The 144179-nt window shown below is 42.0% G+C and overlaps 5 protein-coding genes and 1 long non-coding RNA gene across 6 annotated transcripts; 3 read left to right on the top strand and 3 right to left on the bottom strand.

Annotated features, from left to right (window-relative positions):
- Nucleotides 1–7952: 7952 nt before the first annotated feature.
- Nucleotides 7953–24156, top strand: SEC11C (SEC11 homolog C, signal peptidase complex subunit). Its single transcript, XM_083354809.1, has 7 exons — nt 7953–8192; nt 12943–12992; nt 18558–18667; nt 20276–20425; nt 21493–21612; nt 22819–22876; nt 23921–24156. Exons 2-7 carry the CDS (start codon nt 12951–12953, stop codon nt 23972–23974), a joined length of 534 nt encoding a protein of 177 aa, XP_083210935.1. The 5' UTR covers nt 7953–8192; nt 12943–12950; the 3' UTR covers nt 23975–24156.
- Nucleotides 24157–26226: 2070 nt separating this feature from the next.
- Nucleotides 26227–27542, top strand: LOC310635635. The gene is made up of 2 exons (XR_014491467.1): nt 26227–26457; nt 26601–27542. It is a non-coding gene; the product is annotated as an uncharacterized lncRNA (long non-coding RNA).
- Nucleotides 27543–45765: 18223 nt separating this feature from the next.
- GRP (gastrin releasing peptide) lies at nt 45766–53491 on the top strand. Its single transcript, XM_083352608.1, has 3 exons — nt 45766–46082; nt 48389–48642; nt 53177–53491. The coding sequence occupies exons 1-3, from the start codon at nt 45896–45898 to the stop codon at nt 53228–53230; spliced, it is 495 nt and encodes a 164-aa protein (XP_083208734.1). The 5' UTR covers nt 45766–45895; the 3' UTR covers nt 53231–53491.
- Nucleotides 53492–68374: 14883 nt separating this feature from the next.
- RAX (retina and anterior neural fold homeobox) lies at nt 68375–78438 on the bottom strand (the record flags this gene model as incomplete). Its single annotated transcript, XM_083353530.1, has 3 exons — nt 68375–68827; nt 75195–75433; nt 78153–78438. 3 exons carry the CDS (start codon nt 78436–78438, stop codon nt 68375–68377), a joined length of 978 nt encoding a protein of 325 aa, XP_083209656.1.
- Nucleotides 78439–94883: 16445 nt separating this feature from the next.
- CPLX4 (complexin 4) lies at nt 94884–114718 on the bottom strand. Its single transcript, XM_083354810.1, has 3 exons — nt 114528–114718; nt 111918–112005; nt 94884–95532 (listed from the first exon to the last, which is right to left on the bottom strand). Exons 1-3 carry the CDS (start codon nt 114689–114691, stop codon nt 95305–95307), a joined length of 480 nt encoding a protein of 159 aa, XP_083210936.1. The 5' UTR covers nt 114692–114718; the 3' UTR covers nt 94884–95304.
- A 3370-nt stretch (nt 114719–118088) lies between these two features.
- On the bottom strand, nt 118089–143592 carry LMAN1 (lectin, mannose binding 1). Its single transcript, XM_083356313.1, has 13 exons — nt 143331–143592; nt 138451–138605; nt 138144–138251; nt 137953–138014; nt 137246–137345; nt 134791–134914; nt 133541–133599; nt 132070–132202; nt 128694–128890; nt 128023–128093; nt 125464–125620; nt 122843–122964; nt 118089–121325 (listed from the first exon to the last, which is right to left on the bottom strand). Exons 1-13 carry the CDS (start codon nt 143569–143571, stop codon nt 121289–121291), a joined length of 1566 nt encoding a protein of 521 aa, XP_083212439.1. The 5' UTR covers nt 143572–143592; the 3' UTR covers nt 118089–121288.
- Nucleotides 143593–144179: the final 587 nt, after the last annotated feature.

Here is a 144179-nt window from a genome sequence, read left to right as displayed (position 1 = left end):
TAAATCCTACTTTAGTCTAGGGCAGTCAATTCCCAGAGAAATGTGTTTGCCATCTAATAGGGGTTTATAAAGGACCTGTCGGTAAAATAGTTGTGAATCACCTGATTTGTTAGTGTTCTTTTGATGCTATTTTCCTTATACAAAAGATTCTGAGTTATCACACAGGTGATTAAACTTGCATTTTGTATCCATAAATGTGTTTCCTTTATGTGATTTTACAGAAGCTTTCACCAAGTTTACCAAGATTATATCACCCAGCCTGCTTATTTTGTATTTACTGACTCTGGTATTGTTCAGCTGATAAAGATGCTCTTAACATAGTAGCTGCAGGTTTGTGCTCAAAATTCTGCTAAATTACTTGTAATCCAGGCAGGCCACATTAGTATTTGAGGTCAAAGAAAAAAAAATATAACTTTTGTTTTGCTTTCCTCCAAATTAAAATGAAGAGGAGCAACTTGAGAAGGCAATACTTCCATAATGGGAAGACAGAGTTTCCCTTCATGTGTTGTTGGCCCTCTGCATATATCCCTCTGGTCTTTTGAGAAATTACTGCTATCCTTGTTTGTGTGCAAATAAGGCTATCTTACCCAACAATTTCCAGAGGGCATTTTCCATCTTAGAATAGTCTTTTTTTTCCAGACTTGTTTTGAGATATTTTTGCAAACTTGGTGAAAGCTGCAAAGTACCAATATATATCCCACATCCCTAATGTGGATGGGGAGAATTGTGGAATTAGAAACTGAGCTACAAGTTGTCCCTGACTTACAACGAAGCTACAATGGCACTGGAAAAAATGACTTATAACCCTTTTTCACACTTACAACTAATGCAGCATCCCCATTGTCACAGGAGCAGAATTTGGATGCTTGGCAACTGGCATATATTTATGACAGTTGCAGTGTCCCATATGATCACTTTCTGACACCTTTTTCTAGAACATAATCTACAGTGAGACAGGCTGCCATTTTCTAAATAACCAAGTCTACCTATCCATGGTGGCCATTTAATGAGACATGATTTCCAAATGCCAAATTCTCTACAGTGGTGTTTCTCAACCTTGGAACTGTAAAGTATGTGGACTCTAGATCCCAGAATTCCCCAGCCCCCATGCTGTTTCCAAGCTGGCCTATCAGTAATTTGCTATGGGATGGTTGTGACAGAAGGCAGACTTTTTTTAAAAAAAAATGTATGTGTGTTTCTTTGTATGGTTATATATCATATTTAGGAACTGCCCATCTCCCACACAGAGCAATTCTGGGTTGTGTACAAGTAGACATAAAACATATGGGATGCGGTGGCTCAGTGGGTTAGGACACTGAGCTTTTCGATCAGAAGGTCGGCAGTTTGGCAGGTCGAATCCCGAGTGCCGTGTAACAGAGTGAGCGCCTGTTACTCATCCCAGCTTCTGCCAACCTAGCAGTTCGAAAGCACGTGAAAATGCAAGTAGAAAAATAGGGACCACTACGGTGGGAAGGTAACAGCACTCTGTGCGCCTTTGGCATCTAGTCATGCCGGCCACATGACCACGGAGACATCCTCGGACAAGCACTGGCTCTTCGGCTTTGAAACGGAGATGAGCACCTTCCCCTAGAGTTGGAAACGACTAGCACGCATGTGCGGGGGAACCTTTACCTTTACCTTTTTAGACATAAAACATAAAAGCTATATATAAATATGATAATAGAAGGCAGTTTAAAAAAGAATAAAACGATTAAAATTAAAATTAAAAAGACACGGGACGGGCCTTAGGGTGCTCAGCAGCCCTATGGCTGCATGTTCCTCTGCAGGCCTATATATCAAATTGGTAAAGCTGCCTATCTCTCCTGAAATTATTGTCAAATGCCTGGGGAAGTCCAAACCCTTCTGTTCACCATGATGCCGGATCAGTAGTAATAGAAAAAAAATAGTAGAAGGAACTTTTCAGTAAGCCCTACAAAGTGCATGAGCCAAGCAAATCCTGAAACGTTCTGTCGTGACCAATCCTGTGACAGCAACATGCCAACGAAATGATATTTCAGGACTCCTAAGTGGGCTGAAGGAATTATGTTAGGTAAGACCTGAGGGCAAGTAGTGACAGACAGACTCATCAGTGGGAAAAACAAGCACTCATAAACAGGAGCTTCATTTATCTCTGGAGTGAAAGGAACAAAAATGTAAATGATTTTTTTTTCTCCTAGGGATAGTAAGAAGCTCTGAAAATTCATTTCTCCACCTTCTGGCTAAGATCAAGGGTACTTGTTTTGAAACTGTACATGGCAGCATTCGTTTGCGGACAATATTGTACAATTAACATGATGTGTGTTCCCCAAAATGTGGAAGGGAAAGTACTAGAAAATATTAGAAAGTATTAGCTACCTGAAAGAATTAAATAGGAGATGTATAAATTAAAATTCTACTTTCTGAAGCAATCAGTCTTTGACCTTAAAACAGACTTCCTACCTATTTCATGCGCCCATTTTAAATAATAAATAAGCTCCAACTGGTATCAACAAGATTTCTTCCCAAGGGAAACAGTATGTTTGAAGGAGCAATTTTCCTCTGGATTAATAAAAATTTCCACCTGGAGGTATCTGCAGAATTGTAGACTTTGGTCAAAATGACAAAATGAGCATTGCAACATTGTGATGCATGCTCCATCGCTTATATAATGCATGCAACATCATTATTATAAAGGGGGCAAGTCTTCCCCCATGACATCACAGTATTGTTTCCCTCTTGTTCCCATGCCCTGCCCCCAAACACCCATAGCATCATTCCTGACTTGGTGCAGAAATTATCACTGTCAACCTTTCATTTATGTTCACTATGTCTCATTTGGCAGGAACTGAGTTTGAGCCATACCACTGAGGGAAAATGAAGCAATTTCTTCAAGTAGCTAACCAGGGAGAAAGCGGTCCCCAAAGCTTCCACACCTGTTTGCATTGATTCAGGTGACCCTGAGGATACAGATAACCCGCCCCCCAAGTGGCCTCAATGACGCTGAGTGCTATCAACCAGATGACTGCAAAGAATGCAAATCCTTCCATTTCCCAACATTCAGTCTAGAACGAAGAAGCTTCTTGAATGAGTTGTCCCCAATGCGGGTCTACTGTAAGCCTGGTGCTGAAGCCGATAAAGAAGACCAAACATGAGCTGCAGGTTTTGTTGTCTTTTATTGAAGCGCTCCAAGAAAAGGGATCCTGGCCAAAATGCCAAGAAATCTCAAACCACAGAATTAATGAAGTTTTGTACGTTTTCTCTGAAGTAGAAGGCGGGGTAAGGTGGGATATAAAAGAAATGTCATCCAATAAACATTTCAATAATAATCTAACGATTATTCTATTGGTCTCTAGCATTCCCTATTCCTAAGCCCTGGCTAATGAATGCATCTAATACACATACTATTTGCTCCAGGCCGTCCTTATTCCTAGCTTCTAGCTGAGCTTGCAAGATGCCTAAGTCTTTTGTTACTTTTATCAGCTTTTTGACCATACAGAATTGTTACAAGCTTTACACATGCATATTCCCTGTGAATAAGCATTCTTTGTTCTTGCCAGACAAACTCCCCAATTACAGGATTCCAGGTCTCCTTTCAAGTGTATCCCATAATCTTGCTTTGTTTTGACAGACAGCCCATCAGATGAGAAGTGAAATGTTTTCAAGGGGAAAAACCCCAAGAAAGTCAAGTTGCCTTTTGGAAAAGCACCGGAATGATTGAGAATCTCCATAGACATTTAACCTGGGAGAAAAGCTGATGGGGACCAGATTTACCTCTTGTTTTCCTGACCTGATGGCTTGTGCTGCATTCTCATTTTTAGCTCAGCTTTACTGTCCCTGTGTTCTAGGAATTAAATAAAATTAAATAAAATAATAATAAAAGCTGCATGTAATGTATTATAATATGGAACAACTGCATTGAATCATCTTAAGTGTTGGATTGAGAAAGGAAGGGTGTAAGAAGAGACTGAACTGCCATTTGTCTGCAAAGTATAGGATCTCCTGCCATAAGTAGCAGGTTGGACTAGATCTCCAAGGTCCCTTCCAACCCTATTGTGTTCTAAGTTTAATAAATTATGAATAAAACACAGATACACACATTTTTATCCTTCTTGAAGGCCATAAGAACTGTCTGAAACTGGAATATTGTGGCCATCTTAATTTACCAAGGCACGGTCCCTTTAGCTTTTGATTTATACACCTCTATCAGCAGTTACCAAGGCAGCACAATGGGATAGAAGTGAAAATGCTCTCTACAATGTTCTCTCTGTAATCATGGACCCTTTTTTCTTCTTCTCTTTCTCTCTTCACCTCAGCTACAAAATGTAATAAGTAGTGTTTGTATAGCTCGTCTGTTAATCTTTTTCTTCCTTTTTTTCAGCTAAGCAGTTGCTGGCTTTTAAAAACCAAGCAGTGCTTGGGAAGGCAAATAGCCTGGAGATAAACATTACTTACTGATAGATGGGCAGCAATAACTGTCCAGATATATGAAGGCCACAGTGGAGTTAGAACTTCAGTTGCTGCATGTTTACATTTATCCACCATTCTCCTCTACCCTCCAGTGGCTTGTGTAGATCAAAACATAGGAAGAATGGTTGGCTAAAATGCAGTGGTGGGATTCAGCCAGTTCGCATCAGTTCGGCAGAACCAGTAGCTACTTTTTGTTGCCCAGGCCCAGAATGGACTTCCGGAAGCAGCATCCGCACAAAGAACCAGTTGTTCACATATTTGAATCCCACCACTCCTAAAATGTAGGCTAAAATATATGAAGAACAGTTACAGGACTTGGGTACGTCTAGTTTAATGAAGAGAAGGATGAGGGGGTGACATGATAGCAGTGTTCCAATATCTCAGGGGTTGTCACAAAGAAGAGGGAGTCAAGCTATTCTCCAAAGCACCTGAAGGCAGGACAAGAAGCAACGGATGGAAACTAATCAAGGAGAGAAGCAATCTAGAAATAATGAGAAATTTTCTGACGGTTAGAACAATCAATCATTGGAATGGCTTGCCTTCAGAAGCTGTGGTGTTCCAACACTGGATGTTTGTAAGAAGAGATCAGACAACCATTTGTCTGAAATGGTATAGGGCAGGGGTAGGCAACCTCGGCTCTTTTATGACTCGTGAACTTCAACTTCCAGAATTCCTGAGCCAGCCAAGCTGGCTCAGGAATTCTGGGAGTTGAAGTCCACGAGTCATAAAAGAGCCGAGGTTGCCTACCCCTGGTATAGGGTTTCCTGCCTGAGCAGGAGATTGGACTTTCAGCTCTTCCTCATTTCACAGCGTTGCCCACCCCCCATTGTTGGTCTGCCATGCTGTTCCATTGTTGTTCAGTCACTGGTTCGCTGTGCTGCAATGTTCCACTGCCAACGACAACAGTTGCTCCACCATCACATGCCACAATACCCTTCCTGCTTCTCTCAGGCTCCAGTTCACTCTACTGCCCCCTGCTGCTGGCTCGGCTCCCTGCTCTGCTGCCACTGCTTTTTACTCTGCAATCACATTGCTCCTGTTTGCTGATCTGCTGCCACTTGGAGGAGGAGGAGTTTTATGATCAGGTTTAATTTGAAAGTGACAGAACCTGCAAGCAAAATGTGTAAGGCAGAACATGGTGAAAGCGATTGGTTCTAGGTTGGCAAAGCAGTGAGATAAGGCTGTATATGCTCTCCCCATTTTCAACTTATGTGCTCAATGCATACTGAGCTAAGATAACCTTTATTGTCATTTTTACTACACCCATACATACATATATATATATACATATAACTATTAACCACTGACCATTTTGAATACAAAGCAGAAAGGGGAAACTTGAGAGTTCACAAGATTAATGCTATAGGGAACAAAACTGTGACTGAATCTGAATGCTCTGTTTTGGAGGAAGGATGGATTGGAAAAAGATGACCTGAAGATGGTTCTAAAATTGAACAGGCATCAACAACGCTAACTTGATAGCCGAAAAAACAAAGAATCTGCAAGTTCTAGTAATAAAATTCAAGAAATACAGTGGCAAAATGGATCTAATATTCAATACGAATGAGACTAAACTAATATCACAGCTGGTACAACAACCAGCCCTAAAACTGATAATGAAGTGGTAGATAGCTTTTGCCTTTTTAGGATCAACCATCAACAGTTACCAATAGTAATGTGTGGCTGTGAGAGTTGGACCATATGGAAGGCTGAGTGCTGAAGGCTGGATGCTTTCGAATTGTGATGCTGGAGGAGACTGTGGAGTGTTTCCTGGACTGCGAGGAGATCAAATCAGTCTCCTAAAGGAGATCAATTCTGACTGTTCTTTGGAAGAACAGTAATGTTCTAGATCTTTTTTGGGGGGATCTTTTTATTAATTATACTTTTTGTTTACTTTCTACCTCAAAATGAGAAGAAATTCTTCTGTCTGCCAATTTTGGATTCTCATATCTCTACAACAGAGAAATACATATGTAAAAATCTCCAGAGGTTTAAAAATGGTTAGGGAGTAGTAGGTGTTCTGGGACACAGGTGTCTGACTCCTGTATGCAGTTATTTATGCTGCATTATGCAATGAAGATGAAAATCCTTTAGAATTTCACCTCTTAAATGTTAGCATTCCAATAGCCTTTGCATCAAAGTCCGCAATAGTTAGTGCCTTGTCACTATTTATGAGTTTGGCTGCAGCTGATTTAATAGTTGCCCTTCCTGAAAATTTAAACGGGTTGCCTTAAGGCATACAGAACATTCCCTTGGCATTATATCTCTGTGTTTTTAAATACAGTGTGTCCTTCCTTTGGAAACCTCTCACTTTTGGAAAGTAATCAGGCAACAGAGTACGATAAGATATCCATCTACAAAAACCCAAAACATTTAAAGCAAATGACACAAAATAATGGCTACAACTTTTTTGTGGGTGCATCACTTGTAATGATCTTCAAAATCCATCCAATTATGATTCTTATGCAATAGCAGAAAATGATTAAGCTCACTGCCCAAGTGAGGTATACAAGGAAACACAATCATGGAGTGACTGGAGGAATTAAAAGAAATTCTAAATAAAAAATTTCTGAGTTACGCTTAAAAGCACTTCGAGTTCTCAATAAATGCTAAGCGATAAAATGCCAAATCAAATAAAATCAAACGATGAAATAATGTAAAATTAATTTAATCTATTTTAATTTTATACTATTTTTATATTGTATTTTATGCTGCCCTGTAAAGCGCCCTGAGTCCTTCGGGAATAGGGCAGTATAAAAATTTAATTAAATAAAAATAAATAAATAAATAAATAAATAAATACATGTTCATAGAACTTATTAAGACAAAGGCCAGCTTTTTCATAACAAATCATCCTAGGTTGGCAAATTCAACTAACTACTCAGTCTACACCAGGGGTCTTCTAACTTGGCCCTTTTATGGCTTGTGGATTTCAACTCCCAGAATTCCTCAGCCAGAGTGCCTGGCTGAGGAATTCTGGGAGTTGAAGCCCACAAGTCATAAAAGGGCCAAGTTTGAAGACCTCTGGTCTACACAGTATTTTCTCTCCAAACGCTTCTTAGCTCCCCCCAACATCTTTGCCACGCCTACTCTCCCTTCACTCATCTCCACTAAGCCCCTCCTCTTCTTCTTTTCTCCAATCAACAATGTACACGGATAGGAGAACCTTACAAATAGTTAGCTGCCATCCCTACGCCCGATAGAAGCATTCGAATTAATCTCCCCGCAATCAGTTCAGAAAAGTTTCTCACTCTCGTTCCTTTTCTATCGGACTTCTGTGACTTTTTTTAAAAAAAGTCGCCCTTCACCGTACAGTTAGATTTTCCCTCCTTACAAAAAAGGATAATCGTTCAGGCAAATAAGCGGGACACCCAAATGGCCAATTGGAAGTTCGTCCTTTGCTTTTTTCATTGCATTCTGGGACGGGTAGTTTCCCGAAACTGCAGACCTCGCTTTCGAGTGGCGCGAGTGCGCAGAGGAGGAGACTACAACTCCCAGATGCCTCGGGCCAATCTCTGGCTCTATAGGATCTGGCGAGCAGCCCCGGGGAAATGGGCATGGGCTTTGAGAGGCGGAAGGCGGCAAGCGCAACCTCCGGGGCTCTGCCGCCCTCTTGACCGCGGCTGGCTGGATCAGGAGGCGGGAAGCGGGGCTGGCGCCGTCTTGGGCTGCTAGGGGACGAGGAGAAGTTCTGGCGTAGTTCGCCTTCCCTTGTTGCAGGGAGAAGAAGAGGAAGGGGGAGAAAGGTGAGCGGCGAAGGGAGCAGGTGGCTGGCTGGGCTGGAGATGAAGGATCGGGGGTTGGGGGGTTGCTTTGAGCCGGAGTGGGGGATCTGCCTCCTCGTGGGGAAGCCTGGGCTGAGTTCTGCCTGGACCAGGGGTCTTCAAACTTGGCCCTTTTATGACTTATGGACTTCATCTCCCAGAACCCCTCAGCCAGGCATGATGGCTGAGGAATTCTGGGAGTTGAAGTCCACAAGTTATAAAAGGGCCAAGTTTGAAGACCCCTGGCCTGGACTCTCCCTCCTTTTACTGCCAAGCTCAGCCTGCCGTAGGTGGGAGTCTTTGGGACGGGATGGGCAGCGGTCGATGGGATCTTCTGGACAGGTTGGCTGGGGATGATGGGAGGCTAGTGGGTGTGAAGCCCTTGGTGCTCCCTGCGCTGGGTGGTGTGCTTGCAGACGTTGCGTTGCCAACTAGGGTGTGCTTCATTCCGACTTCGCACTCTAGTGGTGCCAAGTAAAACTTCGAAGACCAAAATGAAACCCAAGCGGCTGTCGTTTATAATAAAGGAAGCGTGATCACTGTGCTTTCGAAGGGTGTGTAAATGTTTCGTCTCCTTACGGATGACTGGTCTCTTTGAATGCCAAGCTTCCATGAAATTCCCTGGCATTTTTAGATTTGGTTTGATGAAATGACCTGGTTGGGTAATGAAATGCCTGTAAGCCAACAGTCCAGATGCCACCAAGATCTCCACAGTCCAACCCTGAACTATAGATATTCTCTTCTGTTGAAACTAGTGAGTCCTGACAGACCCTTTCTAGGAACCCATTGCAGCTCACTGAAGCAGGTGACCGAATTGACCGAACTGTATTTGGTTTTGTACAAGGGACTGAATCAAACTTTTCTCAAACGGGGGGGGGGCACCTGTCCCCATCCCCCACAGGGCACGGTGAAGAAAGCAAGAATCCCATAGACATCCACAGAAATTAGGATAAGGATTCTCCTTTCCAAAATTTCAGGAATCTCCAGTCTTTTCTTGTTAGCTGTGCTCATTAAGTTTTGAATATTTTCTTGAGCTTCTTGTAACCCAGATTAAGCTGCCATTTAACTATTAAATTTTTGCCCACCAAACGGAGAGGTAATATGAGATTAGCTACTAATAAACTATTCTTTTTGTTGATTGTTTTTCCCATTTTTTTTCTCAGTTTCCCTTGCAAACTTTCACACTGGTTTTCTGCAACATGCTATTCCACAGAAAACCTCAATAAGATTAACCTTCAAGCTAAGGAGGTTAAAGAAATTGTTGGTCTAACTACCAAATTAAATGCATTGTCTAAATCCAGACGTATTATTCAGTGTTGACAAACCTGCAAGATTTGACTGGGTACACAAAAGTGGACTAAATTTTACTGTGGTTTGCTATGGCAAGTTGTGAACTCAGCCAGTTAGCATCTGTTCAGTAACAGATTAAACAAGTCTCAAGGTGTGAACTTTCTCACTGTGTATACATCCACACCATTAGTATTTGTATCTGTTACATTATGTATATTATGTAATCTGTAGGAAACCTGGTTGATTGTGAGATGCAATTCATTAAAAAGATCGGGCATGCATTAACTGGGCATTTTTGATATACAGTTGCATTTGTTTTACAACCATTGGGATTAAATTCAGTCCACTGCTGAGGTCTTGGAAATCATGATTTGATTTCTGAACAGAATATTTCTGCAGGTTTTTCAGTCTGCTTGCTTTATGTTAGAAAAAGTTGCTAATTTCTGACTGTGTGTGTATTCATAACTTTGTTTTAGCATATGTTGCAAAGGCAGTTGCCTTCTGGTTGAGCTCCTCCTGCCATGTGTATCTCTTAATAAAGTGTTCCCATGCAACAAATTTGGGAAACAAGAGCTGGTGGCAATTAAAATAATATGCCACTATGGCCTCTCAAGGTATAAAGTGACTTCATATATCCTTTTAGAAAATTCTGTGTCAAAGCTGAATGTCTGATTTTAGACTCTTTATATTAGTTACTAGTTACTTCCACACCATGGAATGTACTTCCCTTCAGAAGAGCATTACAATTTGCCCGTTTTCCTTCCTCTTGCAAAGAGTTAATATATTCCTTTTTAGCCAGAGTACTAGTAAAGCTTGTTATATGAGCATGTAGTATTACTTTTTTATTCAGAGTGATATGTGGTAATGACCAGTACACACACACACACACACACACACAGAGAGAGAGAGAGAGAGAGAGAGAGAGAGAGAGAGAGAGAGAGAGAGAGAGAGAGAGATAAAAAACTATTAAACTAGTGAAAAGGCAACGAGCCCCGTGGTTGGGTGCTCCTCTGGGCTTCCCACATGCGGCCTTAGAGCCATGTTTTAATTCCTTTTTGGAAAGGTTAGGAGAGTGGGGACCTGCCTCCCCTCTGGGGGAATAATATGCCACAGGGCAAGGGCAACAGCAGAAAAGGTTCTCTTCCTAGACTCCACCAGTCAGAGTTCTTTAACTGACAGGGCCTTCAACATACTTTCCCTGCCTGACCGGGTGGGATGATTGATAAAAATTTCTAGTGTTGGAGCATTCACAGCTTTTGGAGGCAGGCTGTTCCACTGATTAGTTGTTCTAAATTTCCTGACAGTTAGAACAATTAACCAGTGGAACTACCTGCCTCCCGAAGTGGTGAATGCTCCAACACTGGAAGTTTTTAAGAAGAGACTGGACTGCCATTTGTCTGAAATGGTATAGGGCAGGGGTAGGCAACCTTGGCTCTTTTATGACTCGTGGACTTCAACATCCAAAATTCCATGACTGGCTCAGGAATTCTGGGAGTTGAAGTCCATGAATCATAAAAGAGCCAAGGTTGCCTACCCCTGGTATAGGGTTTTCTGCCTGAGCAGGGGGTTGGGTTACATGACCTCCAATGTCCCTCCCAACTTACTTACTTACTTACTTACTTATTTATTTATTTATTTATTTATTTATTTATTTATTTATTTATTGGGACTTATATGCTGCCCTATCTCCCGAAGGAGTCAGGGCGGCTAACAACAGTAAAATACAAATAAAATACAAATATTAAAAATTAAACTATATCTATAGCCCCAACTACAACAATAAAACCTTAAAACCATATTAAAAACCCCTTATCATTAGTCCAGGTCGGCCTGTTGGAAAAGAAATGTCTTAAGGTCTCGATGAAAGGACCGGAGGTCTGGGGTCATCCGGAGCTCCAGGGGAAGCTGATTCCACAGGGCAGGTGCCCCCACAGAGAAGGCCCTCCCCCTGGGGATCGCCAGCCAACATTGTCTGGCCGACGGCACCCTGAGGAGGCCCTCTCTGTGTGAGCGCACAGGGCGATGGGAAGTCGTTCCTGGCAGCAGACGGTCCTGTAGGTATCCCGGGCCTAAGCCATGTAGGGATGATGATGATGATGATTATTATTATTATCATCATCATCATCATCCAGATGTTCAGACTGGATTTGGCATGTTTGTCTACTTATCAAGTCCTTACCAAGGACCTGGGATAGGCAGTTGTGGATGTTTGATGGTATTACAGATATCGTCGCAGGATGGAAGCAGTTCCTAGTAAGGCTGTCTTTTGCAATTGACAAATGGCAAATTTGTCAATGCCAATGGTATTCAAGTGGTATTCGAGTTGTTTTTGGATTGTACCCAAGGTGCAATTATAATTATTATTATTATTATTATTATTATTATTATTATTATTATTATTATTATTATTATTATTATTGTTATTATTATTATTATTATTTAATGGGGCAAAGATGGTTCCACAGGTAACCTGGCCCATGCCCTGTAGTATTTTATAAGTCACAACCAACACCTTTCATTGGACCCGGAAGCAAACCGTCACCGACTACAGTCTGCTCTCTGGGCATCTCCACAGGACTTTCGCTATGCTTGGTATCCAACTGGAAATGAATCCAAGCAATTGGATCCTCCGAATGCACAGAAAATTCCTCTGACAGCCCTGTAGATGGGCCTTTCCCTGAGAAGATTCTGGATAAGCCTAAATGGGGCCACTGGAAGACACTTTGGATTCATTAAGAGCAGACAAGTGTTAACTGGAACTTTGAAGATATAGGACAGGGGTGTCAAACTCAATTTCATTGAGGGCCGCATCAGCATTGCGGTTGCCCTCAGGGGGCCGGGTGGGTGTGGCCTACTAAGTGGGCATGGCCTACTTGGTGGGTGTGGCCTACTGGGTGGGCGTGGCTAAAGTGCGTATGGCCTACTGGGTGGGCATGGCCAGCTCTATATTGTTCGCATCAAGGGTGCCTATGGGGGCCTGGGCAGGAGTGGGACAGATCTGAGGGTCTCTGGCAGGAGGAGGGTCTCTGGGCCATGGCCAAGGCAGTGGGGACCATTCCCTCACTGTTTCCAGGATGGCTTCGCAGGCCGCATGAAACCACTTCGCGGGCCGGATCTGGCCCCCGGGCCTTGTGTTTGACATGTCTGATATAGGAAATATATCTATAGGGCAGCAGCTTGGAAGAGAGTCCTGTAACAAATAAGGCTGTTTCCAGTTTTAATTATTTAAAAATAATAAAATGGGTGGAGGGATTGAGACTGAGCTGATACAACTGAAATCTACCAACCCACTGGATCACTTTCAGAGGTGCCAACTCTCATACTCTGTTTATTACAATTGGGCTTGGTTTTGGCACCACCCGTTGATTGTGTGAGAAACCCCTTAGCATTTTCACGCTCAGTCCAGTTTTAAGAATAAGATCTTTGTTTTCTTTCCTTATAGCTCTCAAAATGGATATTTTTGGAGACCTGCGGCGAATGAACAAGCGCCAGGTAAAAGAGGAGTACAGTTGGTTTCGCTGGGTCTGCTTGTGAGCAATGACTTCAGCTTGTTTGTATCAAAATTGCTTGTATGCACCGCCTGAATTGATTTAATGAAATTAAATGAAATACAAGGCAGTTCCCCCCTGCTTAATGACCATTCACTCAGCAACTCTTTGGAGTCACGATAAGTGCTGAACAAATGGCATTTATACCCAGTCCTCAAAGTTACAGCTGTTGGTCACATGATCAGAATTCAGGCACTTGGTAGCCCATCTACGTTTACGATCACAGGGTACCCTTTAACAGCCCTCACCCACGTATCTCCCCTCCTCTCTTTGCTTTAAACCAGGGGTGGGGAAACTATGGCCCTTTTATGAGTTGTGGACTTCAGTGCTTGTGCTCTTGACACCTGGATGACCTTTGCCGGCTTCTTGCTTCCTGCCATCTTGCTTCCACTTTTTTTTTTAAAATCCCATTTATATCCCGCCCTTCTCCGAAGACTCAGGGTGGCTTACAATTTAAAGCACAAATCAATGTGCTTCGCAATAGCCTTCATTCTATGTATATGCCTGCTTATTAGGGCTTTCACACACACCCTCAAGCGGCATTATTACAAAGTCAGCTTATTGCCCCCAACAATCTGGGTCCTCATTTTACCTACCTCGGAAGGATGGAAGGCTGAGTCAACCTTGAGCCTGGTGGGACGCGAACCTGCACTAATTGCAGGCAGCTGGTGTTACTTAAGGAGGCATTAGCCCACTGCTCCACCAAGGCTCTTTTGATGTGACACATCAGCCAGGCCCTTCAGGAAGCACAAGCAGGGGAGAGAAAGCCTTGTGTGGCCAGCAGCTAACTCCCAAAGAGCCCAGTTGGGCAGGGGTCAGCAGCGGCAAGAGCAAGAAAAGGGTGAAGATCGGATGGGGATGGCAGCTGCAGCCGGGGCTTCCTGCTGCAACACAGGCCTTTATGGTGCTAAGCTGAGCTGAGGCAGCTGCAGCTTTGTGCTGCAGTGCTGGACTGGATTGGGGCAACAGCAGCTTCATGAAGTGCCAGGCTGGGTGTTCTCACCAGCAATAATAATAATAATAATAATAATTTTATTTATATACCGCCCTTCTCCCGAAGGACTCAGGGTGGTGAACAGGGTAGATATATCAAAAATACAAAAATACAAAAGTTAAAAGAAAATTAAACATATGCCCAACTAAAAACAGTAAAAACATATATTAAAAATGACAATAAAAACCCAACCCATCCCCCATCAGGCCAGGCCGGCTTGTTCAAATAAGAGTGTCTTCAGATCGCGACGGAAGGAGTGAAGGTCGGGCGCCATCCGGAGCTCAACCGGCAACCGATTCAATAGCTCCGGGGCGCCCACAGAGAAGGACCTCCCCCTGGGGGCCACCAATCGACATTCTCTGATCGGTGGCACCCTGAGGAGGCCCTCTCTGTGGGAACGCACAGGGCGGAGGGAAGTTGATGCCGGCAGCAGGTGCTCCCTAAGGTACTCCGGACCCATGCCATGTAGGGCCTTAAACACCATTACCAGTACCTTGAATCTCACCCGGAAGACAACTGGTAACCAATGCAGCTCACGGAGCAGAGGTGTAACATGGGAGTATCGGGAGACTCCCAACACAACTCTCGTGGCTGCATTCTGTACCAGTTGGAGCCTCCGAGTGGTCCTCAAGGGCAGCCCCATGTAGAGAGCGTTGCAGTAGTCCAGACGAGAGGTTAATGGGAGGAAGAAGGTGAAGGTCAGTTGGGGATGATGGCCAGCAAAACATTGGACAGCTTGCAGACCAGCTGAGGGAAAATACATGCTAGCCCCATCCACTTTCCTCATTATCCTTCCCTCTGACCATCACTAAAAGATTGATTGACCTTATGCTAGATTAAAGCAGGCAGGCTGCAGACCTCATGCTTTCCCTGGGCACATGCATTCAGCTGCCTGAACATCTTGAAATCAGCATTGATTTGGGCAACACAGGTTTCCACTTAAAGTTAATAATAGATGGATTGGATTGGAAGTGCAGTAGCAATGTGCAAAGGGTGGAGTCCTTGGTTCTCTCTGAGTTTGGTTGTTTGCTTGTAACATTGTGGGAAGCTAGTGAGTGTAGGGTTTGCTCTTTGTTTATGTGCAGTAGCTTGTCCTACCAGTGTTGGTGGGGATGTGATTTTCTCCTTAATTAGACACCATTTTCTGCTTGATTGTTTGTTTCTTTGAAAGCTTTCTGATTAGGGCAACTGTTTTCTCTCTTTTTGTCTAGTATTATTTTATTTATTTTTATTTTTATTCCATTTATATCCCGCCCTTCTCCGAAGACTCAAGGCGGCTTACAATCTTAGCAGTAATCTCTGCTTATCTGGATGTTGGCTGGTGGAGAGGATGTGTTCTGTTCTTTTTGTTTCCTTCTTAACTTTTTTGTTATCTCTTTTGAATGATGTGTAAATGTAGTTTAACTCTATCTTGTCTATTGATGGCTGATTTGTCTGAGTGACAAGCTTCCATGAATTCCCTAATGTTTTTGGATTTTGCTTGGTCTAGGACACGGGTCGGCAACCCGCGGCTCCAGAGCCGCATGCGGCTCTTTGAGCCGTCTCCTGCGAATCCCAGCCGCCCGGTGCGCGCACACCTCTTCGAATGGGCAGTGGTGCGCGCGCACCTCTCCAAATGGAGAGTGGCTCTGTAGACGGGCTGCGGTAGCTTTCCCAACAAGCGGCGCCGCTGCCCATTCCGAGAGGTGCGCGTGCACCTCTCCGAACGACTGTAGGTGTGCGCGCACCTCCCCAAACCTTTGGAGAGATGCGCGCGTACCTCTCCGAATGGGCGGAGGTGCGCGCGCACCTCCCCAAACCTTTGGAGAGGTGCGCGCGCACCTACGCGCGAATGGGCAGCGGCGCCGCTCTTTGAGAAAGCTGCCGCGGCACGTTTGCAGGCTGCCGAAAGCGGCAGCTTTGCAGACGGGCTGCGGCAGCTTTCCCAACAAGCGGCGCCGCTGCCCATTCCGAGAGGTGCGTGCGCACCTCTCCGAATGAGCGTAGGTGCGCGCGCACCTCCCCAAACCTTTGGAGAGGTGCGTGCAAACCGCGCGAACGGGCAGCGGCGCCGCTCTTTGGGAAAGCTGCCGCGGCACGTTTGCAGACTGCCGAAGGCGGTAGCTCTGCAAATGGGCCGTCGCCGTCGCGCAACCGGGAACCGGTTCCATCACACATAAAAAATGGCATCCGCGCATGCACAAGAAAAAAACATTTTGCGCATGCGCAAAACTTTTTTGCGCATGCATGGGCGCACGCACGCGGCTCCCACTTTTTTTATGTGTGATGGAACCGGTTCCCAGTGGCTCTTTTCCTTTTTCAGGTTGCCGACCCCTGGGCTAGGATGTTCACAGTTCCCCAGTTGAAACTATGGTTAAATCTGTCCATGTGTTGTGAAATTTTCATTGTGTCTTCTGACTGCTAATGGATGTTCATGGATGAGCTCTGCTAGTCTTCTGTTTGTCCTACATAGTGGCTGTTGAGTCCTATTCTTTTTCTTCTTGGCCTACCAATTCTCTTGGTTTACTTAAGATGTTTTGGGGGGCTTTAACTGGTTTGTGTGCTATGGTGATGGTTGTGGTAGTACTGTATATCTGCAAGCAAACCACCAAGTTCAAAGAGCACCAAGGACTCCAACCCTGAGCTACATGCATTATTTCTATTGGTAATAAGTCGTGTGAATAAAGCAGTTTGCTATAGTACTTCTATAACCCTGCAAAGGTCTCTGTCACTCCAGGAACTGTGAGGGTTTTTTGTTTTTTTAACTTTCAGAGCCACTTTTGGTGAGGATCATGAACCTGTTTATGAGCGGGTGCAAATATTTATTTATTTATTTATTTTATTTGTATACCGCCCTTCTCCCGAAGGACTCAGGGCGGTGAACAGGGCAGTACATGTTAAAAGACAAAATACAAAAATTAAAAAGATTAAACAAAATGCCCACAACTCTTACAATAAGTTAAAACACATTAAAAATAGGTTAAAACACATTAATAAAACCCAACCCAACCCCATCCCATCAGGCCAGGCCAGCTTGTTCAAAGAGGTAAGACTTTAGATCGCGCCGGAAGGAGCGGAGGTCGGGCGCCATCCGGAGCTCAACCGGAAGATGGTTCCATAAATCCGGCGCGCCCACAGAGAACGCCCTCCCCCTGGGGGCCACCAGTCGGCATTCTTTGACCGGTGGCACCCTGAGGAGGCCCTCTCTGTGGGAGCGTACTGGGCGGAGGGAAGTTGATGCCGGCCGCAGGTGCTCCCCAAGGTATTCCGGACCCTTGCCATGTAGGGCTTTGTAGGTCATTACAAATATGTGGCATGAGCTGGTGCTAAGTAGCTTTTTAACAAGTTGTGAATCAGTGGTTCTGTTTTTAGGCTTCTCCTGAGCTAGTACCGGGAGGCAAATAAATCTGTTTCTCTTGTTAGCAGTTTATTTGTTATTCAAATAAATGGAAAACTGGGCCACCTCTTGGCATAGAACTTTGCACCATTACCCCATGCAGACAAGAAAGGCTTAATGTTGTTTTTTTCCCCATGTGCTGATCTACTTTATGACTCTTCAGCTGCTGTGCTGTTCTTCTTGTTGATCAGTTTTTGATTGCCCTACTTCACACACATATCTGCCACACTGCTGCCTTCATTATAAAAATGCAGCACCCTGGGAAGATTGACTATTCTAAGGAAAGAAACCAGTGCCTATTGAATATAAAGATTATAAAACATTTATCTATCTTATTTATGTCCCTGTTCTGCCTAAAACACTTTGTCACTCAAACCCTTGCTCTTTGTTCTGTTGAGGCAGCCAGGTGTGACTGCTTAAAACATGTTAAAGATGCTGAGATTACCAGCTGGAAAGCTGACCGCCCAGGTTCAAGACCCGAGCATCATGTGATGGGGTGAGCTCCCGTTACTTGTCCCAGCTCCTGCCCACCTAACAGTTTGAAAGCATCCAAATGTGAATAGGTAAATAGGTACCATTTTGGTGAGATTACCACTGTGCACCTTGGCATATAGTGATGCTGGCTGCATGAAAGTGTCTTCAGACAATCCAGGCTCCATTGGCTAAAAAACAGATGAGCATCACTTCCTAGAGTCAGACAGGGAAAACCATTACCCTTATCTATGGACAATGCCATTTTTTTTCTGATCCGTCTAATTATGGTAGATGCAGATACATGGTCTTTTGACTTATAGAGCCACTAAAAACCTGAAAGGGCAATAAACCAAATAAGACAGTTTCCTATTCTCAAAACTCATTTCCATCTGTCAGATCTACTTTTCATATCCAAGTTAATGTTCTTTAATATTTTAGTTGAAGTACCTTTATTTGAACTTATTAAGGTTCTTCGTTGGTGTTGTACGTGTGAAAATCAAATTTGTGTTTAGTATTTAAATTTGGAGATACTCGGCGGTGCATCCTGTAAAATCAAAAAATGAGTACAGTGCCTCTTGAAATAATAACCGCAACAATGGTGATTATATGATCAAAGACCATACAGGAAATGTGTTCTTTTCATTTTGCTTTTCCTTTTGTTATAGCTCTATTACCAAGTTTTAAATTTTGCCATGATTGTGTCTTCAGCCCTAATGATATGGAAAGGCCTTATTGTTATCACCGGGAGTGAGAGTCCAATTGTAGTAGTGCTCAGGTATGTCTTCTTGTGAAGAATTTGTTTGTTGGGGTAATCTGCAGTCCATAATTTTTGTCTCATTCCTGTACCAAATTGGGAATAGGAAAAGTGCTTGTGAGTGGGAGGTTATGATTTTTATAACCATTATTTCTTCAATATGTTCCCTAAGCTGTGTTAGGAAATTTGACTAGGTCATAGTAAGCTAGCTGTTCCTTTTTGATCTTCTTCCTACAAAAATCAAATGCACAGGTATAGTATAGGTGGTACCTTGCTCAATAGTAGTAACTGTGAGAGGGATCTCGGAGTCCTAGTAGACAATCACTTCAATATGAGCCAGCAGTGTGCTGCAGCTGCCAAAAAAGCCAACACAGTGCTAGGCTGCATTAACAGAGGGATAGAATCAAGATCAGGTGAAGTACTAATACAACTTTACAATGCTTTGGTAAGGCCACACCTGGAATACTGCATCCAGTTTTGGTCACAATGTAAAAAAGATGTCGAGACTCTTGAAAGGGTACAGAGAAGAGCAACAAAGATGATTAGGGGGCTGGAGGCTAAAACATATAGGGAACGGTTGCTGGAACTGGGTATGTGTAGTTTAACAAAGAGAAGGGTGAGGGGTGACAGGATAGGAGCGTTCCAATATCTCAGGGGCTGCCACAAAGAAGAGGGAGTCAAGCTATTCTCCAAAGCACCTGAAAGCAGGACAAGAAGCAACGGATGGAAACTAGTCAAGGAGAGAAGCAACCTAGAACTAAGGAGAAACTTCCTGACTGTTAGAACAATTAACCAGTGGAACAACCTGCCTCCAGAGGTGGTGAATGCTCCAACACTGGAGGTTTTTAAGAAGAGACTGGACAGCCATTTGCCTGAAATGGTATAAGGTTTCCTGCCTGAGCAGGGGGTTGGACTAGATGACCTCCAAGGTCCCTCCCAACTATTATTATTATTATTATTATTATTATTAAAAAGCATTTAGTGTTGTATAAGTAGCCTTATTAGTCAACAACACTTGTCTGTTCTTTCATACACGATGATGGCAGACTGAGAAACCATGGGTAATTCTTGATTATAGGTCCCTACACCCAAATATGCACCTGTTAAAAATAAGTACTGTTGGGCTCTTGGTGATTACTGAACTTGGTTGCTTTCCTGCAGAGATTTCATTACAAGCTTAGGTAACATGGTTGATGTTGGTTGAAAATGTTCAAACTGAGAGAATACTCAAGAACTCAACATTTTAAGCCTGTTCTACATATATTCTCTACTACCGAAATAAGCATTTATTGAACTTTTCCAATAATGTACAATGACATTGGGCTTCTATAGATAAAGATTTACAGAGTTTCTTGCATCATTGAGATAATTTGATTAATTTAAATCTATTGTGGGTAAACACTTGAAACATTTTTGGTCTTGGGTGGAAACCAGAAGTTAAAGACTGGAAATCAGCAAAATAATAATAATACCAGAAATCATGGCCACATGAGATGGGGTGCTGCAAATGTAAATTGAATTGGTTGCCAAGAGCCCAAAATGTGATCAAACCCGTGTCAAATATCGTATGCTTATTTATTCTTTGGTAATGACTGTGTTAATTTTAAATATTCTTTTCTCCTTTTCTAGTGGTAGTATGGAACCAGCCTTCCATAGAGGAGACCTCTTGTTCTTGACAAATTTCCGAGATGACCCCATCAGGGCCGGAGAAATAGTCGTTTTCAAAGTCGAAGGAAGAGATATTCCAATTGTGCACAGAGTGATTAAAGTTCACGAAAAGTAATGGTGGCCACAAAATAATTCAGAGCAGGCCTATGTTGGGTGGTTAAGGCTTTTCAGAGCTGGCTCCCAAGTAGTGGGTAGTGTTAAGATGAGGAAATGAGCAGAATCGGGACAAAAATGATGTATTTATTTGTCAAATTTATTGGCCGCCCATCTTACCACAGGGTAAATCTGGCCAAATTACAGTATTAAAAAATAAAACTATAAATAAAATACTACAAAAATATATAAAAAAATACAATAGCTAAAAGATGGGAAGGGAGGGAGTAACTTATTTAGCAGCTTAACCTTTTTTCGTATATAGTGAGTCCTTGTTTTCTTTCTGGACCAGGCATGTCAAACACACAGCACATGGCCACGCCCACCCCAGCAAAACAAATCACGATACGGCCCGCAATGCAATTGGGTTTGACACCCCTGTTCTAAAGCAAGTATATATGAGGAATCTGTGTCTAAACAGATAGTCCTTGACTTAACAACTGTAATTATGCCCCGGAATTATTGTTGCAGATTGTAGTCATTAAGCAGGTCATCACATGACCACACTTGATTTTACTACAGTATCTTGTTTGCAGCAGTTGTTAAGTGAACCTGGCAGTTGTTAAATGAATCAATTTTCCTCAATGGGTGGAAACCAGAAGTTAAAGACTGGAAATCAGCAAAATAATAATAATACCAGAACTCATGGCCACATGAGATGGGGTGCTGCAAATGTAAATTGAATTGGTTGCCAAGAGCCCAAAATGTGATCGAGTGAACATTGGAGGATTGTTGGAACTTTGAAAACAGATCGTGAACAGCTCTGGGGAGGTCCATTGTAACTTTAAACAGTCACTAAGCAACCAGTCATTAAACAAGGACTACCTCTGGTAGATAATGCACATGGGAGAGCCAAATACTTGTTTAGCTCTGTTAGCAGGAGTCCTAAAACACCTGGACATTTATTGAAATACAGAAAGGGCAATATGTACGTGTTGCTATCTTATCACCTGCTTGGTAAGCAGTTGCAACAATGGTTATCACTGAGGTGCTGATCCACTCCCTCTCCTGTTGCTTGCTTTCAGAGAAAATGGCAACATCAAATTTTTGACCAAGGGAGATAATAATGAAGTTGATGACAGAGGTTTGTACAAAGAAGGACAAAACTGGCTAGAAAAGAAAGATGTCGTAGGCAGAGCCCGCGGGTAAGTTAAGTTAGATTATGCAAGCAGTCTCTTTTGTGAACTCTGGTACATCGTTGACTTACGCAGATGGAATTGTCTCTCTTGTCTTTCCCCAGCTAGCATTGTGGTTTGATTTGGAAAATACATTTATTTCAGGATGAATCACCAGGGGCTTTGGGGCCACATAACAATCGTGAAAATTATTTTTAAGAGCTCTGGGGAACCCTTTTGACAGCAGGGATTGTCTGAAAATTGGTCGCATTTTTTTTTAGGTGGAAACACGTCACCCCAAATTTAAATTATTATTTTGATGTCTACAGCAGGTAACAGTACTTCTAGATGAAAGACTTGTAGGAAAGCCAGGACCTGAAGTCTAGATTGGGAAGTTAAAAAAAATATCCAGAAAGAGTGCAATAGCCTCCATACTATTTCCAAGAAAAATGTTTGGACGTGTCCATGTGTTCCCAGAAGTCATGTCTAGCCTGAGGGGGAGCCACAGCAGATAGCAACACCTTCCAGATCATGGTGGACCTTCAAAAAGTTAATCTGGTTCAAATCTGTTTGGTATTTGGAGGGGAGACAATGAGGAAATGCTAGGCCGGGAAAATGCTTCTAATGCAGTTTGCAGGGGCATAATGGCAAAAGGACCTCAGGAGTATCTGGTGTAACAAAATGGTGAATTAAGATGGGCCTTGGCGTGATTCAACAGGGCTAATAATATAGTCCTTGACTTACAACCGTAGTGGATCCTGCCCTTTACAGTTGTAAGTTGTGATGGTTGTAAAGTGGGTCACCACACAAATGACCCAATTTTACAGTCTTTTTTTCTGGCAGTCATTAAGCAAATCACCATGTTGTTAAGCAAACACTATGGTTTTAACAACAAACACTGCAGTCATTAAGCATCATAACCGGTTGTAAATGGTGGACTAGCTATATGTGGCTTCATGCAGGCAGCAACATTTGTAGCTTTCAGTGTTTTAAGAGGTGTACTAAAGAAACGTTTTAGCTTGTGTATTTTTTAAATTCTCTGTGGTTTTGTATTATCATCATATTGTATCTCATATTTAATATTAGCAACCTTGATACTATTCATATGAAGAGACAGGATGTAAATTCAGTTATTAATATATAAAATCAATAATGCCTGACATTTACTGTTCACCAATGTTGAGTTAATGACTATATTGATTAATAAACCAACTCTCTTTAACTTCTGTCAATTAGGTTTTTGCCGTATGTTGGAATGGTGACCATAATCATGAATGATTATCCAAAATTTAAGGTGGGTACAGATTTAGCTGAGAATCTATAAAATGATCTTGAGATTTAGAATGAACAATATTGCTTATATAAGAGGAGAAAAATACTACCTAATAAGTTTTATCCTGTTGCTTGACATTTACCATTCACATAGTTTTCTCTTTGGGGCAGGAAATTATGGGAGTCATATTTTCAACCTATCTGGAGGGACCAGAAGGAACGTTGGGGGTCAGGCTGCATATCAATTTAATAATTCAATAGATTTGAGGAGGAGGTAGCCAGTTTTGCACAGTTTTGTCAGCAATTTGAAACTAATTTACTGAAGGATGTGTGAGAGATGCTTTGTGGTTCACTGAGGGTGTGAGAAATGTGGATTGGAGAGGATGCACAAGAGATGCTGAGTAGGTTGTAGAGGGTCTGGGAGGGTGCACCAATGCAAGGAGGAACTTGAGAGTCACTGCACGGATTGGGAGAAATATGTGTGACGCATATGTTGGGGAGGTGGATGGGAGGCGGGGGTCGGGGAAGGTGCAAGGAGGTACACATAAGCACTGTGTAAGTCAGAGTGGTGTGTGTGAGGTGCTGCGTGGGTCGGGGAAGGTGTGATGGGTGCTTAAAAAGCACAGGTCAGGATGCATGAGAGGTGGAGTCAGGGAGGGTGCAAGGGAGATTTTTCATGGCTGGACAAGAAGGTTCAGAAGGTGCGAGAAGGTTCACAAAAGATGCCAAGCAAGTCAGAGAAGGCACAGATTGGGGAGAGTACAAAAGGATGCATAGGTGGCAACATGCAGGTCAGGGATATTATGCAAGGATACAGTGCAAGTCAGGGTATGTATGGATGCGTGAATGACTAGGCATGGCAAGAGCATAGAGAGGTAGGACTAGGTGGGAGAGACTTATCCCAGTGATTTGCTATCTTCTCTGCTGGCTTCCCCATTGACTTTCTGAAGACACCAGCAGGAAAAGTGGCAAGTAGCGTTCCTCAAAAACATATTTAATTTATGAAGTGTGCTATGGCACATGGTGCCCACATTTAGTAATATGCCGTGTGTTTGTTTTTTCACAGTATGCTCTCTTAGCTGTCATGGGCGCATATGTACTTCTGAAACGGGAATCATAAAAGAAACTGGAAATGCCTCGGACAACTTATCAGCATAGTTATATGAAGAGATACTAATATATTTGAGACATCCCCTTGTCTGCGAATAATATGTGACATGTGCAAACCATATTGTATTTGTTTTGCTCCTCTTCATGTTGCAGTCTTAACTGTGGGAAGTCCAACTGCCTTCATTGAGTCACTCTGATCATTTTTTTTTATTATGTCCATCTTCTCCAACCTGGTTCAGCTCCCCAAATTCTCAGCCAAAAAAGTCTTTTGGACATCTTGGGTGGAGATTACATAAATTGTGGTCTAAAACCAAGTTAAGGAAGGCAACTTTCTCTTGGTTGTTTTGTTATCAGTTGTTTTAATTTCTACATGTTCACACAATTGATACCAAAATAGTGGTGAAATATCTGTGAGGGAAATGGTAGGGGCCTCATAGAATATGTGTTCACCTTTTCTCATCAGTGACAAAAATGGATCTGCTTATTTTTAAAATATTTGGGAGAATAGTTTCATATCCATGAATCTTGACTATACTGAGAACTTTAGTTTTTATTACACCTGTCATGCAAGGAACCTATTGATGCAATTTGTCTCACCTTCAAATTATTCCCATCTTCCACCCGCCCCACCCAGGCAGCAGTTCAAACAGTTACTGATGATTTGTTGAGCAATAGTCCCTTCTTCTGAATGATTTTACAAAAGCAGACAAATGCTTCTAACAAAGAAGTGAAAACTACAGTTTTGATTAAAGTTGTGAGATGCACCTTTCTGCAAGAGTGGTAATTCTTCAAGTTGCATTGCTTCCTCCAAACCAGCTTGAAACTCAAGAGCCGTGACGATATTATCTGAGTTACTGCCCTCCACTTATACAGGTAGTCCTTGCTTGACAACACTAATTGGGACTGGCAACTATGCCAGTGACACAGTTGTAAAGCATGACATCACTTGACCGTGCCAAATTAACAATGGCAGATTATGCAGTTGGGATTCTTCAGCAAATCTCATGCACCATTAAGCATGACATCACATGATCGCCATTTTCAACTTCCTACTGTCTTCCCTATAGACTTCGCTAGTGTTCTGTACCAGCCTGCTACCGGCTCTGCAGAAAAGGCAGGGACAACCCCTCTACAAACGGCAAGAGGCTGGAATAACGCCTGCCAAATTTATAGCTACAAAAACAAACAAGACACGAACCAAGAAACAGGAGCTTTAACAAACATGAACCATCCGAGCTGTTGCCTTCAGCAAACCAGCCCTCCCAAACATTCCCCTTATATAGAGTTCAGGGCGTGGCTTCTCTCTGCCTCCTTCTGAGAAGCCCCATTGCCTTCCTCTGTTTACTCCTAATTGACTGCCTCCTGCGTCGGGCGTCCTTGAACAGGGCCAGCTGTGGGTCATCTTCATCCACACTGTCAGGCTCACACAGCTGGGTCTCCGTGGTGACCAAGTGGGAGGGGCCTGGCTGAGGGCTATCATCAGCAAGATCTTCAACCCCCTCAGCAAGGTCTTCAACACCCCCCTCCTCCTCTGAGTCGTCCGACCCAACTGCCGAACCCACAGGCTGACCCTGAATCACAACAGCTAGTCAGAAACCAGCCATGAATGTTGTAAATGGCAATCAAGTGGCCGTGGGATGCTGCAATGTAACTACGCTTGATTGAAAAATGTAAGGTAGTTTTCAACTTACCACAGTTGAGCCCAAAATATTAAGTGTGAAAAACAGTCATAAGTCACTTTCTCCTAGTTCCGTTGTAACTTCGAAAGTCACTAAACCAACGGCTGTAAGTCGAAAACTAACGGTATGCTCCTGCTAAGTTCCCTTAATCATCAGTCAGTCCCAAGTGTCATATTGATTTGGATTTGCAGCCTAACAAAGCTATAGAAGAGTGTTTCTCAATTTCAGCAACATTAGGATGTGTTAGCTAGCTTGAATTCTGGAAGTTGAAATCCCCACATCCTAAATTTGCTGAGGGTAATAAACACCGCTATAAAAAGTAAGGAGGATGATTTAAAAAAAAAGTGATATCCTTTGCAGCTTTTTAAATTTAATATTTATAGAGGCGTTCCCTTATTCAGTAAAATATTAGAAAGCGCATGGTGCCCACACAACTGATATATTGTATCAGGATTGCAGTCAGTAAGTGACAGTTAACAGAACAATAGTTTAATATAATGTGAGAACTTGGGTAATCAGTAACTGTTTGATGATGCCGTTTGGATGTATGTATGAAGCTCCATCAGCTCAAAGTAGCTTTATTATCATGAAGTATGGTCCTGTGCTTGGATGTTTTGCCTGAAATGGCTGCTTCCCTATGCATTGAAAAAAGGAGAAAAAAAAACTTTCCTTGTTATAGCAGTTAGACAACCTTGAAATAAGAATAGGACTACTGGAAGTAAGTGAATGTGAATGATACAAGATACTGGATCCAGACCAGGCCCAAAAAATCAGGAAGGCTAAAACTATAATAACAACATGATCTTGTAAGTCTGTTTATGTTATACTTCAGGGGTCTTCAAACTTGTCCCTTTTATGACTTGTGGACTTCAACTCCCACAATTCCTCAGCCAGGCATGCTGGCTGAGGAATTCTGGGAGCTGAAGTCCACAAGCCATAAAAGGGACAAGTTTGAAGACCTCTGTTATACCTTTTCCTCCTATTTAGTTTTAGTAAAATTCCTACTTAGAGAATTAGGAAGTTTTCTGTCTCAGCCTCTTCTGAACGTTATCTGCCTGTTGTGGATTTAAAATTTGTTTTATTGTTCATTGTCCTGGCAATGGAATTTGCATATCTCCATCCAAGTCATCTTCTTTATTCTGTACTTTATACGGTACTTATACTGTACTTTATACAGTACTTTTGGGTTCTTGGTGTTAGGGGGAATTCTTGTATTCTTGCCGACATTTCATTAGTAGGCTGGGTAACATCCTCAGTGCATGTGAGAATGCCCCCTGCCTTTCTCATTAGTGGCCAGATGCACCAGGGTTATATCCTCTCCTAGTATTGAAATGTCCACAAGAAAACCACGAAGTTCAGCTCACCAAGAAACTAACGGTTGAATCCTGAGCTATGTATACGCTCTAATAGTGGAACAAGGAAATGGAGAAAAGTTTGGCCTAAAACCTTTTACTAGATCTGTGCTGTTGGCATAAGCCTTTGTAATTCCTATAGCTCCACTCGGATGGGGCTGGGAAATAGAATTTGTAGTGTAAAATCTACCCAAGATCACATTCTAGTTTCACTTGCTCTTCCAACTGTGTTCTTAGCCTTTTAAATTCTTTTGGTGGCCTTAGGGGAATCACCTTAAACATGTGAATAATCTGGGTATTTTATTTAACTTCTGTCTTGCAATTTCATGGTAATAAATGTGTCAGTTCTTTGTCTGTTTTTTTTAAAGTAAATTGCTGTAAAGGCTTGCCAGGTTTCTATGAAAAGACCCACAGAGAGTAAAATGAAAAACAAGCTGTCAATTACTGAGCTATATTAATAAATGTGATGCCCACCCACCGATCTCTCTTTGTTTTATCATGCTATGCAATAATATTAAAACATTGTTGTCTTGGTTTTATAACTTAACTGGATTCTATTTCTTTTCTGTTGTATGTATTTCTCTAGTTAATGTTGAGGATTTTTTCAAAAAAGCAACTCGGGCAAAACCTGTTTTCTTACATGGGAACGTTGCCATTAACAATTGGGCCTTTTGTTATTGGTGTAGTCTTCTTACGAAAGGTAGTGATTTTATTTATTATATTTTAGATCAATAATATCATTCAATTAATGCAAGTAATCTTTCAGTTAGTGCAAGTAAGAATACAAGTAATCCAAATAACATTGATAAAGAACAAAATGTATTTTATATAAACTGCTAAGTATTTTATAGGCCTAAAAGGTCGAACAGTACCAAAAGAGACTAAAAAAAGAAGGGAAAACAATAAAATGGGGGGAAATGGGGAAAAAAATTATGAAACATTTGTGTACTTTTGACACTAAAATAATGTTTTATACAAATAGTTACAAGGCAGTTGTTAAACAATGAGTAAAATGTGGACTACACATTGGGTTGGAACTGCATCTTACAAGGAAGGAGTGGGGAAGCATGAGTTTTCCCAGATGATTTGCAAATATTACATTGCAGTTAAGTTTAATTTAAATATAAGTAAGTTATTGGAGGGCTTGTGAGTAGCACGGTTAATGGTGGGTTATGTTGCCAGAATTTGCAAAATTGAAAATATCCCAGATTTGAGTGTTTGGGTGAGGTTGACTTCATAGAATTTTAAGCAATATTTGCCAATCACAAATATTCTCTTAGCTTGGTTGGATTTGTATATCACATGTAATCCCAGGTTTAAAACATATAATATTCTATCTGAGCACACATGCTCTTTACTTTCAGGTACAGAAATAAAGAATTTTAATAACTTATTACCTCCTCTTAAAAAACAACAAATAACACCTCCTTATATCCCAAACAGGTATTCCATGTCCTGTCTCCACTGTCCTTCTAAATTATTGAAATGAAGGTCTTAGCTTTAAAATAACACTTGTATCATGCACTATCAATTAAGTTTTGTCTCTGTTTTTTCAGCAAGACACATTTTACTTCATAGAACTTTCTGCACTAATTAGCTTAATTTCATGATCTGGGGAAAAGACACAAGTTACTTTAAAGGGCTGCAGACCAATGCTGTTTCTGCACCTACATTATGAAATCACTTATTGGAATGGAGTCATAAGCATTCCATAGCCCTATTAAATATAAATAAATGCATGAATCCTTTATACGGAAAGCAGAATTTTACAACACAAAGAAAAGACAAAAGAAGCGGCTAGATTTTGTGCAACTTCAAAAGTTTCCAAGTTTTCATAAATTCTCTCACATTATATAGTAATATGTAATTATTTAGTGTTTTTTAAAAAAATAAAACATTCCATTAGCTTAATTCTGCATTTTGCAGAAGATTGCTCTTCTTACAAGGAAATGGCATGATGGGTATGCAGATTTCATTTATTCCAGTCTTCAAAGAAAGTATTTCTCTCCCCATTCAGAATCTTAAACCCCTCCTTGCTTTGGGTATTTCAGCTAACATCACTTGCCACGAAAGAGACGAGTTCAAATAGGAAGATTATTGATGCATTTGGTGACATCACAGAAATCTTTCCTGCGTCCCTAGGACAACAATGTCTTTGCTTTTCCCCCAGCTGAGAAACTAGTGTCTTGACTTACAAGCCTGTGTTGTCTTCCCCAATGTGATGCTCTCTAAAGGCCACACAGGCTGGACATTCTGGGGGTCAAAGATCAATATCTGAGTGACCCTTGGCAGGATGAGGCCAATTCAACCCATGGCTCTAAGGCAGGGGTCTTCAAACTCGGCCCTTTCATGACTTGTGGAGAATTCCTCAGCCAGGCATGCTGGCTGAGGGGTTCTGGGAGTTGAAGTCCACAAGTCATAAAAGGGCCAAGTTTGAAGACCCCTGCTCTAAGGTCATCTTCCTTGCCAGCATAAAGCAGGAATATTATAATATTGCCCTCTATACACTGGTCATGCCGATCCCACCTTTTGTCATTTTACGGTTAAGGACACAAAAAACAAGGTAAATCTAACAGAAGAACAGAGTTGGAAGGGACCTTGGAGGTCTTCTAATCCAATCCCCTACTCTATCAGGAGACTATACCATTTCAAACAAGTGGCTATCCAGTCTCTTCATAAAACCTACCAGTGCTGGAACACCCACAACTTCTGAAGGCAAATTGTACTACTGATTATTCACTATGAGGCAATTTCTCCTTAGTTCTAGGTTGCTTCTCTCCTTGATTGGTTTCCATCCGTTGCTTCTTTTCCTGCCTTCAGGCGCTTTGGAGAATAGCTTGACTCCCTCTTCTTTGTGGCAACCCCTGAGATATTGGAACACTGATATCATGTCTCCCCTAATTCTTCTTTTCATTAAAATAGACCTGCCCAATTCCTGCAACCCTTCTTCATATGTTTTAGTCTGCAGTCCCCTAATCATCTTTATTGCTCTTCTCTGTGGTCTTTCTTACGAACTGGGTAGACGTTTTCTATCCTGCAAGGGAATACATTTGTCTATTATCTGTATGTGAGAAAATGTGAGGAAATTGTTGTGGGTGACTGCTGACTGGAACATAAGTTTTAGGCTTCATCAATCTCTACTATCAGTTATAGGCAGGTTGTTTTAACTCCTCTATGTTAAAAATCAGGAGGACCTGTAGCCCTCTTTCTGACCAACATATTTTATTAAGAGGCAGATGAATGCAGTATCCTCTCATTTCAAGCAATCTTTGATGTATCATGTTCCTGTTTAAAAGAACTGGTAGTATCACAGTGTGTTTAGCTGAAAAGAAGCTAGGGGAACACAGAGCCAATAAATGCATATGCATCTGACTCATTCTCCCCACTGCTTCTCATCTGATATTTAAAAAGAGCCTTGGTGGAGCAGTGGGCTAATGCCTCCTTAAGTAACACCAGCTGCCTGCCATTAGTGCAGGTTCGAGTCCCACCAGTCTCAAGGTTGACTCAGCCTTCCATCCTTCCGACGTAGGTAAAATGAGGACCCAGATTGTTGGGGGCAATTAAGCTGACTTTGTAATAATGCCGCTTGGGGTGTGTGTGTGAGAGCCCTAATAAGCAGGCATATACATAGAATGAAGGCTACTGCTAAGCTTGTAAGCTGCCCTGAGTCTTCGGAGAAGGGCGGGATATAAATGGAATTAAAATTAAAAAATTAAATTATTTACCATCAGTTATACTGATTAAATTGCTTGCGTAAAGGACCTGCCATTTCTCTACATGCCATAATTTCCAATATTCCACAGGAAGGTCCCGTAGGCATTAGACTCCAAGCTGAACAATACTTAATGTCCTTTTTGCATTTTCAGTACAATGGGCAATCATTTCCTCATATGCTGGTGTCATTTATGGGCTCATTACAGACAGCCTTGTCTTCCCATCTATTTCCAACTTTGCTCATGTGGCAGAAGAATTTTAGAGGGATATCTTGATTAATCAGAGAAGAGTTATTGCTGTTAGTCCTATCAGTTCAGTCTTCCCCAACCTGATGCTTTCCAGAACTCCTAGCTATATCTGGCAGCTATATCTTCTAAAGTTCCTGCCCTGAGGCAGCAGTCTTCGGTGAAAACTTCATTGTCCTCTGCATCTGAATCGGTATCAGCTTTTACAGCAAAAGATTTGCAGAATCTGTTGCAAGAGACTATGGAAAAACAAACGCAGCAATTTGTTGAGATAATGGAGAAAAAGTTGGAGAAGTTTACAGAGAAATTAAAAGAAATGAGAGCAGACATCACATCTGCAATAGAGGGCATGGTTAAAAGTATTGAGATTTTGGATGACAGAGTGGAAGATCTTGCTCAAAATGATATTAGACTGGAAGCCAAAATGACAGAAACTGAAAATGTAATAGAGAAAATGGACTATGACTTGATTTCGACACAGTATTCTCAGATGGAGTTTGCTTTAAGAATCAGAGGCCTAAAAGAAAATCCTAAGGAAAATTTGGAGAAAATGGTTTCTGAGGCTTTGGAAGGGGTGTTGAAGCGACCAGCAGATGAAATAATGCAAGATATAGATAAAATCTTCCGTGTTAACTCGTGGATCGCAAGACAAAGGAAACTACCCAGAGAAGTGGTGGTTTATTTTACAAAGAGAATGATTAGAAATGAAGTTAATCCAGGCCTCCTACAATATTGATTTTGTAATTGCTGAGCAAAAAGTTCTGATTTTAAAAGAGATCCCTGCAAAGATTTTAAGAAAAAGGAAGGAATTTGCTTTTTTGACACAAGAATTGAGACGACGTGATATTAAGTTTAGATGGCAAATACCAGTGGGGATGGTGGTGACCTATGAAGGTACGAGGTACTGTTTCACCACGGAGATTCAGGCACGTGATTTCTACAGTAATGTTTTAAAAGCAGTCCCCATACCATCTTTGGAATCTACCAAGAAAAAAGGTGTGAGAGAGTCTCAACGTTCCAGAGAGAACCTGCAAGTTGCTGAAGGGTTAACGCAGGCAGATGTGAAAGATACAGGAGTGGGTCAAATTTCATTATCACTGGAGAAGGCCAGAAATTGGAAGAGGCGTGCTACTTCTGGACGAATGAATCAAGCCTGAAGATTTAGTCACATAACTGTAAGAGACAATAATGTAATAAGGATTATGGGAATTGGAATTGCTAGAAGGACTTATTTGTAGATATATGTTTTACCCTTATAAAATAATTATGTATTATTTCGTGTTGTTTTAGTTCTAAGATGATTATGAAAAGTTAATTGGGAAGATTTGTAGTAGTGTTTATTGATATTCTGTAGGTTATGATTTGTTATTTGGATGAAAAATTTTAAGCTTTTAGTTGGATAGAAGAATAGTTTTATAAAATTGATATAAATTGTTTTCTTTGTGATTGAAGTTAATTTGTAATATTTTTATGGGTAATATTGCAATAGGTAATAGAATATAAGAATATAAGAATGATGTGATTATATAAAAATTTCTTAAGGTTGGAAAGTAATCTATGGTATTTTTAAGTTGTATAACACATTAGGATAATGTGAATTTAAAGCTTAGTTGTAATGAGGAATAGTTTTAGACAATTGATATAAATTGGTTTATTTGAGATTGTTTTTATTGGGTATCAGATTGGAAGGTATTATTTTGTATTTGAATAATCATTGATATGATATATATATGTATGTCTGGAATTTACTTATATGAGTTAAAGTTTGATAGTTTGAATAGTTTAGGATTGTTTGCGTAAGTTAGATTATGATTCCTTGTATTTTTATACCCTGTGTTTGCTCTGGGAAGCGGGGGGGGGGGGAGGGGAAAGGGAGGGAGGGGTTGGGGAGGGTTGGAGAGGGGGAAGAGGGTGGGGGGGTGGGGGCTGGGAGGGTTTTTTTTCTTTTTTTTTGGTTTGTTAAAATAAAATGTATTGTAAAACTTTTTAATAATAAAAAAAAAGTCTGGGCCTGAATGTTTGAGGGCCCTAATCTTTTTTTTTTTTTTTGCAGCCCATGAGAGTCAAATGCAGCTTAAAATTGGAGGCATGGGCTCCTGACATTTTGAGGCAAGAAAAAACTGTTGTGTAAACTGTAGTCTTAATATAATTAATTAATTAACTAAATTTTCTTAGAAATCTATAATAAAATTAGTATTAGCCTGCATGATTTTGGTTTCCTATTCTATTTTGAAGGGCCAAATGTTAATTATTCAAATCTCTGCCTAAAACATCTAAAAATATATCCCATCTAGGTCCAGTTTAGGTCCTACCCTGCCATTGCTATTTTTAATTTCCAAAAAACCCCCCCAAAACCCTACAGGTGAGACATATACACACACACATAAAGACCTCAGCACCATTCTGACTCAGAATGCCAGCTAGACAGAGAAATCCATGCCATTAATGACCATCCAAGTGGAAGGAAATGACCGCCATAAACTACATATACCTCTTTCAAATCAAGCACTAAACCCCAAACACAATTCTGTGGACTGGAATTATTTCTTCTTATCGATTTAGTTTTTTCACTGTCTTCCATGAGACTGCGGGGTGATGAATGTATTTTCCACACAGTCACCTTCTTGATGTTACCAGCCATTATCGTCACCACATTTTGCAGTCCAAAGATTATCAGGTTCACAAAACATGTCTAAAACTTCGTAATGAAGCACAATGTTTGGCATTTCCACGGAAGGAATTGTGAGAGATTTTTGACAAGCTGCAGCTGAAACCTGCACAAAGCAAAATACATCTTCTTACTTACTCCAAATAGAAAAAGAAAAGAAAAACTGACTCAGAACTTTCATTTCATCCTAATCGGGGATAGACCAGATCATCAAATTCACCAGCTGGTGGCTCTTCAAAGGCCAGTGATAATTTTTTACATAAGGTTTTGGAGCTAATAAGAGATTTGAATAATTTCAGATGGTTGAAATGGAGCAAAACAGAAACACATTTATCCTTATCTTGCTCTTTTTTTTCCATCTATGGGTGACAACAACCCTCCAACATCGCACTGTAAACTCTGCCCCTTTTGTATACGCATGTAACATTTGTGTGATATGTACAAAAGGAGATTAGTTTGTATTAAACGCTGCTTTCATCATTGTATCCAAGAGGATTCTGCAGCAGGTAATCAAAACATTCAAGATAGTGGCCCTTCAAAATAGAGTAGGAAACCAAAATCATGCAGGCTAATACTAATTTTATTATGGATTTATAAGAAAATTTAATTAATTATATTCAACTTCCATGGACACCCATCTTAGCAAGTGACTCTGGTTGGCAAATTATCATAAAATATGGTTTAAACACATTTCCATTGTAATACAAACATTAAAGTACACACCACAGCCCAGGGGAATGCTGCAATTCATGTCCCAAAGGTGCTTTTCCAAAAGACAAGTGGACTTTCTTAGAACTGAAGAGGATTTTTGGACGAGAAGTGAAATGTTCTCAAGGAAACAAACCAAAAAAATCCAGTTGCCTTTTGGAAAAGCACCTTCAGGACAACCATGTCCTGGATGATTGAGAAGCTCCATAGACATTTAGCTACAATCCATGGTTGATAATACAACAAGGACACAAGACCCTTCACATACTTGGACCCCAGGACCAGGCACAGAAGCAGGTCATTACGACAGGCCAGCATGAATTGGGTCATACTCAGTGCTTTTTTTGTAAAAAAAAAAAAAAAGGTGCTGGAATTCACACACGTCATACAACCCACCTTGCCTACCCTACAAGGTTCCATCCAAAAAAGGTGCTGGAACTCCGTTCTGGGCGTTCTATGACAAAAAAAGCCCTGGTCATACTGATCTCAGAGAGAGATAGCTCCACAGGTTGGATGCTACTAAAGAGACCTGGTATTGCAGTGATTAGAAAGCGGTATTGTTTCAGGCAAACTCCGCCCACAGCCTGGAGTTCGATCCCAATGAGCCTCAAGGTTGACTCAGCCGTCCTTCCAAGGTCAGTAAAATAAGGCCCCAGATTGTAGGGGGCAATACGCTGCCATTGTAAACCACTCGAAGAGTGCTGTGAAGCACTATTGTGAAGTCTAAGTGCTGTTGCTATTGCTACTGCAGAAAAAAAACCAAACACATCTTCTTGGCCATGCCATTCTTTGGCCAACAGGACCTAAAGCCTGCCCATTCTGCCTGACCAGATTGGATGGGAATTCAAAACTGAAGAGAGTGAGTCCCTCAGGTAACGACCCATGGAACAAACTGGAGTTGCAGTGGATGGGATGATCTGCTTTCTGCCCTTCTCCATTTCCAGTGACTTGGCTGTTCTACATGTTTTGGTTTCCACTGCAACAGAATGCACAAAACGAGCTCAGAACAGAAACAGGGAGAAGCAACTTGAATGCCGAACATCAATGATTCATCCCAGAGCATAGAATTGGTGTCTGAAAGTCATACGTTATCTTAATTTTATTTACTGTACAAATATCTGGAGGTTCATTTTCCAGTAGCTTGACAAAGCCAAACTAAAACGTTTCTGGAGTGTATCTTTGAAATCCATTGATGTATACTTAAAGGCATCCCACCACGCTCAAGGTTGACTCAGCCTTCCATCCTTCCGAGGTAGGTAAAATGAGGACCCAGATTGTTGGGGGCAATTAAGCTGACTTTGTAATAATGCCACTTGGGGGGGGGGCGAAAGCCCTAATAAGCAGGCATATACATAGAATGAAGGCTACTGCTAAGCTTGTAAGCCGCCCTGAGTCTTCGGAGAAGGGCGGGATATAAATGGAATTAAAATAAATAAAATAAAAAATAAATGTTATTGTTAAACAATTTCAAAATCTTGATTTGGAAATTGCTTTTTTAATGCAGACCTTGTAAATATGACAGCTCGGGATCATACCATTCCTTTAATCTGATTGAGCTGAAGAAAGTAAAACGAAGACAATAATATAATATAATCGGTGCACATACCCACAGGTCAATAAAAAATATCAGGGTTCTCTGAATGTTACAAAAACATCACCACAACATCAGATTTTGCTGCAATTTTGTTCCCTCAAACTTCCTTTATATCTTAGTTGGACCCACATGATGCTCAGTAACAACCAGTAGCAAAGCCAGGAAAATATTCAGAAGACAGAAGATTTTTCACAGAACTATGGAATTTTTCTAGATACTGGTTGTCCTCAGTTTATGACCACAATTGGGACCAGAATTTCCATTGCTAAGTGAGTCTAGCCTGAATTTATGACCTTTTTTGCACATTCATTTCTTAGGCAAACTATTGCAGCTGTAAAGTGAATCACGTGATTGAGTTTCCATTGATTTCCTGGTTTGAAGCCAGCTGGGAAGGATGCAAATGGCAGTCACATAATCCCAGGATGCTGCAACCACCATAAATACATGTCGGTTGCCAACCACCCGAATTTTGATCACATGATCCATGGGGATGCTGTGACAGTCATAACTGCACGGGCCGGTTGTAAGTCACTTTTTCCAGTGCCATTGTAAGTTTAGACTAGATATATGAATAGTAATAAGTCAAGGACCAGCTGTATAATCTAGAGCTCAGGGGAAGTGATACGGATTTAATCAGTGTTGGATTTAATCAAGTTGTCCAATTCATTGATGTTGATTTCTAGCTAATTAAGGCTACGATGCAGTGCCTTTTGAAAAGAGGGAGGTGACTGGTAGGAAAATATGGTAGGCAGTGCCTGCAGAATAGTGATTCAATTATCCCATCAATGCTCAGGTCATCTATTGCAGCAAAAAAAGGGTTGTTTCTGTTACATCTCCAGTTTTTTAGGCATTAAGCAAGACGAAGTGTTGAACAGCAAACAAGTTTATTAACTGAGAACAGAAGCAAGCTAATAGCTCCTGCGCAGCTATTTATATGGTTGGCCTCTAGATTTGGCCAATAGATTTGAAGGAGCAGTTTCCTGCCCCAAACCTACTTAACTGCCCAGAGACAGCAAGTCTAGCTCAGCCCAGTAACTGTTACAACATACAGAAAGTAGGTCAACCATTAAGCAACAGTTAACATAAGCAAGTGAATTATACATACAATGCCAATACATTACAGCTTCCATTCTAAATAATCTGCTAAGTCTTCTCCAAGAGAACAACGTATGATTTCCCTAAGATTTCTGCTCTCCTATCAAAGTGCCAACCAAGACATATATTCTGAGAACTATTCAATGCAACTTTCAGATGCGGACAGCAGCCAAGGGGAGGAAAACCATGGCAAATCTAGATAGCACACTAAAAAGCAGAGACATCACCCTGCCAACAAAAGTGCGTATAGTCAAGGCTATGGTCTTCCCAGTTGCAATTTATGGCAGTAAAAGTTGGACCATAATAAAGGTTGAGGGCCAACGAATTGAGGCCTTTGGACTATGGTGCTGGAGAAGACTCCTGTGAGTCCCTTGGACTGCAAGGCAATCAAACTGGTCAGTCCTAGAGGAGATCAACCCTGACTGTTCTTTAGAAGGCCAGATCCTGAAGTTGAAACTCAAATATTTTGGCCACCTAATGAGAAGGAAGGACTCACTGGAGAAGAGCCTAATGTTGGGAAAGAGAAGAAGGGGACGACAGAGAATGAGTTGGCTGGCTGGAGTCACTGAAGCAATAGGCATGAGCTTAAATGGACTCCAGAAGATGGTAGAGGATAGGAAGGCCTGGAGGAACATTGTCCATGGGGTCACGATGGGTCGGACACAACAAGAACAAAAAGTGGAGTGTATTGCTACACTTAGCCTAAAGATTGACATGCTGCTGCACCATTTTCCAAACACTGCTGATCATATATCTTGTGTATGCATCATCTTACATCCCAAAAATATATTTGCACTTGACACAATGTGGCTAAAATTATCTTTTCAATTATTTAATTAAATTTATTTATTTATTTATTTATTTATTGATGGGATTTATATCCCGCCCTATCTCCTGAAGGACTCAGGGCGGCTCACAATAAAACATATAATAAGTACAGAAATCAAGATAAAATGAAATTGAGAACATCAGTGCAATAAAAAAAATTAGAGAATTTAAAAATGAATTAAAAATACTAAATATAAATTAATTAAAATGCCTGTCAGTCTAGGTCAGCTTGGTGGAACAGGTGTGTTTTGAGGCCGCGGCGAAAGGATTGGAGGTTTTACTAATCCCAGATCACATCTACTGAGTTGTTGACTGTTTTGCGCTCTTCTTTCAACTGAAAACCTTATACTATTTCATCCACTTTTTTTTTCTTTTGTGTTGTTTTGACAGTGTTGAGAAGTGAAGTCCTGTCTCTTCCTACATTTATATATTTGGAACCTAATTATGGATTATCATGAAAGGCAGGAAGCTTCTGCCCTTCATACATACATCAGCTTGAACACAATTTAGGACAGAAAGTTCTGAGCCAAAAAATATATTGAAAGAGCCTGAAGGAGATAAATGTAATAAGAAGAATCAATACATGGTAATCCCCTCAGAACATCTGTAGCTGCAGTCAATTTTCAGGTGTTAGGTTGCTATTCACTGAGCGAAAGAGTTGAATTGCAATAGTGGCAAATAGAGTTAAATTACAAGATATTTTGACTTGCTAGAAGGTGGAATTTAAACCAGAGAAAAACAAGAAGAAGGGTTATGCTGAAGTTCCCATCTTTAAATTTTCCTCTCTAAATTATCTCCAAATTCTTTCATCTACTTGTGTTCAGAAGAGGCCATTAGGCTCCTCGGTTTTATTTAAATTAAGTTACCCACAGTGTGAAAATTAAGGAAGACCAAAGTCAGCTTTCAAATCTTAACCTAGCAGCGATTAAAACTAAATCCTATGGCTTGGATTCAGTTCATTATAATTAATTCCTCTGTTTCTCCCCCCCCCCAGCTATCTCTTCATCCTAGATTGCCATTAAAATAGTTTTATTGCCTTCTTTTACATTTTATCTAAATAGAACTTATTCTCTATTAAAGGAGTACTTATAAAAATAAGACATCTACTTGTTTGTTCACATACAGGTAGTCCTCACTTAGCGAACAGCATTAGGACAGGCAACTCCATTGCTAAGCACCATAGTTGCTAAGCGATACATTATGTGATTGTGATCACTTCCACTGCAAAGATTGCATTCATAAATATGTTCAGGTTAATTCTGAGTTTCCCTATTTTCCAGAGTTGCGTAATATACTGAACCATAAATTAATCAAGTGCACTAGATTTGTAAAATCTATAGGGTGGCAACATAACCAGAAGCTTTTGTTTATTTGCTTTTTTTCCTGAAAACATAATACATAGCCAAAGAAGGAAAGGCAATTCTTAGTCTAATGATTTTTTTAGTCACTTGGTTCTTCACCATGTTTGTAATGATATTTACCAAATTCTCCACATCACGTGTCAGCCAACAAATGATGGGGTTTCCCCCCACACACACCATGAATTACCAAACTAGAAGATGAATGACTTCATGGTCCCAATAACTTCTTTCTTGAATATCAATTTTAATTTTCAGAATGGGCAGAAACAGCAAAAACATTTACAGCTGCGCACATTGCTTTTTCTCGGAAAAGCCTTCTTTTCCTCGACTATTTCATTTTCTGGCAAGCAGTGAAAAATGGGAAAGACCATTGCACAACAGCATACCTATGAAACAGAGGTTGAACATTTGCCCTTTATGTGTTTTCAACCAGAGTTCTTCCCCCCCCCCTAATGTTTGCTATATATACTGTGTCTGTGAGATATTTTAAAAGCTTCCTCTAGGACTAAAGAGGAGTGAGGCTCTCATTTCCCCTTAGTATAACTGGGCAAGTATTGCTTTGGTTTTGGCAGATGTGCAATCGGTGTCTTATTGCATTAGTTGCCAAACTTCCTGAAGTAAATATTTCCCCAGATATGATCCAAGAAATACCATCTGGTTCCTTATCCCTATTCACAAAGTTGGGACAGAAATTGTGGACATAATTCACCAATCATTCCAGTGAGTTTTTGAAACCCAAATTTAGATGACTGATTGATTAATTGATTATGGGTTAATAATAATAATACGTTGGAAGGGACCTTGGAGGTCATCTACTCCAGGCAGGAAACCCTATACCATTTCAGGCAAATGGCTGTCCAGTCTCCTCTTAAAAACTTCCAGTGTTGGAGCATTCACCACTTCTGGAGGCAGGTTGTTCCACTGGTTAATTGTTCTAACTGTCAGGAAGTTTCTCCTTAGTTCTAGGTTGCTTCTCTCCTTGACTAGTTTCCATCCGTTGCTTCTTGTCCTGCTTTCAGGTGCTTTGGAAAATAGCTTGACTCCCTCTTCTTTGTGGCAGCCCCTGAGATATTGGAACACTGCTATCATGTCACCCCTCACTCTTCTCTTCGTTAAACTAGACATACCCAATTCCAGCAACCGTTCCCTATATGTTTTAGCCTCCAGTCCCCCAATCATCTTTGCTGCTCTTCTCTTTACCCTTTCTAGAGTCTCGACATCTTTTTTACATCGTGGTGACCAAAACTGGATGCCGTATTCCAGGTTATCAAGTTGTTGTCAACTCTTTAGTGACCAGATAGATTTTCTCCATAATGACCTATTCTTAACTCGTTCTTTCAAGTTTCCCAGTGGTGAGCCCTTCACCACCATGCTGTTGGTAACCCTCTTCTTTTCTTTCCTTCCACCTTTTCCAGCATTAGAGCTTCCTCAAGAGATCTATGTCTAGTTAAGAGAAATGAATCACTTTCTAAATTCTTGGCAAAATTTTAAACCTAAATGCCTTCCCTTCCCTCCGATCCTCTCCTTACAAAAATTAATTTTTAACTTTCGGGTTACCCTCGCTGCCCTTCCCTTCATCAGTTCTAATTTCTCTGAACCTTTCTTAAAATCTGGTGAATGCAATTTGTATACAGTATGGATTCATGACATGGAATCAGTATTTCTGATCATGGAGAAAGAAGAAGAAAGAAGAAGAAGAAGAAGAAGAAGAAGAAGAAGAAGAAGAAGAAGAAGAAGAAGAAGAAGAAGAAGAAGAAGAAGAAGAAGAAGAAGAAGAAGAAGAAGAAGAAGAAGAAGAAGAGTAATAATAATAATAAGTTGGAAGCGACCTTGGAGGTCATCTAGTCCAACCCCCTGCTCAGGCAGGAAACCCTATACCATTTCAGGCAAATGGCTGTCCAGTCTCTTCTTAAAAACCTCCAGTGTTGGAGCATTCACCACTTCTGGAGGCAGGTTGTTCCACTGGTTAATTGTTCTAACTGTCAGGAAGTTTCTCCTTAGTTCTAGGTTGCTTCTCTCCTTGATTAGTTTCCATCCGTTGATTCTTGTCCTGCTAAAGCCAAAGTATATCTACAACTTTACATTATAGACTCAACATTTATTTCAGTAATGTAAACAGTCATATACCAGTGGGAGATATGGACACCTTTAAATATTTGTATGAAATCCTTTATGTGAGAGAGACACAGAAAGTGCGCTAGTTATTGTTGTTATTTTTTGTCTTTATATTCCTTTAGCTTAAAGCTACCAGAAGACTTTTTAGTGGGTAAATTTAAAATATTATACATGTATAAAAACTTGTTACTTTACCTTACTTTTTAAGTTTTTCCTTAACGAATCTTATTTATTTGAAATATAAAGGGAAAAATGAAAGTATTTGGAGGCAATGTGATTAGAGATATTTAAACAGATTAATGTCTTCCTGATCCATGCAGCTGGTGTGACTTATTGTTAAAACTAGGGATTAAGCTGAGTCAAAATTCAGAGTGCTTGCCTTTGGGTATGAACACATTTTGAACAATTGTCACAAAGGAACACAGATACATTTTTGACAATGCGCTAACATTTTTTGTTGACTTGATTCTATATACTGCACATAAGCCTTCTAAGAGGAAATGACTGACTGTGATAAGTACAAAAGTAATTTTGCATACCTGTCTATCCATACTTTGTTCAGGGTAGAACGACAACATTTAGTATAAGCTTTTGTAGGATATTTTAATTTTCAGAACATTTAACCAAGGGAGATAATGTCTTACATCCCACATCATATTCACTTTGTCTTGGTGTCCCAAATCTGATTCTGAGGAACCCTAATGTTTTGTAGCAGATTTGGGGGTGAGTAAAAGCTAGAGATAGAAATGGGAGAAGAAATTCATTCTCTCTCTGCGAACTGTAAAGCTGGCATCCTAATATGGCATCAAAAAGTTATCCTAGACGAGATTAATCAACCTGAAGTAGCATCTACTTCATGCAGATGACATGTATTTCAATAACATGAGAAAAACAGGAATGAAAATTCTCACAGCTTCCAGAATTTGGAAGGAAAACAGCTAATAAGCACTAACCGAGAAAGAGGCACAATATACTTCATAGCTCTAGTAGTGAGAAAATCAAACAGGCACTGTTAGGATAAATAAGATGCTTTATGTACCTAGGACCAGGGCTTTTTTTCTCATAGAACGCTCAGAACGGAGTTCCGGCACCTTTTTTGGATGGAACCTTGTAGGTTAGGCAAGGCAGGTTGTATGACATGTGTGAGTTCCAGCACCTTTTTCTTTTACAAAAAAAGCACTGCCTAGGACACTTCCAAAGTTGCAGGCACAACCCATCAACCCTAGACTGGAACGGATGTGCTGGGTATCCACTCTGTAGAACTCTGGCACCCGGCCACACTCAGATGTGAAGCTGGCAGTCCAGATTTAAGAAGGGAAACAGCGTGTGTTAGCAAAGATAGTCAGCCTCTTCCCCCTCCGTTCTTTTTCAGAGCAAAGTGTGGCGGGTTTGCGTGCAGAAAGAGGCATGTGTCGGTGGTGGGGGAGAGGGGACCATAAAAATAAAAGATGCATTTAGAAAACTGGATAGTGTTGGGTATCAACAGACTGTATGGTGTGTGATTGCCGGAGTGTTCCCCACTATCTCACCAGGGCTGCAGGCACATCTAAAGTTGCCCACCACAATAAAGAAGTCAGAGGGCTCTATCAATCAGAGGCAAGAATATCTAGTTATCAGTGCCAGAAACTCCACAAATAAAAAGCCCCTTCCCCTGCTTTGATAAGGGGACGGCTGTCCCAGACTCTTATCAAGTCTCTCCAACCACAGGGGGAAAACAAAGATTCCCACTTTATTGATGAAGGGAGAGGCTTCTGAAATGCAAGGGGGGGTGGGGGAGAGAGAAGGGACTTTCCTTTTAGACACAGTCAACCACGTTTCACTTTCAGCGATCCCTGCTTTGTAGAACGAGCTTGTTGAATGAGAACAGGGGATGCGGTATGAATGAAGAACAGGTGGTGAGGGAATACACCGTCTGTATTTCTAATCAGAAAGTATCAGGGGCTTCTAACGAGACCCTTGATGGGAGAAAAGGAACGGGCAAGGAAGATACCATCATGAAATGCAGATTGCAGTCCAAACTGTGCCGGATTCAAATAAATTATTTTGAAAGGTGGCAATTCAGTAGGGTACATCCTTGGCAAACGTAAGGGCACAACGTTCAGGGTGAAAACAACCCCGAGAACCACTAGTGTAGAACAGGCAAGTGGGATGGAACACATGTCTTCTAAGAATAAATAAAGTAGTCTTGAGGTGAGTCAAGACTGTGGTTTCACTAGCACATTGTGACTCTTGCCTGATAGCACATCTCTGGAACTTCATCCAGGAAGTCCTTCTGCCACTTGGGGACACTACTTACTGCTTGCTGGCAATCTGAAATGTCTGAGGGTGGGAAGGAGGCCAGGCGGTGTCTGCAGCTCTTAATGTGTTGTTGTGTTTTAATCTGTTATGTATTGGTTTTGATGAGCATGCCAGAATCTATGGGAGCAGGTAGGCATAGTGAATAACTGAATAACAGAGTTGGAAGGGATGATGATGATGATGATCATCATCATCATCGCCTGGCCATCGAAACTGCACGATTATGGATGAAACATGTAACAGTGCATTGTCATCGGGCCACTGGGAACTATGTCCAAAATCTTTGCAAAATACATCAAGAAATTGCAGCTTCCTGCAATAACTCCAGCAAAGTTACAAAAAACTGTGCTACTCAGAACCATCTTACATTTTAAGGAGATACCTGGTTGATACCTAGGATGCTGGCAGCAACCCGTGTCAACCATTAGTGCCAGTCAGTTTGAGTGTTCAGTTGACTGAGTTTCATGTTTTATGAATAAAAGTCTTATAATAATAATAATAATAAAGTTGGAAGGGCCCTTGGGGATCATCTAGTCCCACTCCCTGGTCAAGCAGGAAACCCTATCCCATTTCAGACAAGCGGTTGTCCAATCTCTTCTTAAAAACCTCCAGTGTTGGAGCACCCACAACTTCTGAAGGCAAGTTGTACTACTGATTATTGTTTTCACTATGAGGAAATTTCTCCTTCATTCTAGGTTGCTTGTCTCCTTGATTAGTTTCCCTCCATTGCTTCCTGTCCTGCCTTCAGGTGCTTTGGAGAATAGCTTGACTCCCTCTTCTTTGTGGCAGCCCCTGAGATATTGGAATACTGCTATCATGTCACCCCTAGTCCTTCTTTTCATTAAACTAGATTCACCCAATCCCTGCAACCATTCGTCATAGGTTTTAGCTTCCAGTTCCCTAGTCATCCTTGTTGCTCTTCTGTGCGCTCTTTCCAGAGTCTCTACATCTTTCAGTAATACCTAAATTTAAATGTACACTATTACTGTTCTTGTATAGATGATAGCGGGATGCCACTTGGCACTTGCCGAAAGGCACTCTGTCCCTCTAGAAGAGAGTCTGTCATTGCAGAGCGGTGACCAGATTTACAGATGTGGAGGTTTACAGATTTACAGATGTGGAGGATTGCCTTGCAGTCCTGCGAGTCCCTTGGACTGCAAGGCGATCAAACCGGTCAGTCCTAGAGGAGATCAACCCTGACTGCTCTTTAGAAGGCCAGATCCTGAAGCTAAAACTCAAAATACTTTGGCCACCTCATGAGAAGGAAGGACTCACTGGAGAACAGCCTAATGCTGGGAAAGATTGAGAGCAAGAGAAGAAGGGGACAACAGAGAATGAGATGGCTGGATGGAGTCACTGAAGGTGTGAGCTTAAATGGACTCCAGAAGATGGTAGAGGACAGGAAGGCCTGGAGGAATGTTGTCGTCCATGGAGTCGCGATGGGTCGGACACGACTTCACAACTAACAACAACAAGGTCTAGTTGCCCAGGATTCCTGGTTTACAGGTTGCCTTAGGCTTCCTCTACCGCCGTTCTCCAGGGCTAGGATGAGGCTCCAGGCATCCTCCCCCTCGCTCTGATTTTGGAGCCCAACTGGGGGGCTCTGTCTTCTCCCCTGGAGCCCGCCTAGCTTCGGCCCAGGGCTGCAAAGACGGCAGCCGTACACCTTGGCAGTCTGAGCTACCCCAGAAGAGCCGTCGGCGTGGCGGGCTAGAAACTCCGGGAAGGCTCCCCCATTCCTTTTCCTCGCCTTGCCCGTCGAGGGGGCGACTTGGCCTCACGGCCGTCGGCGCCACAAAGGGCTCAGAGCCAGACTGGAAGCGGGACGGCAGGCCGGCGAGGGCGGAACGTCGAAAAGGGGAGCGGGGGGGGGCCGGAGCGGCGCGAGGTGGAGCGGGGTGAGAGAAGAAGGAGGCGGGGGTGGGCCCTCGGCTGCTGCTCGCCGGGCCAGCCAGCCAATCAGGAAGAGGGAGGCGCGCCACGCGGCGGCCCCCCTCCCCAGAACTTCGAGGGCCCTCCCGGGGAAAGGGCGGCGCGGGGGGGGGGCGAGGTAGGTGGGTGGGGGGAGGGGAAAGGGAAGCAGCGTCACGTGCCTGACCTTTGCTGACACTTCGCCCAGCCGGCCTATAAAGCGGGTCAGCGGGCGAGACGGAGCAGCGCCGCGCTCGGGCTCCGCCAGGTCGGCACCGCTGCTCCTTCCCGCCTCCTCGACCCGAGCGCTCGGCGGACTCTGCCCCGCGAAAACCTCCGCTTTGCGACCGAGAGGCCCGCCCGATGGCCCGCCCGGAGACCTCGCGGCTCCTGCCCAAGCCCCGCCGGCTGCCCTTCCCGCTCCTGGCTCTCGTCGCCTTCGCGCTGCTCCTCCTGCAAGGGCGCGGCGGGCGCGCGGCTTCTTTGCAGGGCGTCGACGGAGCGCCCCCGATGGCCAAGATCTACCCACGAGGGAGCCACTGGGCCGTGGGTGAGTGAGGGTTTCCTTTCCCCCCTCCCACGGCGCCCTGGCTGGACTTTCCCCGGGAGGTTTCCTTGGCCAGGGCTCTCGTTTCCAAAAATGCAGGGCTCTGTTCCCCGAGGTCCTTCCAGCCTTCGTTGGGCTGGAAACTAACCACGTGGGCATCTTGGAAAACTAGGTTTGAGTACAGGAAAGGATTGCTGGCCGGACCTGGAGGTGCCAACAGGTGGGCTGGGACCCTACTTTCCCACGGTCGGCACCTGGTTTGGAAAATTAGCCGGGATGCCGGTCAGAATAACAGAGTCGGAAGAGACCTCGGCGGTCTTCTAGTGCAGCGTTTCCCAACCTTAGGAACTTGAAGATGCGTGGACTTCAACTCCCAGAATTCCCCAGCCAGCATAGCTGGCTGGGGAATTCTGGGAGTTGAAGTCCACGCATCTTCAAGTTCCTAAGGTTGGGAAACGCTGTTCTAGTGCAACGCCCTGCTGGAAAGCCTATCCCATTTCAGACAAATGGTTGTCCAATCTCTTCTTTAAAACCTCCGGTGATGGAGCACTCAAAACCTCTGGAGGCAGGTTGTTCCAGTGGTTAATTGTTCTCACTGTCAGGAAGTTTCTCCTTAGTTCTAGGTTGCTTTTCTCCTTGATTAGTTTCCATCCGTTGCTTCTTGTCCTGCTTTCAGGTGCTTTGGAGAATAATTTAATTTAATTTAATAATTTGATTTCTATACCGCCCTTCTCCCGAAGGACTCAGGGCGGTGAACAGGGCAATACACAATAAAAATCGAATACAAAAATTAAAAGCCATTAAACATCATGCCCATAAAATCAATACATATTAAAGTTAGCTTGGCTCCCTCTTCTTTGTGGCAGCCCCTGAGATATTGGAACACTGCTATCATGTCACCCCTCACCCTTCTCTTTCTTAAACTAGACAGACTAGGGAAGGTTTCTGTATCTAGCCCCAATCTTCAAAAATTGGGCTATCTCTAACCCACCCCCACCCCAGTCACTTACCTGAGCATCCGTGCTGTGGCTTTCCATTTGATTCCAGTTTCCCCACCACCACCCTTCCCAGTTTCTGAGGTATGTCTGTAAAACTCCACGACCATGTCTCCCTGGCGTCCCAATTTTCCTTTAAATCCCAAAGGAAGATGATGTGGAAGAGCTCATCCCTTGGGCTTTTAAAAGTTTGGGCAGCCAAGGAGGTATCAAAAGGATGAAACGAAACACCGTGGAATACCTCCACATAAAAACAGTAAAGATGCACATCAGAAACCTGTCAGTGGCGACGGCACCCTCTGCTGTCTCCAATGATAAAATTAATTCAAAAACATAAAATGAATGAGATTTGTCTGGACTAGTGGGCAGAATTCCTGGAGATTTGGAATCACTAATATACTCCTTCCAGTTGCTAATTTAAATTTTGTTTGTTTGTAACAAAAGTGTTTTAGGGAAGGGTGGGCAATAGGCTGGGAAGAAGAAAAGGAAGAAAAAAGATTCAGGAGAAAAAGAGAGCTATAAGATTGTTGGGGGCAATAAGCTGACTTTGTAATAATGCCGCTGGGGGGGGGGCAAAAGCCCTAATAAGCAGGCATATACATAGAATGAAGGCTATTGCTAAGCACATTTGATTTGTGCTTAGAGTGTAAGCCGCCCTGAGTCTTCGGAGAAGGGCGGGATATAAATGGGATTAAAATAAATAAGCTAGAGATAAGACATATCCCATTCTCTAAATATTGTTAGAACTACCCTTTTCCCCCCCTCTTCTGCATAAGGATCAGAAATTTTCCACTAGGAATTTATTTCGGGGGCAAACCTAACTGAGATTAGAAGCATAAAGCAAAGATCACAAACATATTGTCCATGAAAACAGATTGCCTATCAAGAAAAGGTGAAGTCTATGGCAGACATAATCAACAGAATGTTGCCTATTTATCACAATTGCGTTCCTCTCCTGCTTGTCGTGGAAAGTGCCAGTGAGCTGTGTAGTGCATGCAAACCTCTGTTTTGGCTGCTGAGCTGTAACTGAGCATCGCCCATGTCCATGTGGGTGTTTGTGAGGTCTGGAAAGTTTTTTCCTTGATTGAAGGAAAGTGTGGTTATTGCCAGACTGATGACTGTGCCCTTTACCCTACTTGATGTTTCCACAGAAGAACAGAATAGAGAAGACATCATGAGAGCTTCAGTAATTCTCCTGAACTGTTCCAAGCCAACCAACATGGATGCCCTGGTCTCCAGGCAGTGCTGGTGACCTAAAAGGACACGGATATCCTCACTGACGCTAATTTCATGGCACATTCTTTCTTCTTGCAGGTCACTTCATGGGGAAAAAGAGCACTGGAGATTTTCCTTACATATATGAAGAAGGTCAAGAGAAGCCCTTCTCCTTAATGCCAGATAATGTCAAACAGCTGGGCAGCTATTGGCAGCAGGATGAATCCTTCAAGGAGCTCCTCAGACGTATGGAAGAAGAGGAGGAGGATCAAAACGCTCAGATTCTCCGGGAAGAGCCGCCATTTTCTTCCAAGAACGATTGGGGGACAGAGGAAACCAGCAGCTTCAAAGATGTAAGTGGGGTTTCCATAACGCCCATCTGATTAATAATAATAATAATAATAATAATAATAATAATAATAATAATAAGTTGGAAGGGACCTTGGAGGTCATCTAGTCCAACCCCCTGCTCAGGCAGGAAACCCTATACCATTTCAGGCAAATGGCTGTCCAGTCTCCTCTTAAAAACTTCCAGTGTTGGAGCATTCACCACTTCTGGAGGCAGATTGTTCCACTGGTTAATTGTTCTAACTGTCAGGAAGTTTCTCCTTAGTTCTAGGTTGCTTCTCTCCTGGACTAGTTTCCATCCGTTGCTTCTTGTCCTGCTTTCAGGTGCTTTGGGGAATAGCTTGACTGCCCCTTCTTTGGGGCAGCCCCTGAGATATTGGAACACTGCTATCATGTCACCCCTCACCCTTCTCTTTGTTAAACTACACATACCCAATTCCAGCAACCGTTCCCTATATGTTTTAGCCTCTTTGCATTCTAGTTATTTAATGCTTAATGCTCTACTGTTCCATTTGCTTGCCGTGAAAATGCGTGCCAAGCAGAAACCTGCTCTTCTTTTACTTTTACTATTTCTGTTGTTGTTGCTCCTGTTAATCCTCATTCAGATGAATGAAAATTTGCTTTGGGGATTCTTTCTTAGGAGAGAAAGATTTAAAGAAATGAAAATACTGCACCGATGACATTATCCAGCTGGGTAATGAAATGTCTGCTCTTTCTACATCCCCCCCACCAGTCCACATTCAAATTCATACAAATTTGCTTTAGGAATTCACTCTTAAGAGAGACAGATTGCAGAAAAATCTTCACAGGAGGAGTGACCTAGCAAAAGTGGCCTATCTACTTACTTAGTGGCAAGGTGACCAAGACTTATAAATCTCCTTTCTTGAGGATGTTACCGCACTGATAACATTACCTAATCATTATCTAGTCTGCAAGCAAACAACTAAGCCCAGAGAGCACCTGGGACATCACAGTCCTTCTTTCATTGTCCTGTTCTCATTGACTTCCCACATGCCAATAAAGTCCCATAGAGTTCCTCTCAAAACAGATATCTCTTGTCAAGCGTTCTGTGTTAAGAGAGAGAAGGAAGGTTGAAACAAGCATTCATTCTCTAGTAACTCAACAGATTGGAATTGTGTGACATAACTGCTGCTTTGGGCTTCTCTAAAAGCAAGATTAGATTGAGACGTCAACCTTTGCAATTAGATTTCCAAATATCATATTTGGTTGTTTTTTAAAAAAAAACAAATAACCAAAAGAACTTGGGAATTGAATCCGAAAAACTCTAAAGGGGAAGCTGTAAAAATGCTTTGCCTGGATGTTTGAATACCAGTTCAGCATCATCTCCAGGATATCAAATTGGGTTCCAGCTTGAGTTCATTTGAAGTGGAGATAGCGTGGAGGTCTTCCCCAGTTAGTTCCATCCACATAATGTTAACACTCCATAAAGGACACTTTAAAAAAAAAGCTAATATTTGAAATTTGTGTAAGAGAATTCTTCCATGAGTACATATTTAAATAGGTGCATCGTGAAGCTACATCATTCCTTTTCCTAAGAGGACTGCGGTGGGTGATGCAAGCACATGCAATGGAGTCACCGAGGCATAGTTTCAACACTAAAAAAGATAAAAAGGCTCTTGAAATGCTGCATAACATACATCAGAGGTTATCACCACTCTTCTCTCAATAACCCCTTGTTAGAAAAAGGTTAGATCAGCCTTCTGTGGTGGGGAGTGTATAGAGATACATAAATATGACGCACTGTAGGTCATAAATCTTAAGGACCTTCTCTTATGTATTATAGACCAGATTTGGCAAGGGGGCAAACTCTTAGATTCATTATAAGACAAGCCTTGTGCATTTGCATGAACTGTATTTCACACCCACAAACATATCTTCCATTAGCTCCTTCCTTCCTTCCTTCCTTCCTTCCTTCCTTCCTTCCTTCCTTCCTTCCTTCCTTCCTTCCTCTAGCTTTGCTCTAGGATTTCTTTGACATTCATTTGGAAGTTCCTGTGCATGAAAAATACTTTTCCTAGATCTCATGCTGAGCTTCTGATGAAAGGTCTCATATTTTGTTAACTGCCCTGAGGACCTTTCTTATATTACGAAATAATATGAAATCTAGGAAGTCATTTAGGGTAAATGCTAGGGGAACGGATTGAAAAACTAGGAATATATTTTTATATATAAGCCAATTGCTTTCAATCAAAGTTATCTGTGGTGGGGAGTGTATGGAGATACATAAATATGACGCACTGTAGGAGGACAGCTGTGTTGCATAGTTTGGATAGTCTGCCCTATCCAAAAATCAGAAGGAACCAGGGAACACTTTTTTTTCAGAATAAAAGATCGTGTTGAAGGGGACAGGCTTTTTGTGAGCTGAGTTTTAATAAAATTGGTTGGTGTGAAAAGGTTCCGTTAGCATCCTTCTGATTTTTAAACACATATACATCCCCAGGGCTGTTCTTACACTCACAAAATGCTCTTTTTTAATTAACTCACTTCTTGGTTTGTTTCACGACAAAAGGCAATCCATGAACAGAACATGGGAAGGATAGTGAGGAATTAGAGATGATATTTTGTGCTAGTGATAGTAATACATCAGCTGAAAGGGTTCTACCGTATTTTCTGGCGTATAAGACGACTTTTTAACCCGTGAAAATCACCTCAAAAGTTGGGGGGTCGTCTTATACGCCCAGTCGTCTTATACGCCGGAAAATCAGCGAGCCTGGGAAGGCACGCCCTCCCCTCTCACTGTGGAGGAAGCAGGGCAGGCTGGCGTTTGGCAGGAGCCGGCAGGGCAGTCCTGCGCACACGCGCAGGACTGCCCTGCCGGCTCCCGCCCGACGCTCTTCCCTCTTGAGGCAGCATCGCTCCCCGGCTTCTAAGGAGTCCTCGGGGATGCTGCCTCAAGAGGGAAGGACTGCCCTGCCGGCTCCTGCCCGACGCTGGACAGCTCCGCTGATGCTGCTTCAAGAGGGAAGAGCGTGAGGCGCCTGCCATGGCTCTTGAGGCAGCATCCCCGAGGACTCCTTAGGAGCCGGGGAGTGATGCTGCCTCAAGAGGGAAGAGCGTTGGGCGGGAGCCGGCAGGGCAGTCCTGCGCGTGCGCGTGTACGCAGGACTGCCCTGCCGGCTCCCGCCAGATGCCAGCCTGCCCTGCTTCCTCCACAGTGAGAGGGGAGGGCGTGCCTTCCCGGGCTCGCTGATTTTCCGGCATATAAGACGAAAAATCTTGAAAATCATCTCAAAAGTTGGGGGGTCGTCTTATACGCCCAGTCGTCTTATACGCCGGAAAATACAGTACTTATCTTCCTCCTCTCTTCTACCTTTGAGATGTTCCAAAGAAGAGAAACATCTGACAAGCATTCATTGCTGGGAGAGGAAACCAGCAGCTCTCAAACACATCATTGGGAAAGGGGAGACTTGTGGTTTCATTAAACATCCTGCACATCCTGGCGTAGTGTGTGTATTGTGAGGGGAGAGAGGCGTTCATTACCCTGCAACCATTGAAACCTCAAGAAGATTGCTCATTCTTGAGTTTGGAAGCACACTGATCCTAGTAAATTTGCTCATCAGCAATCAGTTCCCTGCCAGTGGAATTAGGCAGCAGAATCTGGGGACAACCATAAGTGGTGACCAGTGCTTGTCTGCCTGATGGATAGTGTTGTGCACGTCCTAAGCCTCCTCAACTAGCTTGCTGCTCTGGATGTGAAGAAGGTGCTTTCCATTGTTAGATGTTGCTAGACGCTACATCACTCAGCTTCGCTCCAAGTGTTGGGGGATAACATCCCTGACTTACCTTGTTTACCTGATCATCCGATGAACAGAAATGTGGTCTTCAGAGTCTACTTCTTTTGTCATGGAGGGCTCTTTGCCATCCTCATTTGCCCACCCCACATTAAAGAGTGTGAAATAGCATGTGTTGTGATTCAGGGTCAGCCTGTGGGTTCGGCAGTTGGGTTGGATGACTCAGAGGAGGAGGGGGGTGTTGAAGACCTTGCTGAGGGGGTTGAAGATCTTGCTGATGATAGCCCTCAGCCAGGCCCCTCCCACTTGGTCACCACGGAGACCCAGCTGTGTGAGCCTGACAGTGTGGATGAAGATGACCCACAGCTGGCCCTGTTCAAGGACGCCCGACGCAGGAGGCAGTCAATTAGGAGTAAACAGAGGAAGGCAATGGGGCTTCTCGGAAGGAGGCAGAGAGAAGCCACAACCTGAACTCTATATAAGGGGAATGTCTGGGAGGGCTGGTTTGCTGAAGGCAACTACTGGGATGGTTCATGTTTCTTAAAGCTCCTGTTTCTTTGTTCGTGTCTTGTTTGTTTTTGTAGCTATAAATTTGGCAGGCGTAATTCCAGCCTCTTGCCGGTTGTAAAGGGGTTGTCCCTGCCTTTTCTGCAGGGCCGGTAGCAGGCTGGTACAGAACAGCATGCAGAAAAAGACCTGTTGCAAATATCCAGATGAATTAAGGACGTGCTATGTTAGACGTGATGGTTCTCCAACAATTCTTCTTTTTCCCCCCCTCTTCTCTCAGATGATGAAGCTCCTGCTGCAAGCACTGGATAAAAAGGAAAGCAGTCCAAGTTGAAACGACTGCCCTCCAGCACTGAAGACATAGAATAAATGTCTTTAAGAGACTATTGTTTCATAAGCATTATATTGTACACGATAACTAAATCATCTTTTCTGTTAAAACAAGATTTTTTTCCCCCTTCAGCATAAAAGAACCTGTTTACTTGTTCTCCTAACAATGGCTACACTTCTCCAATGGCTTTTTCCCTGTCTAAGCATTTTTCTCGCTTGAATTGCTTTGTTGTACATAATTGTCAATGAAGGGTCTTCCAATTCTCTGATAATACTTTGCCATTTTCTCTCTTCAATCATCTTGCAATCATCCTGCATTTCAATATCCACAATAAATATATATATATATATATTTAAAAAAAAGTTTGGCACTTTTATTGATCTCGGAGCACATGATGCTGCCAACTTGTTGAAACTAAATCAAGTTTGGTATATTCAGCATACTGGGGCACAGGTTTCACAATGATTCAAATTGGAGAAACAATTAAGTAACAACGTATAAAAGATGATGTATCCGGAAGCTTCAATCGGTTCAAAATGCAGCAGCACACATGGTTTTGTGCATGTCTAGATTTGCACACATGTCTCCTCTCTTGCGGGAGCTGCATTGATAGTTGATTTGCTTCCAGGTCCAATTCAAGGTGCTGGTTGCCACATTTAAAGCCCTACATGTCCTGAGGCCACTTGTTAGAAGGACCATTTTTATCTACCTGACCCAGGGGAGGCAGGGGATGTTACAGGTCCCCCCTTCTAAGGAGGTCCATTTAGTTGTAGCAAGAAGAAAGGCCTTCTTTGTTGTAGCTTGCTCCCTGTGGAACCTCATCCTCGCAGAAGTAAGATTGGGCCCCCACCTTGACCTGAAGACATGGTTTTTCCAGAGGGCCTGGATACTCATGGTGATAGGCAGCCCATCAAGTGACTGGTTTGATTATTGTTGCCTGGGATGCAGGGGTCTATTAGGTTTTGTATCAGGGTTTTATTTCTGTAACCACCTGGAGTTACCTTGAGTAAGTTGGGCAGCATATAAATTTTCTAAATTTTTTTTTAAAAAACCAGAATATGATGGTCCTAGACTCACATCTGTACATTACTAGACTAGGGATGGGAAGCATCTACTAAGTGTATTCCATGTCCAAACACCTGCTTCATCAGGCGTAAGTGCAGATTATCCCTTTCTTGTGATTGGCAGTAGACTCCTAGAACTTTGTCTCCGGACTGGTGTCTTGTCTTAAGGATGAAAGTCATGGGGAGGCAAGCTAGGAGGTCCTTCAATGATCTGCTTCAGGAAGAAGACACTTGAAAATGCTTTGGTGTTTTGAGGTAGCTCCTTTATGGAAACTGGATGAAGTCGCTGGAAAAAAAAAGACTTGAATGGTCTCCCAAATTATATCTAGAATGGTCTTGGGAAGGATCTGATCTTGACTTTGTGATGTAGGCAATTGCTTCCATGTTGCTTGGAAACAGAACAAGGAACAAGGTGGACTATTCATCAAATCTAACTTGACCTCAAACCACTCATTCTAATGGTGCTCAAGTGGAAGATAATACTAATTTATTTATTTTATTACATTTATATACCGCCCTTTCCCGAAGGACTCAGGGCGGTTTACAGGGTGATTAAAAAACCAAAATACAAAAGTTAAAAACAAATTTAAAAAATTATATTTATCCCTGCATAAATAAAACCCCAGTTAAAATAAGATTAATCCTCAGCCTGGGCCAGAGAGCTCGAAGAGCCAGGTCTTCAGGCCCCGGCGGAATGAACGGAGGTCGGGGGCAGTCCTCAGCTCTACTGGCAGCTGGTCCCAAAGGGCAGGCGCCCCCACTGAGAAGGCCCTATCCCTGGGTGTTACCCGCCGGCAATCTCTTACCGGCGGCACCCTGAGAAGACCCTCCCTGTGGGAGCGCACTGGACGAAGGGAACTTGATGCTGGCAGCAGGTGTTCCCTCAGATATCCCAGACCCAAGCCATGTAGGGCTTTATAGGTCATCACCAGCACCTTGAATCTCACCTGGAGGGCAACTGGAAGCCAATGCAGCTCGCGGAGTAGAGGTGTTACATGGGAGTATCTATGCCAATAGATGCAAATCAGGGCCACTGAAAAATAAGAGGGATCAACCTACTGGTGAGAAAATTGCTCTTCTTGTCTTGCTCCAGGGTTGTTTTTTTAAGAACAGCTTCCAAGTAACAGCTTAGTAGAAGACCAGCTCTTTCATCTGAGGCCATTCTTACTTTTAGCATATAGGGGAAAAGATAACAACCATCATGTCGTATGACTCAATTTTACAGTCATCATGGCTTATGACCATAATTAGCAAACATTTTCATGGTCACATTGCTACTCTACATAGACGAGATCAATCATCAATTTAGTGCTTTAAAATTAATGTTAAAATAAAATCAGTAACCAATAATTAGTAAAGAGCTAATATAATATGAGCCATTAATCAGAATAAAGAATGAATCGATTTCTATATGATGTGATCCTTATGTGATGCCCATAAGGTACACTGGCACTTAGATTTGAATATGTTAGCCACCAAGGTGGTGGTCCTTGCCTAATGTGCTACAGAAGAAGGAACAGGTTAGTCTTAGGGCAGCGGCCCCCAACCTTTTGGGCACCAGGGACCGGTTCCGTGGAGAGAGGTTTTTCCGTGGATTGGAGAGGGCGTGGTTTCACATGCTGCCTGCATCCCGCGGATGGGGCTTCACTTGTTTGCACAGACCAGTTTCTGACATGCCGCGGATCAGTGCCAGTCCATGGGCTGGGGGTTGGGGATCCCTGTCTTAGGACATCCTCACAAAATATCCACATTGGCCAGAACCAGAGTATTAAAAGTTCCATTAATTTGAGCAGAACCTTCAGTTCAAGCAATGGTCCCCAAAAGAATCAGATGAAATATTTAAAAGGCAAGTTGGGTCCTTTGGCAGAAGGATTTGCCATATACCCCTTTCTCATCGTAGAGGCCTCTGAAAAGAAACTTCATCCAGGACATTAGCAAAGGTAAGATGTTGGGGAACTAACTCAGATGAATGTAGTCTGCAAAATATTGTCAGGAATCTTCATTTATTCCTAGTTTCAAGCAATTCTCTTCACTGACAGGTAAGGCACTATTTCTGAGTAACAGCGCGCTGAGCAATAATGAAGGAAATTACAATTTTACGGAGTTAGTTTGAACATGGTTCTTCCATGTGCTCTGTCAGTCTCTGGGAGTCCACCAGAGGGCACTCTTGGCTAACACATCCTTTTTGCACACACAACTGGAAAAAAAACTAAACCAACCTCTACTATGTCTATGGAGATTCTCAGTCATCCAGGTCATGGTTCTCCCAAAAGTGTTTAATCAAAAGGCAACTGGATTTTAGGTTTTTTTTTTCTTTGAAGACGTTTTGCTTCTCATCCAAGAAGCTTCTTCAGCTCTGATTAACGACTATCTAAAAGAATGCAAATGACCATCTGTCTGCAAGCAATATAAATCCTTCCACTCCCCACCATCTAGTCTAGGAGGTCTTCAAACTTGGCCCTTTTATGACTTGTGGACGTCAACTCCCAGAATTCCTCAGCCAGGCATGCTGGCTGAGGAATTCTGGGAGTTGAAGTCCACAAGTCATAAAAGAGCCAAGTTTGAAGACCTCTGAATTCTAGTCAGAGCTGAAGAAGCTTCTTGGATGAGAAGCGAAATGTCTTCAAAAAAACCCCAAAAGTCCAGTTGCCTCCTGAAAAAGCACCTTTGGGACACTTTTGGGACAAACATTACTATGATATTAAAATGCTTTATTTATTTGTTTGTTTATGTGATTGACTGGCATTCATGTAGTGCCAACTATTGCATGTTCTACAACGTATGTAGTTAGTTTAAGAATCATTGGTGGGTTCATGACTAATGTAAATCACAAATGAGTCCATTGCATTTTACCCTATTCTGGCATGTTGTGCAATTTAGGCTGAGTAAACCATACAACAGTAGCAGGCTAATGGTGATGATAATAATGACCAAATCATGTGTGTCAAAAGCTTCATTACCAGCAAAGGAATATCCAGGAATTGTAGTTAACATATTTTTGGGGATGCAAACTCAGTGTACCTCCTCCAACTTTGTAGCCTTAGCCTTCTGTGACAGGGAAGAATGAGAGAATTCTATATATTCATTATACAGTATATAATAACATTATGGAACCAATGCGTTTTTATGTGATATGCTTCTGACATGTCAAATATTTCTCATTCCACATACCAGATTTTCTAATCTGGGAGAAGCAATAGTAACAGAGCAAGAACTGCAAGACAGCCAGTTATTCACTCTCAGGCCAGCCCACTCTTAGGCAGTGCTTTTTTTGTAAAAGAAAAAGGTGCCGGAACTCACACATGTCATACAACCTGCCTTGCCTAACCTACAAGGTTCCATCCAAAAAAGGTGCCGGAACTCCGTTCTGAGCGTTCTATGAGAAAAAAGCCCTGCTCTTAGGGTTATTGTTGTGGAGAAAATAGGAGCAATTAGTGTTGGATATGTTCACCTTCTTGAGTTCTTTGTAAAAATAATAAAGGTGGAATACAAATAAATAGGGACACGGTGGCTCAGTGGGTTAGGATGCTGAGCTTGTCGATCAGAAGTTTGGCAGTTTGGCGGGTCGAATCCCGAGTGCCACTTAGCAGTGTGAGGGCCTGTTACTCATCCCAGCTTCTGCCAACCTAGCAGTTCTAAAGCAAGTAAAAATGCAAGTGGAAAAATAGGGACCACTACGGTGGGAAGGTAACAGCGTTCCGTGCGCCTTTGGCGTCTAGTCATGCCGGCCACATGACCACGGAGACGTCCTCAGACAAGCGCTGGCTCTTCGGCTTTGAAACGGAGATGAGTGCCGCCTCCTAGAGTTGGAAACATGAGTAGCACGCATGTGCGGAGGAACCTTTAACTTTACCTTTACCTTACAAATAAATAAAAATATGAAGTTGAAATCAAAGGAGTTGTTCATCTATTGGAACAATAGATTTTTTTTAGCAAAGAGAATTCTTGAACTGAATCTACAATTGAAACCAGAAAAATATCTTTTAGGTTTGATGGACAAACAGATTTTTTTTAAAAAAAACAAAACCTCATGGAACTTTGTTTTTATATATAACAACAGCAGCAAGGCTTCTCTATGAGCGAAGATGGAATGACTCATATATTTATATACCCACAGTGGAAGAATAGATGGTGAAATTAATGGAGTTGGCAGAGATGGTGAAATTGATTGCTTTGATTAAAGGAAAGATTTCATTGAACTACTTTCTGCTTGGAAACCACTCTTGGATATATATTTTTGTTTGAAACCTAAAGAAATGAAATTGTAATCCTGGGTTTTTATTATTAGATTTGTTTATGATGATAGAAGTACTGTTTGTTATAGTTTATTCTAGTTCAAAAGGTCATTGATTAAAGGTTTTTATCCCTATTGAAGAAAGTTGGAGGTTACTTTCTTCTATAGCTTTTATTTCTTTTTGTTTACACTCCCCAGTTCTGCCTTTCTCCACCTCTTTACTCTCTTTTTAATTTTTTTTCTTTGCTTTTTTTGTATGTTTATACTTTTTTGAAATTTAATAACAGTTTGGGAGAAAAAAAAGGACTAGTCCATCTATCTAATCCTAAAATCAGTGCTCATGAAAGCTTGCGCCTTTTAATAAAATTTATTTATTTATTTATTATTATTTATTAATTTAATTTATATACCGCCCTTCTCCCGAGGGACTCAGGGTGGTGAACAGGGCAATACATAAAAAACTAGATACAAAAATTAAGATTATTAAAACATAATTAAACAATGCCCATAAAATTAATACAAATTTAAAATTAAAATTCATTAATTAAAAATTTGTTAGCCATTAAATCAGACGTGTCAAACACAAGGCCCGGGGGCCGGATCCGGCCCGCGAAGTGGTTTCATGCGGCCCGCGAAGCCATCCTGGAAACAGTGAGGGAACGGCCCTCACTGTCTTGGCCCTGGCCCAGAGACTCTCCTTCTGCCAGAGACCCTCAGATCTGTCCCACTCCTGCCCAGGCCCCCATAGGCACCCTTGATGCGAACGATATAGAGCTGGCCACACCCACCCAGTAGGCCATACGCACTTTAGCCACACCCACCCAGTAGGCCACGCCCACCCAGACCACACCCACCCGGCCCCCTGAGGGCAATTGCAATGCTGATGCGGCCCTCAATGAAATTGAGTTTGACACCCCAGCATTAAATGATTCTACTTGACTTCTTTTGGCTACAGTAGATAGTTTGGCCCTTCCACACTGTACATTCCTATCAGCTCAGTTTGTGCGTTCTTGGCCAGCTTAGTTCCATATCAGCTTCTCTGAAAGTCTTCAAAAGCCTTCTCTGGAAGTGATGAACTTTGGTTGGGGAAAATTGATCTCAGGACTATTTCCAAAATTATCCAGAATAACAAATAACAGAGTTGGGACCTTGGAAGTCTTCTAGTGACTAGTCCAGCCTCCTACTCAAGCAGGGGACTCTATACCATTTCAGAAAAATGGTTGTCCAGTCTCTTTTTTTAAAAGTCTCCAGTTATGGACCACCCATAGCTTCTGAAGGCAACTTCTGATTGATTGTTAAGTGTCAGGAAATTTCTCCTTAGTTCTAGGCTGGTTCTTTCCTTGATTAGTTTCCATCCATTCTTCCTGTCTTGCTTTCTGATGCTTTAGAAAATAGGTTGACCCCCCCCCTCTTTTTTGTGGCAGCCCCTCAAATATAGGAACACCACTATCATGTCACCCCTTGTCCTTCTTTTCACTAGAGTAAACATACCCAATCCCTGCAATAGTTCTTCATATGTTTTAGCCTCCAGCTCCCTAGTCATCTTTGTTGTTCTTCTCTGCATGCTTTTCAGTCTGGAATACCGCTGAATGTCTGGTAGGAAGACCTGCTACAATTTCAGATATGCCAATGTCTCCTGTTTATCCATAATTCAGATGCAAGATAAAAGGAAAGGAAAGGAAAGGAAAGGAAAGGAAAGGAAAGGAAAGGAAAGGGTACCTTAAAGTGTAGACCTAAAGCCTATCAAGAAAGGTCAGCAAATTCCTGTTTTTTTTAGGAATAAAAAATATTTACACAACTTGCTCTGGGGAAACATATTAAGCTCAGCACAAGATGCCAGTCATCAAGGCTAAAAGTGAATTTCTTGTTAGGGACTACCTTTGACCTTTGTAATTGGCGCAATGAAGTTAAAATGATAGACCTCCATAAGAACGTAAGTCTACCTATTCAACCAAAATACCACCCACGTCATGTTCCACTGTTTACTTAATCACCACCTTGTTTCCAGTATGGAAGACAAATATTTCCAGGAGCACCTCTAGATGGAGGCCCTGTCTCCTCACTTTCCCCCCACATCTTCATCATTTATTTACCGTAATATGTGTATGACTTTTCCACAGATACCCAAAGAGATTGGGCTGTTTTTAGCGTATCTTCTTCATTTAATGCAGTGAACATTATATCTTGAGCCACAGCTGCAACAGACAATTTCCCAAGTAACTGCTCTATGAATATTGGATAGGAATCTTGGGAAGATGAAATCTTTTAATTCCTATTCAATGAAAGAATTGGAAGTACTTCATTTTGCACATCTGCATTGGTTACACTGTTCTCACCCAGTCTAGCTATGTTCACATGTCTATTCAAAAGGTGGATACTCCACGACAGAACTGTAGCTTTGTCAGCTTGAAACCTAACTGTAGCAGAAGTTCCCTTACATTAGGTAAACTTTAGCTGGGAGAGAAATATTGAGTAGAGTAGTGTACAGGCCACAGGACTGTTAGTATTTTTATCAAGTTTACAGCTGACAGAAAGCTAGTAGAAGTGGAGTTATTTCCAATCCTATGATGGATGGATGGATGGATGGATGGATGGATGGAAAGAAGGAAGGAAGGAAAGAGGGAGGGAGGGAGGGAGGGAGGAAGAAAGAAAAGGGATGTCTTTCATTCCAGAAATAGAATTCATTTTCCTCTTTCAGATCACATTATTTTGACCATTCCAGGGATGGCCCAGAATTTTTCTGCAAGTTAATCCTTTATGATTTGTGGTGTTCCAGATGAAATTTATTTTAATAAATAATAAAACTGATACCTGGGGGGGGGGAAGCTCACTTTCACTATTCTGTATTGCTCATTTTTAAATTTTTTTCTTTGCTTTTTCCAAATTCTTCTTCTTTTTTCACCAACATAAAGTATTTGAGTGGATTATAAGATATTTGAAATGATAAAAGGTTCTAAAAGCATTTTAAAAAGGAAAGGGAACTTAATAAAATAATACAATATAGTAACATACCATACGAAAGCTTTAAAAAACACTTTTCAAGTCAAATTGTTATGTTGAATCAAATTAACGACAAGTACAGTAAACCTTCTGAATTTCTGTTGCTGCTGATGTCCAAAATCTTTAGCACTTTGGGGAATTTCCAACAAAATGGATAAAGATCCAGATAACCCTGTAAATATTGTTACAATGAACTACCAGACGATGCAGAAGGAATTAATCACCAAGGGGTCAGTATATTATATAATTATTGCATTACATAATTAACCAGCCAAGGCAGGTTTTTGCTACAAAAGGAATCAACCTGTTCACTTCCTACCAATACGCTGAGGTCATTTATTTGTCACTTGGCTTATTTAATATCATGTAATTCATTGATTTAATTGATATTCTGGTAAAGTCCTTGAACTGATTTCCACACAAAAGCAAATCAAGGTAACAAGGTAAGTCTGCCATTAATGTTAGTACAAGTATTTAAAGATGAGTTGTCCATTAGGAGAAGAAATAAGATGAGGACAAACACTGTGTTGTAATAAAAAGTTAATTAAATATAGGTTAGTCAAATATTGCCCCTTAATCCCTTTTTCTCCTTCATCTCATTAAATAGTACATTAAGTGGTACATTTTAGAGGAAGTCCTAGATCAGTGATGGCAAACCTATAGCACGCCTGCCAGAGGCAACACTCAGAGCCCTCTCTGTGGGCATGCCCCAGCCCCGCCTCCCCCCATGGCCCCCTCCTCACTAGCAGCCCCCTGGAGGAGTCATCCCCAGGCGCGGCCTGCACAGACAGGAGTAGGCAACCTTGGCTCTTTTATGACTCATGGACTAGACGCCTTGGCGTCTAGTTAGTTGTGCTTGTGGAATTCTGGGAGTTGAAGTCCACGAGTCATAAAAGAGCCAAGGTTGCCTACCCCTGTGCACAGAGCAGTGCAGCCAAGGACATGGCAGCTGGGCAGCAGGGACAAGACTCTGACCTCATGCCCTGTCGTGCATAGATGATGCTTCGGGGCAGGGGCGGAGGGCGTGGCCGCCATGGCGTTGCAGGGCTGCCTGGGCGATCTGCGGTGGGCCATGGAGGTGGTGGGTGGCCCTGTGGGGGGGTGGGGGTGGGGCAGAGTGGGGGTGGAGTGTGGGCACTCAGTCTCTAAAAGGTTCGCCATCACTGTCCTAGATGGTCCTCCCCTCCCTGCCTTTTATGGATGGGAGATGCTGTACGAACCAGGTTTAATTTGCGGTTTTACAAAAGCTGCCCTCTAAAGCCTTGGTCCCCAACCATTGTGGCTTGGTGGCATGGCAGAGGGGGTAGAGTGGGACCAGGCCACGTGAGTGGCACGCTGACACACACGTGCACGTGCAGCTCAACGTGCATGAGTGGTGGGCCTGTGCGCATGCCCATGTGTGCGCAGCTCAACTTGCACAATGGGCGTGTGCACCAGCCGCCTGATTGCTCAAGCAGAGCTGTGTGTGAGTGCGTGCCAGCCTGCCGCTCATGTGGCCTCGTTGCAAATAGGCCACGGCTAGGTAGTAGGGCGTGGCCCTGTGTTTTTGGGACCCCTGCTCTAAAGCTGTTCTTTGGAAGCATACTGGACATTGTGGCTTTTTGAGTACTTGCAGCTTTGTGTAAAATTATTAAGCTGCTCTGCAGCAGAGAATGCCAGAATCTTGATGAGTTTTAATTGCTTTGATCCTCTGGGAGAGCCAAAAAAAGTCAACAGGGCATCTGCAACTGTGTGTTCAAATTTTATTTACTTATTTATTTGTCAGATTTAGGTATCACCCATCTCATTCACAGAGTCTTTCTGTGTGTTTGTTTTTAAAAGAAATGCAAGATCCTTGTCTGCCGGAAGAAAAGATTCTGGCCCACCATGATCTCTTGAGTTTTGTGGTCAAGGGAGGAGCTGAACCCAGGATTTCCTTAACCACTAGGCTCTCCTTCATCTCCATTTCGAAAGGCACTTACTCCTTTTTCAAGTCTTTCATTGTGTCGAGGTTCCCCCCCCCTTGTGTGTTTCCAAACCATCCCAAACAATGCATTGTCCACCCACGGCTTGAGCTTGTCCACTTGGTTTTAGGGAGAAAGGAGAAGACCGAAGTGCTTGGAAAGGGAAGGAGAGCGAAGGGGACTGTTTTCAAAATACAGCGATTCCCATTATGATGGGCCCGAGAAGTTCTCGACAAATGGAAGCCCCCATTGTTTCCAGGGCCCTTTTAGGCAGGGATGTTGAGAAACTGCTAAGGTTAAAAAAGGTCCCTGAATGAAAGTTGAACAAAGATGATGGGCTTGTTTTTGACAGGGCTCTTCAAGATACGCACAGATTGTGAAAATATAATTAGAAGCCTCCCTTTGTCTGACCACAATGAGTGGGAAATGCTGAATGGAGAGGTCCCCCACTCTTTATGGAGCCCTCCCCACCCCAGAGAAACAATGCAGGGCCTTGTGAGCCCGGCTTCTCTCCCTAATGAGAAGCGTTAATTGCCACAATTTCCAGAATGCCTGTAAAGCACCCTTGGAAAAAAGAGGAGAGACAGGGAGGGAGGGAGGGAGCGGGTGGGGGGGGGCAAGGAGGGGTGGATGGGCAATGCAGGAGAAGGTTTGAGTTAAAAGGGTTCCAGACCCATTAAATGTGGTAACAGAGATTATGGGGGCAGTTGTAAAACACAGAGTTTCTAAATTGCAAGGTTGGGCCTACAGGAGAAGGCGGGCAGCCAGGGCGTATCTGTGGCAGATTCTCTTTTTTTCTTCTTCCAAATTTTTATTTTCATTCCAAAAATTAAAATACAAAATACACAGATTCTTGTCTCCAAAATGGTAATACTCTTTCTGTGTGTGTGTGTGTGTGTGTATGTGTGTGACCTTTTTCTCCTCTTGAGTGCAGCCTGATTCTTCTTCTTAAAACAGAGCTGTTTTTAGGTGCTGAACCAAGTGGAACATTGACCAAATGGGAGATAGGAAAAAGGGTAAAAAAATATCCAGAAATGATGTTTTTTCTTTAAAAAAAATGCAAAAATGCTTTGTTGAACAAGTTGTCGAACAAGTTGGGAGAAGATGGGTTATTCCTCATAAATGTGTTTCCTGATTCTGGGATTAGGAATTTCTCTTGTGAGCAAAAGTGAGTGATTTGTTTTAATAATATTAAGATCCTCTAAAGTCTAATGTAACCTCTGCCTGCTCTTACGAACCTAGACTGAGATGAAATTTGCAATATTTACATTTTTAAATGTCTTTAATTAAAACTGTAAGTATAACTGAAGGAACGTGGCATTAAACAACCGTGATTTAAGTCAGCCCAACCAGTTCCAACTAAAAGTTTTTGTCCCCAAACTTTTTTTTCCCCAAACAACTTCTTGTGGTCAGCCAAATGCTACTTCTTTGATTCCTTGGAATGCCAGTTACAGGAGATTAAAAGCTTGGAGTCAAAGGCCTGCATTAATTGCACATTTTTAAAACAGACCCTCCCTATCTCCTTACAATTCAGCCATGCGCCTTTATTAATTCCATTTGCCTTATTCCCTGTGACAGACCTCTTCCCAGCACACCAACATTTTCACTCCAAGTGACAATAATAGATTGTAAATATAGAGTTTTTCATATCTGGGAGTTACTTTTATTATACATCTCAAGATTCATTTGGAAATTTGAAAGCTGGCTCTTGAATGTGAAAGGCTAACAATCACTTGCATTTGGAGCATCTGTTGAGAAGGATTTTTTTTTAAACAAAATGGCATCCATGACCCTGTGATTGAACACCATCCCTTTGTGTTTTTTACATGTGAGGTGGCCCCAAGGTTTAGTCTGGGATTGATCTTATGCATCACCTGATCTTTATAGGTGGAAGAAGTAGAAGGAAGGTCAGTAGAAGGTGAGACTGGAAGACCTCAGAAAGAGGGGAGCGTTTGTTTATTCCTGTCAGATGCAGCACAATTAAAATAGGGCATATTTAAAAAGAGGAGAGTGATTGGACTTTTGTGGAAGGAATTAAAAAAGGACTCCTTTCTCTGGGTGAGACACAGAGAGGATTACAGAGTAGGCATCCTTGAGTGATGAGAGAAGCAAGTTGAACCTCTGGTCCTGTTCTTTACTAGGGTTTAAAAGGACTGAGTTGGGAGAGGGTTGGAAGTTCAGGAGGTATAAAGGAACGGGGAGGTCAGGTGGATGAACTGTTGAAAGAAAAACGAGAAACAATTCCTGAGAAAGTGGAAGGTTTGAGAAAGAAGCTCAGAATAACTCTACCTAGATTTTGTTTGGTGATAGAGGGAGCTTTATATTATTTGCATTAGGAAAGAAGAAGAAAGAAAGAAAGAAAGAAAGAAAGAAAGAAAGAAAGAAAGAAAGAAAGAAAGAAAGAAAGAAAGAAAGAAAGAAAGAAAGAAAGAAAAGAAAAGCAAGCAAGCACTGGTTATATCTGAGAAACCTAACCATTGAATGCAGTGGGAATGGGTTATTTACTAATGATGGGCTTCTTCTTCTTCTTCTTCTTCTTCTTCTTCTTCTTCTTCTTCTTCTTCTTCTTCTTCTTCTTCTTCTTCTTCTTCTTCTTCCTCCTCCTCCTCCTCCTCCTCCTCCCCTCCTTCTCCCCCTGCTCCTCCCCCTAACCATTTCCTCCTCATAAGGCTGAATTTCACGTCATTTTTGTTGCTCTGCTCAGCATCTCTTCCAGTTCTTCTGAATCTTTCTTAAAAAGTGGCACCCAGAACGAGGTGCAGTTTCCCCAGTAAAAACGTAGTAGAATTGTTCCTTCACATGAAAAACATATGATGCAGGTAACCATAATAATAATAATATTGATGTTTACTTTCCACACACAAATAGCTTGCCTTTTGCTGGGGTGTGTAGACCCCTCTTTAGAGACTACTATCCTAGAGTAGTAGAATAAGAAATACTTGCTCTAGATTCTAGAATTAAGATCTGGATGGCACGATTATTTATATGACATGACAAGGTTAAAGTAATGTTGATTTTTAACAACTGCTTAGTTAGACGTGCCATTCTAAGAGTTTGGAATAAATATAAAACAAAGCTTTCTGTAAAGATGCCTCTTTGGGTGTCTCCCCAGGAAGCTTTTTTCAGAAAAGAAATGGTGGTGAAGCCGGAATGGACTTATGATCAAATAATGTCTTTTAATTTTGGTGACCTTATCCTCAAGTCTTAAGAAGAGCTAGAATCAGAAGGATATGTCTGCCATTGGTTGACCTATTTACAATGGAAAGATTTAAATTAGACGAAGAGTTATGGGTCTGACTTTGTTAAAAATGAATTGGAAATCCTACTGTGTGGTAGTGGTGGACATATTATTGCTGTGGTCTATAAAACATTATAGAATTTGAATTTGGGAAATGAATATATAAAGCATTGTATGGTTCAGTGGGCAAGGAACTTAGGATATAATGTAATGCTTGAACGGTGGGAGAATATGTGGGCGAAAAGTTTAAAATTTACACCAAGTTACAATTTAAAAGAAATTTTTTATAACATGATGTATTGCTGCTATTTAACACTAGACAAGTTGTCAAGAATATATAAAGGTATTTCAAATGAATTTTGAAGTGCATATGTAAAGAAGGGACTTTTTATCATTTATGGTGGACATGTGATAAAGCAAAGGAATACTGGAGTAGGATTCATATCCTAATGCAGAAGATTCTTAATGTGAATATAAAGGTAAAAGCAGAAACTTTTTTTGGGGGTTTAATGGAAAAGGACTTGGAATTTCTTTTTTTGAACTTTCAAGTTATATATGTTGACAACAGTAAGATTACTTTATGCATAAAATTGGCAGTAATTGATTCCCACAATGGATGAATGGCTACAATGGAGTTAGCAGAAATTGCTAAATTGACTGCTTTGATTAAAGAAAAAAAAACACAATTACTTTTGTTTCTACTTGGAAACCGCTTCTGGACTTTGTGCTTGAGGTGGGAAAAAAATCAAACTTTGATTTTGGGTTTTACCAGTTAGATAGATTTGTTATTACAGAAACAGCTAGTTTATATTAGTACGTAAAAGTAAAATGTTGAAGTCTGATGTTACTATCTTATTCTTATAACAACTCCAAAGGGAGTCGTTAGTCAACGCCTTTTCATTCTTTTTCCTTTCTTTTCTACACTTTTTCCTTCCCTTTTTCCTCCCCTATTTTTCCTATTGTATTTTTGTATTTTATATTATAAACTAATAAAACGATTGTGCAGAGAGAAAAAATAGTAGTAGTTATCCTACTCACATTTTCATCAACCCCGCATCCCGTATCACTCTGAATCTTTTACTGTTAAAGTTGGCTAACAGCTACTGAAGAAATTATGAAACATATTCAGTTATGATTTCAGACACAAGTCAACCTCTTCAAAGTATTATGCAAAAATATCTGTGCTTTAATGTTTACAAAATGCACCTATGAAATTTACAATTGTCTTTGTTTTATCCAGCCAAGATATCAAAGGATGAGATCATTTAAAAAAAAAATCCTACAATCCCATCCAAAGGAAACCTAGAATTAATTCTAAGTCCTGTTCTGGAAACAGGACAGAGAACCCAAAAGATTATAAAAGCGAAATGGGAGGAGGCAACTGATGGCTTGTCAGAATAACAGAGTTGGAAGGGACCTTGGAGGTCATCTAGTCCAACCCCCCTGCTCAAGCAGAAACTCATACTTCATTTCAGACAAATGGCTGTCCAATCTCTTCTTAAAAACCTCCAGTGATTGAGCATCCACAACTTCCGGAGACACGTCGTTCCACTGACTAATTGTTGAGTCTTCACTTTACTTCTAGACTGAAATTCACTCTTGAGAACAATGGTCCTCTTTATCTGTCCAAGAGAAGATGTACGAAATGAGACCTCTTCCAAAAAGAGTTCAGATTGTCTGCCACGGTTTACCAAAGGCCTGGATGTGCTCCTTCGCTTTCATCCTTAAGGATGCAATGCTGGTATTCCGGGGATCCACTTCTTCCAATGGGTATTTATCCACAAAGTTTGTCCCACATTGATAAGGTGGGGGTGGCCCCATGACTCCCAGGGGCTGCAAAGTGTGTCCCATGGGGGGGGAGTTTAGGAAAGGAGGAGGGGTGTAGCTGCTAGGGAGGCTTTGCGGGGAGGACACAAATCCAGGCAAGGTTTGGAGGGGGCTACTGTTCGACATGGGTGGGCTGAGCCATGATTCCAAGGGCAGGTTGCTCCCAATAGTCCCAATGGCAGAAGGCTGAGGAGAGCGGTTAAAGGAGAGGATAGGTGAATCCTGCAGCTTCATGGAGGTCATTTCCAGCTTCTCCTGACGCCTCCATTTCGCTCTCCGATTCTGAAACCAAACCTAGAGAAGCAGAGTTCAGAATTAGCCACACGCCAGAGAAGGATGCCTTTCATGTCATAAAATAGTACTTTGTACTGTTATTGCGACTGCAAGGCAATCAAACCGGTCAGTCCTAGAGGAGATCAACCCTGACTGCTCTTTAGAAGGCCAGATCCTGAAGTTGAAACTCAAATCCTTTGACCACCTAATGAGAAGGAAGGACTCACTGGAGAAGAGCCTAATGCTGGGAAAGACTGAGGGCAAGAGAAGAAAGGGACGACAAAGAAGGAGGTGGCTGGATGGAGTCACTGAAGCAGTAGGCGGGAGCTTAAATGGATGCCGGAAGATGGTAGAGGACAGGAAGACCTGGAGGAATGTTGTTCATGGGGTCGCGATGGGTCGGACATGACTTCACAACTAACAACAACAACTGTTATTAAATTATTGTTACTATGATGGTGTGTGTATTAGAGCTGGGCCTCAGACTGGTAGTGGCCTACAGCCTTTAGGAACCAGTCCGCACAACTGGAGGTGAGCAGTGGGTGAGTGAACGAAAGTTCATCTGTATTTACAAATACTCCCCAGCACTGGCATCACCACCTCAGCTCCACCTCAGTACATCAGACATTAGATTCTCATGGGAGTGCGAACCCTACTGTAAACTTTGCATGTGAGTGAATCTAGGTTGTACGTTCCTCCTCCCCTCCAGTCCGTGGAAAAATTGTCTTCCACGAAACTGGTCCCTGGTGCCAAAAAGGTTGGGGGGCCACTGTGTTAGAGGGAGAAGAAAGAGCTTTTTTTAAATACTGTTGAGCTGAGCTCAACTTGAGGAAGACTTCATTTTTAACAGATAAAGTGAGAAGATACACCTGTTATCTACTCCATGATGCCTCCCAAGTGTTTTAGGTCATATCCATGGATCATCGTGAGAAAGACAATAAACATCCAAGTTTCTCCAGCAAAGTTTTGGACTGGAGGAAAGGCAAATTCTGAACTATCCCTTTTCTAATCTAAGTTGTACATACTTAGTAGTCCACAGTGTAATTTACGGAAATGTAAGCTCCTTTCCTATCTTTAAAACCTTCTGGTACTTTTAGGACTAACCCTGAAGATACAGTAGATGTCAAGTTTCACCCAACCCAGAAATTCAAGGAAGAACTCTTTGGAGCAATATTTTATTATTTATTTTTCTGATTTATATAGCCACCCATATCACCAGTAAGTAACTTTGGTAAATGGTTTTGGAGTTGTAAGGTTTATAAAAAAAATCAATAATTATTTTCTCTTTTTAAAATAATCATTACACTGATCACTTTTGAGGGTGAGTTGATTATTTAATGCTGTTTTTTGATTAATTGGCGGAGGAGAGGAAGTAGAAGAGCATCACCCATCATCATTCTTCGTTCCTTCATACTAACATGAACAACTATAAGCAAGTGAAGATACCAAAACAAACATATTCTTTCTTCTTTATTCCTTATTTCTGACTTCTTTATTTGCTCTCTACCTAGGTGTGAATTCTAAAGTGTAATAACTTCAGGACAGAGTCTTTTCCACTTATATTTTGCAAATTGCCATGTGCACTGATGAAGATCGGTCATCTGTGATTTTGCAATGTTGTGCATAGCCACAGAGAATATTACGCATGAACCCAAACTGGGGTGAACAAACTTTAAAAGGCTTAAAATCCATGCTTGGGCTTAGACTGATGTGCTAAGGATTGTGTGCCTATAAAAAGGTCACGCTTAGGAAGAAAAAGCTTTACATTTATTTCAATCAATCAGACTGATATTTTATTTAAATTTTCATTAAACTTTAAGTTTATTATTTTTAATATTTTCTTATTACATTTTGGTTAATAGGAGTTTTCCCCCCACTTCAGATTATATATTTAACAAGCGTTCCCTTCTGTCACATTAAAATAAAAATGACTGATTGGCAGCAACTTCGGTTAGTTGTGCCCCGTAGACAAAATTGTCTCCTTCTCTGAGGGAAATGGGTGGTTTAGAAATATGAAATATAAATAAATAAAATTGTCAATGTTTTTCCCTTTTGAAGAGCCATCCTAAATGATGTTCCAAATACATAAGTTTTATAACTGAAACCTGGGATTCCCTCGTTAAATATTTTAATTATTTAGGAGACAGAAATTTGATGGGAAAATGCCCTATGTTACATTTACCATAAAGTAAGAACTGCAACATATTGGTGCAACATAGGTACACATATGTATATAGCTAGAAAAAACAATTAACATTGATAAACTTTTGGTGCTCCAAAGGCCCTTAAAATTTGGCTCTGGTCCCACAGCTGGGATTAATATGGGGGAGACTGTTTTAATGGTTGTTTGAAATCCATGTTGTCTTGTTTTCTTTATGTTTTTAATTGTTATGTTTACTAGGTTACTGAGAGTCCACTGGAGTGGGTGGCTATAAATAATAGTGGGATTACAGACAGATAAAGACTCAACCTATAACACACCAGATATAACGGGGTTGAAAAGAAGAAAGTGTGGATAATTGATGTCAGAGGACCATAGAAGACAAAGAATTAGAGATTGCCAAATATCAAGATCTGAAAACTGAAAATTGGAATTTAAAGATTATAGCATACTCAGCTGTGGTGGTCCCAGTGGATATTGGCACACTGGGTGCCACACCAAAAAATATTGGACAGTACTTTTGAAAATCTGTACATTGACAAAATTTCCATCAGTTAATTACAAAAGTCCACATGGCTTGGATCTGCACATATACAATACAGATACATTATGACATCCTAGGTTTATAGGAAGCACTTGATGCGTATGAAGACCAACACAAGCTAAAGAACTGGCAGCTATGATTTCACATTGTTGTGAACAGATAATAAATAATGTGTTAGCATAAATGTACAAAGTACAAAGACTAGAAAGTCTTTAAAACTTTGCTTTAAATAACTGGAATTCTAGGTCTATTTAATTTGAAGAATTTTGCTTAATTATTGCGTTCCACAAAAGTCTAGTGCACAAAGGCAATGTTCCAGAAAAACTATTTTGTAGGACTAAAAAGAGAGCAAATGATTTACTTATTAAGAAGTGAATCCATGCTATACAAGCTCTTTTAATATTAGAGCCAAAAACTAAAGGGCCCAATGGAAGAGCAAGTAAGTTTCAGGAGCACTCACTATCCGATTATTAAATAGCCTAAAATCTAAACTAAATTTTTTTCCACAAGATTTCCTACAGCTTTTGATCAGGAAACTCAGGACACTGTCATTCTAAAAGAAATTCAATACAGGTTAAAGGGGGGTGGAGCCCCTCAAATCTCCTTCCCATAAAATCTATAAAAGACAAATAATCATGCTCCCATTTATTTTGCACTGTATCCATTACCACAACAAATAAGGATGTCCACCCTAAATTAGATGTTGGTTGAAGCATTTTAAGCCTACTTTGGGTTCTAAACAATTTTAATTGAATGCATGTTTGAATTTGTTGACAGTGGCCATTCCTCTCTCCCACAACAATTGCTCTTATTATAGCTCTTGGTTTATAAACCCATTTTTGTTTTCATTAAATTGGTAAAATGATTTGTGTTTTTCCTTTGGTCTCCACTATTTAAACTTATCCTGGATTTCTCATTTTCCTTCTACACTTTTTTAATGAGCTTTAAATGTTTTTTCCTTTTGTCTTCACTATTTAAACTGATCCTGGATTTCTCATTTTCCTTCTACATGTTTTAAAATGAGCTCTTCAAAGTCTTCTGTATGTCCAGCTCATAAAATGGCACGACCTGCATATCTCAGGTTGTGTTTTTATCTCCAGTTTTGATTCCAACTGTTATTATTTCCAATCCTGCCTCTGTCATAATATGTTTAGATACGTAGCAAAAATGTTTTTGAAGAAATGGCAAAAGGGAAGCAAGATTCATCTGACAAGACAGAAAGAGTTGACGCTGAAAGTGGAACTAGAAATGACAGGCTCCAAGAATGATATGGAAAAGATGTTTAAATGGACATACCAGAAATTGATTGATGCTTTAATATAATAAAATAGAAATAACAAATAACAAACTAAGAGAATAACCTGAATAATTCTTTTATATTGGATTTACAAAAGAGGTTTGTTAAAGTTTGGATGAATCTTGAGAGAAGAAGTAAAAAAGAAATGAAAAGAAACCAAGTTCTGTGACGTTATTTGAATGGACTACAGTTGTAAGAAGAAAAAGGAAGGAATATAAAGTTGGTTTATTTGATCAAGGCTAAAATAAATATGCTATTATTTCTGGCAATCCTTAATGGACCTTTGCTAACACCAGGCTGAAATAGTGATGCTTTATGGATTTGTTTAAAGATAAGAGGTGGGATGTGGGATCAAAAGATCATTAGCTATAAATTAAGAGGTGGTGAAAAGTTGCTAACGTGGTTTATATTTCTTGTAATGAAAGTTGGAAGTCACTTCTTTATATAATTCTTTCCTTTTTTTACTATATTCTTTTTTTTCTTTCCATTGTCTAGTTTTCTTTCCTTTGCATTTTTTACTCTTTCTTCTCTTTCTTCTTTCTTTTAGCTATATTTTTACTATTGCAATTATATTTTTTAATAATTATTTTTTAAAAAGACAAATTGTCCAAGTTTTGCTGTTCTCTACAATGCAAAACATAGACCCCATTCTTACATGTTCTTGCCCTCCCCATAACATTAAAAGGGGCATCTGGCTAGTAAAGGCTCAACTACATTAAGTCACCCCAGCATTACCCCAAATTAAGGGATTACAAATCATATTACATTAGTAAAAAGTTATATTACATTAGTAATCTGATATAATGTCTCTATTTATGTTCATTAGGCATTTCTTTTTTTCTAAGAAGGCATCTATTCATCTTTATAGTATATCATGCAAAACTAATTTCTAATCTCTAGGTCAGGCAGTCTTATTCCATATTTATTAACACAGAGCTGTTAGCATTATAAATGCCTACTATACCGCAGCTTTAACAACTGGAAAGTTCTCTGTACTTGATTCTTTCTGTCTGACAGTCTATGGGGCTGTCCTACATAAATAAAAGTGCCAATTTTGATGGAAGAAAGGGACTGTTTCCCAATTTGCTGCAGTTACAGGCTAAGCATAATAATTAAATCCCTTAGCTTGACTTAATGGTTCAACTTATGACTTCTTTGTGATTTGATCAAGCAGTTAAAAAGACTCATGCCAAGGGCACAAATGCATTTTCTTTAAAATGGAAACGGTAATAGTTTGATCTTAGTTAATTACATTGCAATTAATTTTTTGAGACATGAAAGAAAATGTGTACCATATAACGTAAGTGATTAACATATACACTTGCTTTCTTTTAATTAATTTCAGCTTCAAAATTCCCATAATTAGTTAAATAACTACCTTCAAGTATACTCCAAACAGACTTTAAAGTGGTTGTTTGGAAGAAAGGGGCATTCTGATTTTGAAATTTGCAAGGAAAAATAACAGCTAAAGGAATGAAGCACTAAAACGAAAGGTGGGTTATCAACTAATCATGCTGTCTTCTACAGTACAGTATTCTCAGTTAAAAAGTAATTCATTAAACTTCTATCTTCCATTTTTGGACCTCTCTCGCCATCCCGAGATTTATAGGATCCAATGAATAAACAAAGACTTCTGTTTACAAATTCACTTGGATCAAATTTTAATACAAACAAGCTTCGTTTATATTGCTCAAACTAACACTGAATCAGAATATAAAGTGGGCTTTGATAGTTCTCCAAATTTTGTGACGAATCTCTAGAATCAAAAAACATGAAAGTAATTTTATATCATCCGGCAAATCTTCCTGAAAATTGCTTGCAGAAATGTGGAAATTTGGGAAAGCGCATGCCAAATACAATTATTCACAAACCTATCCAGAAAGAATATGGAAAAACCTTACATTTGTAATAAGGTGAATGTTACAGAAAGCAAAACAAGAGATTAATTCATTTTTACATGTACATTTTGCGATTTTAGGTGATTTTGCAAATGGCACAATCTACCTTTTATATGGACTCTTAATGCCATGAGTGGAAGGACCACGAGTTACAGGTGCTGAAACCAAACACTAATAATTACGCTCTGAAATGTTAGAACACACACACACACACTCACACACCCAGATTAGAGAAAATCCCTTTACAAACCATTTAACATGGGTGCAAAATCTAAAATTAGCTCCAGAGGGGCAAAAATACAAAAAGAAAGAAAGGGCCTTTAAATTGGATTAGTAAAACAAGGCTGCTGTTGTGTTGCAATGCTCTAATGAAGGAAGAAAAAAGAGGTTAGCTAATCAAAATTCCATGATACAACTAGATGGGAAAAGGGAAGGGAAGGGAAGGGAAGGGAAGGGAAGGGAAGGGAAGGGAAGGACATGTCTTTTACCTGAACTCTGACTTCAGGTAGATTGACTTTCATGGCCAGCTCTTCTCGACTGTAAACATCAGGATAGTGGGATTTTTCAAAGGCTCGCTCCAACTCATGAAGTTGGTAAGTGGTGAAGGTGGTACGGTTCCTTCTGTGCTTCTTCTTGGGCTGTTCTTCATCTAACAGTTTGCCATCACTGTTACAAACAGCCAGCTCTGGGCTCAAGCAGTTGTCCGAATGTTTTGTACAGTAGGTTTCTGGGAAGTGAGAAGTAGGGAAAGCCTGATCTACCTTTAAGTGGATTTGCATCAGAACATTCAATTGATGCTAAGCATACCCATGCAAATTCCCTTGATGTCGATATCGTTTCCTCCCATTTTATTTCCCCCCCCCAAACGGTTCCCTCAATTGATTGTTTGTTTCACTTGGGATAGCCTTCATGGGATCTCTAGCTAATGGTGTACACTCCAATTAGAGATTTTCTGGCAGGAAATTGTTTGTTTTCGATTAAGTGCTGAACTGTACAGTGCTTCTGATTTGAATTCAGGAAATTGCTTGAAGCTATGCAGGAGTTCAAACACAGTGTCAGCAATTCCTTAAACCTGCCACGCTTCCCCCCCCCCCCCCAGGAACTGCCTCATTCTGGAAATGGATGTTGCTACTTTAACGGATTGCCAACAAGTGCTTTTTCTACACAGCTGCATACTCCGCACTCTTTTTGGAGTTCAGTTTGAATCAGTACACAGCCCTAACAACCATTATCTCAATAACATTACCGTACTGTACTTTTGCTTCCTCTTTTATCAATTTATTTTTAAAATCTATGTTGTCCCAATGGTGCTTTTTCCAACAGACTTTCTCTCTCTCTCTCTCTCTCGTTTTAAAACATTTCACTTCTCATCCAAGAAGCTTCTTCAGTTCTGACTGATGGAGAATGGAAGGAGTTATAATGGAAAGAGTTATATGTATACATTCTCCCATCTACCCATCAGTCAGTTAGAGCTGAAGAAACTTCTTGGATGAGAAGCAAAACATTTTCAAACAAAAAACCTAAGAAAGTCTAATTGCCTTTTGGAAAAAGCACTTTGGGACAACCGTGACCTGAATGATTGAGAATCTCTATAGACATAAAGTCCTTGTAAAAATCGACTGCTCTGATCCAATAATATACTATTACTAGCTGCCCCAGTTGTCATCTGTAGCCCAATCTTGCTCAGGTCTACCCAGAAGTAAGCTATTTTGGATGTAATAGGGGTTGTAGCCACTAGTCTTGCTTGTATATTTTACGGAAGCTCTAGCAAAGAAACACTGAATCCACAATCACTCTGCACCCACCGTAAGTTGTTTCTTTTCTTTTCCCCACATTGAAAAGATTGTCACCACCATTATCATAACGACCCACGTTCTCTGAACTTGCTACTAGTGTCTTCCTGTGTTAGTCCAAGTTCTGGTTCTCACAGCAGCCCGTCAGATGTTCCTAAGGATGGCATGGTTTGCATGGCAAAAGTGTCAAGAGACAGACCTTGGCCTTGCCCAGTAGGTGAACAAAGAACTAACTGTAATCCTAAAGCTGATTTCTTCATAAGCATGTTCCTTTAAAGTCAAGGTATGCTAAGTCGCTTTGGTTATGACTGATATGCCCATCTCACCCAAGGATCTGAGAACCACAGATTTAGGCAGCCCTGATGGACATCTTAAGAGATTAATCCAATTACTTCCAAGGGGGTATCCTAAGGGCATGCAGAATGAGCTTATTTAATATATATTGCTCCCTCAAATCCCTTCCTATGAAGAGTACAGACGTTTCTTCTTAGAGGGGACAAAAATCACTTCATTTTTACCCGAATGGTTGGTTAAAAAAGATGGTGATTAAAACTGCAAGTTCTTTTGGGGTATGTGATCCATCACACACTGAGCATGGGCTCCATGCTCTCTGACAGATCATCTTGGATGAAATTACATATGGATGGCAAACCACCACAGGACAGAAAAAGCAGAGAACCAGGCAAGTTTCAAAAAAAAAAGCATGCAGGCTATTTTGAAAAAAAAATGGAACAATGCCTGTAAGCAAGAGAACTACTTTAGAAATGGATCACTTGTTTCCAATAGAACAGGGATCAATCTTCATCAGCGCCTTTCCTTCAAATGCTTTGGGACTTTAATTCTTCTGGTTCCCTGGCCCGGAACTTTAGCAGTCAAAGCTCCAATGTTGTCTGGATGGTGCAGGTGCTGGAAAGCATCTCTAAATGTGTTTTCTGGGGTAATTAAAAACACCTTTATTATAAAGGTGTCCCACAAATGCCCTTTGGGTTAGGTAGTCTAACTTTTGTCCCTTAAAGCTGGAGGAGTGGAATAAGCCTCTCAGTCCAAAGGGACTGCCCTATTCCAGATTTTACCAAATTGGTGTTGTTGTTGTTAGCTGCGAAGTCGTGTCTGACCCATCGCGACCCTATGGACAACGTTCCTCCAGGCCTTCCTGTCCTCTAGCATCTTCTGGAGTCCATTTAAGCTCACGCCTCCTGCTTCAGTGACTCCATCCAGCCACCTCATTCTCTGTCGTCCCCTTCTTCTCTTGCCCTCAATCTTTCCCAGCATTAGGCTCTTCTCCAGTCAGTCCTTCCTTCTCATTAGGTGGCCAAAGTATTTTGAGTTTCAGCTTCACATACTTTGGCCACCTAATTGTTACCGCTAAGCTTCAATCACCGAAAGAAGCTTTACAGTCAATAAAATTTTTTACTTGTTAATATCATCCATCCCGCCTATATTATTTTTACAAAATAAGGCAACACAAATAGGGACTGACACTGAAACGATCGTTTTTAATAACAGAAGGGGAATTTTAAAGGCTCTTGAATATGGCTCCCACCGACGCCACATTAAAACCTCCAGAAATTCGGAGAAATAGGGATGTTCAGATCCAAAAGCCTTTGTGGGTGCCAGAAAACGGACCGATTTCCCCCCACCACCACCCCTCACCTCCGAAGCGCCCCGTCCTGGGGCTCGCCTGCTCCTGGGCGGGCATTTGGGAGAAGCCTTCCCCGCCGGCGCCCATCTTCTCGGCCGCTTCTTTCCCCGCCTTGGCTCCGCCGCTGCCCTCCTGGCTTTGGAAGCTGCCCAGACGGGGGTCCTCTTTGGTAAATCCCAGGATGGCCTCGATGCTATGGAGCCGAGAGGAGGGACCCCCCGACCCGGGGCTCCTGAGCAGGGGCCCAGCCAGCGAGGAGAAGCCGCCGCCGCCGCCGCCACCCCCGGCGTCGCCCATGCTCAGGAGCGCGTCCTGCGGCGGCAGGTGCATGAAGAGCGCCGGCTGAGCACCGGTTGCCCTCCAGCCTCTTCCCGGCTCCGGACGCGAGCCAGCCGCCGCCCCGCCGCCGCCGTTCGCCGATCTCCGCGCCAGGGGAAAGGCCCGGGCGCGGCGGAAGCGGAGACAGGTTCTTCGGACCGGGATCCGGAGTGGCGGATCAGCCTCTCGGCCCCGACGGACGCGGCTCCGCTTGAGGTCCCAAGCGAGCGCGGCCGGCGGGGCGCGGCTTCAACCCCAGCCGCCTGCAGGGACGCGAACGTGCCCGAAGAGCAGAGGGGGCAGCCGGGCCAGCCGCTTCAGCCGGCGGGGCAGGCTCTCAGCCAAGCGGGCGCCTCCCGGGGCCACGACGCCGCTGCCGGCCCCGGTCCTGTCCTCCGGGATGACTGAGCTCGGAGGCTTTTTGCCCCCGGGGAAGGCTGGCAGGAGCGCCGGGAGTGGAGGACAGGCTCCGCCCACCCCCCGAAGCTCCTCCCCCCGAAGCTCCTCCCCCCGAAGCTCCTCCCCCCGCCGAAGCTCCTCCCCCTCGTTCCAAAAAGGAAATTGACCCGCTGAAATTGACCAGCCGGGCAAAAGAGGGAAACCGGTCGCTGGGAAAGCGGGAGGCGATCGGAGGGGCTTCGAGGGTCGAGGGGGCCCTTGAAGAGCCAACCCACCCACTCCCTCCTCCTCCTCCTCCTCCTCTTCTTCTTCGAAGAGGCAATTCGCTGTCTTCCGATTGCGATCGATCCGGAGTGGGGAATAAATGTGGATTTAGAGCAAAGTGGAACAAATATGGGACTAAAAAGTTTCATTTAGCATTTGTATAAGTTTTGATGTGATATTAGTATTGCTTGTAGTCATTTTGCATGAGCTAGAGCAGCGTTTCCCAACCTTAGGAACTTGAAGATGCGTGGACTTCAACTCCCAGAATTCCCCAGCCAGCTATGCTGGCTGGGGAATTCTGGGAGTTGAAGTCCACGCATCTTCAAGTTCCTAAGGTTGGGAAACGCTGAGCTAGAGTGCGATAGACTTAATAGCTTATTGTTGTTAGCATATGGTTGTTTATGATTGTTTTTACCTTTATACCTTGTATTTAGCTCTGGGGAGGGGGGAGGGTTAGGGAGGGCTAGGAAGGGTTGGGTGCTGGGTGGGGGGAGGGATTGTTAAAGATAAAATGTATTGAAAAACTTTTCAATAAAAAAAATATGTTGATTTAGAGCAAGAGAAAGATCTTAGCCAGAGTCAGCTAAAAAAAATAAACAGAACGGAGAGCAAGTCTTTTTTTTTTAACGATTTGGGGGATCCTGCAAGAAACGACCTCCCCTCGCTTTTTGGGGAAAAAATGCATTAAAGGTAAACTTATGATTTGATTGGACATTTTAGGAAGGGAGTTTATTTATTTTGTTTTAAAGTTGCTCTTTGAAAAGAAGAGAAACTAGCTACGGGCAGTTTGGGACATTTTATTGGGTTGTTTCCTATCGCGGGATAAAACAGAAGTGAACGGCAAGAGCGGCCTGGAAATGATGTTGAGAAGTTTCCCCCCAAAAAAAGTTACTCTTAAAAATCCGCTCACCGATTGAAGAGGGATGAATCGCGGTCCCTTAGTTTCCTAGTTATTTAAATCAAATCATTAAAAATCAAACCAATAATAATAATGCCGAAGGGACTAATTAAACGGTGACCTTTCAAGCATATTTTACCCTTCTCTTCCATTTCGTCCCCCCCCCCGCCCCAATTATAAATGATTTCTAATTTCTCTGCCTCTCTCTCACACGGGACAAACCCAGCGGCGCATCCTTGTGAAGTTTAACTTAACTTTTACGGACCGCCTAGTAGTAGAGCAAAACGCGCGATTTTAAAGCCGATTTAAACCCGATCGCCGACAAGGGCGTCCTTAAGGTGAGAACAACCTTTTTTTTTTATCCTGCAACCGGGACCGTTTTCAGCGCGAAATTCCGCTCGGGACTGAACCACCCAAGTTCGATTGAGCTTAAGCCTCCGTTTACAATCCCATCTAAAAAGGAAACTTCTTCATCCGTGTTAATCGCTGGCTCGCACGAATTAACCCCTACGCGTTCTTTTTTTAAAAGAGAAAAGAAAAGAAAAAGTTCGGTTCAGTGGGGCGCGATCTTTATTTTTTATTTATTTATATTTTATTTTAATTCCATTTATATCCCGCCCTTCTCTGAAGACTCAGGGCGGCTTACAAGCTTAGCAGTAAGCCTTCATTCCATGTATATGCCTGCTTATTAGGGCTTTCACACACACCCCAAGCGGCATTATTACAATTGCCCCCAACAATCTGGGTCCTCATTTTACCTACCTCGGAAGGATGGAAAGCTGAGTCAACCTTGAGCCTGGTGGGATGCGAACCTGCACCAATTGCAGGCAGCTGGTGTTACTTAAGGCGGCATCAGCCCACTGCTCCACCAAGGCTCTCCATCTTTCCCAAGATCTGACCTACCAAGAAAGTCCCGTCTTCGGAATGAAAAACCAACAAAGAAAGAAAAAAAGCCCATTTTGCCGGGTTCGATGCCCTGTCCTATTTTTCCCAGCGCGCTAAACTGAGGACGCCCCAAACTCGAGTCCCCCCCCCGAAAACAGCAATTTCGCAGCGCTCCGAAAAGTACCGCCGACGGCGGATTTTTCTGATTGGAAATTGTTGAGAATAGTCGTAGGTCGTGGTTGCAGGCTGTAGGGCAGGGGGTCTTCAAACTTGGCCCTTTCGTGACTCGTGGACTTCAACTCCCAGAATTCCTCAGCCAGCCATGGCTGGCTGAGGAATTCTGGGAGTTGAAGTCCACGAGTCACAAAAGGGCCAAGTTTGAAGAGCCCCTGCTGTAAGGTTTTCTGATCGCCCGCCCTTCCTTTGCCAGATCCTCAAGGAATCCCAGACGAGCAGGATCCCGGAAAGACAGCGAATCGCAGAAAGGGGAGCCGCTTCCAAACGGCGGACCTGCGAAAGCCGAGGTGTGGCCCTGACACTCTGCACGTGCTCAGATGCCAAGCGCGCGCTAGAGTTAGACCGGGAAGGAAGGAAAAAAAGGTAGCTGTTTCCATCCGTCAGGTTTTTTTTCCCCGTCTAGCCCAGGGGTAGGCAACCTCGGCTCTTTTATGACTCATGGACTTCAACTCCCATAGCTGGCTCAGGAATTCTGGGAGTTGAAGTCCATGAGTCATAAAAGAGCCGAGGTTGCCTACCCCTGGTCTAACCTTAGTAAGAGCGGCCTCGTCCAGCAGGTTCCCTTTTGTTCCGACGATTAACCCCGTAATCATGCTTGCAAGGTTAAAATAATTCGTAATAAGATGGATTGATTATATCCAGAATAAATATGGGACTAAAAAGTTTCATCTAGCATTTGAATAAGTACTGATGTGATGTTTATATTGCTTGTAGTTATTTTATAAGAGTTAAAGTGCGATAGATTTAATAGTTTATTGTTGTTTGCATAAGGTAGACTATGATTGCTTGTATTTTTATACCCTGTATTGAGCTCTGGGAAGTCGGGGAGGGGGGAGGGGGAAGGGAGGGAGGGGTTGGGGAGGGTTGGGGAGAGGGGAGGGGGTTAGGAGGGGTTTTGTCTTTTTAAAAAATGTATTGTAAAACTTTTCAATCAATAATAATAATAATAATAATAATAATAATAATAATAATAATAATAATAATAATTTGTAATAGAAAGGGCAAGATATCGTGAGAAAACGAGAAACGTCATTCTTTTGGTGTAAAAGCCCTACAGGGACAACAACTTCCTTGATCCAGCACAAAGATCACGTGGGTAGTTATAAATAGGCGGAATCAGAGAATAGAAATGGCCTGAATAAATATAGCTAAATGTGCAGGTGTTCTAGGGATTTTGATTCCCCTCCCTTACAGCCAAGTGCAATTTTTAAAAAAAACAACAACAGTATTCTCTAATCGTCCCAGGATACAATATTAAATGTACCATCCTGTAACATCCCACGGAAATTAATAATTACATCAAACATGCTAATGGAGAAAAATAATAATAATAAAGGAAGCATTCTTAATAAAAGCAGTGCATTTATATCAGCCAAAAAGATGCTTCCAGAATCTCACTGGATAATAAAGATACAGATGTGTTAATTGTGAGAAGAGATTGAACCACTGAGTCACACGGGGCCATTCGGTGCCCAGCCTTTGCTGAAAGACACCCTCGGAAAGAATTCAAGAATTCTCTCTTGTCAGTCAGCCAGATTGTGCTTTTCTGCGACTTTGGCTGAGCTGGGCAGATGGACCTGGGCAGGCCAAAGTGCCCCCCCCCACCAAGTCTGCAGAAGCCTCTGACTTAGAAAGTGGAGGGGGAGTGTTAATTCTCTACCTCATACATGATGGATGTAAAAAGAGGTGGGTTTGAGTCACACGGTTGTGCTCACCATTTATTTATTTATTTATTTAATCTAATCTAATTTAATTTACTTATTTATTTATTAAATTTATGTGTGGCCCATTTCACTGTCAAGTTACTCTGGGTGGGCCTACAACCTCATAAAGGAACAATAGAACAGTTAGAAAGTTTAAAAATGTTAAAAACAAGTCAGTGTTAACAATGAGCTCTGATGATGTTACCTAGTTTGGTGACGAAATGTCTGCAATCAAACAACCAAGCTCTGGGAGCACCAAGGGCCCCACATTTTTTAAAAAAAATTCCTCACGCTGGCTGAGGAATTCTGGGAGTTGAAGTCCACAAGTCATAAAAGAGCCAAGGTTGCCTACCCCTGCTCTAGGCTTTCCTGTCCTCTACCATCTGCTGGAGTCCATTTAAGCTCACGCCTACTGCTTCAGTGACTCCATCCAGCCACCTCATTCTCTGTCGTCCCCTTCTTCTCTTGCCCTCAATCTTTCCCAGCATTAGGCTCTTCTCCAGTGAGTCCTTCCTTCTCATTAGGAGGCCAAAGTATTTCTCCTTGGACCAGACCTTTTCAACATTTTCCTTCCGAGTTTCTTATGAAATATCAAGCATAAGGATAGATTGCTTTGAGAAGTCATCTAATTATTTGATAGATATCTTTCCATTGAGAATGTAATTTAAGTACTACAGCTTCAAACTCACACTCTTTAGCAGGGAGATAGACATCAGGAGGGACTTCTTCATCCTATGAGCTACAAGCTGGTGGAACTAGCTGGTCCATAAGCTGCAGAGCTTTTCTTCATTGGAAGTCTTCAAGATCAAATGATCATTTTTCAAGAAACTCTTGGCAGCTTTAAGATGTGTGGAATCTCCTAGGGGTCTAGAGGTGAATAGATGACATTGATGATCATTCCAACTCTATACTTCTGATGAAAAAGTCTGAAGCACAACTTCCAAATTAGTTTCCAAATGGGCATAGCCCTGATATATTACATCAGGCACCTGACATTCAGACAGACTGCCCCATAGGTACTTGGCATGTTCTTATGATTAAAAAGTGATAAGGCATCATATTCTGTCCATCTAGATCAGGGGTCTCCAAACTTGGCAACTTTAATGGCTGGCTGAGGAATTCTGGAAGTTGAAGTCCACAAGTCTTAAAAGTTGCCAAGTTTGGAGACCCCTGATCTAGTGTGATAAAGTGCTACAGACTTATGTGTCTCTGTGTATGATGTACAGCTCCTTTGAATTAAATCCAATTTTTGGCGACTACATAAACACATTTAATATAACTTTTTTTGGCAAAACACCAAAATGATTTGTCGTGGCTTTCTCCTAGTCTGGTTCATGGACCTGGCATCCTTGGCAAGTCCCCATCCCCATCTATTAAGCAGATCTAGATCTGTTTCGATTTCAATCCCAGACAAATCTCATTCACAAAGATATAAGTTATACATCACTTGTAGGTCAGATGGACAGAAAGTGATGCCTAATTTATTTCAAAGTCAAGGAATAGAACCTTGATATATGGGGCAGTCTATCTTGATGTCAGGAAAATAGCAGAGAAAGTATTTTGCTTATCAATGCCAATTTGCTATCAGGGAAAATAACGATGAGAGATGGAAATAATTTCATATGCATCTTGCTTTTCTACTCAGAGATGTCCTCAGGGCAACTAACAAAACTGGGGGTTGGGAGTGGGTGGGAATCCAGAATATATATATATATAAAGACCAAATAAAGTGAAATTCAGGTAAACAATGAACTGCTGCTGCAGGCAGGCAGGGAGGTCATTTAACCTGAAAATCCCAGCCTGGCTGATCTTCTCCTAAACCAAGATTGGCAGTGTTTCCCCTAAGCTTCTGCCCACATGTGGTTAAAGGACTAATAGGCTTTTGTTTCCATCAATTAATTCTTCCCATCATTTGCCCTGCTCTTCCTACTATGGCTGGGCAAGTCTGTTTTTATTATGGGAGGAAAAAGAGAAAAGAACTGACTGCTTTGCAAAAGGGGGGGGTTTGAACCAATAAGTCTTGGGGATGCCTTTTGTGCTGGTTTCAAACAGCAGGTCATCCACATTGTAGAGGCAACCGCGGGCGCTCAAAGCCTCCAGCTGGGGGAGCATTGTGCCCCATCCCAGTTGCTGTGTAATTTGGGGAATCCAGTAGTGCCAGTGAATAGCTGGTACGATGTTCCTAATATGTTGTCTTTTCAACTCTGTTTTTTTTTCTTCCTTTTTTTTGGGTTTTGTTTTAAAGGCGCTGTACCAATGCCACCCAGCTCCTGATTTGAAGAACTTGAAAAACTCCTGATGTCAGACGGTATCCTTTTTTGTTCTTGCCACTGTGATTTCCCAGGCCCTCTTTTTGGCTGCCCCTAAAAAGATTCACCATTTTCTCCATCTTCAGTCCCTGCTCTGTTTCGCTGCTCTGCAAAGTCTTGCTTTCCCCGTTCTGGCTTTTTCACTTGTTTCATCTTTCTGGTGGGAAGCAGGAATCACTCTTGATTTTCTGATGCATTGCCGGGTTGGTTTAGAATTTTTTTTTTTTAAGAGCAGATGCAGCTGCAACCAACTTTTGCGGTGTGGGGTGTTTGCATTGCTGCAGTAAGTTAAGCAAGGTTCCGAGGTATCTCAGTCTGTTCCCCATTCCCCAGGTTTTAGCATCCTTCTCTCTCCCCCCCCCAATAGTCAGCACTCTGTGCCTAATGAGGGCATTTGGTCATAATTGGGCAGCTTGGACTACTTAAGCCTGTTTTTTCTGGTGTTCTTAATATAATCTGCTCTGAATCTTTCCAACTGGGCAGCCATGGAAGTCTAATTATAAATAAGGTAAAATAAAATCCACAGGTGTGTATACATATATCTTCTACATCTTCATGTCACTATCATTATCTGCATCTATGCAAAGGTTTTTCCATTCTTAGTCCAAACGTTTAATCACTGTTTTCCAGTCTCCTTTTTGCAAATTATATTATTACCTCTGGAAGCTGTCGAGGATCACTGCAAAAGCCATGGGTTAGCAACATGCTGGTTTTACCATGTATGCTTTTTACATGTTATCCATATCATGCTATGTGAGTATGCCTATCTGGGTATGGATACATACAAGCACAAACCTATTTATAATATAAATGAATGAAAATGTGTGAGATCAAGAAAACCCATGAATTTTTGATGTTCCTACCACCATTTTGCACAATTTTATTTAAGAAGGCTAAAGAACTTATTTGAGAATTCTTTTATGCTCCATCAATTTGCAGAGATATTGGCCAGTTAAGTAATAAAAATGAGAAGGAAAAAATTGAGATGACAGCAACAGGAGGCAAATGCTGTCTCTGCAAAGAAGCTGAAGAAACAGTGGATCACATAGTTAGCTGCTGACACAAGATCTCACAGACTGCTTACAAACAACAGCGTGACGAAGAAGCAGTAATGGCGTACCCTTGCTCACGAGTAAATACTGATAGCAGTGTCCACTATCTAGACTTTTCTGTCTTCATTATCGAAAATTGTTATGCCTGGGGTGCTGTGTGGCAGAAGCTTACCTATTTGAATTCTAAAGTCCCAGAGCATTTTAGCTTCTTCATTTTCGGTGACTTTGTCTATTTTGTGGTCTCACCAAATTCTGGGATTCTGTGACTTTGAATTCCATTTAGAAATACGCCAGTAGCCAATTCAGTTTCTAAATGGTGTGTCTAATGGCAATTCCATCAAAGTCCCTCGCAGTAATTCAAATGAGAGATGATGAAGGAGTGGGTGTCTGTTCTCAGTATATCTAGTACCAAAAAATGCTGTGGAATTGATACACCCTGAAGCTGGGCAAAGGTCCTCCTGGCTGTGACTTCCACCTGTCCTATCAGGAATCGAATCTGAATTGAATTCAGAAGGATCTCCAGATTGCAAGCTCTTCACGAGAGCCAGATTAGAAAACAGAGACTACCAGAAATATTAGAGGCCTCATTTATTGATAGAGGTTATAATAACAGAATCCTGAAAGTCTGATAGCATTTCCCCTTCCCTCTCTCTTATGCCAAAGGCCAACTTAAGTTTCTTTCTCATGCTTTTTTTGCTTTCTCAATAAAGCTCATGCTTTATTATTACTGCATACCTGGAATTAAGGAGAAACGTCCTGACAGTGAGGATAATTAACCAGTGGAACAGCTTGCCTCCAGAACTCGTGGGCGCTCTCCATCACGAGATTTTTAAGAAGAGGCGCTAGACAGTCACTTGTCTGAGATGGTATGGAGGTTCTCCTGCTTGAGCAGGGGACTGGACTAGAAGACCTCCAAGGTCCCTTCCAGCTCTACCTCTACCTCTGTGAAGATCTGACCTGGAAAGGTAACACAACCCAGGTGGCTAGAAAGGCCCAACAGAGGCTTCACTTTCTTAGGGTCTTGTGGAAGAACAGGGTAGAACAACAGCTAATGACCCTCTTTTACCGGTCTACCATAGAGAGCGTCCTCTTGCATGGTATTGTGGTTTGGTATGCCGGTCTGACAGCCGCGGATAGGAAAGTATTACAGAGGGTGGTGAGTACAGCACAAGACATTGTGGGCTGTTCCCTGACACCACTGGATGACCTCGCCAGGGCTCGCTGCCTTGGAAGAGTGAGGAAGATTCTCAGGGATGACTCACAACCTGGACGGGATCTCTACTCTCCTACCATCCAGTAGGAGATATAGGAATATAGCCAGCCGTACCAACAGGCTGAAAAATAGCTTTTATTCGTGGGCTGTTAGGCTTTGAAATGGGACATAATCTTATGCAGAATTGACTTGGGAGGCCGGTGTGTGGTGTAGTTGGTTCACATGGTGTGGTGGGATGGAGGGTTTGTTGTCACTGTGTGTTGGGGGGAGAGAGAGCACGGGGGGAGGCTCAGTTAATCTCAATGTACACATGTTGTACTTTGACAATAAAGGTTTATTATTATTCTGTTCTACATTCCAACTTTTTCAGTGTTGGATCAAAGGGTAGCCACTTGAGGAGTAGGCAGACAGCACCTGTTTTGCTCAAGGAGATATTATTGACTACTGCTTGGACACCTGATGGGACAGGACTCTAGTCAATATATCATGAATCCAATATCAAACAGAATCTTGCACATTTCCTAGAGATCTACAGGATTGGTTCAGAATGGAGATGACAAGGTGTTAAAAAAAATAGCAATGGGCACCAGGTACTGTACTTTATAAAGGTAAAGGTTCCCCCGCACATGCATGCTTGTGGTTTCCAACTCTAGGGGCTGGTGCTCATCTCCGTTTCAAAGCCGAAGAGCCAGTGCTTGTCTGAAGACGTCTCCATGGTCATGTGGCCGGTATGACTAGACGCCAAAGGCGCACGGAACGCTGTTACCTTCCCACCGTAGTGGTCCCTATTTTTCTACTTGCATTTTTATGTGCTTTCGAACTGCTAGGTTGGCAGAAGCTGGGATGAGTAACCGTACTTTACACACATCTAAAAATCCACTGGCTTTCCCAATCAGTTTCTAGAAAAAAATTGAAAGTGTTAGCCTATAACCTGGCTATTTGAAGAACAATGCTCTTCATAGTTTTCTTAAATCTTTTGAGTCTTCCAATGCAATCTGTTATTTGAGGAAATAATAATCTAAAGTAGCAACAAGAGCAAGCTTTAAGTAAGTCACTGGTTTTATGCCATTTGTGAATAAACCGCAGTGATTTGTAAAATTCATCGCTTCCCTCTTCTTTCTTCCCCCTGCTCCTCTCATAAAGATTTCTGAGTTTCACCCAGTAAAGCTACATTAATGCAATCCTTCTTTACTTGTTTTCTAATTAGCCTAATTGCATTCAGATTGCTTAAAAGTGGGCACCCAAGACGTTTATCTTGATGGGATGATGTTTTTGAGCTCCAGAAATCCTATTAACTGTAAGAAGAATGAAAATCCCCAACTGGGCAGCTGCTTTTTTGGCCAACAAGAGACACACTAGGTCCACATGATGGGAGTTTAGTGGGCTGATTTTCTTCTGAACTCTTTCCACACTTAAGTCTCTACTGGCATATCTAATACTGCAAACATATTTGTCATGGGAGGTCCATGTGCTTGGCTTGCAGATGCGTGTGATGAAGTTGTGACTTCATGGATTTGAGGATATCTTTACTAGCATATGTTCATTAGTTAAGATCAGAGTTGGTTCTGTGAGTTTCACTGCAATATAATCAACCATATAACAAATCACTGACCTTGTGGAAGAGAGATAATGAGATACTGAGCAATGAAATAGAACAGCTCTCACCTATCCTGGTTTCCAACTATTGTCTAGATAATTATATTTTGAACCTGTTAACTCTACTTGGTCTTTCAGTTTAAGGGAATCTTGTCAGTTTGATGATTTTGCTTATGTGCTCTTCTCTGACCTCTTAAACCACAAAAATGCTTATCCTATCTTTGCTGACAAATTTAATTAGCTCATCTAAACCACCACATGCTTTCATTCAGAGTTTCAAGATGTTCCTGTCACATTTTCATTCAAAGGTCAAGAGTTTGGGGCTGGTTTAATGCAGTGGTTTTTCCCTCTGTGAAATCATGAAAAGATGTGCAAAGTTATAACCAGTCAGGAAGCTCAAGATGCTAAAAACAAAGAAGAAGGCAAAACCACTGTGAGTTTTACAGATGTTTGGGGTAGATTTGTTTCCAGTTTTATACTAAGGGTGATTTGGGTGTTCTTGAATTAGCAGCTTGTTAACTTTTTTATTTTGTTCATTTGTTTGGATGCATTGATTTAAACTTGACTTTCAAGAAAGATGCTTGAAAAATGACAATATTGCAGGATTCAACCTGAGTTGGTCATCAGGACCAAAGGTTTATTCTTTTAAGTTTTGGGGCTCATGCTGGAGCCCATCATCAGGAAACTTTTCCTAATGATGGGTTCCAGCACAAGTCCGAAAGCCTGGAAGAATAAAATTTTTGGTTCCAGTGACTAATTCAGATTGGATCCAGCAATATTATTCTGGAATGTATATATTTGCCTTCATTTGCAATGCCAACATTATCTACATTTTTTTCCCCCTGAAGTGTTTTGAAGATTTGCTTTGGTGAAAATTTCATGAATAAGCTCCCCCAACTTGTTCATTCCGAGAGACGTTGCAGGTGCCCATCGTACACCCTATATAACATGGAAGGAAGGTCAGCTTTCATTGTGATGGTCCCTACAATATGGGATTGCTTATCTGTCAATTATTTTTGGAATACATTGAAAAGTATTTTGGAGGCTTATCAAAAGAAAAGTTGAGGTGGGTGGGGCCATTACTCCTTGCCAGTAGGACCACTGAGGGTACTTTCAGATGACCAGCTTGATGGCCATCACCCAGCCACAATTGATCCAAACTGGCAAGGTAGTGATCAACTTCAAGGGCATGAGAGAAGTTGCTATAAGAGCCCTGGTGGTGCAGTGGTTAGAATGCAGTACTGCAGGCTACTTCTGCTGACTGCCAGCTGCCAGCAGTTCGATTCTCACCAACTCAAGTTGATTCAGCCTTCCATCCTTCTGAGGTCGGTAAAATGAGGACCCGGATTGTTGGGGGGCAATAGCCTGACTCTATAAACCACTTAGAGAGGGCTGTAAAGCATTGTGAAGCGGTATATAAGGCTAAGTGCTACTGCTATACAGGTTGTTCTTGACTTGCAACAGTTCATTTAGTGACTATTCAAAGTTACAACACCAGTGAAAAAAGTGACTTATGACCATTTTTCACACTTAAGACCATTGCAGCATCCACGTGGTCATGTGAACACAATTTGGATGCTTGGCAACTGATTTATATTTATGACAGTTGCTATATTCCCCAGCATCATGTGATCACCTTTCGCAACCTTCTAACAAGCAAATTCAATGGGGAAGCAGGATTCACGTAACAGGTGTGTTCCTAACTTTAACAGTTGCCATGATTCACTTAATAAATGTGGAAAGAAAGGTTGTAAAATGGGGCAAAATTCACTTAACAAATGTCTCACTTAGCAACAGAAATTTGGGATTTAATTGTGGACGTAGCTCGAGGACTAGCTGTATAGTACAGGATGAGATTTTTAAAAAAATCAGGGTAGCGCTGGGCAAGTCAATAAAGCAAAATATCCTCTTCGTATGGAGAAGATGCCCTTCCTACCATCAAACAAAGGTGGTAGGGAGAGAAACACAAGACAGAGACACACTCTCTTTTCAATCTCCTGCTTTTCCCTGCTAATCTTTGATCTCCAGACTGTTTTGTAATTCTCTGGGATGTTTTCAGAGGCAATTTACTTTCTGCTCCTGCATGTCGTTTCTTTTCTCTCATTTGTTGCCTTGATTTCCCTTTTCAGGGAAACAACTGTAATGGATCAGAATTGCTTAAGATGCCAGTCCTGGTTATGCTGTCTTTTGATCCCTTGGGGACTCACCTTGTTTCAGAACTGAAACTTCACCTTTGTCAAGTAAACCTCTAGGAAGCATGCAAGATGGACAGTTTTGCCGGAACACCATTTTTCTAGGGTGGAAAAACAGTCTTTCACGTCTGCCTATTTTGCAGACATTTGCTATTCAGAACGTCAAACCCAAAGTAGTTCCCTTTGCATCTTATTAGATCAACAGTTGATGCACAAGGATGCAACTTAAGCCGGGTCTTCGGTCAGAAGTCCAGGACCCCAAAATATCACAGAGAAGGTCATAGGCTACAAGGGCAATATGCACTACATTGTCTTGAGGCTTCCAAAGACCACCAGCTACCATCTTCCTCTTCATAGCATTTTCTTTTTATGTTTTAAATACTTTAACAATAGTTTTGATCTACTTTTATTGACTTTTCTGATTATGACTAATATAACAAATTAAGATAAAATTATATGATATTATGTATTTATTATTTGTATTCGTAAATAAATTGATATGGTCACCCAACTCACAGTGATATTAAGTTACATAATTACATCTCATGTAAGTATAATTATAAAAATGTTATAAGAATAATAAGTTATATGGATGGTAAGTATGCCAATATGGCATAAGGCTATAAAGGGTAAGGTAAAGGAGTCCCTGGGATTTTACTCTGCTAGTCGTTGCCAACTATAGGAGGCAGTGCTCTTCTCTGTTTCAGCACCATTGAGCCAACATCAAAGACATTTCGGCGAGCATGTGGTCAGTATGACATCACAGAATGCTGTTACCTTCCTGGTACCTATTTATCTACTTGCATTTGCCTGCTTTCGAACTGCTAGATTCTCAAGAGCTGGAGAAAATTACAGGAGCTCATCCTGTCGCATGGCACTTGGTCTCAAACTTGGGCTGCTGGCTTTCCAGCCAACAAGCGCAGCATCTTGACCACTGCGCCGCCATGCCACCCCAGGCTATAAAGACAAGGCTCCCAAAACGAGATCAAACAGATGAAATCCTGTGGCTGGAGAGACTGCTTATTGATGATGGGGAAATAAAGGGAATCAATTTTAAAATGTGCAGATGATGATAAAAGGTAGTGTTCTGTTTGTTAGGGTCATCAAAAAAGTTGAGATGGTGACCATTATCACATAATGAAAGCTTTGTTTTACATTGGTTGCACCTGCGATGTCTATCAAGCGGGATAAGGGTTGTATCACATGGCCACTATCAACAACAACTTTATTGTTTTACCTTTTTTTATGCCTGTTTGAGGAATGAAAGTTGGTTTAATTAAGTAAAAATGGTGGTGTACAGCAAGGGACTACCACTTCACATATTTATGTTCTTATTTAAAATACTGAATTCATCTCCCACCCAGTGTTTGAAGCAAATTAACAATAAGATTTACAAAAACCTCCAACCATTTAATGACAATAGAAATAAAACTAATGATGTTTTAAAGTGTATCTACTGTAATACTATTCATTCAAGTATTGATTTTATAGAGAATGGCAGTTTTTGAAAGAATGTTAAGAGATCTTGCCAGTAACAATAATTGAACTGTGACCATCTAGGACAGGGATGTCAAACTGCCGGCCCCCGGGCCGGATGTGTCATCTGGAAGCCGCAATGGCAAAACTCTGCCGATACGTTGCGCGACGTCATGTGACGGCGCGAGTTTGACATGTCTGAACTAGGAATCCATCTGTTTCCAGAAGAGGAAGCCACCCACTTTTATATGCCAGAACACCTCATTCACTTAACTTAAATATCTTGTAAAGAAAAAAGAAGCAAGCTGCTAGCTAGACTTTACCACCATCATTTGCACTGACTTATATAAACCCCTGTAAATATTTTCAAATATTAAAGTGGTGAATTGCTGTAACTCAGCCTTGTTTGGAACAGTCATTACCTTTCCAGAAAACAATGAAACGCAAAGGTAAGCTGGCGCTAGGAGAGATCAATGAGTCTAGGAAGGTGGCAAGATTACATTGTGCTAAATGAATGGCTATATCCATTGGCTCTGCTATTTTGTTAAAGCACCCAAAATCCTAGTGATGTCCATCAGCCTGTAGTGTATTTTTGAATTTCTGGTGAGTACTATGGCAAGTTGACATCCTGTGGCAGTGGGACAATGATTATGAAGAAAACTGCAGCTGGATGCTTGATCTGTACTGGCAAAATCTTTTTGGAGGAAAGAGATAATTGGGATAACCCATATGACTTTGAGCAGCTACTTCTTGTGAGTACAGATTATTTTTTTATTTTTTTATTTTAATTCCATTTATATCCCGTCCTTCTCCGAAGACTCAGGGCGGCTTACAAGCTTAGCAGTAGCCTTCATTCTATGTATATGCCTGCTTATTAGGGCTTTCACACACCCCCCAAGCGGCATTATTACAAAGTCAGTTTAATTGCCCCCAACAGTCTGGGTCCTCATTTTACCTACCTCGGAAGGATGGAAGGCTGAGTCAACCTTGAATTACAGGAATCATTGTTTTGTAATTGACTTATAAGTTGAATGGCTGGGAGCTAAGGGATATTATCAGGCTCACATTTGTAATGTAGCCTTCTAAAGACATAAAACTCAACCAAGTCTAATTTCTTAATCACTTTCTGAATATTTCTTTTACGGAACAGGAAACATTAGGACCCTTCAGACTGGCAATTTCTTACTGTAGACATTGGACGGGTTGCCTTCTCGGAGAAAGAGTTTTAAACACAATTTTGAAATTTTGAATTTTTTTTTAATTAAACAGAAAAAGGGTGCTTAGAATATGGGTTTTTGGATAGTTAACTGTGGATTAAATTTGGATGGATTTGGAATTATAATTCTAAATTAATTAGAAGAATTCATCCTGTGGGAAATGGTGATAGTTTGGGGTATTTTTCTTTTAAAGAGGAAGTATGATAATGAACTTTGAATGTTTAACACTAGAGGGGGATAGAGGACAATAAACTCATTAAGAAAAAATGGAGAAAAATCTTTGATGGAAGATTTTTGAATTTTGGTCTTCAAAATGGCTTTAAATGAGATAGCCTGTGTCAATGAAGTGACAGAAATAGAAAACAATCTAATATTTTGCAATCTAATATGTTATTTTCGTATATAACATTTCCTTCCCTTAATAAAACGGAAAGGGATTTTTCCAAGTGCATAATCTGGGTGGCCTTACATGGATTAAAACAATATAAACTCTTTAAAATAACACAGAAACTGAGATTTTGAGGAAGGAGGGAAACACACAACAATTAATATGTCAATGTTTGGGTAGCAAAATTCCTTCCCAAAGAGAATTCTACAGAAAGGGATCTAAAAAAAAATGCCGGAAACAGATACTGGAAATATAAGTATTCATGGTTTTTGTTTTTTAATTTAAGGAAAAAATAACTGTACAACTACAAATATGAAGTTACCTGGGAATGAACCATATAGAATGCAGGCATAAGGATTTTTAAAAGTGCGAAGACTGTATATAATCAGATAATCAATTCACTAATAAAAGAAAAAAAATGTTTTTATTACCGTATTTGTCATTATAGTAATTTTCACTGTCTATTCCTTAATTTTAATTAAACTGACTTTCACTGCTTTTAGTTCCTAGCCACAGATGGATGGATGCTCACAAAACCATACACACAGACATACACACATGCACACGCATGTACAAACGCGCGTGAGCACACACACATAACACACCCCTCAGAAAAATGGTTCTTGTATCTTATAAGTAAAATGCAATCTTTGAGTGCTTGTGGAAGAATATTTTGTTCATTATAATACTTGTTTAGCTGCATCATTTTCTGGATCTGATGCTTGAAATGTTACATATTAGTGCAAAGTATTTGCAAATGTTACTACACACAGTCTAAGTATGTGAGCGAAGGGGTATAGGAATGGATAATAATCTACAAAATTGGAATCAATTATCATCATCATGACTTCTCTCAGTGGCCATTTTTAATGTTGTCTGGAAAAAACAAAACAAAACACCACTTCTCATAAAGAGGGAGCGTGTGATGAGTAAGCAGCAGCACCAATTGTTGCCGTTGTCCCACTAGTCATCCATTTCTATGGACACTTGTACCTAGGTCTTGTGAAATTTCTTCACTACATTACAGAACACTTTTGTTCAGCTGACTGCTTAATATCAGTGAAAGTCGCTTGGACTTTTTCTTTGATAGCATCCATGTCCATATTCTGGATGTTCTGAAGCTGTCCTAAAAGAGTATCTTTGTCTTCTTCTTCTTCTTGATCCTCTGCTACCATCTTCTGGAGGTCTTCTGGCAAGTCCACTTCATCTCCACCCAACTGAATCTGAGTCTCATCCAATTCACTCTGAGAAAGGAAGTAAAATAAAAATAAGAATGCATAAATATGGATGGGAAGCTTGTAGCTCCCTTGCTACTGTAACTACATTTTTTTTAAAAAAATTTGTGTTAAAATTCTAAGACAAGAAAAATATAAGTTCCGCAGGCCAAATAAGACATATGAGAATGGGTGAACAGTTCTTCCTGAAGCAGCAATTATTTTCAAACTTACTTAGGAGTTCTACTACATTTAACAGTCCTTGTGTCTTAATCAGCATGTGTAGAAGTTAATACTGAATGTGAATTTGTATGGGCACTCTTATGGAACAGAATGGAACGGAATGGAACAGAACAGAACGGAACGGAACGGAACGGAACGGAATGGAATAGAATAGAATAGAATAGAATAGAATAGCTTTATTGGCCAAGTGTAATTAGACATGCAAGGAATTTGCATCCAGTGCATAAGCTCTTAATGAACATGCAAAACAAAAGTAATAACAATAAAAACAAAGGATAGTAATCAGAAAAATGACACCAATAGGGAAAGTAATGGAACAGATGAGAAAGATAAAAGTAATACAGCCATACTACATGGGTAATCTACTTAGACACAAAGCAGAACTGTGGAAATTAAGTGTTCGGCAGAGTGATGGCACAAGAAAAAAAATGGTTTCTGAGCCTATTTGTTTTGGCATGCAATGCTCTATAGTGGTGTCCCAAAAGGAGTTGAAACAGTTTTATGTCCAGGATGTAAGGGGTCTGTAGAAGTCTTCTCAGCCCTCTTTCTGACTCATGCAATATACAGGTCCTCAATGGAATGCAGGCTGGTTGCAATAGTTTTCTTTCTATGATCCTAACTATACTCAGGCAATTATAGAAGTACGAATGACACACTCAGTAATTCCTCTGTAGAATTAATCTGAAATATGCATTTCCATCAAAGACAATGGCAAATGTTGAAGCTTAGCAATCAGTATTGTACTTCTCCAGATTCTGAAATGTGATGTTGCAAACACAAAAATGTACAGGGAAATGTAGTTGAAAAAGGTGGAACAAATGGATAATTTATTAGAATATTTTATAAAATGTAGTATTGGAACATTTTAATATAGAGCATTTATATTTTTATTAAGACTCTGAAACCATGTTTTATTTTAGGATTTTGTTGGCATTCTCCATTGTTCCCAGGCCTTAAAAGTAGCTTACTTTCAAGGAACTGAAATAAGATATATTCTGAGGATATCTTCTCTGTAGATCAGATCTTATAAATCTTGCCAAAGTTGGATATCCTGATCTACAGAGAAGGTATCCTAGAATATACAATTTAAGTTCCTTGAAAATAAGCTACTTTCAAGGCCTGGGGAACAATGGAGAATGCCAACAAAATCTTAAAATAAAAAATGGTTTCAGAGTCTTAATAAAAATGTAAATGCTCTATTAAAATGTTTCTCTATAAAATATTTTATATTCTATAAAATATTCTAATAAATTATCCATTCTGGGAATTGAAGTCCACAGGTTTTTTTTTTATTGAAAAGTTTTAAAATACAGTTTTCCTTTAAAAAACCCCCCTTCCCCCTCCCTCCTCCCCTCCCTACCTCCCCCCTATCTCCCCCCTCCCCCTCTCCCTCCTCCCTCCCCTGCCTCCCCCCCCTACTTCCCCTCCTCCCCCCCTCCCCCCCCCGACTTCCCAGAGCAAAATACAAGGTATATATCTAAAAAGCAATCATAAACAATCATATACTAACAATTATAAACTCTAAAATCCATCACTCTCTAGCTTATATAGAGTAAACCAATCCTTAATAATACTAAATATGTATAAAGAACTAAAATAAAAGAAAACTAGCGTCATTCCCATCTATGTTCTTCCACAATTCACTATTTCCTAAACAAATTCTCATTTACACATCACAAGCACCTATCCCTATTAACCTCTCTAGCCAAAATAGGCTATAATAGTTCTTACACAAATTAACCCACATTAACCCACAAAACTTTCTACCTCTTCCTCTGTAGTAAATTGTCCATTAATTCCAAATTGAAGATTCTGTTACTATACATATCATCCCAAAACTCTTAAAAACACAACTACCACTTGACTGTAAGTATGTTGTGGAAGTTCCATAGATTTCTACTGGTCTTATTTTTTTATCTTTTTTGAGCGTTTTAAGGCAGCACGCGTCACCCTCTGTTCTCTAGGATCATCCAAAAGAGTTGCAGCTTGATCTCCTCCTGTACCATTCTCGTCTATCTGTCCATCTTCATCCTCTTGATGTTCTCCTTCTCCAGATCCCTCTGCAGCTTCCAGAAGTGTTGATGGGGTTGCTTTTAAGACATTGTTGTAAAAATCATGCGCTTGCTTCACAGTACCCAAACAGTACCTTTTGCCTTCATACATGAAGCTCAACCCAGCTGGGATCTCCCATCTGAACCTTATATCTCTTTGCTTGAGCTCTTGCACAAGAAATATAAAGTCCTTCCTTCTCTTTAAAATCTTTGGAGGAATTTCTTTTAAAACCAAAACTTCTTGACCAGCAATCACAACTTTAGTATCATAGGCAGCTTGTATAACTTCATCTCTAATTTCCCTTTTTACAAAATAAACCACCACATCTCTAGGCAACTTTCTCTGTTTAGCAATCCACGAGTTCACACGAAACACTTTGTCCATGCCTTGTTTTATTTCAGATGCTGGATGGTTCAATACCACCTCAAAAGCCTCAGAAACCAGCTGCTTTAAATCTTCCTTAATATTCTCTTTTAGGCCTCTAATTCTAACAGCAAACTGCATCTGGTAAAATTGAGCCAGACTCAGTTCGCTATCCATTTTGTCTTTTAAATCTTCAATTTCCAATACTTTTGCTTCTAATATAGCATTCTTTTGAGTCAGATCTTCCACTTTGTCATCCAGCACCTCCACACATTTAGCTACTTTATGCACTGAGGACAAAATGTCTACCTTCATCTCTCTGAATTTCTGTTCCATCCTTTCTTCCATTCTCTGCTCCAATTTCTCCAATTTCTCCTCCATCTGTACAAATTTAACACCCATTGACTCCAAAATTAACTGGGTATGTTTTTCAAGGTCCTTCGATGTCAATACATCGGGAGAATGCAACGCCTGCAGTAATGATTGTTGTTGCACCGGAGAATTTCCAGCACTCCGAAAAGTTCTAGGGGGAGGTTTAGCCACCATCTTTTACTTACAATTGTGACGCACTTTCACTTTAAGTTTTAAGCAAAGTCCATCAAGCTCGAGAGTAAAATAAAATAATCCTCTTCATCTCTTCATCTTTCCCTCTTGTACTGCTCTGCCTGCTCTTTTCCTTTCATAGTCTCTCCTTCAAGCAGGGATGGTCGCAGACGCCTGGCTCTGCTCCTAGCAGAGACGCTAGCCAGCTGGGAGCAGCCCAGGCTACGGGGAAGTTCAATCCTTCAGCCGCCCAAGCTCCAAGCTCAGGCGGCCCCGGAGAACTCGACCCCTACCTGGGGGCTCACCCCCTCCTCTTCTCCCGAGGAGGGGGCTTCAAATTCGCCCGAACAGCTGATCGGCGCTGTTTCGGGCGAAAAATCACACAGCTGAGCCGCGGGCAGCCCGGGAAGGCTGTCTCCGGCGCCGCGGAGCCACCGGAAGTCCAAGTCCACAGGTTTTAAAGTTGCCAAGTCTGGATACCCCTGTTTTGGATAATTGTATTCTTAGAAATAGGGATGCGGTGGCTCAGTGGGTTAGGACGCTGAGCTTGTCGATCAGATGGTCAGCAGTTTGGCGGGTTGAATCCCGAGTGCCGTGTAACAGAGTGAGCGCCTGTTACTTGTCCCAGCTTCTGCCAACCTAGCAGTTTGAAAGCACGTAAAAAATGCAAGTAGAAAAATAGGGACCACTGCAGTGGGAAGGTAACAGCGTTCTGTGCGCCTTTGGCGTCTAGTCATGCCAGCCATATGACCACGGAGTCGTCCTCGGACAATCGCTGGCTCTTCAGCTTTGAAACAGAGATGAGCACCTTCCACTAGAGTTGGAAATGACTAGCACGCATGTGCGGGGGAACCTTTACCTTTACTTTACCTATTCTTAGAAAAGTTAGAGGCCTTGGTAAAGAAGGAAGTTCCATATATGAAATGATACTGAGATGGGAAATGGCTGACAGTATAAGGGAGTGATATTCTATAGGACTGGAATATATATAACCTATGCTGGATGGCGGGGGTCTTTGTGGCCACTCACCTAACAGCTTGTCATTGCTCTTGGGTGAAATATTAAATAACTTAATTCTTACAACTGCTTGGGTTTTTTTGATCCCAGCTCAGAAACTAACTTGGTAAGGAATTTTTTTAAAAAATTCAACATATTGGTGAACAAGCATACAAAAATATTTTATATAAGTAAAACATTTTGCAAAAAAATATATTAGGGACATGTATTTATTTATTTATTAAATCTATTTATATGGCTGCCCTTGTCATGAATAGAGAAATGTTAAAACAATAATAACATTAGCAAAGAATGAAAAACTAACAATGGTCATCTGAAACCAAGCCCAACAAAACAATTCACCAAGACCTCTTAATGGGTGATTTAACTTCCTGGACCCCCAAAATCTGGGTGTTCAACACTTTACAAAAGTCCAGCAGAATAGAGGCCAATCTGATCTGGAAGGGGTATGCTGTTTCAGGTGGGGTTTTACAAGAAAAGTGCATAAAATGCTATGCAAATTGTTATGACAATAGAGTAGACTTGAGATGGGGGGGGGAGAAATGGGGCAAGCTCAAATTTAAAATGAGAGATTTCAAGACTGTAAAGTCAGTGGAGAATAATCTCTCTCTCTTGAGGAGAATAACCCAGAGTATACAGCAGAGGTGTCAAACTTCCAACATCATGTGACGTGTTGCGACTTTTTTGCCATTGCCCGCAATGGGGTGGGAGTGGTTTCGCTATGATGCATCTGGCCTGCAGGCTGGCAGTTTGACACCCCGGGTATACAATTCCTTTCATGAACTACATCAGGACTGCCTAGTACAAAGGCCAGCTGTGTTTCTTCTTATGATTATAGGAACACTGATTATTTTAAAACATATATTAGTTCTGCCCAGCCATGCATAAATTCTAGGTGAGAACTTAATTGCTCATGAAAAGTCTTTGCAAAGAAGGACTCTAGATTTAAAAAGACAGTGTAACATGGCAGCCAATCAAATTTCAGCCTTAAATTAGACACATTTTGATTCTCTTTTTCTAACACCCCCACTTCCAGTCCACTCTCTTGTACCAATCCAAAATTGTTTCCACTACATCATATCACCAGACAACACAATTCCTGGCTATGGACAGACCAGATTCTATAGAAATGTGGGAGTGAAAATGTTCTCTTAAGTTACCAAGGTAATTTTTTATTTGATACATATGCTCAGGTGGAATATATTTCTATACCATGTAAAGGGCATAATTTGTTCATAAAAAGGTAGTAACTCTCTTGAGTTGATTCAACATCCTGAGTCTAAATGGATATCTAAATATATTTTTACTGGCAGCCACAGAGAAGCGGTTTGACACAACTTGTTTGCCTTTGCAGTTATTTCAAATTGTAAAAACCCTCCTAGTCTAGTGTCCTCACCACCTCAATAAAGATGGTCACCAATATGATTGGAAGGAGGATGAGAAATGTCAGGAATCCAGCATGGTTCCATTGACTCAGCTGGATAGATACCAAGCTTGAAAACCTACACCTTTTCTTCGTTACCTCATTAGATGACACATCTTTGAAGATAAGTCATCTACAGAGATAAGGACTGCATGTGGATCCTCACCTTTGAAGAGAAAGATGAATTTGAAGAAGAGCCCAAAGCAATTTCATTGTCTTCAACAACTGACTAGGACAATCAGAAGGGGGAAAAAGCTAATGCGGTCCTAGGCTGCATCAACAGAGGAATAGCACCTAGTTCACATGAAATATTTAGTACCGCTGTGAACTGCCTTGGTGAGAACACACTTGGAATACAGGTACTCCTCAACTTACGACCACAACTGAGCCCAAAATTTATGTTGCTGTGAGAAATTTGTTAAGTGAGCTTTGCCCCACGTTATGATCCTTCTTGCCACAATAGTTAAGTGAATTGTTAATTGTTAATTGTTAATTAACAATCGTTAATTAACAATTGTTAATTGTTAATTGTTAATTAACAATTGTTAATTGTTAATTCAATTGTTAATTGAATTGTTAAGTTGTTAAATTAGTTACACCTTTGTTAAGTGAATCTAGCTTTCCTATTGACTTTGCTAGTCATGAATATGAACCAGCTGCCAAACACCTGAATTTTGATCGCGTGAGCATGGGGACGCTACAACGGCCATAAGTGTGAAAAATGGTCATAAGTCACTTTTTCAGTGGCATTGTAACTCCGAACGGTCACTAAACGAACTGCTGTACTGCATCCAGTTTTGGTCATCACAATAGAAAAAAGATGTTGAGACTCTAAAACAATGCTGAGAAGAGCAACAAAGATGATTAAAGGGCTGGAGGCTAAAACATAAGATGAACAGTTGTAGGAACTGGGTATGTTCAGTCTAACAAAGAGAAAGACTAGGGGTGAATATTTGAGGAACTGTCACAGAGAAGAGGGAGGTCAACCTATTCTCCAAAGCACCTGAAGGCAGAACAAGACACAATGGGTGGAAATTAATCAAGGAGAGAACCAACCTAGAAGTAAGGAGAAATTTCCTGGTAGTGAGATTAATTAATCAAGGGAACAAGCTGTTTCCAGAAGTGGTGAGTGCTCTAAAATTGGAGGATTGGACAACCATTTTTCTGAAATGGTACAGAGCTTCTTGAGAAGGGGGTGGACTACTAGAAGACCTTCAAGGTCCCTTCCAACTCTGTTATTCTGGCCTAATGGCTGCAATGGGTTTTATGGGGCTTGTTAGTATTTGCTGGGCACCAGCAGTGTCAAAGTTATAGCTGCCCTTTCATTTAAAATACTGTATATCTAACGGCCAGATGTTCCAAGCTAAGCTGTGCTATAAATTAAGGTTACCTACAGCTGCCTTCCCTAACCTGGTGTCCTACAGATGTATTGGACCATATTTCCCACCAAGCCCACCTGCACGTGGAGAATGGGATGGAGAGAAGAATTACTCAGAGACCCTTTAAGAAGTTGTAAGATTCCACTGAAAGCAGCTGATATCTGCCTTTGTATCTTCAAAGTGCAGTTTGGAAATACACACTAGAAAGATACAGCTATAAGTAATCCTTATGACCATTCGTTTAAGGATGGTTCAAAGTTATACTGGCACTGAAAAAGCTATGGCTGTTGCACCAACCCTCATTGTCATGTGGTGGCAATTCAGGTAACTAGCTCAGTTTTATGGCCGTTGCAGCATCTTGCAATCACACCATCCCGATTTGCACCTATCCCAGCGGGCTTTCAACAAGCAAAAAATATGGGGGAAACTGTATTCCTTTAACAAGGGTGATGACTTGCCTAATGACTGCATTTACAATGGTTGCGGCATCCTGTGGTCATACGATCATGATTTGTAACCTTCCCAGCCAGCTTTCAACAAACTGGATTTACTTAAAAGTGCAGTGACTGGCTTAAACAATCAAACCTCTTAGCAACAGAAATTGTGCTCATAAGTTAAGGACTATCTGTAGTTAAAGGTGCTGATAAGTTAAGGACTATCTGTAGTTAGCCAAGCTATTCCGTTCTTGAAGGCATCCCTTTTCATGCAGTGATCATGGATTTTCATTCTCTCTCTCTCCTCTCTCTCTCTCTCTCTCTCTCTCTCTCTCTCTCTCTCTCTCTCTCTCTCTCTCTTCCTCATTCTCAATTTCTCTGTTCTTCTTTATTGAGGTGCAGTTATATCTTCTGTTACTAATTCTTTTAGAGTAGAATTCAGGAATATAATCTCTAGTAGTTAAAGCCATGTGACTAGTTGGGGACAACCATGAGTTTTGGATATAATCCTCTCATATTTGACCAGATGCACATGTCCAACAGCAGCACCTCTTTAAAGCCACGTTCCCTACTCTGCAAAAAGATGCAGTTGCTTTAAAGAGCTCCTATACTCCTGCTTCTTGCGTGTCAAAGCATTTCTTCTGAATCATTTCTGGAGGATGCGCAGCTCTGTTTGATAGCAGATATTTCCCACCATTCCCAATCAAAGGAGGAAAAAAAGTGATTGGATCAGCATGGTAACCATCACTCCAGAACAAGCTAAATGATTCATGGGTGAAAACATCTTCCCAATGACAAATCTTTCCTGACAGTCCCATTAATAGGATTTAATGGGCTCATTACAGACATGTTTTGTCATGTAAGACGGCCTTTAATACCCTTAAGCTTTACATCTTGCACTTTTCTATGGCTTCATATTATGGCTTTGTAAGTACCTCTTGAAACATCTGTGCAAAACAGGCATTGTTGTAACCACAGCATGTTGTCTCCATTTTTAGCAAAATCGACTTATTGTATTCCTCCAGGAAATTCAAGATAGGATTATGGGAACAAATCCATTTTATCTCCACAGTAATCTGAGGTAAGGAATCTAGCCTTAGGTATCCCCGGTTCAAGAGCTACTCACTACAGATAGTCCTCAATTTACAACAGTTTATCTAGTGACCGGTTGGAGTTATGACACTGGAAAAAGTGACTTATGACTGTTTTTCACACTTAGGGCCATTGTAGCATCTCCGTGGTCCCGTCATCAACATTCAGACATTTGGCAACTGAATAAAAGAGTTCACCTCAACATTCATGAAGAACTATAAATCCATTTGCATATAGAAAGTGGGATAGGGGACTGGAGGCTAAAACATACAAAGAACGGTTACAGGAAGTGGATATGTCTAGTTTAATGAAAAGAAGGACTAGTGGTAATATGATAGCAGTGTTTTAATATCTCAGCGGTTGCCACAAAGAAGGGAGGTCAACCAATTCTTCAAAGCACCTGAAGGCAGGACAAGAAGCAATGGATGGAAACTAACCAAGGAGAGAAGCAACCTGGAATTAAGGAAAAACTTTCTAATAGTGAGGACCATTAACCAGTGGAACAGCTTGCCTTCAGAAGTTGCTCCAACACTGGAGGTTTTTAAGAAGAGATTGGACAACCATTTGTCTGAAATGGTACAGAGTTTCTTGAGCAGTGGGTTGGACTAGAAGACCTCCAAGGTCCCTTCCAACTCTGTTATTGTTATAAATGGATCAGGAGAGAGGTTCTCAACCTGTGGTCCGCAGACCCCTGGGGGACTGTGGTGTCATCGCAGGGGCTCTGAAAAAGATTGAAAAAATGTTATGATTTTGAGTTAAGTCTTGACCATGATCCGTGGGCACAAAAGGTAAGCTTGTAAGCCGCCCTGAGTCTTCGGAGAAGGGCGGGATATAAATTGAATTAAAATAAAAAATAAATAAATATTTAAAGGGGCTCTGTGATGAAGAAAGCCACTGGACTGGAAAAATGGAAATGTTCCTAGGAAGCTAAAGACTGTATATAAAATGGAGATTTTGAGGAAGAGAGAAAGACAAAAAGGAAAGGCAGAGGATTAAGGATGACCTTTGGATCAACAGGAGAAGTTGGAAAGAGCTGGAGGCTCCATGAAAAAAGCATCACCAAAAAGAGGGGGTCACTACCTGAGAATTTTACCCTTCTGTGTAATTTAATGGGGTTCATTTCCAAGCTTCTTTGCCAGAAAACAATTCAGCCTTTTGGCCAGGATTGCTACCCAGCAGACGTTTGAGTAGAAAAGATGGTAATAAGGGAACGAAAGAAAAAATGGAGGCGGGGGAGAAGAGGGGCTCCATCTCCTTTTGACTCTAACAAGAGAGTCCAATAGCAAATGTCTTCCCATTTCAGTCCTAAATCATGCCAGCCTTTGGCTAAAAGCATCTTCATGAAGTTCGAATGTGCAATAATTGGAATCATTTTTATGATTTTTGAGATATATGTAACCCAGAAGCTAAAGGCAGTGCATGTAATGCTCCCTACTTTAATTTTTTTTAACCTGTGAGGTAAGTTGGACTGAGTTTGGCAGAAAGTCAATCAGAATACAGCTGGAAGGGACCCTGGAGGTCTTCTAGTTCAACCCCCTGCTCAACCCTCCAGGAGTCCAGGGTGTCAAGCTGCCAGCCTGCGGGCTGGACATGTCATCTGGAAGCCGCACCTACCGCATTGCTGGTAATGGCAAAACCGTCCCGATACGTTGCACGAGGTCATGTGACGTCGCGAGTTTGACTATTACGGTTCATGACCAGTCTTTTCTTAAAAACCTCCAATGGTGAAGCACCCACAACGTCTGAAGGCAAGCTGTTCCACTGGTTAATTGTCCTCACTGTTAGGAAGTGTCCCCTTAATTCCAGGTTGCTTCTCTCCTGGATTAGTTTCCATCCATTCAAGTAACCCAGCTGTAGGCATTCTTGGCTGAGGGTGGATCTGAACCCCCCAGCTTTATTATCACAAGCAGTCCTCAACTTACAGTCATTAACCCAGTGACTGTTCAAAGTTACAACAGTGCTGAAAAAAGTACCTTATAGCTAGTCCTCACACTTATGACTTTGCATCATTCCTCACAGTCACGTGATCAAAATTTGGGCTCTTGGCAACTGGGATGTAATTACAATGGTTGCAGCATCCTGGGGTCAGGTGATCGCCATCTTTCAAGCCAGCTTCCAACAAGCAAAGTGAGTGGGGGAAGCCAGATTCACTTAAAATGGACCTGACGCAAGTAATTTCGGGACCGACTCATGAGGGAGGCCACACCCTTGACCTAGTTTTCTTATCTGGACGGTGGTTAGATGATCTTGGTGGGGGCTCCCCAATTGTTATGCCCCTGTCATGGACCGATCATCATCATCTCCTGCGGCTGGTCTTCCGTTTTGCCACCCCCCGCTGTGGGTGTGTGGAACCTATCAAATGGTACCGCCCCAGACGCTTAATGGATCCCCAGAGGTTCCAGGCGGCGCTGGGGTCCCCACCTGCCTCCCTTGCTCACAGCTCGGCAGACGCCTTAGTGGAAGCCTGGGAAAGGGCAGCCACTGAGGCTCTTGACCGAGTTGTACCCCTGCGGCTCCTGACCCGGTGCAGATCCCGTCGAGCCCCATCGTTCTCCGTGGAGCTCCGGGAGATGAAGCGTCGGAGACGGGGCCTAGAGAGCGGTTGGAGATCCAGCCGATCCGAATCCGATCGATTGCGACTAAGAACCTACACTAGGTCTTATCTCGCTGCGATAAGGGAGGCGAGGTCTAACCACATCGCCACCCTTATCGCGTCTGCAGATAATCGCCCGGCCGCCCTGTTTAGGGTGACTCGCTCCCTCCTGAATCAGGAGGTGAGGGAGGATCCCTTGCAGGGTCGTGCCGAGGAGTTTAACCAGCATCTATCGGACAAAATCGCTCGGATTCAGACCGGTCTGGACTCTGACTGGGCAGAGTCTGTCGAGCAGGACACGGGTGGTCTTGTCGATATCACCTGGGAGGAGTTTGATTCTGTGACTCCGGAGGAAGTGGACAGGATCATGGGGAGGCTGAGCACCACCACATGTTTATTGGACCCGTGCCCTTCCTGGCTGGTCTATGCAGCCCGGGAGAGGACACGCAGCTGGTTCCAGGCAGTTATATCGGCTTCTTTGAGTGAGGGTAGCTTCCCCGCCATCTTGAAAGAGGCGGTGGTGAGGCCTCTCCTCAAGAAGCCTGCCTTGGACCCAGCTGTATTGAACAACTTTCGTCCTGTCTCCAACCTTCGCTTTCTTGCGAAGGTTGTTGAGAGTGTGGTGGCACATCAGCTCCCTCTGGTCCTGGATGAAGCGGATTATCTAGACCCGTACCAATCGGGTTTCAGGCCCGGGTACAGCACGGAGACGGCATTGGTCGCGCTGGTGAATGATCTCTGGAGGGCCCAGGACAGGGGGCATTCCTCTGTTCTGGTCCTATTAGACCTCTCGGCGGCTTTCGATACCATCGACCATGGTATCTTGCTGCGGCGTCTCGGGGGATTGGGAGTGGGAGGCACGGTTTTACGGTGGTTCTCCTCCTATCTCTAGGGACGCTCGCAGTCGGTGTTGGCAGGAGGGCAGAGGTCGACCGCGAGGTCTCTCATTTGTGGAGTTCCTCAGGGGTCGGTCCTCTCGCCTCTCCTGTTCAACATCTATATGAAACCTCTGGGTGAGATCATTCGTGGTTTTGGAGTTGGGTATCATCAGTATGCTGATGATACCCAGCTTTTCTTTTCGACCCCAAACCACCCCAGTGATGCCCTCACCGTGATGTCCCGTTGCCTGGAGGCAGTTCGGGTCTGGATGGGGAGGAACAGACTTCAACTCAACCCCGACAAGACCGAGTGGCTTTGCATACCTTCATCCCGGGTTTATTCGGACATTCCACCTCTTGCTATGGGGGGCGAATTATTACCCCCCGTAGATAGGGCTCGCAACTTGGGAGTCCTCCTAGATTCACGGCTCACCCTGGAAGACCACATAGCAGCTGTGACTAGGGGGGCTTTCGCCCAGGTTCGCCTGGTGCGCCAGTTGCGGCCCTATCTAAGCCGGGATGATCTATGCACAGTCACTCACGCGCTCGTGACCTCTCGACTAGACTACTGCAACGCTCTCTACATGGGGCTGCCCTTGAGGACCACCCGGAAGCTCCAACTGGCACAGAATGCAGCCGCGAGAGTTGTGTTGGGAGTTTCCCGATACTCCCATGTCACACCTCTGCTCCGTGAGCTGCATTGGTTGCCAGTTGTCTTCCGGGTGAGATTCAAGGTACTAGTCATGGTGTTTAAAGCCCTACATGGCAGGGGTCCGGAGTACCTTAGGGAACACCTGCTGCCGGCGTCAACTTCCCTCCGCCCTGTGCGTTCCCACAGAGAGGGCCTCCTCAGGGTGCCACCGGTCAGAGAATGTAGATTGGTGGCCCCCAGGGGGAGGTCTTTCTCTATGGGCGCCCCGGAGCTATGAAACCAGTTACCGGTTGAGCTCCGGACGGCGCCCGATCTTCGCTCCTTTCACCGCGATCTGAAAACATACCTGTTCGAACAAGCCGGCCTGGCCTGAGGGGGGATTGGTGGGGTTTTTACTATCATTTTATTGAGGTTTTATTAATGTATTTATTGTTTTTTATGGGCATGTATTTAATTACTTTTTAATTTTTGTAGCTTTGTGTTTTATTCTTGCCCTGTACACCGCCCTGAGTCCTTCGGGAGAAGGGCGGTATAGAAATATTAATAAATTAAATTAAATTAAATTAAATTAAAATGACCATGTGACTCACTTAATGACTGCAACAAAAAAGGCTGTAAAAACAGGTGCTAATCACTTAACAACCACGTCACATAGCAATAAAACTTCCAATCTGAATTGTGGTTGTAACTGGAGGACATGATTCTCTTAACAACTTCAGTGATTCATTTATTTATTTATTTATTTATTTATTTATTTATTTATTTATTTATTTATTTATTTATTTGGATTTGTATACCGCCCTTTCCCGAAGGACTCAGGGCGGTTTACAGGGAATTTAAACAAGAAATACAAAAATTAAAAACAATTTAAAAGATTATAACAGTCCCTGAAAGAGTAAAAACCCCAATTAATTAAAATTAAAATTAAAATAATTAAAATTAAAATAATTAAAATTAAAATAATTAAAATTAAAATAATTAAAATTAAAATTAAAATTAAAATTAAAATAATTAAAATTAAAATTAAAATTAAATTAAAATTAAAATTAAAATGCTCAGCCTGGGCCAGAGAGCTCGAAGAGCCAGGTCTTCAGGTCCCGGCGGAATGAACGGAGGTCGGGGGCAGTCCTCAGCTCCACGGGCAGCTGGTTTCAGAGGACAGGCGCACCCACTGAGAAGGCCCTCCCCCTGGGCGTTACCCACTGGCAATCTTTTACCGGCGGGACCCTGAGAAGACCCTCCCTGTGGGAGCGCACTGGACGAAGGGAACTTGATGCTGGCAGCAGGTGTTCCCTCAGATATCCTGGACCCAAGCCATTTAGAGCTTTATAGGTCATTACCAGCACCTTGAATCTCACCCGGAGGGCAACCGGAAGCCAATGCAGCTCGCAGAGTAGAGGTGTTACATGGGAGTATCGGGAAACCCCCATCACAACTCGTGTGGCTGCATTCTGCACCAGCTGAAACCTCCGAGTGGTCCTCAAGGGCAGCCCCATGTAGAGAGCGTTGCAGTAGTCTAGATGGGAGGTCACGAGCGCATGAGTGACTGTGCGTAGGGCATCTCAGTCCAGATAGGGTCGCAACTGGCGCACCAGGTGAACCTGGGCAAAAGCCCCCCTGGTCACAGCTCCTATATGATCTTCAAAATTGAGCCGTGAATTCAGGAGGACGCCCATGTTGCGAGCCCTATCAATGGGGGGGTAACACCTCACCCCCCATCGTTAAAGGTGGAATAGTCTGGTTAGCCTGAGATGCCGATATGCACAGCCACTCAGTCTTGGCAGGATTGAGACGAAGCCTGTTTCTCCCCATCCAGACCCGGACCGCCTCCAGGCAACGGGACATCACGGCGAGGGCATCGCTGGGTTGGTCCGGGGTGGAAAGAAAAAGTTGGGTATCATCAGCGTACTGATGATACCCCACCCCAAAACCACAAATGATCTCACCCAGCAGCTTCATATAGATGTTGAACAGGAGGGGCGAGAGAACCGACCCCTGAGGAACTCCACAAACAAGAGGCCTCGGGGTGGATCTCTGCCCTCCCGTCAACACCGACTGCGAGCGGCCCAGGAGATAGGAGAAGAACCACCGTAAAACTGTGCCTCCCACTCCCAACCCCCTGAGACGCCGCAGTAGGATACCATGGTCGATGGTATCAAAAGCCGCTGAGAGATCTAATAGGACTAGGACAGAGGAACAATCCCTGTCCCGAGCCCGCCAGAGATCATTCACCAGCATGACCAATGCCGTCTTCGTGCTGTGTCCGGGCCTGGAACCCGATTGGTATGGGTCCAGATAATCAGTTTCCTCCAGGAACAGAGGAAGCTGATGCGCCACCACACTCTCAACAACCTTCGCCAAAAAGCGAAGGTTGGATACCGGACAATAGTTATTTAAAACAGCCGGGTCCAGGGCAGGCTTTTTGAGGAGGGGTCTCACCACTGCCTCCTTCAAGGCGGCAGGGAAGGCACCCTCCTTCAAATAAGCAGTTATTACTGCCTGGAACCAGCCTCGTGTCTCCTCCCAGGCCGCATAAACCAGCCAGGAGGGGCACGGATCCAACAAACAGGTGGTGGTGCTCAGCCTCCCCATGATCCTGTCCACATCATCAGGGGAAACAGGATCGAACTCAGTCCAGATAACATGCTCAAGACCGTCCGATTCCTCCACGTCAGACTCTGCCCAGTCAGAGTCCAGACCGGTCCGGATCTGAGCGATTTTGTCCGCCAGATGATGACTAAACTCCTCAGCTCGTCCCTGTAAGGGATCCTCCCTCACCTCCTGGTTAAGGAGGGAGCGAGTCACCCTAAACAGGGCGGCCGGGCGATTATCTGCGGACGCGATGAGGGCAGCGAAGTAATTAGACTTCGTAGTCCTTATTGCCGCAAGATAAGACCTTATAAAGGTTCTTAACTGCAATCGGTCAGATTCGGATCGGCTGGACCTCCAACCACTCTCTAGACCCCGTCTCCAATGCTTCATCTCCCAGAGCTCTGCAGAGAACCACGGAGCCCAACGGGATCTGCGCCGGGTCAGAGGTCGCAAGGGTACAACACAGTCAAGTGCCCTGGTGGCCGCCCTTTCCCAGGCATCCACCAGGGCATCGACTGGGCTGTGTGTGAGGGCGATGGGTATAGACCCAAGCGCCATCTGGAACCGTTCCGGGTCCATTAGGCGCCTGGGGCGGAACCACCTGGTTGGTTCCGCCGCCCAGCTGTGGGGGGTGGCATAACAATTGTGGCAAATAAGATTGTAAAATTGGGCAATTTGTTTAACAGCCACCTTGATTAGTAACAGAAATTCTGGTCCTAATTGCGGTCATAAGTCAAGGTCTACTTGTACATCATTCTGACTGGACTTGTGGCTTTATTTCCATTTCTATCTCTATGGCATGGATTTTTGCAATACAAATAAAATGCTATTTAAAGTCCTTCCTGAAAGGATATTTAATCTGAGTGTTGGCTGGCACATTCAGCATGTTACATATCGTGTAAAATTTCGGGGTCACTGAGAAAGGGCAGAAAAGGTAAATACCAAAACAGGTACATCACTGTTTCTCAAACATGGCAAACTACTAAGATGTGTGGACTTCAACTCCCAGAATTGCCCATGCTGGCAAGGGAATTCTGGGAGTTGAAGTCCACACATCTTAAAGTTGCCAAGTCTGAGAACCACTGAGTTATATGAATGTTATGTGTTCTCGAGTACATGGATGTAAGAAACGGTATTTTTGAGAGAGGTCTTGCCTTTGGAAGTCTGTATTTCTCTCGCAAGTGAACCCGCAAAACAGCTCGTCCAGCCTTCTTTTGCATATAAGCTGCGTCTCTTTCCATCCTGAAGGCACAAATGGGAGGTTTTGTAAGAATCAACTGAGCAGGTCCAGCTAAACATCAGGCTGAAGGACACTCTTAAGGAGCATCCAGAAACAACTGGCGTTGTGGTGTCTTCTGGATTCATGCATCTGGTTAGAAGACCCATAGAAGAAGACCCCTCAAAATCTGGACGTTGATTTATTTATATTGACTTATATGGCTGCCTGCCTTGTCAATGTGTTTATGAGTGGCTAACCATTAAAATATAATATAAATTGTATTTATCTAAATACTATTCCCGACTAACTGACACAGAGTACAGGTAGTCCTCGACTTACAACAGTTCATTTAGTGACCTTTCAAAGTTGCGAAACTAAAAGCAGAGAACAAAACTGTTGTTCCTTCTTATGATAGAAAGCAAGTTTTCTTTCCATTGGAACGTCCATTTGACCTGAGTTTAGAATGCGGGGGGGGGGGGGAATGTGTGGAACCAGTTCTAATATTTATGGCTTTCTGAGTGAGTTAATGAATGAGTTTATTAACTGAAATGAATCATAATGACAAATCTATGGTTTTAAAAATCAGACTCCCATGTTGTCTGCTCCAGTTGTGTTTTAACTGAGCCATTAGTTTTATGGCTAATAGTTAGAGCAGGAGCCAGTTTGGTCTAGTGCAAGGGTAGGCAACCATGGCTCTTTTATGACTTGTGGACTTCAACTCCCAGAATTCCTGAGCCAGCATGGCTCATCTTAGAAACCTTTCCCTTTCCCCTCAGCACGGCTGCCTCAGGTATTCTGCGAGTTGAAGTCCATCAGTCATAAAAGAGCCAAGGTTGCCTACCCCTGGTCTAGTGGTTACTGCATCAGGCTAAAAACCAGAAGACTCTCTCTCTCTCTCTCTCTCTGTGTGTGTGTGTGTGTGTGTACACACACACACAAATTTACAGCATTTCATTATGTATAATTTGAGACCTTCTTAAACCATTTGCCTTTTGTATGTTTTTGAAGGGGATACTTTGATGACCTTGCTATGGTTTGAACACTGACAATGTAGTTGTTACAGGAAACAGGACTACTAGGGGTTTACTCCAGGCTATGAACTTGAGTCATCTTGCAAACTTTTATGGGTGATTTAATGTCTGAAAAATTCAACCAGGCTCAAGGTTGACTCAGCCTTCTATCCTTCCGAGGTAGGTAAAATGAGGACCCAGATTGTTGGGGGCAATAAGCTTACTTTGTAATAATGTCGCTTGAGATGGGGCCGAAAGCCCTAATAAGCAGGCATATACATAAAATGAAGGCTATTGCTAAGCACATTGATTTGTGCTTTGATTGTAAGCCGCCCTGAGTCTTCGGAGAAGGGCGGAATATAAATGGGATTAAAATAAAATATAAATAAATAAAAATCAGGTGTCTTGGAGGACCTCTTCAGACTAACCAGTTTTATTAAAAGGCATAAGCAAAACATGCTAATCTGAAAATATGTTACTTGATTGACTCCCTCACCTTCTGACTATTAAAATCAAATACCCATAGTAGAAACAAGGTAACTTCATTAAAGATATTGAATGAATCCAGATCTTGAAAGATACAGATTTACTTTGCTCCCTGCATACATTTTTCATTTTCCCATGCAAGAAAGAGCTTTCCCTTAAAATTTCCTGTGGCTCAAGGTCCATCTTGTGAAAAGGACTCCTACTAAATATAACCCTGGTCGGACAAATTCCAGAGATCATTAACCTCTCACCTCTAATCATCTTACATTGTAGCTTTAGCTAAGCATTATGTAATTGATCATTAGTGAAATGATGTCCTAGAGACTTGAAATTCAATTATTTTTGTAGCTACAATAGCAGCAATATATTTTCATTTTATTTCATATGGCTTTACTGGTTGAGTACTAATACTAATATTAATACTAATAGTTTAATACTAATATTGCAAATTTCCTAAAAAAACCTAATATTATTTAAAATGCTGATTTTGTAGATGGTTTCCTACGTCATTATATAAACCTCAGAATAAAAACATTTTAAAGGAAGAGCACAGTACGGTACTTTTAGACTTTAAGAGGCAGATTCATGTTACCTTTGTCATTATTTCTTTATGTATGTTTTAAAATAGAGTAAATCTAACTTTATTGGATTTAACTAGCTTACACAAAACAAAGTTTAAAATTCCAACCAATGCAGGAAAAGAAAAATCCTGAAATGTATTTGATTCAGATGGACAGTAAAGAAGCCTTTGAAGCTCCGTACATAAACAAGCTTGTAACTGTGATTACGGTATATTTAGGAAATACCTTGGGTGTATTAAGTATTTCTCTTTCCTCAACCTAGAAGTCTGGAAGAGGAACGTTCAAAGGAAAGGATCCCATTTCCATGGAGATACTATGATGGAAAATTAGACATGCTTCTGGAGAATAAGTAGTGGTACAGCCTTAACTCACAGGCATTAAAGCATCTACCTCCCTGGATTTCTGGTCTTGTGAATTTAAACAATCTAAATCAGTTTACACACTGAAAACATAGGAAGATGCACTTACTTCTCCTCTATCACTTGCTTTTGATATTCCTCATATTCTTCCCTGGTCATTCCAGCTGCTGCAGCTGGGTCAGTTGGAGCAGCATCCTCCTTTTCTTCGCCCCCTCCAGAAAGTCCCAGATTTTTAACCTGGTTAGTCAGCATAGTTTTCATTAGGAAAGCCATGTTCTCCCCTTTTTCTTTTCACCTGGCCAAATGGAAAAAATAAAGCCACGCCACCAGGAAACCCGAAGGAAAAAGAATGAACCAATGAAATTTCAACGGCCCCGAGCAGCTCTTCTAGGGCACAGTATTAGGGAAAACTCATATGCCAGAAAGAGTTCGTCAACTCTAATCTGGATTATGGTGGTGTACTCCTTAGCAGCCAGAAGCAGATGGTTCAGATTAACCAAAGGGGGGGGGGGAGAGAGAATCATTAGATTTTGTATTTACTTTTTGTATTAATGCCTTAAGCTAATTTTTATTTTTTCAAGAGATGTGGAGGGGTGGGTGGGCCGGAGATGGTGGGGAGAGATGAGAAATATAGAGATCTGATTTGTTTTTCCTTTGTTCTCATACATTCAGGCATGAAATAAGCCATTAATGGCTCCATTGTTCGAATTCTAATGGCTGGATGCGGTTGACTTATGTGAATTTTGTGGAACAGGTCAACAATAAATCAGGTTAGAGAAGGATCAGAGATTTCAATGTTTCTGGAAGGAGCAGCAAGCTTCTTTAAATGAGAACCAATCCTTCCATTCGTGGATATTGTATCCATTGGCATTGGATTTCCCTCCAGTATTTTTTTTCCAGACTAAGTGGTGATTAGAAATTTATGCTAGAACGAGGCTCTATAGCTCTCTATAGTTGTGGTTTCTAAAGATTTAGCACATTTTGTTGTTGTTAGTTGCGAAGTCGTGTCTGACCCATCGTGACCCCATGGACAACGTTCCTCCAGGCCTTCCTGTCCTCTACCATCTTCTGGAGTCCATTTAAGCTCACGCCTTCTGCTTCAGTGACTCCATCCAGCCACCTCATTCTCTGTCGTCCCCTTCTTCTATTGCCCTCAATCTTTCCCAGCATTAGGCTCTTCTCCAGTGAGTCCTTCCTTCTCGTTAGGTGGCCAAAGTATTTGAGTTTCCACTTCAGGATCTGGCAACAGCTACAAATCTCTCAGGTTTTATGGCAATCACTTCCAGGTTACCATTATTCTCCAGGTCAGATCAAGAGCATCCTTTATCCTGTCAAACTCAAGTGGCTGTCTTCTTCAGACTGATTGATCTGCAAGCTAGCCAATCCTACTTTAACCTACACTGTTAAATGGGTGGGTGTGGTTTATTTAGTCTGGGATCTTGTGCAAACTTTGAAGACTGAATGATTGAAAAATGGTTCATCTTCAGTAATCATGGCACAGGAACAGCTACTCAGATGGGTTCAAGGCAAGGCATCAAAGGAGAGAGATGTGAAACAGACCATTGTATGACCCAGTACTCATAAACAGGGATTTTAAGTTTGTAGTTGAAAATAGAGAAATGAAATCAAAATTTAATTGAAAGCAGGACACGTACAGAAAAAAATATAGCATTGAGAGCACTGTGTCAAAAAAGATGGTGGCCACAACCTCTCTTAATCTGAACACCAGCATGGCCCAGATAATAATGAACTATTAAACTAAATGTAAGTTAACTATCTGAATTATTTTTATGTTGAGTGAGTCTCCTATTGTCACCATTACAACAGGCCACAAAGAAGAAGTCAGCCTTGGCTGATCCTTTTAATGCACTTCAGTACCAAATTAAAACAAATCCACTCCTTAGCATAACAATTTATCAGCAGGAGAGGTCTTTCATTTGGAAACAAGACTAAAATAATCACAGAGCAGCTTTGAGTCTGTCTTATTGGACTGGATGTTTGTGTACTTAAAAAAAGAATCACCTTGCAATTTCTACCAATACACACTGCATATTATCACATAGAGCGTAAATAACCAACTTTTCTGGGCCAAAAAGATACCTTTGGAATTTTGAGAGCACAACATAAGCACACCGGCATCTCTAACCAATATTGGAGGGCAGCCAATTACAAAACATCCACTTATTGGGTGGCACACTGATAAAATTATCCCTTGGCAATTTTCTAGCCCCAGAGAATTTCTACTAGTACCCCTGTTCACTTTTAGGGATATTTTGAGTAAGGAGGAAGTGGGCATATTTCCAGGCAAAACACTTGATGTAGCTATTTGTATTTCTTTACTTTCTACTAATTCTGGAATCCAGAAGCATTCTCTTAATTAAAAATGAAAGTTGGCACTGTTGCAGCATATCAACTTCCCATTGTTTTTAATTGAGCTGATCTAAATTGCCCCTCAGCTAGATATATCACATGCCAGCATATGTAGAAACCCTCAGCCTGAAGAAATCAAATCTCAGTTGGATTTTTTTTCCAGAATCTTGGTAGAATGTTACCATCCTCTAATTTGTAGGAGGGGGATTAGACATAGAATAATCTAGATTAAGTTAATGGTCTTCCTTTCATCATCAGCACACGCCATTGCAAAATTACCGTATTTTCTGGCGTATAAGATGACTTTTTAACCCATGAAAATCTTCTCAAAAGTTGGGGGGGGTCGTCTTATACGCCAAAAAAAACATAAATCAGTCGAGCGTCCCCGTTCTTGCAAAGCAACTTCAAGCCTCCTTAGTCCAGTCCCCCCTCCATCGTGACTCTCCCTTCCCACCCCCAAGAGCCTCTAAGCCCCTTCCCCTCGCAAACGCCAGACCCCGGGAGCGGCAGGAAGCCCCTCCCCATCACCAAAGTGGCATCTGAGCATAAGCAGAGCGCGCCCTGCTACCCGCTATCTCTCCCGGCAGACGCCCGCATCCGGCCTCGCAACCAGCCGCAGAAGCCCGCGCCCGGCTTTCCTTCCCCCCACCCGCACCCGGCTACCGGTTCCTGGGCCCCGGCCCTAGCCGGGGACCAGCTCGCCAGCGACCAGGCCGACGGACTCCCGGCCGCCAGACACTGCGCTTTGGGAGACGCTCCCCGGCGGATCGGGGAGTGCCCGCCCACCGCCAGGCCGTTCCAAGTTTGGGGAACTTCCGGCGGGCTGGGGAAGAGCGTGCCTGCCAGCCCGTTCCAGGACCTTCTGGGGACTTCCGGCGGGCCTGGCGCCCCTCTTGCCTGCAGACCACGCAGCGGCCCTCGCCAGCCAGCCTCGGCATGGCCGCCCCAAGCCCGCCTCTCCAGCACGTCTTCCGAACCCACCTGGCTGACCGCCTCCTGGGTGGGGCTTGGTTCCAGATGCGCAGCTGCTCCGTCTGCAAATGTGCTCTCAAATGGGTGGGTGGAAGGAAAAGCCCCTTTGGGCTTCAAAAGGGAGGCTTTGCACCATCTGCATCAGACGGGGCTGAATCGGGCTTGTGTCGGACACTTGGCAACTGGCACGTAAGTATTTTCCGGCGTATAAGACGAAAAACCTTGAAAATCTTCTTAAAAGTCGGGGGTCGTCTTATACGCCGGAAAATACGGTATAAAAATCACCAAACGTTTTCCTAAGAATAACTTCAAATGAAAGTCAATCAAATCAAAACAATTTTTGATTTATTCAGATGTTTTAATTTGGAAACAACAGAACAACAGAGTTGGAAGGGATCTTGGAGGTCTTCTAGTCCAACCCCCTGATCAAGCAGGAGATCCTATGCCATTTCAGACGAATGACTGTCCAATCTCTTCTTAAAAACCTCCAGTGTTGGAGCACTCATAACCTCTGAAGGCAATCTGCTGCACTCATTAATTGTAATTGTCAGGAAATTTCTCCTCAGTTCTAGGTTAATTCTCTCCTTAATTAATTGGAACAATCCTTTGCTTCTCATTCTGCCTTCAGGTGCTTTGGAGAATAGGTTGACTCCCCCCTCTTGTTTGTGGCAGCCCCCTAAATATTGGAAAACTGCTATCATGTCATCCCTAGTCATTCTTTCCATCAAACTAGACATACCCAGTTCCTGCAACCGTTTGTTTTAGCTTCTAGTCCCCTAATCATCTTTGTTGCCCTTCTCTGTATTTTCTCAACATATTTTCAACACACAAACAGAACAGTGCTCTTCAAAAACATACAGTAATTGGCAATTACATTTCCAAAGTTTCTATAAAAAACTGCATCTCACCAGTGGATGAACTGTACTTCCAGTTAGAGAATTCTGCAATTATTGGCATTTGTGTGATGTGTGTGCATGCAGAGACGCTTTTGGCTTGTCCCGGCTCCTAGCATCTGCCTGGACATGTCCCTGCAGTTTTCTTGGCAAGATTTTTTTTAGAACTGGTTTGCCATTGTCTCCTCCTTCTTCAGGGTGACTGGCACAAAATCACCAGATTGGATCAGTACCCAAGGAAAGACTAGAAGTCAAAGTCTCTTGGTTTCTAGCCTGATGCCTTATAGCAGGAGTGTCAAACTGCCGGTCCGTGGGCCGGATGCGTCACAACCCAGCTCTGGCAAGGGAAAAAAAGTCACGATACATTATGACATGTGACGCGGCGAGTTTGTCACCCCTGCCTTATAGCAATAGCAATAAGACTTATTTCCAACTCTAGGGGTCGGTGCTCATCTCCATTTCAAAGCCGAAGAGCCAGCGCTTTTCCGAGGACGTTTCCATGGTCATGTGGCCGGCATGACTAGGCGCCAAAGGCACACAGAATGCTGTTACCTTCCCACCGTAGTGGTCCCTATTCTTCTACTTGCATTTTTACGAACTGCTAGGTGGGCAAAAGCTGGGACAAGTAACAGGCGCTCACTCTGTTACGCAGCACTCGGGATTCGACCCGCCAAACTGCCGACCTTCTGATCGACAAGCTCAGCGTCCCAACCCACTGAACCACCGCGTCCATACACGGAATTATACATGTGTGAAAATGCAAGTTATGTTGTAATAACCTTTCACAAGTACGTGCATTTCATGTATTTGTGAGGACTTCAGGGACCTTATATTGAAATCTGTCCACTTGCTGGGGAACTACCGGTAATTACTGTTGGGATATTAACTCAAGTCTAACAACGTTTCTGAGTACAGCTTTACTGTATTTTACCCTCTGAACGCAAGATACAATACCACCGATTGCTTCAATATTTTAATTCTCAGCTGGGTAGATTCACGTTGTGTTGAAAGAAAATATAGATGTTTATCTACAAGATTGGCATCATGATCCAAACATATTCCAAAGAAAAATAATGCAACAGAATCCACTTTTTTCTGCACAAAAGCAAGCAGTGTCTTCTTTCATGAAAACTCTAATCGCACAGACCCTTGATTTACTACACCACTTTTACAACATACATTTGGTTTCAATTTGTCCAAGGCACCTGTAAAAATATTTGCTGGTGTGAAATAGAATGATTTGAGTTGAGAAAAATAAGTCTGCTTATTTGTCCTCAACTGTGAGTTGTAGGAAGGTATTCTTTAGTTACTTGTTTTTCAAAACTTTATAAACCTGTTTATAAATCCTAACAAAACGCTGCCAATATCTTTAAAGGGAGAGAATTGCATAGATTTGTTCTGTTTCTCAAAATTGCAAACAATGCCTTCAAAATATGTAATACTGGATACAGTGAACATTGCTCACCTTTTAATATTTTAAGTTCAGAGGAATCTGAGCACTTGGCAATATGGGAAAGCTATTCTATTAGGATTTCTACGTACGTAAAAATGAAGTTTCAAGTCAATACTATACAGGCAAAATGCAAGGCAGAGTAAAATCACATTTGCTGTTCTGGAACAACCTTAAGAAGGATTACATAATTAGTGGCTAAGACTTAAGAATACTTGAGATGAAAAACAATACTGGTTCAACAAAAGCAGGAGAACAAGCCTGAGTTATTATTTTTTTTAACAATGCCATCAGTGTCTACACACAATATCCCTGGCTTTGGAGAGGACCACACCACTTTGAAGAACACAATGCAAGGTTGGTTTGATTTTTAACATTCAATGATACATTTTGAAGATCACTGCTGTCTCATATTCTCCCAAGTCAGATGACTTTCAAGATCATGCAAGCTAGGATCTCTTCGTTGAAGAGAGTTTAAAAAACACTTTTACAAAAGTTATGATCGATGTGAATACAATGAATACAAATAACTGTATCAAAACACGCTAAAAAGAGCTCGTTTCCGCCTACCCTTTTCTATACAGAAAAATTGCACCATTAAGAATTGAGCTGTTCTACAAACTTCCTCATTTCATACTTCAACAGGGCTATTTTTTTTAAGTTGAATTGGCAATATCTAACTCGGCTCATCTAATGCTGTCCACAAGGTTACATGATTTTTATTTTTATTTTGTAAACTCTTATAGCTCTAAAAGGGGAATGCGGTTTCAGAACCTCAATGCCTGCTTGCCTGCCTGCTTCCCCTCTTCTCTTAGACATACAACAAATATTATACAGCAAGACTTTCTGCCTTCCATGATCTCCCCAAATAAGAATGTAAAAATAAGTGTGAGAAATACTCCTGGGCCAAGACCTTACTTGGGATGTATTTTGACAATGAAGTAAAGGATTCCCCCCCCCCCATCGACCCATCTCTCCTGGATACTCAAAGACAGAATGTACCTCTTTTCTGCCTTGGAATCTGTCCATTTTATAACATTGCAATCCATAATTCACGGTACTTGATTAAAAAAGAACTCAATAATTTAAAATACTGAAGCATTTTCAACACTAAGGATCCCTTCCCTCCTCTCCAACTAGTGCAATGCTTTCCATGCACCTCTGGAATGCACAAGAGAGAGGCCATCAAAAGAACTTCTTGGCGGCTGCTTCTTGTTGACTCCTGCAGAGAACAACAGACAGATAAATCCATTAGCTCAACTGATTTTAGAAAGCTTTTTGTCTGTCTCAATAAGGCAGTGACTCTTTCAGAACCAGAAAATGCTCTGGAATTCGGAGGAGGAGGAGGCCGGGCAGCCCCTCCATAAGCTTCTTGGGCTGAACGTGGCCTTTTTAGTACTTTAATCTGAAATAATTAAGCTCACTACAGTCTTCCAAGGCCTCCGAACCAACTTAGGCTATCTACTGAAATAAGATTAACAATTACTTCAGATCACAGTGAAGTGGCTGACAGAAGCCGAGCCACTTAGACCAATATTATTTCCCACAAAATACCTTGTAGTGAGAAACTAATAATTAGACTGCTGTAGAAGGCTAAGAGCACAGCGGTTCACATGGCTAGGACGCTGGGTTGGAGGTTAGCAAGCCTGCGTTCGAGACCTGAGTGCTGCTGTGGAACAGGGTGAGCTCCTGTCCTTCGTCCCAGCTCCTGCCGGGGACATGAAAAGAGCTCCCAACTGGGTGCCCCCTGGACAACAGCTAATGCTTTCAACCCGGAAGCACCTCGATGCTTAAGACATGAGTGCGATGTGACAAAGAAGGAACACACTCTATCTGCTTTATGTTACAGAAGGGAAATAACTCACAAAAGGGATAGGAAAAGATGGCGCTTAATTTTTCCCTGCAGGTGTTTGCAAAAACTCATTTGGTTGCCGGTGGAAGAGAGTATTTGTGGCTGAGGGATGAATTGTGGGGTCCTTGGTGCTCCCAGAGCTTGATTTGTTTTCTTGCAGATGTTTTATTATACAACTATGTTACCTACTTGGGTAATGAAGTATCTGTAAGAAAACAGCCAAGCTCAGAGAGCACCAAGGACCCCACAGATCTTGCATTACACATTTCTACCTCAATCTCTCCTCAAGGAGTGCTAGGCAGCTTATTTAATATTTTGTCCTCTCGGTTTTATCCACATAACAATATTATAGTGAAAGCTATGTTAAGAAAGATTTGCTTCATCACCAGGTCTTTTACCCAGACCCCCTTGGATCCAATGTCAGCTTATTCAGTTCAACCCTCCCCAAACCGGAGCCCCTCCCAACTTTGACTCCATATTTAAGACTCAAGAAAGGAGAGGAGGGGAGGGAGAAACGCACTTATTGCATTTCCATGACAGCAAAAGACTGGGCTCAAAATCTTGTCTACCCTGTCCCTTTTTCTATACCTTTCTGAATGCCAATTTCAAAAACACAGCTGAAGCGTGCGAGATCTTTTTTTAAAAAAACAACAACAAAAAAAACGCACTTTTGAAAATTCCTAAAAAAAAAAATTATATAGCAAAAACTCCACAAACATAATGGCAAAAGTGCGTTTGTGCCGAGGACCAGCATCTTAAATCCACTGGTGTCTCTGTGTGTTTCTCAAAATTTAGTTTTATGTGCCTCGTAAATTTTTAGTGTTTGCCCAAAACGGACAGGTTCATTTCTGAGCCAGTCTGCAACGTGTGCCCAAGTCGACACTTACCTGTACATGATGTAACCAATAAAGAGTAGCGTCTGGATTGCTACAAATATAAAGAAGTGTGTTGTGGATAAACATGATGGAAACTGTGGCAACTCTGGACATTTAGGTTTTTCATTCGATGGCTGAAAAACAAACAAGACGACGATACGATTTTTCAACAAGCCAAACCTATGAGTGTACTCAAAATCATTTTGATGGCTGTGCACGCATGCTTTAAAAACATGGTCGTGTGTGTTTGTGTGTTTTAAAAACCCCATGAAAGAAAAGCCCAGGCGGTACTTTTGGAGTACCACTGTATTGTATTTATTTATTTTTATCCCTTTATTATTGTTACAAATAACTCACAGGTGGCGAACGTACCTAATATTTTGTTCCTCTTCCTATTTTCCCCATGAAAACCGTTTAAGGTGGGTTGGGCTGAGAGTGAGTGACTGGCCCAGAGTCACCCAGCCGGTTCTCATGCCTAAGGCAGGACTAGAACTCACAGGTCCCTGGTCTCTAGCCTGGTACATTAATCATAAGACCAAGCTGGTTTAAACTGTGCACTGTAAACTATACACTAGTGCAGGGGTAGGCAACCTTGGCTCTTTTATGACTCATGGACTTCAACTCCCAGAATTCCTGAGTCAGCTGACTCAGGAATTCTGGGAGTTGAAGTCCATGAGTCATAAAAGAGCCGAGGTTGCCTACCCCTGCACTAGTCCAAACTATAGTGCCGATTCCCTGTTGCCCCTTCTCTAGTATTATTGCTGCCGCTCAACACTGCTGCCTTGCTTTTCCCCAAGAAAAAGCTGTTTGTGGAGAATTTGCTTTATCAGTGTTCAAGGCCAGGAAAGGGCAGCTATAAGGAGATGTAGCAGCAGATAATAAACCTCAGTCCTTGCCCTATTACTGTATGTGAGATTCTGTCTCTGGCCCAAAATCATTTAAAGATGCCAATTTATCAAGTCGCAGACACGCGCCTCAGAAGGTCAAAAGGATTTAATAGATTTACCACAGAAAACCCATAAAAGCCATGAAATTGTTTTGGACAGCTTCTTTTTTTTTCAGGCCAAAGGCTTTTGAGTGATGCGATAAGGACCATATTCCAAGCACAGACCAGGCAAAGAAATGCTTAAGGCCGGAATAAAGCTTTAATTTAAAATCATTAAATACTGAGGTGAATAGTCCCTTCTGGTAGATTACAAATTGTAAGTTAACATCAAATACAGGTCGTCTTCATTTCACGAACCTAACTGGGATGGCAATCCCATCACTAAGTGACATGGTCGTTAAGCAAAACCCCATGAGACTACTCAGCTTAGCAGTGGCAGTTCCAGCAATCCCAGTTGCTGTCACCAAGTGAAGCCAAAGCAAGGATTAACCTGGATCCAAACCATTCTCCCTTCATTTCAACTCCTCCATCCACCTGTCTCCCACCATCTTTGTTGTTTTCGCTGCCTGCTTACCCACTGCTGCCAGCTCTGCCCACCTATTCCCATCACCACTGTGCCCGCTGCACTGTGTGCCACACACTGTACCGTTCTTTCATGTGGCCTTCTTTTTGCGCCAGTGCAACCAGGGACTTCTCCAATGTGCTAGAAGGGACCGCACTGGTACAAATGAAATGCCCTTCCATTCAGGGCCTTCTCTTGTGAAAGGAGGCCTTTGGTGAGGTGCAAATGGAGGCCCTGGCCAGCAGGCAAGAGGTCCTGTTTGCAGTGGAGCAAAAGAAGGTTGTGCGAAAGGTTCTGAGTGTTACAATAGTAGAGTGCAATATGGTATAGCTGGATGGCAGGAGTAGTTGGCAGAAGCAGGTAGGCAGATAACCAAATGTGGTCGTAAGTGAAGGATGTTGGCGGGAGATTGGCCAAGCCAGGGAGGAGTCAAATGGGGAATTAGTCTGGAACTCCTATGTGGGCACAAGAGGGTGAAGTCTAGCCCCCCCCCAATGAAAGCCACTAAATGTTATCTCATTTTATCCAGGTATAAACCATCAGTTTGAGAAGATTCCTGTGTTATAGGCTTGAGCAATAAAATGGTTGATTGAAGTCTTCCTGTGTGGCTATGGTCGTTTGGGCCTGGCAGGTTGGCCCAAATTTATGCTATCGTGGGCACGTTTTAATAACAGGAACTTTTGAGGACTGATTGCAATGGCAGGATTGCAATGGTAAGTCCTTTCATTCTACTTCAAATGGTTACTAAACAAATGGATGTTAAGTGAGGATTGGCTATATTGGAGAGGTTCTGGGGCGGTCCCTGGACTTTGGAAGTTTAGGTCTCCTCCATGAAAAAAAATAATTTAAACATTCTCTCAAACGTATTGCCATTTGAAGAGTGGAGTTTTACTATCTGAATACTGATGAATAAAAATGTTAAGACTTCATCTGACCATTTTATATGGAAGCCCTTTCTCAGATTCCAACATAGGAAAGCATTTGGGACACAGTGAACAGACTCACTGGAGCATCCACAGAGGAGATCAGAAAAGTCAAGACATAACTGCAACCATGTAATTGAAGTCCTCTGCCATTTTTACAGTTAAAAGGGGGCAGGGTCTTGCAGTCTCAGCCGTCATGTTGACTTTTGGGGATACCTCCCCCCCCGCAAAAAAAAGGTAGGACAAAAATAGCAATAGATACCATGTTCCTCTGGACTAAATGCTCAATATCCCTCTTTACGACATGGAGATGTTCCTTAATATCATTGAAATGCTGGGTGCTTTCGTAGACCCCACCAGATGACCCTGGGTGGTGCTGAATGCCACTGACTAGCCGCAGAGTTTCCCCCATGGAATTTCTGGAAAGAGAGTCAAGGACGCTCACATTAGAGAAGCCATTTAATGCACCTGAACTTTTAAAATAAGCACTGTTTGTTATGCTATTGTATGATGATAATTACACTTTCTGTAACGCAACATACTGCTATTGTGCAAGAATGTGATCATTTATCAAGTCATTAATCTGAGGGAATTTCATGGACTTTCCATAAGTTTTAATGACTCTATAAAAATTTATAATCAGGGTAATAAAAACATGGAGAAAAATGATTTCAAGGAAATTGTTTTGATTTGTAGATGTAAATATGTAATTTTTTAAAAAAATCTCAAGATGTAAATAGTTTAAAAGTCCCAGTGAGTTTGTGAGAAAAGTTACACACTGAAAAAAATTAAAAGCAATTTAAGCTACACCTAGTTTTTCATTATCTATGTTATCATTATCACCCAACGGTGTGGCATTTTGCTTTCCTGGCTTTCAGCTTCATCCCTAGATTTTATCATTCATTTTCTCCCAAAAAAGGCAAGTGATCAAGTTTAAAAAAAAAAAAAATTACTATGGGCACAATTAGGATATTTGACATCGAAGCAGGGACTTTTCCATTTGAATCAATCCATTACAATTGAAAGCTCTAGCAAGAGCTTTGTGGCTGGATTTCTCAAGACTAAATAACCAGGGCCACCTTTTAAAATTTGCAACACAAAAATACACAGGGACAAAATGACAGGGTGTGTGCTTTTGTACACAATATTATTTAAAACTGTTTCTATGAGTTGCTTAGGTTGCTTAAGATCCAGCAATTGTTGAAAACTTCAGAGGAAAACTCATCTTCCCAATCTGACTAGAGTGCTGGAAAAACCGCAGCTGTATTACTCTGAATCGGATGGGGGAGAATGTGATTTTTTATATATGTATTTCCAGGAGACAGCAGTATTTCTGTATAGCAAATGGTGCCCAGCTGCGGACCACACTCGCATGTTCAGCATTTAAGACCGCTAGTCACATAATACAATTTACTAGCCAACCCTTGTCCCACTGGGTCATCATTTCAGAGATAGTTCCTAAATAAAAAAAAATGTGGGTTGAATTTGACTCTTTGCGGGAAGCTGGCAGGGAGTATTAGCATTCTCTTCTCCCTTTTCCTTTCCTTTCCTTTCCTTTCTCCTTTCCTTTCCCCTGCTCTCTCTCCTCCCCCAATTCTCTTTGTGAAATCACTGCTCAGAAAATCCTCACTTATTTTCCACGGCATAAAATTCGCCCTCTTGGAAGGAAAAGACAATACATGCTCTCTGACTATATCCATAAAGCACTCTGAAACTAGTATAAAATAGCCAGAGGAACTGCTTGCTGGACAAGCTCTCCGAAATACAACAGCTCAGGAACCATCTTTTCTTCTGCAAGGAACCCAGAACTTAAATCAAATCCTTATCTCAACCTCTCCCCCAACTTCAATAAACTTCATCCTACAGATGTTCTGCTGCAAAGATGGCAGGTCCCACAGGCTCCTCCTATCCTCCATCACAATAACGTATATGACTGTTTACCCAAGCACTGCCATAAGGACCTCAAACGTATTTGCTACATTAGTAACACTAAGAGTCATTAAAGAAAACCTGTATATAGATAAGCCACCTAAGAATAAACAGAAAGTGTGGAGTTTCAATAAACAAAGCCTTGGTGGAGCAGTGGGCTAATGCCTCCTTAAGTAACACCAGCTGCCTGCAATTAGTGCAGGTTTGCATCCCACCAGGCTCAAGGTTGACTCAGCCTTCCATCCTTCCGAGGTAGGTAAAATGAGGACCCAGATTGTTGGGGGCAATTATTTTATTTTATTTTTATTGCATTTATATCCCGCCCTTCTCCGAAGACTCAGGGCGGCTTACAAGCTTAGCAGTAGCCTTCATTCTATGTATATGCCTGCTTATTAGGGTTTTCACACACACCCCAGCGGCATTATTACAAAGACAGCTTAATTGCCCCCAACAATCTGGGTCCTCATTTTACCTACCTCGGAAGGATGGAAGGCTGAGTCAACCTTGAGCCTGGTGGGATGCGAACCTGCACTAATTGCAGGCAGCTGGTGTTACTTAAGGAGGCATTAGCCCACTGCTCCACCAAGGCTCTTAATATTAAGCTGACTTTGTAATAATGCCGCTTGGGGTGTGTGTGAAAGCCCTAATATGCAGGCATATACATAGAATGAAGGCTACTGCTAAGCTTGTAAGCCGCCCTGAGTCTTCGGAGAAGGGCGGGATATAAATGGAATAAAAAAATAAATAAAATAAAAATAAAAAGGAAGGATTTTCTTTGGAGCTGTTCTACTTATTATAGTAGTTCACACGTCAACAATAATGTTATATAATAATGTGAAACCTCTGTTGGACAAAAGCTGGGATGTTATGACTTCCACATAGGAACTCTTACTTCATTTCCCCAACTTTTCTCAGAAGCTCTTCTTGAGTTTTTACGATATTGTCAAGTTCTAACTGGGCGGCCTGTAATTTAAAAACCAAAAAGAAACAGAGAATAGAACTGTTACTGAAAAAGACAAAACCGGCAAAATACAGAATTGCGACATGAGTAACATATGCACCTGTTCTGAACCAGCCCTCTTCTGGCCTTGTAGTAAGGCAAACCCCTATTCAGAAAGAAGAGACTGGAGAGCGTCCAAGGCTAAAAGGCATCTGCCAAGATTTAATTACGCAGTTAACAAAAACACTAGAGCTTGTCTTCTCAAGCGGAAAAGTTGCTTTCAGCAACCAGCCCTTCCCCAAACACTCCTTTTATAGAGAGCTCAGGGCGTGGTCTCCCTGTGCCTCCTCCCGAGGAGTCCCACAGCCTTTCTTTGTTTGTTCCTGCTCGACTGCCTCCTGCGTCGGGCGTCCTTGAACAGGGCCAGCTGTGGGTCATCTTCCTCCGCACTCTCGGGCTCACGCAGCTGAGAAGAGGTCCCCGGCTGAGGGCTCTGCAAAGCCTCCGAACCATCATCAGCCGGTTCGTTTCCCTCCTCCCCCTCGTCTGAGTCATCCGATACATCGGACCCGGCTGTCGGACCCACAGGCTGGCCCTGAGTCACAACAGCACCAACAATATACCTGCCCTTGATGGCTAGGGACGTTTGAGCCTTTTTTGGAAATCTCTTCTGTTACCGCAGAAACGTATCTTCTCTGTTCATCCAGAATCATGTCTAATTGCCTGTTGAGTTGTTTTATTTCCAGATGAATTCGATTTTGGCCTTCGAAGATCTGTCTCAGCTCACGATCACTCACCGTCTCATAGATATCATCCACCGCTTTTTAAAAAACACACAAAGAATTAGGAGGGCATGTCTGCCATTGGTTTACATATTTACAATTGAAAGAAAGATTTAAACTAGGTAAAAAGAGTCACATGGATTTGACTTGGTTAAATGGAAATTTTACGGTGTGGTAGCGACGAACATATTATTTCTAAGGTCTATAAAATTTTATTGAAATTGAATTTGGAAAGCGAACATGGACAGCATTATATGATTCGGTGGGCAAGGAATTTTGGATATAATGTTATGCTTGAACAATGGGAGAATATGTGGATCAAAGGGTTAAAATTTACACTAAATTACAGTTTAAAAGCACAATTTTACAAGATGATGTATCGCTGGTATTTAGCACCAGACACATTATCCAGAATGTATAAAGGTATTTCAAATGAATGTTGGAAATGTAAATATAAAGAACGGACCTTTCATCATTTCTGGTGGACGTGGGTTAAAGCAAAGAAATATCAGAGTAGGATCCACACTCTAATGCAGAAAATTCTTAAAATCAACATAAAGATAAAACCAGAATTTTTTCCTTTGGGTTTAATGGAAAAAAACTTGGGGGGGGGAATTGGAACTTTGATATTATATATGTTGATGGCAACAAGGCTACTTTATGCACAAAAATGGAAGGACATCAAATCAAATGAATCTTTGATTTTGGGTTTTAACTGATTAAATTTGTAGTTATAGAAATGGCTATATTAAAGTAAAAAACTGAGGTTTGATGTTACTGTTTTATTCTACTGCACCAGAGGGAGTCGTAAGGCAATGCCTTTTTCTTCTCTCCCCCTTCTTTTCTACACTTCTCCTTTCCCTCCCCTATTTTTCCTACTATTGGCTTTTTGCATTTTGTATTAGGTAAAGGTAAAGGTTCCCCCGCACATGTGTGCTAGTCGTTTCCGACTCTAGGGGCCGGTGCTCATCTCCGTTTCAAAGCCGAAGAGCCAGCGCTTGTCCGAGGACGTCTCCGTGGTCATGTGGCCAGCATGACTAGATGCCAGAGGCGCACGGAACGCTGTTACCTTCCCACCGGAGTGGTCCCTATTTTTCTACTTGCATTTTCACGTGCTTTCGAACTGCTAGGTTGGCAGAAGCTGGGACGAGTAACAGGCACTCACTCTGTTACGCGGCAGTCGGGATTCGACCCGCCAAACTGCCGACCTTCTGATCGACAAGCTCAGCGTCCTAACCCACTGAGCCACCGTGTCCCCCGCATTTTATATTACAAAATAATAAAAACAGGGGGGGAAAAACCCCACACAAGTGGGACATTCTGGTGGGTCAAATAGTTCCAACGTAACTGCATTTAAGCATATACTTAACCACTTGCTGTATTTTGACGGGATTTAACTAAGACACACAAGTCAGTGGGAAACAGAAAAACAGTTCTAAATAACTGTCTACTTGTGATGTTTTATTAATAGCATAGGCCTATATTAATCTGTGCCTGAAGTAAATCCCATTTATGAGTCTCAGTGAAGTTAACACGGCTTAACGTCCAAGTGAGCAGGTGCAGAATTTCAGTCTCAAAGGAGTTTGCAGGACCAAGTGGGGGAATCTGAAGGAACTATTTTGACTTTACAAATTATATTGATTTATCAAAATATAAAATACAAAAAATAATAATTAAATAAAGATAATGGAAAAAATAAGGAGGGAAAAGGGGAAGAGAAAAATGTGCAGGGCAGAGGGAAAAAGAAAAAAAAAAGCATTGATTTCCGACTCCTTTTGGTGCAGTATAATATGGTAGTTGTCAACGCTGTGACAATGGATGTCAACGCTCTGACAACTGAGAATCAGCAGTCATTTTACTTTTGCTTTTAACCTTTTTCTCTTCTTTTAAAGTTCAGATGTAGAAGGGGGGACGGGGTAAATGCCCGAGGGTTTAGCTAGCCATAACAATGTAGAAGTGTGGGAACTCAAGGACGTGTTCTGATAAGGTTTTGGGAGAGAAAAGCCAGCGTTTTGTATTAATTGATGAATGAGATTTATGACAGTCTTTGTGGGGAGGGAATTGCAATTTGTTACTATGTATCTGGGGGGAGGGAATCTCATTCTTGGGTTCAACTATGTAAGTGCTGATACTTTATTTCCTAATAAAATGTTCTTTAAGGAAGAATTCTTGCCTTGAAGTTCTTTTACCGGTTTCATCTATTGGAACCATGACAGTAGTAACTTAAGACCTCTAGTTTTTTACTTTTGTATAATAATATATACGAGCCATTTCTATAACATCAAACCTATCCAACCAGCAAAATCCAAAGTCAAAGTTTCCTTCCCCCCCCACCACAAGCAGGAAGTCCATAAGTGGTTTCCAAGGGGGAGTCTGATAGAACAATTGACAACAGAAAGCAACCTAGACCAAGGGTAGGCAACCTCGGCTCTTTTATGACTCATGGACTTCAACTCAGGAATTAGCTGGCTCAGGAATTCTGGGAGTTGAAGTCCATGAGTCATAAAAGAGCCGAGGTTGCCTACCCCTGACCTAGACTCTTCTCATCTTTTAAACCAGTTTTACGATGATGCATTATAAAAAGAGAAAATAAAGCTGCAAACTGGCGGAGGTAAACTCGCAGTTTCTGTGGGTCTGAAGGCTGCAGTAATTTTTCATGACATGTTAAAGGCCACAATCTGGAAATAGGCAAAGCCATATCCGTTTTCAGAAGGGTTTAAACCCCTTCCAATCCCACATCTCTCCAAACCAAAAAATCCAAAATTAAGCAAAAGGGAGCTTTTTGGTCTTCTTCATACTTGTGGAAGGGAGGGGTTTTGGAAGCAACCAAAATATGCTTTGGGGCAGTGTGAGTTCCCCTGCTGTGTAGTTTACCTACATGCTAAAGGAACTGATGCCTATAGCAGACTGAATGCATTGCAAATCAAAGATCATTTATTCGTTTTCCCTCTGGATTCTGCTATGAAAAGCATAGAACTACAGGATCCTCTAGTCCAGGGGTCCTCAACCTTGGCAGCTTTAAGACTTGTGGACTTCAACTCCCAAAATTCCACAAGTCTTAAAGTTGCCCAGGTTGGAAATCCCTGCTCTAGTCATTCTCATATGGGCTGTCTAGCCAGGAATCTTGTTCGCCAACAGAAAGAATGCCTCTTTAAGAAAGCAACTCTTTCAACGAAGACACGGCTTTCTACATCGACTCTATCACTTGACTACTTACTTGGCTGGCCTTGCATGTCTGGATGCTCCTTCTTAAATTCCTCCTTCTTTTTGTCCAACTCTTCCTGGAAATGCTGAAACTCTTCTTGGTATTTCTCTTTGTCCTTTTCAGCAATTTCTGCATCTGGTGGAGGCTATGAAATCAATTCCGAGTAAAAAAAGGCATCCTGAAATTTGACAAGTACTATTGGCATCAGGCACTCGGGAGTTAACATTTTGGGATGTCCAAGGAACAGGTTGAAGAACTGGCTGATATGCGCTATTTGACTGCCTTTATGTAAAGGGGACTATGGCTTTGTATCCCCCAATTCTTACTTCTTATTTCCTGCCAGGCTTCATTTATCCTGGCACTTGTGAGAGAAGTCTGAAATAGGGGGGCCTGCTTTACCCATGCAATTGCAGATTCTGCTGAATCAAGCCTCTAAACCAGGGGTCTTCAAACTTGGCCCTTTTATGACTTGTGGACTTCAACTGCCAGAATTCCTCAGCCAGCGTGCCTGGCTGATGAGGAATTCTGGGAGTTGAAGTCCACAAGTCATAAAAGGGCCAGGTTTGAAGACCCCCCTGCTCTAAACTCATGAGAAGTGTACAGAGTCCTCGAATTACAACCATAATGGAGCCTAGACATCATAGTCGTAACTCATCATGGTCGCAAAACGGGTTGGTCACATGATTACACAAGTCAGCACGGTTGATAGGTGAATGCTGAGGTCATTAAGCAAACCAATGCTTGGCTATGGGTGCGGTTTGGCCAAAAGCTGGAAGTTATCGATGGTTTTCAGCAAAACCGTCATAAAATGTGGTCACGTGACTACAGGATGCTGTAAATGCAGCCTGGTTGCCAAGTACCTGAAGTGCCAGAAGTCATGGAGGGATGCTGACTGTCAGAACTTTGGATCTGGGACATAATTCCCCCTCCCAACCCCGATAGGTCCGTCGGAACTTCACACGGTTGTTAAATGACCGACTGTAAGTCGAAGACTTGTATGTGTGCAGAAAAGGCTCTCCACTTCTGACCTGCTGCTTTAGTGCAAAGAAAAAGCAGGGCCAGCGAGGACAATGAAGCAATGAGGAGAGGTCTGGGTGAAAAAAGCTTCATTCCCCTCCTTCTGGGAACATAATTGTGTGCTGATTGATGCGTGAATAAGGCTAAAGCACTTCTAGTTCTAACTTTTGTTTTTGACCTCTCCCATCTTCCCACTTTTCCTGAGAAAATTAACAAAGATGGAAAGGCCACAAAACATATAAGTCTGTAGTTCCATTAGAAATCTATAATTAGCCTGTTTTTTTAAAGCATTCGGCATAGTTGATGTACCACACAGTTGCAAATTACTGTCCTGTTTTATTGGGAATGCTTGCTCTGCATGTTATTAAGAGTTAATTCTCAAGCACTAAAACAAAAGCAGAAACACCTTTTCTTCCAAAACCCACACTGAGCATGCAAAATAAATACATAATCCAAAGACACCTACCGTCACTTTGCCAGGCTCTGTCAACTGAAAGGTCAGGAATGACAAAACATCATGGTCATCTAGATAAAAATTCAGAAATGTGTCAAAGAGAATTAATTAGTCTATATATTATCCTAACTCAGAAGAATGACGTAGCAATCTAAAAGCCATCTCATTTCGCGCATTATCTGGCCAACATTAAAAATGTTTTGTGTATGAATGTTTGTCTATGGCCAAAATTTGGCAACACACCTTCATTCAGTGTGGACGAGTAAGATGGGATCCACATCAAATAACAGCAAGTAAACGTGAATGAATTTTCACTCCTCATTCTAGCAAGCTATGCTTTACTAACCATGTGGGAGGAAATTTATTCCTGAGGATAGATACATACATAAGATGACAGATGAATGTCTAAACCAGTTGTGCGTATTTATCACAAGGTCGCATTGGACAAAAGGCAGAAGGTAAAGTGGCAAAGGAGTTTCCTAGAATTTGAGGTTAAATAAATGATTTAGCAGACCTTGTACGCTGATTAAATAACAGTTGCTCAATCACAAGGGCAGATTCTAGTTCTCTGCAGATTTAAAGGCGAATTTCAAATATTGGTCACCCAAAACACCTTATGGTCTGGATTTCAGTCCTGGCAATTTCCTTTTTGTTTGAGGAGTTAAGGCAAACACTATGGTTCAATGTTTCTTAACCTTGGCCATCTTAAGATGGCTGGATCCCCAACTTAGCATTGCTAGTTGGGGAATTCTAGGAGTTGAAATCCAGACACCTTACACTGGGTAAAAGTTGAGAGACATTGCCTTAGTTATTATACCAGAACACGGCTGGGTTCCATTGCTCCTTTGGGCTTACATTCCTCTAAACTACGGTCCTCTCCTCTAGATCCATGGAACAATGAATTGGACACATTTCAAAGCAGTCTGAGAGATTAATGGAGCCCTCTGCCGTTGAAAAGTGAATTCTTTTTCTGAGAATACCTGGTCCTTTGAATACACTTTCAATTTAGATTAGGGTGTGGCTGAAAAGGACAGATCTATCATCTTCTACCTGGTGTAAACAAATGCCAAGAGGACAACTGCTTGACCCCTATACACTCAGTCTGCTTAATCTTTCTGTTGCCATCCAGAAAGATGACCATCTTTGTGCCAGCCTGTTGGTTTTTTTTTAACAGATATTAAGTCTGCAGGTATTTTGACTCAATATCTATCATTTCTTAAACAAAATCTTCAGGGGAAAAGTAACCTGAAGGGTAAAATCACCTGCGAGGCCACCTGTTGCTGCAGAGATGCCAAAGTACCCTTGAGGAGGCAGCACCATGTTTTCAACTTTGGCACAAAACTCATAGTCTTCTCTGTCTGGAGTAAAGCCATTGTTTATTAATACCTTGGAAGAAAAGAGAGAGAGATGGAAGTCACTTAATACAGAATTAGGCCAATTGTCAACTTCCTGGTTGTCCAACCTTTTGGGTTGCCTGGCCTGCATGGAGTGAAGAGGAACTGTCTTGGATGACATATAAAATATGTCATTTCCAACTCTAGGGGCCAGTGCTCATCTCCATTTCAAAGCCGAAGAGCCACTGCTTGTCTGAGGACGTCTCCGTGGTCATGTGGCCGGCATGACTAGACGCCAAAGGCGCACGGAACGCTCTTACCTTCCCATCGTAGTGGTCCCTATTTTTCTACTTGCATTTTTACATGCTTTCAAACTGCTAGGTTGGCAGAAGCAGGGACGAGTAAGAGGCGCTCACTCTGTTACGCGACACTCAGGATTCGACCCACCAAACTGCTGACCTTCTGATCAACAAGCTCAGCGTCCTAACCCACTGAGCCACCGCGTCCCTATAAAATATATAGTAGTTTAATGTATATAGAACACATAATAATATTAAAAGTTTACGATCCTGTGGGGCCGCCTAGGGCTGTATGCAGTCCACGGACTGCAGGTTGGATAGGACTGGTCTACGAACTGAAGAAGCTTCTTGTAATGAGAAGTGAAATCTTTTCAAGGAAAAAAACCCCCAAGAAAGTCCAGTTGCCTTTTGGAAAAGCAGCTTTGGGACAACCATGGCCTGGATGATTGAGAATCTCCACAGACGCTGGTCTACCTAGTTGATCTGTATTGTAGCTCAGTCTGTTGATTCAGACAAACTAAGGCTTTTTCTCCAGTCCTGTGACCTGTGATCATTTGAGCAGCAAAACTAAATTAAGTCAGATAAAAAAGTGACTTTTTAAAATTATCGTCGTCAGCCAGTATGTTATTTGGAATTACATGAGAAATCTCTTTTGTCCTCAAAGACCCAGTCTGTTTCTGGGTCTCGCGCTTTGCGTCCTGGAACTAAGAATACAATTTCACTCTTCATTTATTAGAGATATTATCTCTTTCTTTTCGGCATGTAAGCTCCAGCGGAGGTTGACCATTTACAGTTTATTCATTCAAAAAGAAACCGTCATGCCTCCCACCGAGCCTGACTCCGGAGGAAGACATAGAGTGCTTTGTTGAGGCCCAGGAGCGGGTGTCTGTGGCTTCGGAGGACTGTAGGGAAGAGCTGGCTGAGGCAGGCCAGGGCCCTTCAGGTGTGGAACAGGGAAGGCAGAGTGCAGGTGAGGAGCAAGTGTTCCTCCCCGCCCCATCCTAGAGCAAGGAGAGCAGAGAGGAGGATAGAATGGAGGCAGGCTCAATTGCTCGGGAGGAGAGCATCCTGCCCCACTTCACAAGGCACACCTGGGACTAAGATATAAGGCCGTGGTGGCGGACCGGTGGCACGCAGAGCCCTTTCTGTGGGCACGCACACTGTCGCCCCAGTCCTAGGCCTTCAGCTGAGTTGTATAAAACCTTTTCGCTTTAGGCCTCCGCTGCCGTGTGCAAAAAAAAAAGTTTCAATCAATCAGTCAATTTCAACTTCTCACGGGAAAAAAAAAAGATCTTGCAAAGTTGGGATTGATTGATTGAACTTTTTAGTCCCAACCAGTCAGCCGTTACCACCGCAGCCATGCCCACCCAATGGGCCACTTTCACCTGGCACCCGACGATACATGTGGGTTTTGGGTTGTAGTTTGGGCACTCGGTCTCTAAAAGGTTCGCCATCACTGATATAAGGAGACGCTGTGGGGTGGGTCATTTGCCGGGAACAAACGTGTTATCTTGAGATAGTGAATTGTGCTCTTGTTTAACCTGGACACTTTGAAATCCAGACCGGTTGGTTCCTGCTTCACAAACACAGAAGACATTTCTAAGTCTCTCTTTGGCAGACTGCAGGCAAGCCGAGAGTTAAAAGGACTATTTACGTTTTCTTTTTGTGTTATCTGTCTTGCCCTGTGTGTGCATTGCTTGAACTCTTGCCAGCTTATGGGGGAGCTTTTGGAGAACTTGGGCACTGATTAAAAGACTGTTTCCCTTGCAGTCAACCGCTTTGCCTCTATTCGGGGCCCTGGGTCATCACAGAAACTGGGAACCATTTTGCTACAAGTTTTCAAACTGGGTGCAGCTAATGTAATGCTTTGCTATGCTGCAGAACCCCATTATTTATCTCTCTGCCAAACTTTTAAGCAATGCAAAAATCATTCCACAAGATCAGAAAGATCAGTTATCAACTGTGATACATTATGACTGCTTCGCATTTTCCAAGTGTACTTTTAACTCACAAGTTCCTGTTACTCAAAAATGCATCTTTAAATATACACACAGTAAAGTATAATGAGAGCTGAAATTACTTACGGATAGTGTCCTCTGATAGTAAACAACCTTTGCACGGATGGGATACGGCTTGTTACGAAAATCTCTTTGACAGGATGCCAATGCTTGCGTGGAACCATCACTTTAAAATAGAAGCATCTTATCAGTACAAATTTAACAGTCAGAATAATCCAAAGGTGAAAATTAAAGACTCATATAAATGACACAAGGTCATTCTAAATAAAACAAAACAGAAGCGGTCTATGGGCAGTCCTTGACTTACGACCGCAATTGAGACCAGAATTTCCATTTCCTTTTTGCCATGTTTTTTAAGTGAATCATTGCAGCTGTTAAGTGTATTGCACGGTCATTAAGTGAATCTTAAATGTACCACAGGTGGTACCCGTACCACTGGTTGAAAAGCCCTGCTCTAGAGTGCAGGAAGTCCTGTGTGCTGTATTGTTTTGACAATGTATTGTTTTTAGAATGGTCTCCCTTATTCCACTCACATGTACTTTTCTACTTGTACTTTTTAAAACAATGACTTTGTTACTGTACACCAGTAATAGAGAGAGCTGTTATGGAGGTGAGAAGTTCATAACTTAAGAAAAATAAATGAAGCAGCACTAATCATTATGTTTCTGTGCACTCTACTTTATAACTTTCCAATTTTCCAGTCCTTGGAGCCCAAGGCATTTACTCTATTAAATTATATATATATTTATCAGATCAGATCAAATTCAACCTACTTTTGATGGTCATAATGAAGCTTGCCATTATTGCCAACAATAATCACTGCAGGGTTGTTTTTCTGCGAGGAAAGGAAATAAAAGTCAGCATAAAGATAGGACAAGATACGAAGACTGGAAAAACCAAGTAGGTCCAGACAAATTACTTAAAGTTCAACCCACAGCATATCACTCAATGTCTTCTCACTCACCTTTGCATCATTGTCAAAGGAGTCAAAGAAGATGCCAACACCATTCCAGTTATCTGCTGCACCAAAAACTGGGCCATCTAATCCTTGTCCTTCTGTATACCAGATTGCCTGTTCAGACACAGGAAAATCTAAGCAAATTGTAGGCACTCCAATCCATGCAACCGCCACGTTTGCATCAGGACCCCCATGGGGTCTCCTTTCCTGTCCCCATCAAGGAGCTGGACAACATGCAGCAGCACTCAGTACTCGAACGTGGGCTTGCTAAACACCAATCCAGCGTTTGGAAATTGCAGCTCGTGTTACGTACCAATCCATCCGCTCCTACTCTTCCTCTTCCAGTCACTCGGAAGGTTACTTCAATCTCCCAGTATTCAAATATGGATTTGCTCTTTGTCCAGACAGATCCTCTTTGGCTTTTTAATGAAGGAGTTATTCTGATCTGATCAGCACTGGGGATAGCATCTAAAAAAGAAAGTTCAAATTTTCAGTAGTATGCTAAAAAAAATCACACCTGTTAAAAATATTCTAAAGATTTATATTAGAATTTTTTAAAATCTGGCCTTTTTATTATTTGTATAAATAATTCAAAGCAACAAATATACCTAAGGATCCTTCTTCCTGCGATTTTCCCCAAACAATCTTGTGAGGTGAATTGGGCTGAAAGAGAATGACTGGCCCTGAGTCACCCAGTTGGCTTTCATACCTAGAACTCAAGTTTCTTGGTTTCTAGACTGGTGTCTTAACCACTAGACCAAACTGGCTTTATCTCTAGATTCAATTTTGAAGGGCAGGGAATCACACCATTTGTACCTTGAGCACCCATAGTGTACGCTTCCAACTTCCAACTTTTCATTTCTAAGCCAATAAAAATGGTGACTTTTCAACAACTGTTGAACTTCGGTTCCCAGAATATGTCATTATAGGAAATGTTCTCAAAGACTGCTGGGAGCTGAAGTTCATGATAATCAGGTAGGCTTCAAGTTCCCCAACACTGCTCTAAGGTCTGCAAAAAGGAGAACATGTTTTACTTATACAAGTAGTCCTTGACTTATGACTATTTGTTTACTGACCATTGGAAGTTATGATGGTGCTGTAAAAAGTAACTTAAGAGCAGTTGTTTACACTTAGCAATGTTGTAGTCTTCCCCACAGTCACGTGATCACAATTTGGGAGCTTGGCAACCGGCATGTATTCATGATGGCTGCAGTGTCCCCGGGATCACGTGATTGCCATTTACAACTTCCCCAGGGGACCTTTGGCAAGCAAAGTCATTGGGGAAAACTGAGTCACTTAACCACCAAGTAATTTGCCTAACCAAAAGGTTGTAAAAATCAAACACGATTCACTTAACAAGTGCATCGCTTAGTGATGGAATTCCCAGGAACAATTATGGCTGTAAATCAAGGACTACCTGTCTACCACTGACCACAATGAACAAGACTAATCATCAGGAGCTACAAAAGTACTCACAATTTTAAAATCTGCTTTTAAGTTCAGAAATAGCTGTTTTTCCAGACACTTTCCAGGTTTCAAATATAAAAGAAATTTCTGAACTGAGGAGTGCTTTTGGAACTTGAAGTTAGCTTTACACATTGTAAGACAGTGTTCGCCAACCTTAGTCCTAAGATGCACTGTAGATTTGGGATGTTGAAACCAAACTGTTAGTTTGTGGATATTGGAGAGTTAGATCTGGCATAAATCAGGCATATTCAAGCAAGAATAATATAGCATTAAACAGCATGTCAGTGTAGCATATCACAGAACTAGGGGTAAGCTTTGATTGGGAACATCCAGGTTCAAGCCCCATTGGATCCTGGACCTCAGTGAGTGATTCTGGGTTGCTTGATTTTCTCTGACTTATCAAAATTAACAAGCAAAATGAAATAAATAAGATTTAATCACTCTTGTTTCTTTCATATTGGTTAACCTCTGCATTAGTCTTTCAGAGACAAATACTGGATTCAGAATCACTGAGATTAAAGGAATTTAGGACTTAATGCAAAGAAACTCATAATCTTACAACAGTGGGAAAAAAACCACCACGTGTACAGTGCTAAGTTACTGTGTACAGCAGAGTCTAGACAACAGACTTCAAAGGATCAATTTTCATAAATGAAAAGCAGGCTTTTATAATTACTTTTTGCAGGCTACAGTAAACATATACCAAATCTTGTTCTTCAATTCCAATACTATATGCCATTAATGAAAGGCAGGCTAGCTGTAGATCACAATATGGATTTATATTACATTTTGCAGGTTACAGTAAACATATACCAAATATTGCTCTTCAGTTCCAATACTACATTCCGGGAGGTGTTGGTAAGCAGGCAATAATTTGTGTAAGCTGAGGAATCTTTCTCAATACTATTCCAAATTGTTTTAAAGATTAACACAGCACTTTCTTAACTGCTCCTCAGTTCTAACTTAAAAAGCTATTAGGTTAAATGCTAGCTTTTGTCCAGTAATTGGAGTTAATATAAAATGTAATTTGCTTTGAATTTCAAGTCTTGATTTTTAATCAGTAAAAAAAAGTCGTTACTTTTTTTTTAAAAAAAGCAAAGCCTAGAATCAGTTGTCCACCAAGAACAGAGTTCAAAATTAGCAACCATTTAATGTTATCAGCATCAGATAAACAATTTATTATAAACCAGGATGGATAAGCAATTTAAAAGTGTGTCTGTGTACCAGGAATTAGTGTTCTGATCATATGTAAAGCAGGACAAGGAGCTCTCATTGTACAGATCAGGGATGTCCAGTCTTGGGAACTGTGAACTTCAACTCTCAGAATTCTGGGAATTGAAGTCCGTAAGTTTTAAAGTTGCTGAGACATCCCTGCTCTAGAAAGTGACACATCACCATACAGTCACTGTTTATACTGTCAATTCCCTAAATTTGAGTCAGCTACCCAAGAATAGGAAATGGATGGCAAATAACCATGAGCTGATTGACAAAAAAACCCCTTAAAGACATCAGCTTAATTTTATATATTGGATGAATGTAAGATATTCAGTCATACTTTGATACTTGCATCCTGTATGACATATGTGAACAAATCACTCTGCAAAATCTGATCTTTAACTTCAAGACTAAATGAGATAAAGAAGAAATGAAAGCATGTTATTACATTAAAGCTGCTAAGGGCGGTATATAAATGTAATAAAATAAATAAAATAAATATATCCAATGGAGCACATTCGCTATTAGTTCACACGAACCCTAGCCATATGGCAGAAAATAATCACTTTGGAGTCACATGTGAACATTAACATGGAGAAAAGACATTTCTAGCTATAAATCAGAGTAAAGGCAGAATATTGTTTCAAATTTAACTATCTTATATAATAGAGTAATTCCAATATACAGCAGGAAAAAATAAATTAATTTAATTCCATGAAGGAACCAGACCTCTTACTGAAACACTTTCACACCTCAGTGCCATATGATATGGTTGATTTCATATAACAAAAGCTGATTATTAGTCACCTGCCTTAAAAAATAACAGGATTCCCAGTGGAAATAGTAACTAGCTGAAATAAAGTTACTCTACCAGCAGGCCCTGAAAACTAAAACCTTTTTACAAATTATAATTTAACTAGATCATGAATTTTAAAAATAAAATATTATGGTACCTGTGCCAATACATTATGCCACAAAGGCAAAAATGCCATCTCCCACTATAATGGAAAACTATTAACAAAAGAGTTGGGAAACTTCTCAACTATGAGATTTAGAAGTTTGGTTGAATGTTTCAATTAATTTAGTTTCTCAAGAAGGAGAGAGGCAATTTTTAGATTTTTTCAATGACAATGTTCAATAAGAATGGAGCAGAAAAAGCAGCAGGAGGAGGGGCGTGTACTTGCAAAGACTGGGAGTAATGAAAAGGGTATCTTAATATAGACATGATTTTTGAGGATTTTAATTCCACTCATCCAACATAAGACTTCATGGAATCTGCAGCAAGAGAATATACAAAAATAATTCTCGCTACATGATATAGTGAGTATATGATCATTTGAACCGTAATCATATACTCACTATAACATATGTAACAAGAATTGTTATTTTTGTTTAGAGCAGTTTTTTCCTAACTTAGCTACTTTAAGGTATTCTGGGAGTTGAAGTCCATACATTTTAAAGTAGCCAAGTATGAAAAACACTGGTGTACAGTAATACAGTCAATCTGGGTTTTATTTGAATATGAGTACATTTGCCCAGGAACTTGTTTAACATTTTATGTCCTACTTTTCCTGTTGTTTGTAAGGTTGCTCCAAAACAACCAATGGACCAAGCAACAAGCATTCTTAATACTCCTCCCTACTCCAATTTCCCCCAGAACAACAACCCTATGAGGTGTGTTGGGTTGAGATTCACCCAGCTTGCTGGACTCTAGAACTCGCAGTCTCTCGAGTTTGAAGCCAGCACCTTAACTACTGCAGCAAACTGGTTTACTTTTCAATACAGTGAGTATATATCCTCATCCAACAGAGGAATTTCAGCTTCTGCCGAGAAATTCTGGGTCAAGTAATCATATTCTTCTGTTGGCTATTTCTGTACTCACAAGGCAAGGAATTAGGGATTCAGATGACGCTGCACAGGAGAAGGCAGTATGTCTGGGCTAATGGTTCAGAAACATGCAGTCCCATTAAGAAACACTTTGCTGGATCATATATGTGTGTACCGCAGGATTCTTTGTAATATTCACCCCTGAAGGGCAAGTTGTGAAAGAATACTTTATAATTCTTCAAACACAGAGAGACAACTTTGTAACTTTGCGCCAGTCACTCTCTCAACTGAACCCACATCTGGGATTGAAAAATGAAAATGTCAATTCCTTTACACATTTTTATTAGAGAAAGATGAGGCAACAGCCCACAAGGGCTGGATGTTACCTTTATAGATAAAACGACGCTGCCAGAAAGGATCAGGGTTTTTTTTTACACACTCCTCTATCGTTTTAACATGTTTCTATTACGACCACAGGGAAATCTCTTCCTTGATCTATAAGCCAGCCAAGCCAAGCTGAGCCGCAAACACGGACCAGCTGCACTCTGCGTATGCCCAGAGGCGCTCCTCTCTTCCCGAGCTGTGCTCCTAATAATCGCTGATCCTCAGAATACATTCCCAAGCCGATCACAAGGTCAAAATAATGAAGACTCGCTCCCCTTTTCGGGAACGACGGCTACTTACTGCCCGCATACGCCCAGAAGGGCACCGATCCGTCCGGCTGCACCAAGTGCGGACCCTTAAAGCTGTACTTGTATTCGAACCGCCGGTGAGGCCCCGCCGCAGCAGGAGCGCCGCCGCTCTCCGCCTGGCCTGTGGCGTCTGCCGGGGGAAGGAAGCGGCTGCTCAAGCACAGACACGCGGCTACCAAGAGCCTCCTGGCTGCCGCCGCCGAGCCATCCCTCCGAACCCGGAGCGCCACCATCTTGGACTCTGCGGCATGGAACCCGGCTTGGCCAACAGGGCGCTCGCTGATTGGTCCGACCGCCAGAAGGGCGGTCCCTCCCACGGCCAAAGGGCAAGGAGCACGGAAGCTTGCTCGTTGGAGGGCGTGGCGTCGTTCGCCACGCCTTCAAACCACGCCCAGAAAGAGAAGCAAGTGGGCAGGAGCTGAAGAGCGGTGATTTCGGACTTGTCGGTAACGGTCGCTCGGAGCCTTTTTCGCATTGGGGAAAAAAACCCAAAATATTTCCATGATGATTATTTTATATAAGAATTAACTAGTTTAAAGCAATGCTGCTTTGCGGACGGCGATTGGCAAAAGAAAAATGCAACGTAGGCGGCTGGCTTATGTTAACTGGCTTGGGGTCCATCATCCTCGCCAGCAGTATCGTGCGGGGTGGGGAGTGACGGGAGTTGTAGTCCTTGGCCTCTGAAAAGCGGCCGGTCCAGGTGGCAGGTCTAGGCCGGTAGCCTGAATACAGGTAGTCCTAGATTTACAGCTACAACAGAGCCCAAAATTCCTGTTGCGTTCTTAAGTGAATTTTGCCCCACTTTACGACCTTTCCTGCCACAGTGGTTAAATGAATCACT

This window comes from Vipera ursinii, assembly GCF_947247035.1.
Source record: "Vipera ursinii genome assembly, chromosome: 2".
In the NCBI taxonomy this organism is placed as follows: domain Eukaryota; kingdom Metazoa; phylum Chordata; class Lepidosauria; order Squamata; family Viperidae; genus Vipera; species Vipera ursinii.
The sequence above is the reverse complement of the archived record's forward strand: the minus strand, read 5'-3'. Positions and strand labels throughout refer to the sequence as shown.

Excerpts from the sequence above, each read along its gene's own strand:
- SEC11C (XM_083354809.1), top strand. The coding sequence starts at position 12,951 with ATGGATATTTTTGGAGACCTGCGGCGAATGAACAAGCGCCAG. Across the intron at positions 12,993-18,557 it reads GGCGAATGAACAAGCGCCAG|CTCTATTACCAAGTTTTAAA; the intron begins GTAAAAGAGGAG and ends CTTTTGTTATAG. Across the intron at positions 22,877-23,920 it reads ATGATTATCCAAAATTTAAG|TATGCTCTCTTAGCTGTCAT; the intron begins GTGGGTACAGAT and ends GTTTTTTCACAG.
- GRP (XM_083352608.1), top strand. The coding sequence starts at position 45,896 with ATGGCCCGCCCGGAGACCTCGCGGCTCCTGCCCAAGCCCCGCCGGCTG. Across the intron at positions 46,083-48,388 it reads AGGGAGCCACTGGGCCGTGG|GTCACTTCATGGGGAAAAAG; the intron begins GTGAGTGAGGGT and ends TTCTTCTTGCAG. Across the intron at positions 48,643-53,176 it reads AAACCAGCAGCTTCAAAGAT|ATGATGAAGCTCCTGCTGCA; the intron begins GTAAGTGGGGTT and ends CTCTTCTCTCAG.
- CPLX4 (XM_083354810.1), bottom strand. The coding sequence starts at position 114,691 with ATGGCTTTCCTAATGAAAACTATGCTGACTAACCAGGTTAAAAATCTG. Across the intron at positions 112,006-114,527 it reads AAGCAAGTGATAGAGGAGAA|GATGGAAAGAGACGCAGCTT; the intron begins GTAAGTGCATCT and ends TTGTGCCTTCAG. Across the intron at positions 95,533-111,917 it reads AGAAATACAGACTTCCAAAG|AGTGAATTGGATGAGACTCA; the intron begins GCAAGACCTCTC and ends TTCCTTTCTCAG.
- LMAN1 (XM_083356313.1), bottom strand. The coding sequence starts at position 143,571 with ATGGTGGCGCTCCGGGTTCGGAGGGATGGCTCGGCGGCGGCAGCCAGG. Across the intron at positions 128,094-128,693 it reads TCCCTAGCCATCAAGGGCAG|GCCGCCCAGTTAGAACTTGA; the intron begins GTATATTGTTGG and ends TTTAAATTACAG. Across the intron at positions 125,621-128,022 it reads AGAAAAGTTGGGGAAATGAA|AAATTCCATGGGGGAAACTC; the intron begins GTAAGAGTTCCT and ends CTCTCTTTCCAG.